Source organism: Sciurus vulgaris, assembly GCF_902686455.1.
Source record: "Sciurus vulgaris genome assembly, chromosome: 14".
NCBI lineage: Eukaryota > Metazoa > Chordata > Mammalia > Rodentia > Sciuridae > Sciurus > Sciurus vulgaris.
Window position 1 is genome coordinate 77,918,935 of NC_136475.1, and position 110,391 is coordinate 78,029,325.

The 110,391-nt window shown below is 44.5% G+C and overlaps 1 protein-coding gene across 1 annotated transcript; it reads right to left on the reverse strand.

Annotated features, from left to right (window-relative positions):
* Positions 1-23,623: 23,623 nt before the first annotated feature.
* On the reverse strand, positions 23,624-110,036 carry DPYSL5 (dihydropyrimidinase like 5). The gene is made up of 13 exons (XM_079111236.1): positions 109,904-110,036; positions 71,699-71,963; positions 46,463-46,621; positions 44,094-44,273; positions 43,204-43,272; positions 41,430-41,474; positions 39,411-39,486; positions 38,115-38,271; positions 34,278-34,419; positions 32,549-32,691; positions 31,919-32,126; positions 28,398-28,566; positions 23,624-26,624 (listed from the first exon to the last, which is right to left on the reverse strand). Exons 2-13 carry the CDS (start codon positions 71,957-71,959, stop codon positions 26,539-26,541), a joined length of 1,695 nt encoding a protein of 564 aa, XP_078967362.1. The 5' UTR covers positions 71,960-71,963; positions 109,904-110,036; the 3' UTR covers positions 23,624-26,538.
* Between the last annotated feature and the right edge of the window lie 355 nt (positions 110,037-110,391).

A 110,391-nucleotide genomic window follows, 5' to 3' on the forward strand; every position in this document is an offset into this window, starting at 1 on the left:
CCTTAGCAACAGGGTAACAATTCCTCCACCCTGTCCAGTCGCAGAAGGAACAAGCGTTTTCACCTGATTCGTAGCCATCGGCTGACGGGTTCTTTTCTCCTATGGCTTCTGCAAAGGCGGAGAGACTATTTGCTCTCTTTCGGGGACGTGGAGGAACGGAGGCCGCGTTCGGTCGCCTTTCTTGATTTGTGGCTTCCAATCACAGCTTGCTACTCTAATCCCCAAATTAAGTTTTCTGCATTTTCCTACTAGAAAGTCTGTGCCTTTATCCTTAAATCGAGCTAACACAATCGTCCCTACACATAGCACACGACTTTTTACCAACAGGATTGTCCTCCCAATGAATTTGTAAACGACTTGTTTCTTCCTCTGGCCCACTCTCTGGTGTGGATTCGACTTCCTCACAACTAGCTCCTTTGATCTGCCAGTTCCGATTTCCCTATTCCAAGTCTGCTTTTATCCTCTCCATCCCTCCTCTTCCTTCTCCTCCTCCCCACTGCTCTTCCCGGGGGTTCCAGATGCCCACCCCCACACTGAGTTCATTTTCTTGATTCTCATGGTACAGATGGATCCTGGCTCTGAGACCTCAGCCCTGATTCCCACGGATATCTGGAGGTCACCTCTATACCCACTTCTACATACTTCTTTTATTACACACATCTTACAGTATTATCCTTTGTTTACACGTCTGTCTCCCCAGTTAGACTGTCCCTGGTGGGCAGGAATTCTGTCTTACTCACTCAGCCCCCTTAGCATCTAGCACAGAATGTGACACATAGTACAGTTCCAAAAAAATGTTTATGTAATTGAATCAAGTGAAGACAAAGATTTTCATTCTTTCTCACTCTTTCTGGCCTCAGACTCTTTAGTCAACATTTTCCTTATTATTGATAGATATATTTTGTCTTTAAGTATGACTGCTATTATAACTCTTCTGACCCCTTTGCTCTCAATCTTAATGCCAAGATCCTAGTCCTCTATTAATCAAGACTGGCATTCTCAATTTCATGAATCCTCCCATCTACACTATCCCAAATGTTTCCACTAAGGTAGATTTCCTCACTGGGTTTAGTGACCTCCTGTGACTCTCTCTAATCAAATGTAAGCTCTTCTTCACACCTTACCTTTCTATCATTCCCTAACCCAGCCCTCATCAAACCCTCTTGATGAACATCACTGGATTTGGCTGGGCTTGTTGACATGCCAGAGATGCTACATTCTCTTCAAGTGATGACTCAGAAGTATAAACTAGCAGCCTAGCATTCTAATCTGAGTCTCCCTGTCTAGCTCCCACAAATTCCACCTTAGGACTATTGATGTCAAATCACCCCCCAAAGAGTCCATTTTCTCCAGGGTAAAGGAGGAGACAGATTGGTGAGTAAGAAAACAGGGACACAACGGATGCTGAATCTATGCCCTCTCCTCCCATCTAATGCAATTCTGAGAAAGGGTTCTAGTGGACAGTAAGTCCCAAGACATGGTTAAGAGAGTAGAAACCCAAGCTACACTTGTTCCTAGGCACAGAGTTGAAAAACTGAAACTGTTTCTAACTGTACCTATAAGGTATCTTGGGAGCTATAAAGAAAGACAAGGGAGAAGATTCAGGCTCAGATTATTTTTACTTCCTTCTCCTTTCTGAAGTTCCAGCTCAGCTCCATGTTTACAGATGTAGAGTTGAGTGGTATAGATTTCCCCGAGTAACTCTGAGAAGAGACAAAGATCCTTTTCTCCCCACCCCTTCATCACACATGGAGTGGAGGACCATTCTACACAGAATCCCTGTGTACCAGTATCTAGATGCTCCACATGTTCACATTTTAAGGTGTGCTAATCATCTATTTCTACAAAATGAATCACTCAAACTCGTTGGTGTAAGACAACAACCATTTCATTATCTCTATTTCTGTGGAATGGGAGTTCAGGAAGAGCACAGTTGGGTGGTTCTGGTTCAGGATGTAATTGTAATGGTGGCTGGAAATTAAGCACCAGGAGTGACTGGACAACCCTCTCTCATCTTGCTGTCTTAGAGCTAGTTTGGAATTTCTCACTACATGGTGGCCTCAGTACTCACTTACATGGTAGTTGAAGATTTCAAGTTGAGTATTTCAGTGAACATTAGAGAAGTTGCATTCCTTTTTATAACCTAGCCTCTGAATCACACACTTCATTGAAAAAAATCACAGTGGCCTACCCAATGACAAGAGGAGGGAATATAGATCCCATCTCTCAATGGAATACAAGTCACATAAGGATATAGTAAGTCTCAAAGTCACACAATAAGTTGTGAATGGGAAATATTGTCAAGCTGTTATTTTGAAAAATATAATTTGCCACACCCTGCCCTCTGATCACAATTCATATCCCACTCAATGCAAAATACACTCGTCTCTTCTTCGATCTTCAAATCTCATTCCATGACAGCACCAACTCAAAGACAGGATCTTGTCATCTGAATCAGATTCCAGTGTGAATATGGCTCCTCAGGTCAGAGACCTTGGGTACAATACCCGAGTACCAGTACCATTCCTTTGATCTGAAGACCTGTAAGATCAGGAGACACATCATCTGCCTCTTATATATACAACATACAATAGTGGCCCAGGTGTAGGATAATTGTTATGGACATTCTCAACTCAAAAAAGAGGAAAACAAAAGGTACACACAGCAGTTCTTAGTTCATTGTGACTCTGAAATCTGCCAGGTTCAGCTCTATACCCATTTATATCAATGAGGATATGGATTTCTTTCCCAATGGGTTGCAATTCATTTCTAGGATTATTTGTTTTGATGTTCAATGTATCAAAGATTTGGCCAGTGAAAGAAACTTCAAGCAGTCCCTCGTCCTTTGGACTTGTCCCCGTTATTCTTTGGGCACTTCCTTGCTTCTGGCACAGGATATTCTAGGCTCATCCTGCACCTCCCTTGCCCCAGTCCTGGAGTCAGCTGCTTCTCCAAGAAGCCATAGATTCTCCTGACCTTATTTTTTCCCAAATGTTTCATTGTGGTAAAATATACTTAAAATATACCATCTTGGTCTGGGATTGTAGCTCAGTGGTAGAGTACTTACCTAGCACATGTGAGGCATTGGGATCAATCCTCAGCACTACATAAAAATAAATAAATAAAGGTATTGTGTCCATCTACAACTAAGAAACTTAAAAATATACATATATATGCATATATATAGATATATATACACCATCTTAACCATTTTAAAACATATAATTCAATGGTATAAAATACATTCATAATGTTGTTTATCCATCACCACTGTTACTGTCATCTTTCTGTCATTGTGACAAAATACCTCTGCAAAACACAATTTACAGCCAGGCTTGGTGGCGCATGCCTGTAATCCCAATGACTTGGGAGGCTGAGGCAGGAGGATTGCAAGTTCAAAGCCAGCCTCAGCAAAAGTGAGGTGCTAAGCAACTCAATGAGGCCCTGTCCCTAAAGAAAATACAAAAATAGGACTGGGGATGTGGCTCAGTGGTTGAGTGCCCCTGAGTTCAATTCCTAGTATCAACCGCCCCCCCCCCCGCCCCCCGCAAAAACAAACAAACAAAAAACCCCACAATTTACAAGAGGAAAAATTTACTTGGGCTGGTGGTTTCAGAGGTTTCAGTCCATGGTCACCTGGCTCTGTTGCTTCTGGGTCCATTGTGAGGCAGAATGTCATGGTGAGGAATGAGTGGTGGAGCAAAACTACTTACCTCATGGCGGTGGCCCGGAAGAAGAGAGAAAAAGGGAAGGAGGAAGGGGGGCCAGGGATAAGATACACCCTTTCTGGGCATGTCCCCAGTGACTTACTTCTTCCAACTAGGTCCCACCTCCTAGTTTCTACCCGCTACCAATTATCCCTTCAATATAAGTCCATCTGTGGATTAATCCCTCATGATCCAAGCATTTCCCAAAGCCCCGCCCCTGAACATTGCTACATTGAGGACCAAGACTTCAACACATGAGCCTTTGGGGAACATTCCACAGCCAAACCATAACAACCACCATCCATTTCCAGAACTCTTTTCATCTTGTAAATGAAACTCTGTCCCCATTAAACAGTAACTCCTCATTCCTTTCTCCCTCCAGCCCTGGCAACCACCATTCTCTTGTCTGTCTCTATGATTTTGACTAAGTATCTCATTTATATTTTTGTGACTGGCTTATTTCACTTAACATAGTGTCCTCAAGGTTCATGTAGCATATATATCAGAGTTTGATGTAGCATATATAAGAATTTCCTTCCTTTTTAAGACTGAATAACAGAGTTCATTATATGTTTGTAATATAGTTTGCTTACTCATTCATCCATCAATGAATATTCTGGTTGCTTCTACCTTTTAGTTGTGCTACATGCTGCTATGAACATGAGTGTACGGACATCTTTTTCAGACCTTGTTTTAAATTTCTGATGGATAATACAGTAAATCTATGCTTAATTTTTTGAGGAACTGCTGTACTGTTTTCATAGCACCTGAACCATTTTACATTCCCACTAACAGTGTGAAAGCATTCCATTTTCTCCAAATCCACACCAACATTTGTTATTTTCTGTTTTTTGATGGTAGCCATCATAATGGCCATGTGCTGGTATTTCATTATAGTTTTGATTTACATTTCCCTAGTGATTATGATATTGAGCATCTTTTCATGTGCTATTTGGCCATTTGTGTATCTTCTTTGGAGAAACCTTTATTCAAGTCCCTTCTTCCATTTTTTAATGGGTTTTTTTTTTTTTTGGTTGTTGTTGAATTTTAGGGTTTCTCTATATATTCTGGATATTAATCTCTTATCAGAGCTATGACTTGCAAATATTTTCTCCCATTCTGTGGATTGCTTTTTTACTGTTGGTAGTCTTTAGGTGTACCAAATTTAAAAATTTTCATGAAGTCTAGTTTATCCATTATTTTCTTTTGTCACCTTTGCTGTCATGCTCCTGACCTTTTGACATTCCTTTTTCCATTGTTCCCTAAATCTGCCCTTATACACTGATGATTCCCAGGGTTCCCATCTCACTTTCCTCTCTCTATCCATGTTCTTTGAGTAACCTCACCTGTTCAATGACTTCTGATTCTGTATCTGCATCCTAAATAATCCTCCCAACTCTCAGACCTGTCTGTGCCATTGCCCTGTAAACAACTGTAACCCCCTGTTCCATAGTCACCCCAAACTCAGTGTGCTTAAATTCTTTGTCCTTCCCTTCCAAACCCACCCTTCCTATATTCCCTGTTGTTGTTAATGGCATCACTCTCTAGAACACAGTGGGGGAGTAGTCCTAACCCACTTCTCTCCTTAACTCCCAGGACCGTTTTCTGTGATTATCAAATCTACTTCTTAAATGTCTCTCAAATATGTTCCCTTCTTTATCTCCCTCACCTTGACCATCTCTGGCCTGGCTATTATTGCAGAGTCTCCAACCTACTCTGTCTTGAGTTTCTCTACCTTTGATCCAGCCTCAACGCTTGTGCCAGAAGACTTTCTAGAAGATAAAGCTTTCCACATAACTCCCTGCTTAAATCCTATGACTCTCTCTCTTAAACTGGATTAGGAAACTTTTGGTGGGATGGGAGAGTCATGGAAGTACATAGGATAAAAAAGCTTTAGAATAGGTAAAAATTTAAATTTTATTGAGAGTTTCAGGAAAACAATCCTTTTATATTAAAATGATAGACATATGTAGTAGAAAGCAAAAATTACTTGATTTCAAAGTTAAGACTTTTAAAGGGAGATGGGCTTGTTATAGTTTGGATTTGGAATATTCCACAAAGCCTCATGTGTTGAAGTCTTGGTCCCCAGTGCAGCATTCATCAGAGATGGGACTTTGGGGATGTGATTGAATCATGAAGTCTCTGACTTCATCAATGGATTAACCCATTGATGGACTCAAAATTGAATGGACTATTGTGGGTGGTGGTAGAAACTGTGAGAGGTAAGGTCCAGTTGGAGGAAGTAGGTCACAGTGGCATACCCTGGAAGGGTGTTTTTTATCCCAGGACTTCTCCCCCTCTCTGCTTTCTGGCCACCATGAGGTAAATAGTTTAGTTTCACTACTTGTTCCTTCTTGATGTTCTGCCACACCACAAGCCCACAGAGATGAGCCAAGTGACCAGGGACTGAAACCTCTGGAACCATGAGCCAAAATAAATCTTTCCTTCTTTTAAATTGTTTTTCTCGAGTATTTTGACACAGGGCTCAAAACTGGATGCTGTCCATCCCCACACCTGTACTGTCCATTGTCTTTGGGTTTCTTCAGTGGAAAAGTTTAAGAAATATTGACTTAAAAGTTCAGACACCTTCATGTGGTGGACAGATTCTTACAATCTGGCCCCTAACAACAATGTCCACTTTACCTCCACTCCTTTCATGCCCTACCCCAGCTCACATTTCTCGCCATGTATGTCAGCCATGAAAACAACCACTCGCAATTGCCCAAACAAACAGTTCTGCATTGTGGCTGAACCTCCTTCTTTTTCTTCACCAGGCAACTTCTACCTATTCTCCAAGACCAGCTCTAGTATCAACTCCTTTGTGACTCTGTCATGAACTCCCCCAGTCCCACCCTGACCCTGAAGTGGCACATTCTTTCTCTTTGACACCAAGCACATTCTTTGTTAAGTCCCTCTTTGTGTTACTATGATCATTTGTATCCTCCTCAGAGGAGACCCTCACACCCAACTCCATGACTTTATTTACCTTCGTATCCTTAGCATCTTGCACAGGACTGGAGATAGCCACATGAGTTAAAAACAATCTGGCCTTTCTGTGCTTTTCCCCGGAAGACTGGGGAAGCCAAGAGAATGGCAGGAGTCTAAGGGAAGAGGTTAGCTCTGCTGATTGGGAGGCTAAAGTTCAGAATGGAGTTTAGTTTTGGGGTGCCTGGCCTTGCTGTGAAGTGGAGGCAGGGAGGTATTGCAGGACTGGTAACTGTTACCAACCCTGTTCATTATTCATTGGAAACTAGCTAAAAGTGGAACAGGGCACTAAAATAGGACGGATGCTCACAATATAGTAACTCCTTGACACGGTTATGAACTTCTATAGGGGACTCATATAAGCAATATGTAATTTTGCCATGGAATAGATTTTAATTACACACCTCAAAGTAAATGAGCCTTTATTTAGAGTGTGCATGGGACCCTACTGGAGTCCCATGAACACCAGGCCCAATACTTGCCGGGTATGTGACTTTGGCCTTGGTTTTCTTTACCTGTGGCTATGATGATGGTTAATGAGATAATATATGAAGACTGCCTAGCAGTGTCTGATATACTATAAATACAAAATGCTGGGGATATAGCTCAGTTGGTAGAGTGTTTGCCTCGCTGCATGTGCAAGGCCCTGAATTCAATCCCTAGCACCACACACACACACACACACCCAACACACACACACACACACACATATATATACATATATATATACATAAAAATGCATGGTAGCTATCACTAATATTCAAAACTGCATTAGAGTCAAGAAGTCCCTTTTCACCCCTCTGGCCCAGTTATGCTTTATTATATTGTATGGGAGCAAATATGCAAACTGAAAATTTGTGAAGGTCTTAAGACAAATCTGCTGTGAACATTAACAGCTTAGTGCACTCCAAATAAAAAGCAACTCTAGTCCAGTGGCTTAGATTGCACGATGGTAACCTGCTTTCTGCAGAAAGCTCTGCCCATGAGAAGCAGATGGGTGATAAAACTTGGAAGAACCTGGAGGATTTTGAGGCAGTCAGGACCTCAGGACTCTTCTTCCACCTTCTCATCTTTTGCATCTACATCAACCATACGTAAATGGTACTTTTCTTCCTAGTGACCATATACTCAAACTTGAAGGGCCAATTTGTGCAAAGGTGGCATAAGGTGGAGGGGAGGAACAGGGGTAGGGAGTTAGAGGGACCTGAGTGGAAATGCTAAATCTTCCACTTACTGGTTGTACAACAAGCTACTGAACTCAGTTTCTCCATGGGTAAGGTGGGGATTGTAATAGTAAATACTGCAAACAGTTAATGTAAGGATAAAATGAGATCGTGCTTATCAGGTGCTTATAAGCACAATGCTTAGCATGCTATGAATATTTGATAAATGATAGCAGCTACTATTTTTATTTAAAAAATAAAGCTTTGCTTCCTTTGTAAAAGATCTTCCAAAAACTGGTAAAGCTGATTGCTACCATGGCACTTTTATATGCCCTCGATTAAATAGCGATTAATCGATTTTGTTTTGTTTTTGGGTACCAGGGATTGAACTCAGGGACACTTGACCACTGAACCACATCCCCAGCCCTATTTTGTATTTTATTTAGAGACAGGGTCTCACTGAGTTGCTTTGTGTCTCGCTTTTGCTGAGGCTGGCTTTGAACTCATGATTCTCCTGCCTCAACCTCCTGAGCCTTTGGGATTACAGGCATGTACCACAGCTCCCGGCTAGCATTTCTTACGTATAAAAGGGACACTAGAGGTTGGAGATACAACTCAGCAGTAGTGTGCTTGCCTAGCATGGGCAAGACCCTGGGTTTGATCCCCAGCACCACACAAGGAGGGGTGGACTAGCATTTATTTAGCTCCTACTACAGCCAGGCATGAGATACACATCATTTTTTTATAACCTCCTTGGTCTTATCAGGGTAATATTATTCTCATTTTCACAACAGAGGCCCAGAGGTTCATAACTTGACTAAGACACACCATTAGTGAACATCATAAGTGGACTTTGAATTTAAATCCAACATGAAAATTCAATTTTATTCCACTGTTCTTTGCTTCCTATACTTTCTATACTGTAACTGTTTGTCAACATGTCAACTCACCTTTAAATGCAGGAGCTGCTTTGATTCATTTTTGTGGGATGTAACACAAGCCTGGTAGACATTCCATTAACACATTATAAACAGAAGGTGGGAAACACAAGTGTAAACCCAAACTAGAATTGCCAGATAAATGTAAGCCACTTTAGAGAAATCTAGGGGGATCTTATGAAAATTGAAGGGAGATCAGTAGAGTAGAGGAAAGGAACTAAGGGGAGAGAGGGGGAGAGGGAAGGGGAAATTCTGGGAAATGATATTAACTAAATTATGTTGTTACATTGTGTGCACATATGAATATGTAACAATGAATCCCACTATTATGTACAACTATAATGCACCAATAAAAATTATGGAAAAAATGTGAGACAAATTAGTTAAATTTGTTTTTTTAAATATTTTAAATTTAGATATAGATGGGTCTTTATTTTATTCACTTATTTATATGCGATGCTGAGAATAAAACCCAGAGCCTCACACATGCTAGGCAAGCGCTCTACCACTGAGCCACAACTCCAGCCCCAAATTGGGATTTTAGATAAGCACTTTTTTTTCCCAAGTATTTGTATGTCACAAACACTATTTGGGACATATTTATCTTTAAAAAGTATTTATATGAAATTCAAATTTAAGTGGGTGTCCTGTATTTTGCTAAATCTGGCAATCTTATCCATATTTGGAAATAGGGTAGGAAAGGGACAACTTCCCCAGAGGAGATCCAGGTGTGAGAAAGGCTGCTGCTGTCCTGATCCTGAGCTGCTCTGGGGGCTGGGACTGAGGATGGTACCCTGGCCAGATACACCTCTCACTGAGCCTTACCTGTGTTTACCTAGGTTAATGTTGGCATCCTTAAATGGAACAAGCAGCCTTAGATGAGCTTAAAGCACCCTCTGGAGGTCTTTCTGGGTAGTGCATGGGAGCAGAGAAAAGCCAAACAAGGCAGACAAGGTTGAAGAGAAAGCCAGCCAGGAAGAAAATCCTTCTTCGTATTTTCAGTTTGCTGCTGCTGCTGCTGCTGCTCTGGCCACCTGGGAACCCAGGCATTCACCAGAGAGGTTACTACCAGGAATTTCCCTTTCCCAGAATCCTCTGTTTCTCTAGAGGTTCCCTGCTTTTCCCCAGGCTGGAAATCATTGCCTTAGGAGAGAGTACTATGTCTCATGCTTTTTATTAATTTTCTTTTTGCCCTTCTGGGGATGAAACTTAGCCTCAGAATGCTAGGCAAGTCTTCTACTTCCCTAGCCCATGGCTCAAGCTTAAGTTTGGTTTTATAAAAAATGTCACTTCTTTTCTTAGAGGCTTGTCAGACATCATTATCTTCCAGGGAAAAACAAAATCTTCGAGGCAAACAATAAAGGGGATTTTTGCCTATCTTCAACCTGACATTAAGAACCCATAAAGTCTATAGCAAAGTACTTGACACATAGTAAGATCTTAATACAGTGTCGCTTCCCTTTTCCCTCTGGATGGGGAGGGTGGTTGCTAGTGGGAATGCCTCTCTTTGTCTCCTTGTCTTTCCAGGCTACCCTCAGAAGTTCCTTCTTCCTCAGTGTGTGTATGTGGGGACTTCCTGGTGCACAGACGGCAGCTCTCATGCCTGCCTCTGTCCGTCGAATCCTCCCAGAGAAGTGGAAAAACAGCTTCTCATCGTCTCTGGCAGCTCAGGGTTCAGATTTTAGGTCTGGTCTTAGAGAGATTAATAAAAAAAACTGTGGCAAATAATCCAGAAAAGCAAAATCATGGAAGAAATTTAAGGGAAGCATAGGTAAGTGAAGAAAGGAGTCAAAAAGATTGAGAGGCTGGGAAGGAGACATCTTGGAGGAAGACATGTCCAAGACAGTTCATTCCTAAAGATGTCCACCTCAAGTGTCTCCCTCGGGGTGGAAGAAGCAGTCTCAGAGCCAGGGCAGTTCATAGTCCTTTGGAAAACCTCAGTAAGAACCCTGAACAGGCTGTCTGGAACTCTTAAATGCCTGGAGATGGCTGCTCTGGGGGAGTTCCCAGGCGACAACTATATACCAGCTGAATTTATCACTGCTCAGCTGTTAAGGGTTGGGGGGCTTTGTCTTTGCTCCTGCAAAGCACCGTCAGTCCTTTTGTCTACACTGGTGGACACTCTCTCCCTGGGCACCTTTGGTCAAAGAACTTTGTTCTGGTGCCCCACATTACAGTGCTGGGAATCAAACTCAAGGCCCCCAGCAAGCTGGGCAAGTACTCTACCACTGAGCTCCATCCCTTTTTTTTTTTTAATTTATTTTTATTGTAAACAAATGGGATATATGTTGCTTCTGTTTGTACATGGAGTAACAGCATACCATTTGCATATTCATACATTTACATAGAGTAATGATGTTTGATTCATTCCGTTATTTTTTTCCTTCCCCCCCACCCCTCCCACCTCTCTTTTCCCTCTATACAGTCCCTCCTTCCTCCATTCTTGTCCCCCCTCCCACCCCCCATTAAGTGTCATCATCTGCTTATCAGTGAGATCATTTCTCTTTTGGATTTTTGAGATTGGCTTATCTCACTTAACATGATATTGTCCAATTCATCCATTTGCCTGCAAATGCCATAATTTTATTATTCTTTATAGCTGAGTAATATTCCATTGTATATATATACCACAGTTTCTTTATCCATTCATCAATTGAAGGGCATCTAGGTTGGTTCCATAGTCTGCCTATTGTGAATTGAGCTGCTATGAACATTGATGTGGCTGTATCTCTGTAGTATGCTGATTTTAAGTCCTTTGGGTATAGGCCGAGGAGTGGGATAGCTGGGTCAAATGGTAGGTCCATTCCAAGTTTTCTAAGGAATCTTCACACTGCTTTCCAGAGTGGCTGCACTAATTTGCAGTCCCACCAGCAATGTATGAGTATACCTTTTTCCCCACCTATTGTTGCTTGTATTCTTGATAATCGCCATTCTAATTGGGGTGAGATGGAATCTTAGTGTAGTTTTGATTTGCATTTCTCTTATTACTAAAGATGTCGAACATTTTTTTCATAAATCTGTTGATTGCTTGTACATCTTCTTCTGTGAAGTGTCTGTTCATTTCCTTAGCCCATTTGTTGATTGGGTTATTTGTATTCTTGGTGTAGAGTTTTTTGAGTTCTTTATATATTCTGGAAATTAGTGCTCTATCTGAAGTATGAGTGGCAAAGATATTCTCCACTCTGTAGGCTCTCTCTTCGCATTGCTGATAGTTTCCTTTGCTGAGAGAAAGCTATTTAGTTTGAATCTATCCCAGTTATTGATTCTTGCTTTTATTTCTTGTGCTATGGGAGTCCTGTTAAGGAAGTCTGATCCTAAGCCAACAAGGTGAAGATTTGGACCTACTTTTTCTTCTATAAGATGCGGGGTCTCTGGTCTGATTTCAAGGTCCTTGATCCATTGTGAGTTGATTTTTGTGCAGGGTGAGAGGGGTTTAGTTTCATTCTGTTGCATATGGATTTCCAGTTTTCCCAGCACCATTTGTTGAAGAGGCTATCTTTTCTCCATTGCATATTTTTTGGCACCTTTGTCTAGTATTAGAAAATTGTATTTATTTGGGTTTGTGTCCTTGTCCTCTATTCTGTACCATTGATCTACCTGTCTATTTTGGTGCCAATACCATGCTGTTTTTGTTACTATTGCTTTGTAGTATAGTTGAAGTTCTGGTATTGCGATACCCCCTGTTTCATTCTTCCTGCTAAGGATTGCTTTAGCTATTCTGGGTTTCTTATTCTTCCAGATGAATTTCATGATTGCTTGCTCTATTTCTGTGAGGTACGTCATTAGGATTTTAATTGGAATTGCATTTAATTTGTATAGCACTTTTGGTAGTATGGCCATTTTGACAATATTAATTCTGCCTATCCAAGAACATGGGAGATCTTTCCATCTTCTAAGGTCTTCCTTAATTTCTTTCTTCAGTGTTTTGTAGTTTTCATTGTATAGATCTTTTACATCTTTGGTTAGATTGATTCCCAAGTATTTTATTTTTTTTGAGGCTAGCTCCATCCCTTTTGATGAGGATGAGGGGTGTGAGAACAGGGCTGTGGAGGAACGGGAGTTGTTTCCTTAGAGCAGTGGTTCTCAAAGCTTGGTTTTTCAGATACTTGGGAACTTGTAAGAAATGCAAATTCTTTAGCCCCATGACAGAGCCACTGAGTCAGAACCTGGGGGTGGAGCCTAAGAAGCTGTATTTAAGCAAGCTCTCTGGGTGATTCTGATGCTCTCCCAAGAACTACTGGCTTAGAGAAAATAGTATGGTGGGCTGGGATGAAGTCTGCAGCAATCTGCAAATATCGTTGCCTGAATAAGATAGTTTGCGGCTCTGGAGGGAAGGTTAGTACAAATGGGCACAAGTTGCAGAGACAAAATTCTGTTTCAATTTAGGAAGTAATACTGGATAAACAGCTTGAGGGGAGTGGATAGTATGCCTGGTGGAACCACTTCTCTGACACTGATTTAAATGTCCTGTATCCTAGGCTAGATGATCTGTTAGAGATGTGGTAGAAATTTCTACAGAGGATTAATTAAATGTGTATAAGAAACCTAGAAACTCAGAGGGTTCGTGATTCTTGCAAATATGCGTCTTCAGTTCTTTTATCAAGAGCTAGGGTTATACTTACTGGTTGTTCTGTCATTTCTGAAGAAATTTTTCAGTTGGATATTTGTAGCACATTGTTACAAATGAGCAAATACTGAGAGCAGGTGTCTGTCCTAGTCTTCTGGTCAGGATTTTTCTCAGGATTGTCCTCTGGACCAGTTGTTTTCTGTTGTCTTCTAGAGCTTTCCCTCTGCACTACTCTGAGACTGCTTTCTCTCACCTGTCAACTATATGATTTGCAGATGTTCTCCTACATTCTATGGGTTCTTTTCTCTTTCTTGATGGTTTCCTTTGAAGTACAAAAATTTTAATTTTGATGAAGTCTAATTTATCTATTTTGTCTTTTGTTGCTTATGGTTTTGGTATCCTACCTATCAATCTAATGACAAATCAAGCTCATAAAGATTTTTCTCTATGAGTTCTTCTAAGAGTTTTTAAAATTTAGCTATTAAATATTTGATCCATTTTGAGTTATTTTTGCACATGGTATGAGGCGAAGTTACAATTTCATTCTTTCACAAGTGGATATCTAGGTGATCAAGCTTCGTTTCTTGAAAACACTATTTTTTCCCCCATTAAATCATCTTGGTATCTGCTATGATTTGAATTTGGTTTGGATGTCACCCCCAAAGGCTAGCGAGCCGGAAGCTTGGTCCCCAGAATAGCAGTATTGAGGTGGTGGAACTTTTTTTTTTTTTTTTTTTTATTGTAAACAAATGGGATACATGTTGTTTCTCTGTTTGTACATGGCGTAAAGGCATACCATTTGTGTAATTATAAATTTACATAGGGTAATGTTGTTTGATTCATTCTGTTATTTTTTCCCTTCCCCCACCCCTCCCACCCCTCTTTTCCCTCTATACAGTCCTTCCTTCCTCCATTCTTGTGAGGTGGTGGAACTTTTAAGAGGCAGGCCTAGTGGAAGGTAACTGTGTCTTTGGGGGCTCTGCCCTCATGAAAACTTTAATGCTGGTCCCAGAGTGGGTTGGATCTCTAGGAGTGAGTTAGTTCCCACAAAAGTGGATTGTTATAAAAGAGCAAGTCTAGCCTCTTCCAGCTTCTTACTTCCTGTCTTGCTACATGATATCTCAGTCTGGAATATACTCCTGTCATGATACCATCTGCCAAGTGGTATCGACAGAAGGTCCTCACCAAAGCTGAGCAGATGCTGGTGTCATGCTCTTGGGCCTCCAGAACCGTGAGCTAAATAAACCTTTGTTCTTTCTTTAAAAAGCACCCAGCTTCAGATATTTTGGTGTAGCAAAACAAAATGGACTGAGACAGTATCTTGTTCAAAAATCAGTTGATCAGGCTGGGGCTATAGCTCAGTTGGTAGAGTGCTTGCCTCCCATGCACAAATCAGGGTTCAATCCTCAGCACCACCAAAAACAAACAAACAAACAAACAAACAAACAAACAAACAAACAAACAAACATCAGTTGGTTATAGACATTTGTTTTTTTCCCCCTGAACTTTCAATTCTATTCAATTAATCTGTATGTTTCTCCTTATGCCAACAGGACACTGTCTTGATTACTGTTGTTTTGTAGCACCTTCAGAAATCAGGTAAGGTGACCCCTCCAACTTTTTCTTTTTCAATATATATATTTTTTAACCCTTCTGGATCCCTCGTAATTTCAAATGAATTTATAATTAGGGTGTCCATTTTTTTTTTTTTTTTTGGGTGCTGGGGATCGAACCCAGGGCCTTGTGCTTACAAGGCAAGAACTCTACCAACTGAGCTATCTCCCCAGCCCCTAGGGTGTCCATTTTTACAAAAAAGCCAGCTGGGAGTCTAATAGATTATATTGAATCTATAGATCAATTTGGGGAGTACTGCCATCTTAATGATATTAAATCTGATTTGGGAACATGGGATTTTTTTTCATTTATTTATTAGATCTTACAAAAATTTCTTTACTTTTGTAGTTTTCAGAGTACAAGTGTTGCATTTATTTTGTCAAACTTATCACTGAACACTATTTTTTTTTTTGATGCTGTTGTAAACAAAACTGTTTTCTTCACTTTTGAATTGTTCATTGTTAGTGGGTGGAAATAAAATTGAATGTTGTATATCATGTGTCCTGTAACTTTGCTGAACTTTGTTTATTAATTTGAATAATATTTTTGTGGATTCCTTGTGATATTTTCTGTATATAGATCATGCCATCTGCAAATAGTTTTATTTCTTCCTTTTTAATTTGGATGCCTTTATTTCTTTTCTTTCCTAATCATTCTGGCCAAGATCTTTGATATAATGTTGGATAAAACAGCAAGAGTGGACATCTTTTTCTTATTCCTGACCTTGGGGAGTAAGCATGTCTTTCACCATTCAGTATAATGTTAAGTGATTTTTGTTTTCTTTTTGTTTTTTTTTTTTTTTTGTACCAGGGATTGAACTCAGGGGCAGTGGACCACTGAGCCACATCCCCAGTCCTATTTTGTATTTTCTTTAGAGGGAGGGTCTCACTGAGTTGCTTAGTGCCTCGCTTTTGCTTAGGCTGGCTTTGAACTTGCAATTCTCCTGCCTCAGCCTCCCAAGTCGCTGGGATTATAGGTGTTCACCACTGGTGCCTGGCTACCTGTGGGTTTTTAATAAATACCCTTCATTAGGTTGAGGAAGATACCTTCTATTTCTAGTGTGTTTTGTTTTTTTGTTTAATAATGGAAGTTTCCCCTGCATTTATTGAGATGATCCTATGGGTTTTATTTTGTATTCTATTGAGATGGTGTATTATATTAATTGATTTTCAAGTGTTAGACCAATCTCAGATTCCTGCAGTAAGCCCCACTTGGTCAGGATGTAGAATTCTTTTTTATGTTGCTAGTATTTTGATTATAGTATTCCTTTGTAATTCTTTTATTTCTGAGACTTTAGTAGTAATTTATTCTAGTAATTTGAATCTAAATTGACCAAGAAAGATAAATTACTTAATGTTTATGAATGTTGTTGACCTTTTAGGGAGCCAATTTTTGGTTTCATAGATTTTTCTCTTGTTCATTTTCTCATCTTTATTTCATTAATGCTTGCTCTAGTTTTTAAACTTTCCTTCTTTCAACGTGCTTTAGGTTTAATTTGCTCTTCATTTCTTCTAGTGTCTTAAGGTAAAAATTTAGGTTAATGATTTGAAAACTTTTTTGTTTGTTTTCGGGGTACCAGGGATTGAACTCAGGGGCACTCAGCCACATAGCCACATCCCCAGCTCTATTTTTGTATTTTCTTTAGGGACAGGGCCTCATTGAGTTGATTAGTGCCTCACTGTTGCTGAGGCTGGCTTTGAACTCGAAATCCTCCTATCTCAGCCTCAGGAGCAGCTGAGGTTACAGGGGTGCGCCACCGCACCTGGCTTGAAAATGTCTTTTTTAATATAAGCATTTATAACTATAATTTTTTCTCTTAGCATTGCTTAGCTGCATCCCATGTTTCATATATTGTGTCTTAATTTTAATTAATCTTCAAGTGTTTTCTAATTTCCATCTTGATATTTTCTTTGGCCCTTTGGTTGTTTAGAGTATATTGCTTGGTTTCTATGTATTTGTGAATTTCCACATTTTTGGTCTGTTATTGACTTCATATTTCTTCCATTGTGTTTGGAGAATATACTTTGTGTTATAGAAATAATTTAAATTTATTGAGTATATTGTATTGTATTTTCAATCTGTTTATATATTTAAATCTAAAGTCTGTCTCCTGTAGAGCATATCACTGAACCTTTTTTTAAAAGCCAGTCCAACAATCTCTGCCTTTTGATGAGATTGTTTAATCCATTCACATTTATTGTTATTATTGGTTTAGTTGGATTTATATTTGCCATTTTTTGTTTTCAATATGTTTTATGTCTTCTGTTCCTCTATTCTTTATTGCTTTATTTTGCATTAAATGGATATTTTCAGTGTAGTAGTTTTATTTCTTTTAATGATATTTTTCATGATATCTTTTTGAGTTATTTTATCAGTGGTTGCTATCAGATTTATATATGCCTTAACAGAATCAACTTCAGATTTATACTATTTTAGTTCCACTGAGATATAGATATGTTGTTTCTATATAGCTCTTTCTTTTCCTTCCTTTTTTGTGGAGTTACCTGTGTTACATCTATAAATGCAACAAAACTTACATTGTTTTAATTATTGTTTTATATATTTATGTCTTTATAACAAAAAGAAAGGAGAGTAAATGTTTACTTATAGCTTTTATGTTAATTTTATTTATCAGTTCTGGTTCTTTTCACTTGTTCCTGTGCATTCAATAAACTACCTAGAGTAATTTTCTCAGCAGTACAGCTTTGCTTCTATGGATCACCTTTCTGCTGTTATTGGCAAAAGTATTACATTTCTATGTGATAGCCCAACATAAAAACATATATAGTTCTTATGCATCATAATTTAAGTCAGTTAAGAAAGAACAAGAAGTATATAAGCATGCTATAATTAAAAAATTACCTTTGCTGTTCTTTGCTCTTTTGTGTGGATTTATATTTCTGTCTGTGGTCACTTGCTTTCAGCTTGAAGACTTTCTTTAGTATTTCTTTAAGGCAGGTCTGCTAGAAACAATTCTTTTCATTTTTATCTGGGAATGTTTTAATTTTGTCTCTATTTTTGCATTTTCACATCCAAAAATTGGAATCAGTTTGTGAATTTTCACAAAAAATATTGCCAGAATTTTGGTTGAGTTTACATTGAATTTATACATTAAGTTTTGCACTTTTTTTTGTTAGTTGTAGATGAACAACATGCCTTTATTTTATTTATTTTTTTATGTGGTGCTGAGGATTGAACCCTGTACCTTGCACCTGCTAGGCAAGCACTCTGTCACCAAGCTATACCCCCAGCTCGAGTTTTGTACTTTTGTTAAACTTATTTCTATACAATCTCTTTGTCTATTGCATTTAAAGTAAATTCCTTGTTATTATTTTCTAATTCATCAATTCTCTTATTAGACCAATAGAGAATTTATCTCATCTACATTTAAAAACCTAATTTACAGGATTTTAAATTCTTTTTCATATTCATTTGTTCTTTAATATCTATTAGGTTTGAAAAAATGATAACAATTTAAAAACACATTCTTTTATATTTTTTTGAGGATCTTAAACAACTTATTTTAAAAATCTTTTTCTCAATTACTGTTATTTCCTTTCTTCAAGAATGAATTTTCTCATCTATTGAATTTTTTTGTATCCTTCTCAGCATTAGCTTTCTTTATGGCTTTGAGGTTTTACATTGAGTTTATCTTGGGGAGTTTATTTTGTTTTGCTTTTATTCTGTGTTTAGCCCTCCAAATCTTACGGCTGCCTCTTCCAGCTTCTAAAGGACCACAATTCAGATCCAGTTCTTACACTGATGACCCTGGGCTCTTATCCCTCAGCGCGGGCCCATTTCCATTTCCAAGTTGCTTCTGACCACTTTCACTTTTCTAGGTCACTATCAGCCTCAGTCCAGGCAGCAGCCCAATTACCTGTAAGCAGGAGTGAAGGAGCAGTGACTTTGCCACCTTCTTCCTGGCTTGGTTCTGGCTTTGGTCCCCTTCCACACACAAAGTGCTCTTGGTCCCCACTGCCCAAGTGTATGACCATCTTCTCTGAAGCTGCTTTTCATTCAAAGATCAAAAAGCCTGTGGTCCTTGTGGTCTCCACTTTCCCTGGGGCAGTGTGTTTCATTCTGCTTGTAGCACCCAGGGATATTTTCTGTGCATTTCACCTTTTAAACATTTTGCAAGGAGCTGGGGTTGTGACTCAGTGGTAGAGCACTTGCCTAGCATGTGTGAGGCACTGGATTTGATTCTCAGCACTGCATATAAATAAATGAATAAAAATAAGGGTCTATCAACATCTAAAAAATTTAAAAAATATTTTGTAAGTATGCTCTGTTTGCTGTGTTTGTGGAGTTGGGCATAGAGGATTTCCACTTGAACCTACCCTGCCATCTTGCCTGGAAAGCTGCACGAGTCTTGCTCTACACCAGTGGACAGGGCACTTGCACTTGTCCTTCACATGGATACATGCCTTTGCCTTATGCTTGGGTTTATAGACACGTGCACACTGATGACAAAGTGGGCCGCTCCATCCTAACACTGCCACACATAAGTAGAGAATGGTTAGACAAGAAGATGTGTTCTTTAAGTTTTACAAACTTAATGTTGAGAAAAAGCCAGAACAAAGAGTAAATGTTGTATGACTCCACCTATACACAGTTGAAAACCAGGCAGTATTAATATATGGAATTAGAAGTCTGAAGAACAGTTACCCTTGTGGGGATGCTCCTGAGCGGGGGTCACAAAGCAGGCTTCTCAGGTGCTGGTAACATTCTGTCTGGCGTTCACTTCATACACATTTATCTAGTTGGATACTTAGGTCTTGGCACTTTTTTGGATACCCGTTACACTCAAAGTAAAACATCTGACTTGAGAAGAGTGATAACCCCTTACCATTTTACTGAACACTGACTCCTTCCAGATGTATGGTATATCACCTTTTCACACAGGCCTTCTAAATCTTGCTTATAGCCACAATGCCCACCTACCTTGCCCTACACATGCCATGAGATCTTTTTCCTTCTGGAATTTTAGGAAGTGTTCCCTCCTCTCCTGGCTATAGAGCAGTTCCTGGACAGGGTCTTAGTTTAAACCCAAACATAAAAGAAAGTCTGTGCTTTTGATGTTTAAGGATTTCAGATGTGACAGTCTTCAAGCTGCCAGTTGGTGGGTGCTTTGCCTCCCTTCTCTGCAGCAAAGTCTCAATTAGATCCTGCATCTGTGGTCTTCTGCATTCTGCCGCACCATAAGGTGGCAGGATCTGGATAACATGGCCTCAGATCATGGCAGTGGAGGATTGCTGGATAAGGCCCCAGGGAAAACCATGGTGAACCCCTACCATGGAGTCTTACTGTTCAGCATCTTCCTTACCTCCCCTCTGCCCTGGATGCTGTGGTTCGGCTCCATCCTTAGGGTGTTTTAGGCCAAAATGCTGTCACATAAGGTAGTATCACAAGCTGAGCTACCTCTCCTTACCTCTTAAATTTTCCCTGTATGATTTTCTAAAATGATTGAATAGATCTCATTTTACCTGTAAGCTAGACTGGGGTTTCTGGAGCTCAGTGCTATTGACATTTTGGGTTGGATAATTCTTTACTGTGGAGGCTGCCCTGTGTATTGTAGGATGTGTAGCAGCACCTCTGTTAGATCCCAGGAGCCCCAAGTTGTCCCACCTAATTGTAACAACCAAAAATTGGGTTCAAATATTGCCAAATGTCTCCTGGAGGACAAAATTGTCCCTGGTTGAAAATGATGGGTGTTGGACCGACTTATGGGCTACTTCAGCCCAAGGGCTGGAAGGGAGCCCTGTCACTGCTCAGATCACATTATGTCACTATGATTCTCAACATACTGAATTTGTTTAAAGAATGGAACTGGAGAGCAGGATGTCCTAATTACCATTTCATCTCGATTGCTCTCATGACCACAATGCCAGATGAAAAGTGTGGTATCTGTGAAGAAGAATTACACAAGAAAAGCAAAACCCTTTCATTGTTCCCACACTGGGAGAAGGTGTAAAACCACACTACAGACACCAAGTAGGAACTATAAAGTGCTCCTAAAAGCACCAGCTCAAACCGTCAGAACTTAGAAGAGGGAAAGCCACGAGGTCACTCTGGGGACAATTCATCCACGGAAGTCTGGCTGCTGCAACACGGAATGTCCAAATAAAACTCTGTTGTGGGGAGCCCTCCACGTTTAGCAGAATCAGGCTTGGCTGAGCCATGGGGTAGAGGTCTGACTCCCAGGAACTGGCAGTCATGGGAGACTGTTTCAGACAGCCTGGGGTAGGTGACCCCATACAGAGTTGGCTCACAACTCCATCCCATCCTGTTCTCACAGAAGCCCCTCCTGGTCCCCCTTTACCTGCAAGGATAAATAAAAGGAAGGTGGCCTTCTCAGTGTTGTTTTTGTCAGACCTTGGCATGGCCCCATCTGCCACACCCCCTTCCACTTGAAGATTATTGGCTTTCGTATTTATTTAATTAGATAAGTTTCTTAGTGATTAATCAATAGCCGGCACTGTCCTCTGACAACCTTTTTTTCCTCTTCCATGCGGGATGTGCAGGAGAACCCCCACTCTGTGGTTCCCACGTATGGCACCTTGTTCTAAGACACCCTTGGTGGAGCCTCCCGATTTCCTCTCCTGAGGATTCCAGGAATTCTATCAGACAATGGCTGGATAGAAACAGGCCCTAAAGGCACTGCTACCAAGGTCTCCTTTACTCTAAGGCTCAAAATATGCCAAGAAAAAATTGTTTTCCAGGAACTTCTGCACTCTCAGCAGTGAAAGGATCAGATTATCCTGAGAGGTCTCTGTTACTGAAATTGACCTCTTTCATGGCTTGAAACTTGATGTAACTGGGAACTTATTAAAAGGAGTAACTCCCTTTGGGGTTAACTAAATGGCAAAACATCACAGGACAGTGTACAATCAAGAATTTCAGTTGGGTATTGTGGCACATGCCTGTAATCCCAGTGACTCAGGAGGCTGAGGCAAGGAGGATTCCAAGTTCAATGCCAGTTTCAGCAACTTTGCAAGACCCTCAGCAATTTAGCAAGACGGTGTCTCCAAAGAAAAAAAAAAAAAAAAAAAAGAAAAAGAAAAAGAAAAAAAGGATGGGCATGCAGCTCAGTGGTAAAGAACCCCTGGGTTTAACCCCCAGTGCCAAAAATAAATAATAATAAAAAATTTGCATCTTAAGGAAAATATTTCATGCGTCTGTATGATTCTAGTCAGAAAGATGGTACTGGATGAGTATATTTATGTAAAGCTAAAAACTGAAAAAAGATGTTTTTAAAACAAAATTTGAGCACAGACTTGAGTTCAAAAGGAAAATATGTTATCAGCAACACTGTCAAAGAGCTTTTTATTAACAAGGATTATAACATCTTCCCTCATGTATCATCTAACCACATGGTTTCTTCTTCATACCTAGGGTGACACACCTCCTTCCTCCACCACCAAACACAAGGCAATTCTTAGTACCAACTGGACTGCATGTGAAGTCAACCTTGTGATTCTGAGTTAAGAAATCCAGGCTCTTGATCACCTAACTGCTGACTGGCTTGGGTTTCCCCCAGTGCAAATTATCTCAAATAATTGACCTTAAAGTCGGAATCTGTGGTCTTTTCTTTTTCAACCACATACATACTGAAGTATCCACTGTCTTCCTAAGCACCTTCTTTTCTTCTTCTCCACAGATTACCTGATACCATGTACAAGGCTTGTCAGATGTATGGCCATGCTATTTTCCCATCCAAGTGCTGACTATGAATTTTAGGCAGTTAAAGCCTGGTGAACTCCCAAATGAGGTGTGCAGATTTCCCACACACTACCAACAATTCCCTCAAGAGTACTTGAAACAATTATTTCATTTTCTCATGAGTGTGAAAGAGGCGGATTGGATAATCCCTCCCAATTTCAGGCTTGAGATCTAGAGAGAAGATGGGAGGTGGAGCATTCTGGACACAGTGCAAGAAGCTTGAGGGTATAGCAGTATAGCAGGCCAAACCCAAGGAGGGTATTTTTTTTTTTTTTTTTTTTTTTAACCAGGGATTGAACCCAGGGCACTTAACCACTGAGCCACATCCCCAGTCCTTTTGTCCTTTTTCTTTTTCATTTTGAGATAGGGTCTTGCTAAGTTGCTTAGGGTCCTGCCTCAGCCTCCCCGAGCCACTGGGATTACAGGCATGCACCACCATGCCCGGCTCAAAGTGAGGTTTTTGAAAGCCCAGGAGCAGTCAGACGGCCCTTCCATAACAGTCCTTTGCTTGTGATTTTTGTGAGGCCATCAATCAAGGTTCTGATTCGAATGAAGAGATGGCATGGACTTCCAAAATGGTGGCCAAGAGAGCAAGTGACAAAGGGAACGTTGCAGGGAGTCTACTTTTATATCCTCTTGAATCTAATGCTTCCCCCTAATTATTCCTGTTTCAGATAATTGAACAACCTTGTCCTGGTAAATCTGGCATCAAAAACCATGGCTTTATTCCCATAAGAAATTCTGGGATTTGAGAGAGTCTGATCCTCAAACCAATTTATTTTTAATGTCCAGACTCTGATCAAGCCTCCCAGAGAGTTGCCACCCCACAGAAGTGATGGATCAAAGCTGAGTTTTCTTAGCAACTCAGTCTGCCACCAGCCACTGCAGAAGAGGTCCCCTCTTCCTTGAATAAACACAACAGAGACCGAGTGAGAAGTAGCTACAGTTTAATACAAACCTGCACCAGAACACAATGTGTCGGGCTGTTTTGTTTTTGCCTCAAACGGTGGCCAAAGCACAGGACTGTGTGTCATCTTGGGGTTGACACTGTCTTAGCACCATGACATTTACAGAGGAGTGAGGAAGTCACTTGGGTGCTGGAGGCTCCATCCCGACCCCAGGGTGTGCCCACCACCTCGGCAGCTGGAGGGGGTGTGGGTTTCGTGTGGTTCCGTGGTTTCTGGGTCAGTAAGGGAAATGCCCTCATCATGGCATTGGCTTGACAGAGACCTACTGTGCACTCCTAGCACTACACACACGCACACACACACACACACACAGTAGCACAATTTTCTGGTAACTTAACCCCACAAACCTAGAGAGCAGCTAAGGCAAGAACAACAGTATTTATTCAGTAAGTACAAGACCAGTTTGAGAGCTGCAGTCGGTGCAACCAGAAACCCTTTCCATCCCAGCCAGGAGCCGTGGGGGCTGGTGATGGAGTTGGCTGGAGTCTGCACGTGGGCAGGGGGTGGATGGTGGGGGTGACCATTCGTTTGGCTCCTTGAACCTCCTTCTGATTTCCATCTAGAAGCTCCTGGGCAGGGGTTGGGTCTATGTCAGGGTGGGAGTGGATGAAGTGGGAGGCCTACAGCAGGCCCCTCCAAGATGTGGTCTCCCAGCACCCTGGGTCATGCATCTCTTGGGCGGAGGCACTCAGAGAAGGTAAAGCTTTGCTAGCCCAAGCAGGGTGCTCTGCCCAGCTGGCCTCACCACCACTTGGCTCTTTGGCATCTGCCCAAGGCCCATGACCCGGTTAGGGCCGAAAGGGGTAAAGATGGGGTGCATTGTTCCAGGGGTCCATGTCATGGTATCCCTTGTCCATTGTGGCTTTCCCAGGCCTGGGTCCCTACCTGCTGTCCCCATAGCTGCCTCTGTTCCCTGGGTCACCATCTACTCTTTCAGCCCCTAAATGAGAACAAGGGGAGTGAAGGGAGGAAGTAAATGCAGCTCAAATGACATAGGAGGCCCTCAACACCTCGCTAGTCCTGACTCAAACCAAGAATATGCATTAATTTGTTTACAACAAAGATGAGAAAAATCTATTTACTTGTGCAAAACAAAGCAGAATGACTACTGGGGAGTAAGTCTTCTAGTTAGTTCTTGGTGGGATGGACTGCAGACCTCACCTGCACCTCCTCTCCATAGCTAGGCTAGATAGCTATGGTCATAAGGGCAGTCATGGGCACTTCTGGAACCAGACGGTCTAAACTTTTTGGGCCTCAGTTCCTTCATCTGTAAAGTGGGAGGAATAATAGGTGTGCTCTATTGTCATGAGGAGCAAGTGAGAACTTGTACGTGGGAGTGCTTTGATACGCAGAAGCACTCTAGAAATGCGCAGGGTATGACCATTAACCAAGAGTCCAGGGGCCTCCTGAAAGCTTGGGGGGATCAAACCAAAGGTGCGACATGAAATCACTTCCCCGAGGGGGAAACAAGGCTTATCAAGGGCAGGTGGCTGGGCCACTTCCCACATCACTAGGAAGGGATGAATATCGCCTGCCTCCAGGCTCCCCCGGGAACCTCTGTAGGGGCAGGGAGGGCCCAACTGAAGGGAGGAGATGAGGCCACCAGCCAGTTAAGAGGTGGTGCTGACCACGGGATTCCACAGCACCTGTGCAGTGATGTGGGTACATCATTGTCCCTGTGGCTGGAGTTTCCCTCCCTGGCTGCCCTGGGCATTTGGCAGGTCCCTCTCCCACTCCCCCTCTCTCAGCAGGCATGAGGCCTCTTGCCAATCACACAGGAGGAGTGGCAGGCCTCTGTCCAGCAAGAGGAAGTTATAGGGAGCTCTGTGTGTGTGTGTGTGTGTGTGTGTGTGTGTGTGTGTGTGTGTGTGCGTGCGCGCGCATTTAGTGCAGGGAGTGACTGACCAGGGCCAGAGATGGGAGGGGCTGACCTGCTGGCTGAAGGTATCCAGGGCCAGCAGCCAGGTCTCCTCTCAGAATGAAGAAAATCCAGATGAAGGAGGGGAGGGGTCCTGGCCCAGGAAGCCTGGCCCCACCAGCTCTGCCCTGTGCTGTCTGGTTGGTGGCGAGTGCAGCGTCTCCTAAGGACCACATCTATTCCTGTTTCTATGCTATGCTAGTGATACGAAGCACCGTTATTTTCCACAGGATGCACAAACAAGTCAAACCAAACCACTGCGCAAACCAAACGTGCAAAACAAAACCATTTACACGCGCCTGGTACCAGCCTCACACCCGGCCCAGCAATCATTTGGGGCCTGGGACTCATAGAGGGTATGGATGTGGAGCTGAAAGAGGCTGGCAAAGGGCACAGGGTGTCCCAACCACACCCACACCCAGTGTCCTGACTGCACCCACACAGGACCAGAGGTGCGCTAGGAGAGATAAGATGTCCTAGGCATGGCTGGGAAGCTGACACCTGTCTGACTTGGGAAATGTCACCAAGGGGCCTAGGGGGGTGGGAGAGGGAGGCCTTTACTTATAAAACACATTGGCTAAAGTGCTCTGGACACTGGTGGGGTGACCAGGGGCAGGGCACTAAAGTCTGGGCCTTCACAGAGCCAGCAGAGGCGGCAGTGGTGGGAGGAGGGGCTGGGCCAGGGCTATGCATCGCTCCCTCCGTGCATAGTGTGGGCTTCTGGGGCCCAGAGAAGCCCGCTGCCGCAGGAAGGGAGCACAGCAGGAGGAACAGCTCAAAGTGCCTGTTAGGGTGGCTTGCAGCCCAGCGAATCCCGTTCTGCCGTGGGGAGGCTCCCGGCTCTGGGGCCCCCGCAGGTGGTGCTGCCAGCCCAGCCTCTCCCGCCCCCTGCAGCGTGGCCGGACGGCGTGCGGGTGGGTGGCAGTGGTGCTCCTCACTTGGGGGGCTGGTCAGCGCCTTTACCAAATGCCGCTCGACCTGCCTCCAGGGGGTGCGAGGATCCGAGCCGAGGCTCGCTTTGGAACGTGGTCATCAATCTGAGAACCTGCCAGGAAGGAAGCAGAGGGTGAGCCAGGCAGCTTCTGCCTGGGTAACAGGCCACAGCCACCTCCAGGAGACGCGGGGGGCACCAGGCACCTGGCCGAATGAAGCCCTTTGTGGGTATTATGTCATCAACACCATTGCATTTTACAGACAGGAAACAGGCTCAGGGACAGTGAGTAACTTGTCCCTGTTGCACACTGTGTGAGGGGTGGAGCCTGGATTTGAACCCAGGTTCTCCTGACTCAGAGTCTACTTTATCAGCTGCCCCAGTCCCTGCAGGCTAGTCTGCCAGGCCCGCAGACCCCGATCAGCCTCTCAGCCTGCGGACCTCTACACGAGCGTCTCAGTGAGTAGGGGAGAGAGAGAAGGGGAGACACTCCATTGTTTTGGAAAATGAAAGAACCACCCGCCAAAGGTCCACCATCTGAAATCCCAGGACTGGCTTAGAAAGGGGGGGGCTGACCTCAGTGAGACCCTCTCTTAAAATGAAAAACAGGAAACAGGGATAAGGGTGTAGTTCAGTGATAGAGCACCCCTGGGTCCAATCCCTAAGAAGCAAGAAGCCGAGAGGGAGGGCCTGGTGTCCCAGTGAGGTTGTGTTCCCTCTCCTGGGGCTGAAGGCAGGCTGTACCCAGGCCACCCAGGTGATCCACCCCTTCTGGACCAATAAGGCCTGAGCATGCAGGGACAAGTCCTCCAGGCCAGGTGCCTCTGACTTCCAGCATTCCTGTTCCTTCACAGGGGGAAGTGGCAGTGGCCCTCAGCGTGTGTGGGTGCATCCCGTCCCACAGGCCACCACTCCCTCTGATGGGAAGCACATGGCTCTGCTGCAGGCTGCTGTCAGCACAAAGCTCGGCCTGCAAGGAGGTTCCCTCGCCAGCCCTCCGCTCAGCCTCTGCCTTTCCTAGCAGAGTGGACTGCACTCGGCTGGTCCCCCAGTGATGTCTGTGCTCGGGGTGGGATGATGTGGGTCTTACTCCTCTTGCTGTCCCCACCCCAAGCACAGCCCTGGCCAAGTGGATTCTCTCTGGGCTGGTCCTGAAGGCTTTTCGGTTGCGGTTGGGGGGACCCAGGTGCCCTGCCCCTTTCAAGTGGTGGTGACAGTTTCCACCAAAGCTGATGGAAGGACCAAGGCATCTCCTAGCCTCTGCTTGTCCTCCACCAAGGGTTACCACACAGAAGGCAGTGAGCCCACCCAGTACCACACAGTAAAGTCCCCGTGCACAGACAGCATGGCCTAGAGGAGCCCAGGGCTCCGATGCTGTGTTGGTGGGAGATGGTGGCATTAAGAATGGGGACAGGACACAGCCAATGAGCCCGGAGATTCTGCAGACAGATTGGGGCCAGGACATGTCCCAGGGAACACAGAGATCAGAAGAGGAACTGGGGGTCAGAGGTCAGGAGACAGAAATACTTAGAGTAAATGAAGTGTGAGTGCATGTGTGAGAGTGCGTGCGTGTGCGTGTGTGTGTGTGACACAATTACTTAAATGCATATAATAAATTCCTGGTTTTAAAAGAAGAAGGTGGAAACAGGGCAGAAGTGAGGATGGTGTGGGAAGGTCAGAGAGAGAAGAGAAGAACAGGGCGACAGGCCCCAGAGGCTGCCGCCAACCACGGGGCCGGCATCTCTGGGGCCCCCGTGTGGGACCCTCTGGACTTCTCCAGCGAGAAACTCCAGGGTGAGCCCTCGGTGCTCTGGCCGGCTCGTCCCCAGGGAGGAGATGCTGAGCACCAGCAGGCCTTTCTGCCGGCCCACCATGCCCTGCCCTTACCAGAGAGGCTGAAGCTGGATTCGTGAAGGTCCCGCATGCCCCCATGCCGGGTGACTGGCCGCGTGGGCGTGTCGGCCAGTGGTGTGCCCATCTCTTTCTTCCCAGGATGCACGACGACAGCGACGTCCCCCAGGTAGGGAGTGCGGTCCACTCCCCTCACCTTTAAGGTCTGGTGAAGGGAAAGCGCAGCAGCGTCAGAGTCAAGGGAAAGGCGAGGGACCGAGTCAGGAGGCAGTGAGGCTTCCTGGGCCTCGAGCCCAGAGGCTGCCCCCAGCCTCTTCTCTTGCTCCTCCTAAACAGTGTGTGTCTGTGCACGTGCCCAGGGTGTGTGCACAGAGGAGACTGACTCCTGGCTCCCCTCAAAACTGGCGGAATCCTCATGGGATAGTCCAGCAGGTAGGCTTCTGATGCTCATGTGGGGCAATGCTACCCGCTCAGTGCCAGGCTCCCAAGGGGCCATGCCTTTTACTGTGGTCTGATAGGTGTGCGAATAGAGGCTACAGAGCTGACCTGGAGACCCCCAGTTGCACGGCTAGCTAATCCTATACTCCCCAGGCTGCCTGGGTTTCAATGCCAACTCTGCCAGTTGTAAGCTGTGTGACCGTGTGTAAATTACTTAATCTCTGTTTCCTCTTTTTGCAACATGAGGATGGCAACTGTACCTACACCACAAGAGTTGTTATGAGATACCATAAGGTGGTTTTTGGTGAAGTGCTGTTCTGGGGAGGAAGGTGTGTGTGGGAGTGTGTGCACATGGCCTGAAGGAGCAGCAGAGACCTTCTCACCCGGCCACCCCTGACCCGGGGGATGCAGCCTCGACTGAACTGCTGCTCAACACTTATCGACAGTCTTGTTAAGAGAAATAACAGTCCTGGGTGATTTCTCATAGGTCATTTCTTCATGACAACATGCTTTTCTTTTCTAAGTGGGAAAGAGAGCTATCATTCTTATCAAGCACTCAGATGCCACTAAAAGGACTTGACATTTCTTAGCACATTTAATTCTCATATAACTTTATGAGGAAGCCCTATGTTTACCCCATATGGTAAAGTCCAGAAAGGTTAAGCAATTTTCCCAAGGCTACACAGCTGCTCAATAGTGGAGTCAGTCCACAAGGCTAGCTCTGGGGCTTGCTGGCCAACACTGAAATACAGTTCATGATCTCTGGATGCCACACAAGCTGGTGACATTCTACTTATTGATTTTCAGGACTTCACTGCCTTCCCTCAAACCTGTTCTTTTGCTAATAAAAAAAACCCTCTCCGTCTATCTGTAATCCTGTCACTTTGCCCAATTTTCTCCATTGTGTTTTGTAAAAATAAGTTCATCTGCTTCAAAGACTTTATGTCTTGCAGGGCAGCAGGTGACTGTTCTGTCCTCAGTTCTCCACGGGGGAAGAGAGCTCGGTCTCAGCTTCACCACCAGCAGGGTTTTCTGTTCTTGGGTCCATGGTCCAGTTTCCCGAGCAGTGCTCTGGCTGGGTCATCTTGGGCCACGGGCCCCACCTTCCCTGTAGCTGACCAGCTGGACATTAGAGACTACAGCTTCACTGCAGACCCAAGGTCAAGGTTGAGGGAGGAAGTGTTGCTCAAAAGCGGAGATGTGGACTTCCAGGTTGCTGGGCAGGCAAAACAAATTGCAGACACCCCACCTGTGGTGGAAATTCAGGTTCCTTAAACTGAGAGAGTTAAGGACACAGTGGTCTAAGTGGGACTTAGCCACCCAGCACTCTTGGCAGGGCCTGGTCCTCAAGACTGGCTGGGTCTCAGCCAAGGTGCTGCATTCATGAGACTGCAAGAACATCCTCAGGAATGACGGACCTCTGTTTGTAGAATATTTCTGAGAACACGGGGACTCAGGTGCCCTCTGAGCTGCAAACATGGGGTCTAGGCCTGTTCCTCAGCTTACTTGGAATGGTCACTGGCCTTTGGACCACAAGCTTTGGGGAGCCTCTTCCTGAGGCTGGGGGCTGCTCCTGACCCGCTGGCCCACAGGCAGGGGGACTCCTTGTGCCTCTTGAGGCTGGCTCCTAGAAGCTTGAGACACATCCTCTGCTCTTTTCATCCTATTTCCTGATTAATATTTTTTCAGGAATTGCCATGGACACTTGTCAGATAGTCTTTTTTTTTTCTTTCTTCAAATTTAGACATAATCAGAATATCTCACAATTTTAAAGTATAAATCTAGTGGGATTTAGTATTTCATAAGGCTTTGCCACTAATTCCAAAACATTTTCATTACCCCCAAAGAAACCTTATCCCCTTAGAGTCACTTCTCTTTCTCCCCTTCCCCCAGCCCTAAGCAACTACGAATCTACTTTCTGTCTATAGATTTTCTTCTGGACATTTCATATAAATGGAATCATATAATATGTTATCTTTTGTTTTGGGCTTCTTCAACTTAGCACAACAGTTTCAAGATTCATTCATATTGTAATGTACTGTTTATCAGTACTTTATTCCTTTTTATGGCTGGATAGTATTCCACTGAATGGATATACCACAAGTTTATACATCTACTTTTTGACTTTTATCAATAGTGTTATTATGTACAATTGGGTACATGTTTTTGTTTCTCTCAGGTATATACCTGAGAGTAGAACTGCTGGGTCATATGCTAACTATATATTTAAATTTTGGGGAAATGGTAAAACTTTTCCATAGCAGCTGCACCACTGTACATTTCTCCCAACAATGAATGAATGAGGGCTCCAGTTTTTCCCCATTCTTACCCACACTTGTTATCCTTGTGTTTTGATTAGAGCCTCCGTCTGTTAGACAATCTTGAGTGCAGATGCACTGCTCTTCCAGCTCTTTTGGGCACCTGCTCCAGAGGCAGGGCTGAGGCACCCTCCTGCTCACTGTCTAAGTCTGGGGAGCACCTTAAGATGGGACCATTTGCCTGCCTGCCTGAGAGACCCTGAGTTTGTGCTTGGATTCAATGGTATGGTAACTAAAGTCATGCCTGTTTCTGGCAGCCCAAGTTTGCTCCCCCACAGTGATCTTGGCTTTGGGTTTCTATGCTGTCGGCCTCGGTGGCTCAAGGAGCTTGGGCCTTCGTATATGGAGATCCTGCCAGCAGCCTTGGTCTTCAGTTAACAGACCTGCTTCCTCTTATGCTCTGGATGCCTGGCCTTCTGACTACCAGCTCCACCTGCCTTCACTAATAGCAGGCGTGGGAGGAACCCAGCAAAGGCTGTCACTCAAGGGCCAGCCTGGATATCAAGAGGAACTCAGCAGTCACAGACACACGTTTCCCCTGTGTGTCCGGGAACTCAGGACTCCCTGCTTGCCTGCTCTTACAAAAATTCTACCTGGTAATCAAAGACGGGAAACGGAAACCAGAATTTTCCAACTTTAGCATTGTCCTGGTCCTGCCTTCTCAACGCTCCACAGGTGGCAATAGGCCGTGGTGGGAAAACAGACACATGAGATGACTTGAGATTTCACACAGTGACATGAGATGTCCCCCAGTGGAGGCTTTGACCCCTTCCCACCTATTGCCTGCCCTCCCCACCTTACCTTCTCTCTCTGGACCAATTTCTTGTAGACAGTGTCTGGGAAGGACCGCAGGGGACAGAACTTGCCGGTGCCCTCGGCACACATGAAGACGCCGTTCTCGTACACAACACGGCCCCGGCTGATGGTGACCAGCGGCACGCCATGGCAGCGCATGTTCTCATACAGGTTGAAGTCCCCTCCTTGTACCTGGGTGCTGGCGGAGATGGTCCTGGTGGGAGGGAAGGGCAGGAGAAGCTCTGAGAAGAGGTAACTCCATGGAAGGGGACGACACCCCATGGCAGGGATGGCCTGCATTCTGACCCCTCAAAAGTTACATTCTGAAGGCTAAACCCCCCAGACCCCTGGACGTGACCATTTTTGGAGACAGGGCATTTAAAAAGGTAACTAAGGCAAAATGAGGTCACAGGTGGGTCTCAATCCAGTCTGACTGGTGTCCTTACAGAAGAGGAGACAGAGACACCAAACATGAGGGTGCCCAGAGGAAACAGGGAGAAGACGGCCGTCAGTAAGCCAGGGCCACACTTCTCTGGGCCAGAAGTGGCGTGGAGACTGTCTGCTTTGGGAGTTCTCTAATCAGGTTCTTTGAAACCCCAAGTCCCTTTAGCCCTGGAGACCAGCAGTGAATCTTACTTTGTGGCTTCTGGGTCCCACACCACCACGTCAGCATCGGCTCCTGGGATGATGCGGCCCTTGCGGGGATACAGGTTGAGAATCTTCGCCGCGTTGGAACTGGTAACGGCCACAAAACGGTTCTCGTCCATCTTTCCTCCAACCTGGAACATTGTAGAAGAGTCACGTCAACCAGGCTCCAGGTGTGCCCCTCTCACCCTGGTCACCTTTGACCCTGGCCTGTGGCCTTCTAGATCAGGTGTGAGAGTTATGGTCCTGAAGAGTGAGCACTGTCCAAAATCAGCCAACAGCCAGGCTTGGTCCTGTGGGTTCCATGTTCCTTTCTCCTTCGCCCAGCAACTTGGTGAGGAGCTCTTGCAATGCCTACCCAATGCAAATCCACTTTCTGTTTGTAACCAGCTCTATTCCTGCGCTCACTAGGAACAAGTCAGGGCCTCCCTTTATCTGCAAAAGGGTTACGGTAATTCTCCCTTATCTGTGGTGACAATGCTCCAAGATCCCCAGGACAGGCTGGAAACTAGAGTACTAAGCCCTATGGAGCCTGTGCTTTCTCTACACAAAAAGCTGTGGAAAAAATTCAATTTACAAGTTAGGAAAAGTAAGAGATTAATAATAATAACCAATAATAAAACAGTAATTATAATAATATGCTGTAATAAAATTATTTTGAACTTATGAATTGTTTATTTCTGGAACTTTCCATTTTGGACTGAGGTTGATGGAGCATAGCTGAAATGGTGGAAAGTGACACTAGATAAGGGAGTATATAATGAGGTGTATTTCTGTGCTCTGGAGAAGTCTCTTACTACCCCATCTTCCCTCCCTGAGGGCTGCAAGGACTCCCTTCCAGGGGTATTTTCTGAGCCAGCTCATGGACCTTCTCTAAGCTGGTGGCTTAGCCTTAAGGACTTCAAATCTCTTTCAGCTCATATTTTGTATTGAGTCTAATCCGTGATAGATCAAGACCAAAAATAACGTATTCTTTATGGGCAGAACAGGTGGTATTCAAATGAAGTTGGAGTCCCTATCTTTTTTGAAATGCAATTAGATAAAATATACCAAGAACTTTACAAATGTTATATCCCTTGGCTCAGAGAGTCACTTCTAGGAATCTGTCCTAAGGGATCATTAGAAATGCTAACATATACTCATGAACCAAGTGGTTCTCTATAGCATTCTTCTGTTCATTTTTTTAAAAACTTTTTTTTTTTTTTAAGTTACAGATGGACACAATACCTTTATTTTATTTATTTATTTTTATGTGGTGCTGAGGATGGAACCCAGTGCTTCACATGTGCGAGTCAGTAGCTCTACCACTGAGCCACGACCCCAGCCCCTCCAATTCTTAAAATAATGTGTGGTACATGCATTGAACTAGAAGGAAATCCAAAAAATGTTAATAGTTTAATTTCTAGGCATGGAATGACAGGAATTATTTTTCTATACTTTCCTGTGTTTTCCTAATTTTTATAATAGCTCTTATCACTTTCTAATCAGGGGAGAAAAGACCTCTTTTGTGTTGTGGGTTTTCTGTTTTGTTTTGTTTTGGAGCTAGGGGATTGAACCCAGGGCCTTGCACAAGCCAAGCATATGAGTTACACCCTGAGCTTTTTGTTTTCATGTGAAATCAGGAGCTGTGACTGAACCAGCCCTCCTGAGAATGGTCTTTGGCAGGATTCTCGGAGTGGAACCTTGCCCTGGGACGGTGGCCGGGCTCCGAGACACATACCACTCCTCTCTCCCAGATGACACTCATGCGGTCCTGCACACCGCTCACTCCATGAGGGATCTTGGTAAAGTCCTCCTTGCCCATAGCTTTCTGCTTCGTGGTGAATGGACGGTGATCTGATGCCACAATGTTCAGAGTGTCACTGGGGAGAGAGAAGCAAATGATCAGTGAGGGGAGGGGAGGCCAGGGGCCCCAGAGGGAGGGTCAGGTACAGGGGAAAAGCCTGGGCTTGGGAACCAGGCCAAGTTGACTCTGGTCTTAGCTGTGCCACTTAGTAGCTGTGTGACCTCTAATGAGGCCGTTCTCCTAAGTGAGCCCCAGTTTACTTATCTGCAGAGTGGGAATATGTGCAGTATGCGTCATAGGAGACTTTAGTGACAGCTTTTGAGATGGTGATTTTTACGAGACAGGGCAGAGAACAGCCAATTTTGGGTTTAGCTGAAGTGAAATGACGGAGGTGGTTTTCTGTCATGGAATCAAAGTCCAGTTCATCTCATTAGCTCCCCCATCAGCTCCCCTGTGACTCCAGTAGCAAGCAGGTGCCAGTACGGCATTCACAAGTTCAATGTTAAGTTTTGCTGAGTGGCTTGGAGCCACAGCTTTCCTTGGATGCAGAGGCTCTAAATGCCCAAAAGGGAAGTAGGGACAATAGAAGAGAAGCTGACATCATGAGTGGACATCGTCTGGAAGTCGACTGTTTATCACCAGTGCTATCCATGCCCACAGTCCTCAGATGGTTATTAAGGTTGTGGATGGATAACGCACAGCCAGGTCCGCAGTGGTTTGCAGGATGGCTAAGACTCAGGGCAGGACAAGACACACGTGGCCTGTCTTCTGCCACAGGAGGAGGCAGGCAGCTGGCCTCTACTCAAGATCTCTGTGGGCAGAGGGCTCAGAGGCTGTGAGGGGCAGAGAGAGAAAACCCACGTCAACCAGATCAGGGCAACCTGGGGAGGAAATGTCCTGGGAGGGCAGGAGGGGCTTGTGGGGAGCTGGGGACACCTGCTGGGAGCACACGGGGAGGGGGAGGCACAATGGTGAGTGTGCACAGGCCACCTATGATGGCCGCTGTGGAGGGGAGTCCTGGAGCAGAGGGCCTTCCCTGATGTGGTCAGGAGGATGTTTTTGAGGCGCTCAGTTCCCAGCTGAGGCCACACATGGGCTGTCTCCACTGGGACCTGGCAGGTTTGTCAGTTACAGCTCTTGCCAAATGATTAATGTACTTGGTCAAATCCACAGTAAGATGACTTAGCCTTTCCGCGGCAGGGGCTGATATTCCCTGGGCTGCAGAGACGGTGGAAGAGGCTTTTGCACAGAGCAGAGGGTGTGTTCTAAAGCCCTTGGCTCCCCACTTTCTTCACACCTGCAGAACCCACCAGATGTGGGATCTCCAGGGCTTTCGCTGTCTCTTTAGGAGCCTCCAGACACCAGGGTAGGGCTTAGATCAGGAGAGGCCCCGCCACAGGGTCATGGGCTGCAGGTCAGGGACCCTGCAGCCTGGGCTCCACACCTAACTTTCTTAAAAGTCCCCCCCACAAGTAGGAAGGTGTGAATGAATGCATCGCTTTCCAGAAGAGCTTTTGAGCTCTCCAATACTTCCCCAAATCTGGGAGACAAAACACCCATCCAAATTCTTTAACACTTAAAACATGACTGGGTTTGTCAAAGATGTACTTCAATGTTTTACATATTCAAATAAAAAAAAAGTTCTGATCCCCTTAAGACGACTTATTTTTAAATAAAAGACAAATCCTCATATATATAGATTGTGCTCTTATTCTATTTGGCCTACGACATCACATCCTAAAATAGATAATGATGAAACAGCTCTTATTCTCTTTCAGCAATGATAATTGGTATCTGGGTTTTCTATCAAGTATTTTGCATCTTGGAAATTATATTAACAATATATTATAAAGGCAAAATTATGTAACAATAATTTCCCATAAATAATTAAAATGTAAGAATCATGCTCCAAATCCTATAAAATAGTGCACATTTTACAATATGTATATTGATTAAAAAGGGGTTTCAAACTATTCTAACATGTAAAATCACAATTCTTAAAATGAACAGAATTTATTTAAATAAGCTGGGACAAAATAGGCTAGATATAAAAACTGAAGTTATTCAATTAATAATTCTTGATTTGTGTGGGTTTGGGGCACTTACTCTCTTTTGCTTTTGCAGTAAATCTGCTTGTACCAAGTGGAGGCATTTCAAAAGATTCTCTGACCTTGGAACCAAGCCCAAGTTATTACAGTGGGTTGTTGATAACTGTCTTTTTGTGTTGATAACGATGAAAAGGGGGTTGGTTTTTCCCAAGGAAACGCATTTAGGACCGAGTAAAAATACTGCCACGAGGCCGAGATGCACATGGTGCCTCTACCCCAGACTCTGCTGACTTCACTCCCCCCATATGGAAAGCCCCCTCCCCACAGCTGTCTTTAGGGCCTTAACATGATGTCAGGTGCTGAGATTCCAGTTGCTGGCAGCCAGGACTGAAAACCAAGGACGGGGATGAGTAAAGTGCCCCATGATCTAGAGAGAACCACCTTTAGTTGCAGCTGATCACCTCCCCGCCACTTCCTCGCATGGCCCTAGAAGAGGCATCTTTGCCCTGACCCACCCGAGTCTGTAAAAGCCCAAGATAGGGTGGGAGACGGAGTGTCTGCAGGATGCAGGAGCCTGGGGTCTTGCCCTCGCCTCCCATTTCAGATGCAGTACTGCTCCCATACGCTCTCCACCAGTCCACCCCAAAGCCAGGTAGGAGCATTTCAAGAGTGTAGAGGAGCGATGGGTATTTGCTGGGGCAGTGCCTGGCGGCTCTGCTCCTAGCTTGGGTGAGGAGTGCTGGCAGGGGAGGTGGGCCAAGCCCTGAGAGCTTCCAGTCATAAGCTGCCTTGCCGGGGGCTCACTAGTGCTGGAAGCAAGGAAAGATGCAGGCCTGGGTGCGGGGAAGACCTTTCTTTCCCCTTATCCACCTACTCCAACTTGAGTTGAGCTGGGAGAGGGGAGGAAAGGAAACTGACTTTTAAAATGGATGGGACTTTAATGGCCAAAAGTGAAGAGAAAGCAATGGCTCCTCCCCCAAATGTCACTAGAGGAGAGAAAGAAGCAGCAAGCAGTTACTGGGACAAAACACAATCTTTTTTTTCTTTTTCTTTTCTTTTCTTTCCTTTCTTTGTACCAGGGATTGAACCCAGTGGGGCTCAACCACTGAGCCACCTCCCCAACCTTTTTTAAATTTTGAGACAGGGTCTCACTAAGTTGCTGAGACTGGCCTTGAACTTGTGATTCTAAAACCTTTTCATGTTTCTCCCTACTGAATTCAGATTGTTCAGTGGACCATCTTCTTTGGATGAGGATGGAACAGGGAAAGGCAGTGCTAGAGAGTGCTGGAGGAAAGGGATCTGGAGGGACGGTGGGAAGGGAAGGAGGGGGAAGGAAAAAAAGAAGGAGGGGAAGAAGAGAGAAGCGCACAGAAAGAAGAGTGAACGCAAGGGAAAGAAAAAGGACCCTGGTATGGGGTGTTGGGCCACATCCTAGGGTTCCCCACTGGGCTTTGGAGTGGATATCAATGTCCTTCGAAATGCCTACTCGCCACTGCTCTCAGCCCTGCCACGCCCTTCCCTTTTGTGCCCCAGAAGCTCTCTCTCAAGTGGTCAGAGAAGCCAAGTGAGACCCGAGGGGCTCTGTAGCAGGCAATGCAAAAAACTCATCTATGGGCACAACCAAATCAAACCTACGTCAGACCTGTTTCCAGGCCTCTGGGACATCTTCTTAAAGACCTATGAACCCCCTGCATGGCTGCCTGATCCTGCTGGAATGTCTTACTTGGCCAGCAGACTCATGAGGTAGGTGGAGGTGTTGGTGTCCAGTCTCAAAGGAGGCACGGTGACATAGGCGGCTGCGTGGGACCAGTCCTGGTGGTAGTAGTGCAAGCCTGTCAGTGTGGCATGTGCGGTGGTGGTCTCGGCCAGCACCACCTTCCCTGCAAGAAAAAGGGGCAAAATGGTAACTTGGAAGTCACTGAGCCCAAGAGATCACTGGCCTGAGCTCTTTCAGCTGAAGGAGCTAAAGGCAGAGATAGGAAGGGACATTCCCAAGCTTGCTGGGGCATTGAAAGCCTGGCTTGGTCCAAGTCAGGGACTTCTCTACTGCCCTAACTCTGGGCAAAGGAAACAGCAGGACACAGACTCTGAGGCCAGGCAGCACTGAGCTGTGCTTTGAGTAGCCCAGTTTGGCCAGGGAATGGATGTGTGAAGGGAGCAGCAGGGAGCTGAGGCTTGGTGGCGGGTGGCAGGATGCAGGGCACAAATGCTGGGCTAAGGGGCAGTCTGACCTGTCTTCTGAGCTAGCAGGTGCTGTGAGCAGCTTCAAAAGAACTGCTGGGCTGAGATTCATAGTAAGGCCAGAGGGCAGGGAGCTAGGAGGGCGATCTATCTAGCAGGCTGGGGCAAGAGTCCAGATGGGACCCCACCAGGGGCTTCAATTAGCGGAGAGGGAAAGGTTGGGTCTAGAGGGTAAAACTGTGGAAGTCTGGGGTGCTATTGCTTCTGACTGACATCCCTAGGGTAGTGACCATGACTTTGTTTCCCATTACTAGGCCTTTGCTAGCACCCTGTGCCGGACAGACTACACACAGACACAAAGCCAGGTATTGCCAGGGCATCAGGGCTGGGAGCTGCACAAGTGCCCTGCAGGGCTTGCACACAGGGCTCCAGATGGCTGGAAAGGGAAGTTGGGCTCAAACACTGTCTTTCCTCCAGGGCCCTCTCTACGCTCCGGGAAATGCCCGTTGGAATTGGCCCAGGGTTTTATGGTAGTTGTGGAGGCAACCATTAGTCAAATCTGAGACCAAAAAGACACCAATTAATGAGTCAACTTAGATACCCAGAGAGGTGACAGACATTTCTGTAAAGCTGTGCCGCATACAAATGTGTGGAGAAGGCCCACTTCCAGGAATGAACCTCAGCGAGGGCAGGGCACTCTGAGGCCCACAGTAGCAGAGAACAGGGAAGGGCGAGTACACAGCCTGGCCTCAGAAGCCAGGCCCACTGTGCACTGAGCTAGCAGGCCCTGAGGTCTCCAGTCCCACAACACTACGTGCACCCAAGCCTGAGCACTCACCTTGCATCTTAGCAGCCGCAATAACGTCACCAGCAGAGATACTGGACACATTGACCAGGTAGATGGGACAGTGAGTCTGAACACAAGAAATAGTGGAAGTAGGAACATCAACCCCAGAACAGGTAACAAGCACCAAATTAACTTTGGCACAATCAGTCCTGGAATGGGTACCTCCCTCCCTGTCACTCAACCCCACTCTCCAGGTGACAGTCTTATGCTGAGCATGCAGGGCTGGCAGCAAGAAGGCAGCAGGTGGCAAACAGTAGCAGATCCTGCCAGGTAGGCCAACCCACGAGGCAACCTCGAGTCAAGACTGTTGAGTTCGAACCTCCCATTTTCTCCCATCCAACAGCCTGGGCTGTAATTTAAAGGGAGGGACTGTTTTTCCTATTTTACCTTCCTGTTTATAAACATGATGACCTAGAGATAGTTGTGTATTATATCCTTTATCTAAAATTACAATGCCTGCTGTCTACAGGCTGCCTTATCAGGAGAAAGATGAACCCTGGGAAGAACAAAATACAACAGGGTCAGGGTGTAGGACAGACAAGACCCATCTTGTGAACAGACCTGGACTGTCAAATTGATTAGCTTTTCCTCTACTGAGCTGTGTGGCTAGGGTCCATGGCTTAACTTCTCTGGGCATATGTTTGAGCTAGAAACCAAAAAGCTGCCTTTTCATTATTTAGATTTTTCCTTATTTTGGGGTAAATTTCCATCAGGAGGTAATTGCTAAAGTAACTATTGCCACAATAATGAAATAAGGTTCTTGTCTAACTGCCAGACCCATAAAGAGCTAATGGGAAACTGTTTCATCAAATGTTATTCTGATGCTTTCTCTGCTAATCAAATTAGGAGGATATAAGACTTTAGGAACTGGCCTGAGGTTTGATGTGCATGATATAAGTCAACTGACTAATTCTGGGGCTGGTGGGGGTGGGGCAGTACCAGAGATTGAACTCAGGGGCACTCAACCACTGAGTCACATCCCCAGTCCTATTTTGTATTTTATTTAGAAACAAGGTCTCACTGAGTTGCTGAGGCTGGCTTTGAACTTGTGACCCTTCTGTCTCAGACTCCTGAGCCCCTGGGATTACAGGCTTGCCACCAGTGCACCTGGCTGCACCCCATATTCTTAAGACCACACCTCCCTGCTTAATATCCTTTGAGTGACCCAGGTCATTCCAGAGCGGAGGATCCCTATTAGAATTTGGGGGGCTTACTAATACACAAATTGATGGGAATCACCCTCAGTTTCTGATTCAGTGGGAGTTTGTGCTTCTAAGTTCCTAATTCTGCCAAATGAGGCTGATACTGCTGGTCTAGAGACCATGGCTTGACTATGGTCTAGCTGCTGTTCTAGAGGCAGTAGTCAGATTATCTGAAAAAACCAAATGGACTTCTTCAGCGATGGCTTAGGAGCAATGACCTGTATGGGCTCTACTGTCTATAAAGTGCTTCCCCTTCCTGGACTCCTTTGTTCTCACAACCACTCTGTGAAAAGCAAGTGATATCATCATTCCGACTTCATATAATGAGATGGTGGCTCAGAGTGCATGTGGTCAAAAGCTGGGCTAGGTAACGGCTGAGTCTAGAACTTCTGGCATCACCATCCCTTCACCATCCCCTGCAGGTTCCCACCACCCTCCAGCAGGGCCTTCTAACACCGAGGGAGCTTTCCCCTGAACTACTCCAAGGAAAAATGTTTGAAAATGATGACGTAACAGCATAGGTCTAATTATGATTCTCTTTGCTGTAAGTCTACCTATTCCTCCAAAAGAAACAGATTCCAGTTGCAGAGCGTCTGTGGGTCCCCCCACCTTGCCCTGTTTCCCTGGGCCATTTACCCTTGAGCAATGAACTAGGCTTCAGCTAGCTCAAGTTGGTGGAAGAGAGAGCTGGGGGCAAGCAGGATGCATGCCAGAACTCCAAACACTCCACTTGGCAAACAGAGCTGAGTCCTGGGAGCTGGTGCAGAGTGGGGCTACACGGGATCCCTGCAGCGACTGGGCTACTTACCCTGTTTGCAATGGTGATGACCCGGTGAGTTGCTTCGGCTTCCAGCTGTCAGAAACAAAGAAGAGGAAGGAGCCAAGCTTCAGCATCTCGTTGAGCCACACCAGCCTGGAAGCCCTTGCCAGGAGGGGCTGGCTGTTCCCTCAGGGGCTGACAGGGGGCAGAGCCTGGCCAGGGGCACCAGGCTCCCAAATTCTGCTCCCACGGAGAAAGGGTCTTAGGACTTAGAATACCATGCACATCCTTGCTGGATGCGACTCAGGGCTTAGTTAAAAGGCAATGAAATAAAGTCAAACAAACGAAAACCTGGGGTCTCATTTCTCCCTGTCTTCCTGCTTTCTCTCCGTCACCACCTTGGAAATGCAGTAAAGGAGCAACAGGAACTGATGTCAAGCTGGAGATTGCCTAGATGGGGTTCTGCCCTTCTGCCCTACTGGCATTGGTGAGAGGTAATTCCTTGTGTGAGGAGCTGCCTGTGCATTGAAGGATACCTCGCCTCTACCCACTAGATGCCAGTAGCATCCCACTCTCTCCCAGGTGGGACAACTCAAAATATCTCTACACATTTCCAAATGGCTTCTGGGGAGCAACTCTGCCCTGGCACAGACCGAGGACCCTCCCTTTAACCATCAGGTGCTGCCATTGTCACCACCTCAGTGAAAGCCTTGCTCCTTCCTCACGTAACCTGACGTAGCAGGTGCAGGCCTGGGCACACCCCTGCTCACCCCGTTCTCACAGGCACCCTCAGGGGGTTGGCTGTGGATCTGGTGCAGCCTCCTCTACCAATTCTGCGGTGCCCAAACAGGACCTATATTCAGGGCAGTGGGGGACAGACGCAGGGCAGGAGGAAGGTGGGCCACCGTGGCTTCTGGGTGATAGTGGGACCACATATCCTGTCTCCTTGACATCCAACCACCACTCTGCATTTGAGGAAAGGAAAAGCACTTTCTCTCACACACAGCAGAGGATGTCTGAACACTCACAGGGTAAGAAGGCATTGTTTATCTCATATGGTCCCTCCAGAGCAGAATTCTTTAGTAGGGGGACTAGGAGGATTTGTGTTAATACTCTGCAAAACTATACACAAAGATAAAATCAGAGGGCAGAGGAGAACAGAGCTTTTAATTTTTTTTTTAATTTAAAAAATTTGTTCTTTTTAGATATACATGACAGTACAGTGTATTTGACATACTGTAAATATTCATGGAGTATAACTCTCCATTCTTGTGGTTGTACATGATGTGGAGTTACACTTGTGTATTCATATATGAACATGGGAAAGTCATGTCCAATTCACTCTACTGTCCGGGCTTTTAATTTCCATCTCAGTGAGTAAGTAGGAGGGAAGGCATGGGCAGGCAGGTGCCTTCCATTTCTGGTGGGAAGGGTTCCAAGGTACTCCTCAGATGGGATCTCATCCCTCAAATGCCAAGTCCCTGGCTTATGGTTTGACTTCCTTCTAGCATCTAAAAAGTCCCTTTCAGTTTCTTTGTCTCCTGATTCAGTTTTGGGCAAGGCAACTCCTGGAGCTGATGACATCTTCCCCAGAACCAAATGGGGTAGGGTATGTATGATGTCCCACAACTATCTCTTTCAAGGAAGCTCAAGGTCAGGTTGGCCTCAGTATGGAAGAAGTTGATCCCTGGGAAGCTTCTAGAAGGAAATTTCACTCAGGGAGGAAGTGATATGACTTATAATTTTGACATCTCTTCTATCCTACCGGATTCTGTGAGCCTATAGAGAAAAGCTGACAGGGGACACAGGAGCTCTTTCTTACCTCCTCTGGACGGCTGATCTCAATTCCTTCTGGGCCTGTGATACCCAAATCTAGTGCTTCCTTGGCACCCTGCATAATAGCAAAAGAAAACTGAATCATAGAGATACAAGAAAATATCGAATCCAAGGGACAAAAAATATGTTAGACACAGTTACCCCGACAGGGTGGCCATGGGCCTCACTTCTGAAACACTGTCTTCCGAAGAGGAAACCCAACACCCCAGACAGTAAGTGAGGTTCTTCCAGTTCTCACTTCTTAACTGCCAAGCTACACCTCAGTCCTGATTCTTTCTTTTTAATGACAGAACAAATATTTTTCTCTTAAAAATATAGTTCCATAACTAGCCAACAGGACAGGGATGCCAAAGACAAACACTGTTGATTGGTTTGAAAGTCAGAGTTTTCTCACTGGAAATCTAGATAAATCTCTATCTTCGGCAACTCCTAGACCCAACCTTACCTCCAAACCCAGGAGAACCCAGAGGTCTATCCTTCTTGGTACCAGAGAATAGATCTCTATACTATTTCAGTTCCTTCAAAGAGGTATAGGAAGATAGAAAGCTGATTCTTGTTTGTTCTGTATGTATGTCAAATCTCACGAAAACTATTTCTAAGAGGTGTTCCAAATTCTTTTGCTATAATGGACCTTAAACATCTTGCCACTAGGACTTAAAGAGAGAGGTGTTTTCTATATACAGTACATAAGTTTGGATTTTCTACCAACATTTGGCACTGATAGTGTTCACATCTCACACTTTATTTTTTAAAAATTATTTTGCCTGAATCTTGCAGTTATCAGTGACAGGTGGTCAGGACACTCCCCTTCCCCCGCCCCAGCAAATTGTCCCCATTGATACCATCCCCATCTGCCACCTGCTCCTGCAGACTTGCCTCGGCCACAAGCTCCCCGTTTTCAGCGTGGACTCGGGGGATTGCCCCAATATCCTTGCAAGCATGTAACACTTGATATAGCTCATTGTCCCGAAGCATGTACAAGTCCTTGTAGGTCATGAACATCTGGAACGAGTTGACGCCCTTCTCCCTCACCAGGGTTTCCATTTCTGCTTTTACCTGGAAAGTTAAACGGAAGGGCAATGCCAGGTGAGTACTGAGATCCCAGAGACAAAGTGGCAGGCACTGGCCCAGCAAGGACACTGGCCAGCCCCAGTTCAGCAGTCAAATCTCCTTATGACTCCCCTCAACCTGGCAGCCTCTCACTTTCCTCTCACTCCCAGGCTGCTGTGAGGTCAACTGACCAAGAGGATGCCTAAGGCCTTTTAACACTGTCAAGAACAACAAAATGACAGGAGCTGTGCTCTTAGATTATTGGCTGGGCTCTTAGATGATTGGTGTGCTTTTCCTCTCACGTGGACATGTCCTGGGTCTGTCCCTCCAAGCCAGTCAGCCTCCTTGATAAATGTAGGAAAACTAACTTTTATTCCTATGGCCTTTTCTCCAGCCCCCAGAGTGGAAGCAGTGTCATAAAGAAGGCATATTTATGCTAAAAAAACAGAGACTGAGAAAATCAAATTAGGAACAAAATAAAACATGAACAAAGCTATGCAAATAAGGGCATTCATCCCAACATTATTTACGTTAGGGAAAAAAATGGAAGCGACACTGGTCTAACAGTAGGAAACCAACTTGAGGTTCATCTCCTTGCCAGAATGTTAGGTGGTCCTTAACATCAAAGCTCACAAAGCCTGTGCAGCAACACAAGAGTGAACAGAGCTGCTGTGGAAAAGCACATCCAGAGACTGGAAAGAAATAACCCTGAAACAACGAGAGGGATAGATTGCGTGCTTCCTTTTCTTCTTAAAACTTTGTGATTAGGGGCTGGGGTTGTAGCTCAGTGGTAAAGCACTCACCCAGTGCATGTGAGGCACTGGGTTCCATCCTCAGCACCACATAAAAATAAATAAAACAAAATAGAGGTATTATGTCCATCTACAACTAAAAGAAATTTTAAAAAATTTGTGATTATAAAATGATATTTGTTATAAAAAAAAAGACTTCAGAATTCTACATGAGTGAAAGTCTCCACAATCTCTGGGGGCTTTAGGGGTGGTTGATCTGGCCCCAATGCTGCTGGGAATCTGCATGGATCCTCAGTTCCAGGCCAATTCCAGTGGGAGGCAGAGGGTCTCCAGGTGGGGGTGTCCAGAAAGAAGACACCATCTGAGATAAGGAGGCATTTGCCTGGTACCAGCAAAGGGGCCTTCATGTGTGAGGGCTCAGGGCTCCAGTGCTTCCCATAAGTGCCGGGTGAGAAACGATGGGAAAGGCTGGGTGAGCCCCCAACTCAAGGCTAAAACCCAAGGGCAGAAGTAGAACGGGGCTTTTAGTTACCATCTAGAAGGGGGTCGGACCCTTTAGAGTAAGGTCCACAACTGCACATTTTGTGAAACTTATATGTTACTTCTATGGTACTGGGGCATCCAAACTGCTGGCACCTGGGGCTTGATAAATAAAGGAAGAATGAATGCACTGTCTACTTCCCTGGGGAATAAGCAATAAAACCCCAGCAACGAAGCGAAACCTAAATGCCTGTACCCTGTTTTCTGAAAGAGAAAGGAAGTAGGAATCCAGGGAGAGGAGCCTGGGCTCTGGCCCTTGGGCCTGAGAAGGGGGAGGACAAGAAAGTCAGAGGCCAAGGGCACAGATATCACATGGGCTCAGAAGCTGGACAGAAAGGGCTCAGAGGGAACCAGCCTCAGGGCAGACTCAAGTCTTCTCCCAGTAAAAGCTAGAATCCTGTAGGAAAGAAGCATCCCAGGGCCATCTGTCCCAGGCGGTGCTGAGCCAGGACACGAATGACCCTCAGTTTCGAGACTTCAGCTCAATGCTATCAACTCCCAGTGCAAACAGGACACCACTCTCTGTACCTGACTGTCTCAGCCTGTCATTCAGCATGTTCCCCATCAAGGGTCAGTGACACCTCATGTGCACATAACATGCTGAGCGCCTGTGGTCAGAGCAAGGAGCCAGTGTTCTCGAGGCCTGGCCTCTGGAGGGTCTCTAGCCTCGGACTCTTTTGCAGCCTGGGGCTCCCTGTATTCACTGGAGTTATGGGTTAAGAAGGGCAGACCCACCAGCTGTCCTTGTGAGTTTCTTCAGAAAATGGGGGAGTAGGTAGACTCGTGGTAGGAGAGGTGCCCACACAGGCAGGAGAGAACCAGGCCCCAGGTGGCTGAGCCCAAATGGGCCTCTGCCCACAAGACCTCTCAAGCCTTCTTTGAGGACTCTACCAGCAGTGGTACCTTGGGTGCCCACCAGGTGATCCCCACATGGAGGGCATAGTCACAGCAGACCTTGGGGTCAGCCAGACCCCGGCACTTCTCATACGCATCCACGAGGGAGGTCTCCTTGTCAGGCAGGACGTGGCCGATGATCATGGTAGTGCCTCCAACAAGCGCTGCCTGAGGAAGAGAGGAAAAAGCAGTGTCTTGTCACAGTTCTACCGGTACCCAAGTCACTGATGTGGTGAGACATGGTGCTGAGGGACACTCAGGACAACCACAGAGCCCACCTCACAAGAGGCTGTGAGGACCAAAGGCAGCAAGGCTTGGGAAACCGTAAGTGGTTGTACCAAGGACAGAAGCCAGTACGTGACCTCCGTCTCTTCCTTCATCATTACCAGCACACAAGCCTGCTTATTCCTCAGTTGGAAAAACAACTTAGTGTGTCACCACGCCCAAGGCAACCTCTACTTTGCAGGTAGGATCTTCCCCAGGTGACTTTTTGTAGACCCCAATATAAATATGACATGATCAAATGCCATAATCTAATTTAATGTAATGTAAAGCATAATCAAATGTCCATTTATAACATTTGCTAATTTAGTTACACACAAATACCTAAGCCAATCCACAAGTTAATTTGGATCTCTTGTTGTGTTTTCTTCTCTTACATTTCATGAAACAATATTACTCCATCTCTTGTCTTCAGTCTTTCCAAGCACATTATTTTTCTTTAGATAGCACTTTTTAGATGACTTTCATTTATCAGTGAAAAACAATCCAATTCACAGTCTCACAAAATTCTACTTTTCAAAGAAATCTTTAAAAAGCCTCACTTGCAATCATAAAACATACTATCAGCGAAAATACTAAACATATATCAAATTCCTCTCAACTTTATTTTTATTAATTGATTTTTAAAAATTTGTTCTAAATTTGTTGTACATGACAGTAGAATGCATGTATACGTTTTGATAGATCACATATAAATGGAGTATGATCTCTCATTTTTCTGATTATACATATTGCAGGATCACATTGATCATGCAGTCATACATGTACATTGGGTAATAATGTCTGTTTCACTTCACTATCATTCCTTCCCCCATACCCTTTCCCCTCCTTTCACTCCCCTCTACCTAATATAAAGTAACTCTATTCTTTCCTATCCCCCACCCATTGTGAATGAGCATCCGTGTATCAGAGAAAACATTCGGCCTTTGTTTTTTTGGGTTTGGCTTATTTCACTTAGCGTGATATTCTCTAACACCATTAATTTACCAACGAATGCCATAATTTCATTTTTCTTCAAAGCTGAATAATATTCCATCATATGTGTGTGTGTGTGTGTGTATACACATTTTCTTTATCCCCTCATCTGTTGAAGGGCATCTAGGTTGGTTCCATATTTTAGCTATGGTGAATTGAGCTGCTGTAAACATTGATGTGGCTGTGCCACTGTAGTATGTAGATTTTAAATCCTTTGGATATAAACAAGGAGTGGGATAGCTGGGTCAAATGGTGGTTCCATTCTAGTTTTCTGAGGAATCTCCATACTGTTTTCCATAATGGCTGCACCATTTTGCATTCCCACCCGCAACGTATGAGTGTACCTTTCCCCCACATCCTCGCCAACATTTATTGTTGCTTATATTCTTGATAATTGCTATTCTGATTGGAGTAAGATGAAATCTTAGTTTTGATTTGCATTTCTCTAATTGCTAGAGAAGTTGAACTTTTTTTTATATATTTGCTGACTGATTTCATATCTTCCATGAAGTGAAATTTCTTTCAACTTTGAAAAACAAATTTGGCCAGGTGACATCAGAGTTTATGTTTAAGGTAATGTGTTGTTCCCAAACAACACTTTGTTATTAAAATTAAAATAACTCAGAGTGATTTGGAACCGGGACTCCAGGTTGGATTCCTGTTCTGCTACCTCATAGGTGATAACTGCAACCAGGCAACTTCCTGAGATGCAGATTCTTTGTCTACACGCAGCGACAGCTTCCTAGCTGGACAGTTGTAAAAGTCAAGTAGATGGTCACTTATGGAATGGATCTGGTTAAGTGTCCTGATGTGTGTGTTTGATTATTCAGAACGTAGGCGTTCACCTGTTTTCGGTATGAGTAAAAAACATAATGGCGTTGTCTTCATGATTTTATCCTTCTCTATTCAGTTAAATCCTTGACCACAATTCAGAAATACTGCTAGGGAATAAGGCATTGAGAACTAGTTGCATGACCAAAAAATGAAAAAAATCTGGCAACTTTGTCTATGCTGACGTGACTGGGGCAGTGAGGATATTCTCCATGCCTTCTTGGGGGCCCTCAGTGGCCTGACTTCTTGCATGGCTTCAAGCAACCAACAGAGGGTGGTAGTTCTGTGACACATGTAGAGATGGGTGGGAGAGAGAGAAGGGGAAGCACGAGGCAGATTGTAGCTTACTAGCTGGCTTCTATTTCTGATTCTGCTGGATCCTGCCAGGCTGATTCATCTGCATAGCAGGTGGTTGTACTCTATTTTGTCCTGAAATGCATTTCTTGCTTTTGGTGCACATGGGGGTGTTTGATACATTGGGATTTTACACACTAAATTGTTTTATTTTTCTGTGGTTCCAGATTGCTTTCCTTTGCATCCCTATCAGTACATCTGTAGGCTTGCAGAGAAAAAAGGGAACCTGAAAACAATACAGTGCCCTTGATATTTGGGGATCCCAGGGCAAGAAAGGAAAAGAAGGTGCATGTGCCAAATCCATAAATATTCAAGAGGCATAGAGCAAGCTAATGAACTTACACAGAGTATATTCTATCCTTTGACAAATATATCCATATGACGACCAAGAGGGAAAAGCTTGTGTTTAGAATTTTCTGGGTCTTCACTGAACTACACCGAGGGGGAAGCTGGCCTCAGCCTCTGCCCGCCCCACCCAGCCCTCATCGTCCACCTGGATTTACCCTGCAGCCTACAGGTCTAAGCTCAGCAAAATGCACCCCCGGGCTTAGTATGCATGTACTAGTTCACATTTATGGAGGCCTAAAAGGGATCAGGACTTTGTCAGGGAATTGCAGGGACCCAGAATGGTCTAGGAGTGGGTCTGGGCAGACATGGCCCCTGAGCCCCAAGAGGAAGGGGTACAAATTGTCAGAGGGCCCAAGTGGCATCCTTTAGAGTTCAGCACCTGGGCCAGAGTCCCTTTCTTGTCTGGGTCGAAGAATTCTGGAGGCAATGTGGGGCATCCGGCAGGTCTGGCCTCTCCATGTATCATTTGTGATCCAGGAATAGCTGTGTGCCCCCTTTGCACCTCAGCCCCCAGGGTACAGAAAGGGTCAGAGGGCACTGGGTAGGAGAGTATCTGGGAAGGTACCCAGGTATCTGAAATAATTACTCCTGCCTTTACCCCAGGCCTCCAAACAAGAGTTCACAGGGTCAGCACACTCTTCTAGCTGGGGGCTTGGGAGCCCAGCCCACAGCTTGGATGGATGAGCACTTGTCTCCTCTCAGATGTGACACACAGAGCTGGCTTTTAAAATATGTGCAGTTTTGACCCCTGAATGAATGCTGCAGGCTCTGTCTTCACAGCAATGTGACATCACGGATGTGACAGACTGTTGTGGTGTCAGCCCACAGCCAACCTTGGAGAGATCATCCCTGGAGCATGGCCCAGCTCTGTTCCCGAGGCTTTCAAAAGGACTGTTTAAAAATATGCAGCCATGTGTGTGTTGGGGAGTGGGGGCGCGAGGGGATGCGGCTCAGTGGCAGAGGGCATGTTCAGGGGGCACCAGGCCCTGAGCTGGATCCCAGCACACAGAAAAAAATTTAAATGAAATTTAAAAAAGCATCTGAACCCCCACCCTGATGCTTAAAACAAAAAAAAAAGAAATGAAATAATTCTGATGCAACCGAAGCTCTCTATTCCCACCCTGTCTTCTCTGAGGTTGATAGAAATCCCTCCATCTATGTTTTTATGCTTTTACTATGTTTTTTAAAAAAAATGGACACAAAAAGTATCCTACTGCCTATATCCTTTTGCAAGTTGCTTATTTCTTACTCAGTATTTTCTTTAAAATTTATTTCATTCCTTTTAATTCATTCATGATCTGAACATCCTTCACGAATGTATTTGTTTCTGAGTTCATGGGCATTTAACCTGGTGTTTGAACATTCTTGGGCGCCTATGAGCAGAGCCCACACTCAGAATGTGCCCTGCCAGGAGGTGGGGTTGCAGTTTCGTGGTGTGCACACTGCCAACCACCCCAGACTCAACCATGGAAAAGCTGCCTTGCTCGGGCTTCCTGGGCCTGTGGCTGACCAAAACTGCAAGCTCACCAACCCAAACCATGGTTATTATTTTTTAAAATTTAAATTTCTTTCCAGCTAAATCTTCCCCACTATGAATGTGGGCAATTTTTATTCTTATGTAGGACTTCACATCTCTATGAATAGCCAGAATATTTAATCTGGGTACTAGGACTGTTTGTTTAACCAACAGTCATAGCACACCATTATACATATTGGGCAGGGTACAAAATTTAATTTTGCTATTTCCAAGAGTTACCCTTACTTTGTTGTTGACATTTATGACACACTGCTGGGTAAACCTGGATTTATTTGATACTCAGTAATGCTCCATTTGCTCCCTAAAAACACCCATATACTTAATGGTAATCCAAATGACACAATTTCCAGGTACATAGTTAGCAAAGAGCAGGACCTTATACTAGAATTCAGCCTAGACCTTTCCTAAATGCCATCTTTATGGTTCAGAAGTCCATCAGACCATTGTGGGGCAAGCAGGAGTCTCCATCAAGCAGGCCCTGCTCACCAAGTTGGAAAGAAACTTCAGATCTTAAGCTCGGTCAGATGTGATCTACTTGCTGACCTCACAGTCTTAGGTACTTCCTCACTTACCAGGACAGAGATCTTTGATCTTGCCATCTTCCATACTGCCACAGACCCAATCATGTTTTTCTGAGTCTCCTGGAACAATAGTTTCTTCCTCTTTCTGCAACCTCCCCCTCCCTGCCACAATTTGGTTGTCTTATTCCAAGGCCAAGAACCAATGGGTCAAGGTGCAAACAAACTTTGTGCTGTTTTGAGAAGGCAGTTGGGTCAGAGCCACTCTGTGAGATTCTCTTCCACTGGAGGAGGCGAAGGAACTTTCTAAGCATGTTTTCGTACAAGTGCATGATAAAGGGGTGTGTGTTGAGGAGGTGACTGGAATTCAAAAAGCAGGATCTGCTACGATCCAGATGTCTGGATTAAGGGAAACTCAGGGGGATACTACATTGAGAATCAAATGACAAGTATTTGGATTTGTCAGGGTTTGGATATAGTTTAAGTTCAGGTGTTGAAATGTACTCCTCATTGTGAGGTATTAAGATGAAAACTTAATCCTACTATGGTGATCAAAGGTAGAGACTTTGGGAGGTGATTAGGATTACATTAGGTCCTCAGGATGGAACCCCTGATTAAATACTGATGGCTTTCTAAGAAGAGAGAGACCAGAGGATATACAGACACATGCTAATATTCTCTATCTCTTGCCTGTCTCAGAGCTCTGCCAGCAAGGAGGCCATCACCAGATATACTCCCTCAGTCTCACACCTCCAGGAGAGTGAGCCAAAATAATTTTTTTTCTTTATAAAGTATGCAGCCTAAGGTATTTCATTATAGCAATAGGAAGCAGATGAATGCAGATATGCTTCATAAACTAGTCAGTGGAATAAAGACATGTCTGCATCTCTTAATGCAGTTGGGGAAGCCATCATCTGTTCAGATGGATCTGTTCTCTGAGAATTGCTGAACCATTTCTTTTTCTTTTCATATTAAAATTATCTTCCATTTTTTTGCTCACATCATCCTTAAGTACAAGAGGGGGAAAAATGTACCAGCTCAGTAGTTTTTCTTTTGCTTGGGGTAACTTCCTTCACCTTCATCGTCTGTCTTCTGCTTACTGGTCCTCTGGAAGGCCTGGTGTTAGCAGCTTCCATAAAGAGGAATTGAGCATATCACCAAGCAAGATGATGTATATATGGTAGTTAAAACTATGCCTGACAAACACCCTTCCCATCCTGAAACACAAGCCCACCAGCCAGGGTCAGTTTCATGGACCTTCATATACTCTGGAAGGCTCTGAGTTTGGTTTAATGTTCTGTAGTCACTATCTGGAAATCCTTAATAATTTTTTCTTTAAAAAAGGAGCTTCAGTGAGGTATTATGATGCAATCAGGGCAACTCAGGAGTCTGAGGTAAGAGGATTGCAAGTTCAACGCCAGTCTCAGCAACTTAGTGAGGCCCTAAGCAACTTAGTGAGACCCTGTCTCAAAATAAAAAATAAAAAGGGCCAGGGATGTAGCTTATTGGTGCTACATCCCTGGGTTCAATCTCTAGCACAAACAAACAAACAAACACCAAACTAAAAAAGGAGTTCCACGTTTTCCTCTTGCACAAGCCCTGTAAATTATCCATTTCTTCCACCAGCTCACCATCTACACTGGCTGACACAGTGACCAGGACAACACACCAGCTCACACTGGGGCTGTGGACAGTCGATCAGTTTCCCTGACAAGGTTGCTGGGATGCAGATCCCTACTTCATCCTCTTTGGGTCCCCCACCCTCTCTTATCAAAGGTCTTTCTTCTCTGAAGAAAACAGCTTCTTCTAGGACACTCAAGTGCTGCATCGTCATTCCTCGAGGCCATTCTCACTGTCCCCTCTGGCCACATACAACTCTCAAGTCTTATCTTGAGTGATAATTAGCAGCCTATTGCGTTTATCCTGCCGCTGATGGGTTCTCTAACTTGCATGTTGACAAACTGGTTGCACTCCTGAACTTCCTTTTACTCTCCACTCCGACCTTCTGGGGCCACATCTTCTAGGACATGGTCCCACCTCCTGACTTCTCAGTGCTGTCACTCTAAGTGTTACCAGGTCTAAAACTCACACTTAATTCTTTCAACTGTCTTCAGGGGAAACAGGCAGCATTCAATCCACAACATACTTTAGGAAAGTCACACTTTCCATACTAAACTGGCCTGCTATTTAAAGCACATTAATGCTATATTTGGAAGCAAACTAGTATAGTGACATGAGTGAGACTTTAAGGCAGGAAGATCTAGGTTGAAATCCCAGCTCCATCACTTATGAGTTGTAAGACCTTGAGCAAGTCACTTACTCACTTTGAGTTCCATTTTACAAATTGGGATAATATTCCTTATGGGGTTACTATGAGAACTAAATGAGACAATGCATGGAAAGCACCCAGTCTGGTACCTGCACATAGTAGGAGTCCGGTAAACTGTGGTGATTGTTGACAACAGCATAACTTGTAGGCAGCACTAATGCACCCACTGTGCGCCCCTGCACTGAGTACAGGTGCTCTGGAAGAAGTGAGAAGATAGAGTCCAACTCACAAACAGGGCAGGAAAGAAGTTAATTTTTAACAAAAATGACTTCCAAATACTATGAGAGCACAAGATAATATTAGTAATGATGGCGAACATCAAGTTCAAAGAAGGCCAGAGGAAGGAAAGGTCATATTCAGACCAGGAGGCAGTGAGCTGGAAGGTGAGCATGACACCCAGGGTAGGAGGTGGTGTGGCACAGTCAGGGACAAAACCAGAGGACAGAGAATGGGCCTGCTTAGTTTGGGTGGATGCAAATCTGATTAAGAATCAAGTGTGTGGACTTTGATTAACCTGGATTCCATCTAATCCATAAGTTTGTCAACTTCTAAGTATGGACACTTATCAGTATGGTAATGAGGGAGTTCAGGAAGTGTGGGCTGAGGAGTTCATGTGCTGAGAGCACTCTGGCCACTCTCCTTTCCCTGGGATGGCCTTCTCATGGACCTCAGGCTTCCAGGCAGAGGAAGACCACGGAAAGCTGGCTGTGGGTGCAAGCTCAATGGCAGTGTTGGGATGACAGACCTGAATTTGGGGACTGAGATGGAAGGGGCATGTTATGGTTTGGATGCGAGGTGTCCCCCACAATGCAGGAAGGTCCAGAGGAGAAATGATTGGGTTGTAAGAGTCTTAACCCAATCAGTGAATTAATCCCTGGTGGGATTAACTAAAGTGGTAGGGTGTGGCTGGAGGAGACTGGAATTGGGGTGTGGCTCTGGGGTATATATTTTGTATCTGGAGAATGGAGACTCTCTCTCTTTCTCTCTCTCTGCTTCCTGATGATGTGAGCTGCTTTCCTCTGCCACACTCTTCTGCCACGATGTTCAGCCCCAAAGAATGGAGCCAGCCTTCTGTGGACTAAGACCTCTGAAACTGTGAGCTCTCAAATAAACCTTTCTTCCTCTGTAATTGCGTTGGTCAGATCATTTAGTCACAGCAGCGAAAAAGCGGACTAAAAACAGGGCATATTTCCTGGAGGAGGTGGTGAAAATAAATAATGTGGGAGTTTTAAAAGTGTCTGAAAAACAGTCTCAGGGGATAAAATCAAATTTAGGGGCGGGGAGTTTTTAGACATATTGAAGTAAGGGTTCATTAACAGATATTCAGGTAGAGGTGAAAATCACTGATAACTAGGGCCATCACTGAGCACCTGCTCTGTGTGTGTTTAATTTCATAGCTCCTTGTGGAATGGTGCCATTATTCCCCTTGATCAGATGAGGAAAGTGAGAGTTGATACTAGTATGTATTGGGCTGGGAGACTTCTTCCCATCCATTGAGGAGGGGATGTGGATAAAGGGGTAGGTATTCACAAGTCACATGGAGGAGAGCTTCTTAGCAAAAATAGGAAATGAGGCAACTTGAATTTAGAAGGGAGACTGTTAGTGAAGAGGATGGGGATGAGAGGGAGGGGAAGGGAGAGGGGAAGGGCAGGTGATGGGGGGTTGGAAATGATCAAAATGCTATATGCATGCCCCAGAACACCACAACGAAAGCCACTATTCTGTATCATTAATATGCACTAGCAAAAAAAGAATTGAAATAGGAAAGAAGTCAAATTCCTGAAGAGAAGGTTTTGGGAAACCAGGAATATTGGTTTGAGTCAAGATGAGTTTAGGGCAACCATATGGAAAATGCCCTGCATAGTCAACAAGAGAGGAAGTCACAGGGCTTGGCTCAAGCCAAGGTGGTATGCTGTGAGCCAGGAGCTAAGGTAGAACTAGGCTGGGCTAGCTGACAGGGTGGGTTCAGGCAGAAGTCCAGCAGCACGGTTACAAAATGGGGAAGGGTTTCGAGGTGGGGGCTGAAAGTAATATTTGCACTCTTGAGTTTGCTAGAAATGTAATTCAGTTCTGTGATGGTGCATGGGGGCAGGAGGTGATGGTGGAAGAAGCTGGGAAGTTTGGAGGCTGTCTATTAGGGTTTAAATATGAAGGTGTTCCCCCAAAGACATTGTTTGAGGGCTTGGTTCCCAATTCAACAAAGTTCAGAGGTAAGGCTTTTGGGAAGTAAATGAATCATGACCTCATCAGTGGCTTAATCAACTGAAAGACAAACGGACCACTGGGAGGTAGTGGAAACCGTGGGCGGGGGGGGGGGCATGATTGGATGGTGTAGGTCACTCAGGGCATGAAGACTGCATCTTGTTCCTGGCCCCTCCTTCTCTTTCCCTTCCTCTGTTTCCTGGCTGCCTTGAGCTGAGCAGCTTTCCTCCACCACACCCTTCCACCATGATGTTCTGCCTCCCCTCCATCCAAGCAATGGAGTTGGTCAACTATGGACTGAAACCATGAACCAAAAGAAATCTTTCCTTCTCTAAATTGTTTTTCTCAGGTAGTTGTGACAGCCATGAAAAGCTGACTGATACAGACCTGGACTGCAGTCCTGGCGGTTCACTCAGGAATCCTCTGACTCGGGCAAGGAAGCCTGGCTGGAATGAATGTGGGGGCCATGCCCTGAAGGAGGTGCCTTTGGAAGTGGAGCAGGCCAGGATGGAGAGGATCCCAGTGGTAGGTGTGTTCAGTTTGAGGACCTTTTGTGGTGCATAGAGGAGTCTAGGCTGTAGCTATAAATATGGGAGCCGTCAGCAACAGATTCCCTGAGAGCTGGATGAGAAGACCATCTGGTGAGAGTCAAGATAAAGACAAGACCAGGAGGGAGACTGGGAAGGATACTCCCAGAGGAAGCCCAGGCTGGCACAGGGTCATGGAATTAAAGTTGCCTTCCTGACAAGGTACAGACACTGCCTATACTTACTAGCTTCAAGAATAGGAGGGCTGAGGTTAAGATGCAGCTCCTCCCAGAACCCTGAGCCATCACTCCCCACAGGTAAGCAGACCAGGGCCTCTTCTGTGTGTCAAGGACAATGAGCACATGTACTCAGGAAGAACTGATTTCATCCTATCCCAGCTCCTGCTCAACAGGTAGACTCCAGGTGTGTACCACACCACCTGCAACAGCCACTGCTGCCAAGTGAGAGAAAGCTCTGTGATTTGTGTGTGAAATTCTTACCACCTCCTCCCAAGCAGCCTTGCTAATAAGGAGCAGGCTTGCTGGCTACACTGTGGAGCAGCCAGGTCCTACATGGTCAGGAGGAGACTGGCCAAGGACTCCCAGCCCTGTCCCTTCTGCCACAAATTCCTCTACACACAGAGCTGGCTCTCTCCACCGCACAGGCAGCAAGGCTGGCAGCAGAACCACTGACTGGAGCCTGGAGAGGACCCCGCAGGGAAAGAAGGTTCCAAGGCCTGGGATCCTCACCCCTGAGGGCTCCAAGGCAGCAAGTAGATACTCCCCAAATGAAGCTTTTAGATGAATTAGACCCAAAGAGAATCTCTAGGATTTGCAAAAGCAGCTCAAGGCCCTTCTGCCACATGCATGGAGCTCCTCAGGAGTGCATGGTCAGTGCAACAAAGTACTTGCCTCTTTTAACCTCCAGACACCATGAGAGGCAGACACTGCCATCATCTCAGCTTTTCAGTGACTAGCCAACACTGAGAGCCAGGTATTTTTACTCCAAACCCCACACTCTCCTGTGATACTGAGTCTGATCCTGCTGAATCAGTAGCTAAGCACTGAGCTTACCTGCCTGGGGCCATCCAACCCTGCTTCAGAGTCTCCCAAGGGTATACTTAAAATAGTCACAGATGAGGAAGTATATGCGACAGCCCTGACATTTTCCTTTTCATTTTGGAAGTAGGAATGTATGAATATCAATTGCATGTTTTTAATAGTGAGACATAAGGCCCATTTCCATGGTGAAGACATTTCCTTAAACTCTAGAATGAATGAATTTCCAGACTGGCAGGCCAGCAAGTCCCAGGGTACAGAAGCAGCCTGTTAGCACGAAGTGACCTCCCTCACCAAAATCATCAGACCAGGAGCTCCTAGGTCTAACTTCAGGAAAGGAATTAACACTTGCTGATGGCCTATTATGTGCAGGGTTCTTAATATTTATTATTTGATCCTCAAAAAGACTTTGTAGTTAAAAGCAGGGATTCAATCAGATTAAGTGTACATTCATGTGTTTCAGCATTTAAAACAGCAACGCAAGTATCCATCCATGAATAATGGGAAAGCAAAATGTAGTCTATGCACACAATGGAATATTATTCGGCCTTGAGAAGGAAGGAAATTCTGATATGGATGAACCTCGGAGACATTCTGCTAAGTGAAAATAAGACAGTCACAGAAGGACAAACACTGTATGATTCCACATATATGAGGGGCCTAGAGTAGTCAGATTCATAGATTCAGGAAGACGAATGGTGGGTGCCAGAGAGAGGAGGGAGCAGAGTTAGTATCTAATGAGCACAGAGTTCCAGGTGGGAAAGCTGAAACAGCCCCGGAGAGGGACGGTGGTGATGGCTGTACAATAATGTGAATATGCTTAATCCCTAGAATGTATGCTTAGCCATGATTAAAATGGGAAATTTCGTTATGAATATTCGATTGGACATAAAAATTTTAAAACAGGACTTTGATGAGTAGAGATTGCTCTTCTCATCTTACAGATAAGAAAACAGGCACAAAGGAAATCACTCAACCAGACTGAATGAGGGTCCCTCTGACTTCAGCGTTCTAGGTTCCTTTGCATTAGGTCACCCCTTTCTGAGCTTGTGGTAGCCCTGGCCTGACCAATGTGTCCCCAGCTCCAAGATTTCTTGGTCAAAGACTAGAGAAAAGTCCAAGAGAAATGGAACCTAGCTGTAGCTTAGACCCCAGAGGAGCAGGTGTGGCTGGGGCTTGAATTATGGGGCTAAAAAGTGAGAATTGTGCCAACATTTAAAATTATGATATGAGGAGCTCCAGGCTTCCTCTAATCCAGAATGATTATCTTCACTGCCGAGCATCCAATTTAAATTCATTGTGTTTAATACAAAGCCCCAGCACCAGAGCAGACTGTCTCCCGACATGCAGTTGCCATGGAGACTGGAGATGATCCTCAAAGGGAGCTGTGTGGCAGAGGGAACGTGGCTGCCAACGTCTGAGAGGCAAACGGGCCTGTGGAAGCCATTCTAAAATAGGGCTGCACAGAGAGGTCCTTTGTCGCCCAACTCCTCAACAAAGCTCCTTCTAATCCCAAAGTGCGAAAGTTTACAGGCCAGCAGGCCACAGTGATGTTTATTAAGCATCCAGGCTGCCCACAGATGCCACAGAGGAGGGAGGATCAGCAATCTGGAATGAAACATGTGTAACCCCACTTGCTCTGTTCCTCATCTGTTTTGGCATTGTCAAAGCCTTCACTAGTCCCACAGCTAGGTGGTGACAGTGCTGTGAAGCTGCTGAGGCAGGCTGCCAGGCCCCCTCCCTGGAAACTGGTGTCAAGGAATCGGGGCTGCGAGGCCATGGGAGGCTGGCAGCCCTGTCCTGCACGTTTGCCTGGTGGGTTATTTCACCTCCACGACCCAGTTTGCCACCTGTGAAGGAAGGATAACAAGACCTGCCTGAGCAGGGCTTCAAGGACAATGGACACAGAAGCACTCTAACCAGTAGATCTGAGGCACAGGCCCAGTGCTCAGGGGCATCTTCACTACAGGGGGAGCCAGCAGGCGAATGGAAACCAAAGCTTGAGGTCCCATGGAGAGTCACATGCCACCAGATGCCAGCTGGGGTCTGGAAGGCAGGGGCTGAGTGTGCCCCACTCAGGACACTACATTTCCCACAAGGCAGGAAAAATCCACCTTCTGGTGGCCACTGAGTCTAGGACACAGAGATCCTGAACCACAGCACTCTCCTGAATCCGAGTCCTGGCTTGGGCTAAGCCCAGCAAAACAGGAGTCAAGGCAGTAAACCCCAAAAGAGAAGCTACACCCAGGCCTGGTGAGAAGAGCGGTACCAAAAAGAATGGAAACCTGACAGAGGGAAGGGCAGATGGTGGCAATGGCTCTGTGTTCAGAATTTCAGTTCATGGAAAGTTTTTATCCCAGTCTAGTCTGCTTGGGACACTCCAGCTTACCCACTGCTCTTCACTGACCCTAACTGGAAAGCAAAAGGGGCATGGAATCAACTGTCCCCAATGATGTCACCTCGCTTCACTTTAAGATGCAGATTATTCAGGGGGCTGAGGCAGGAAGATCGTGAGTTCAAAGCCAGCCCCAACAAAAGTGAGGTGCAAAGCAACTCAGTGAGACCCTGTCTCTAGATAAAATACAAAACAGGGCTGGGGATGTGGCTCAGTGATTGAGTGCCCCTGAGTACGATCCCTGGTATCAAAAGAAAAAAAAAAAAAGAAAAAAAAAGATGTGGATTATGTGAAGCCCACACATGTATATCAATATCTATAATCATGTTATAGATTTTCTTCCTCCAAGTAACTTGAGAAAATTTTTACTCTTAGCCAACTGGAAGTGACCACGCTAAAGATTGAGTTTATCAAGTGCTTGGTTCATAAGCTCTGTTCACAGTCCTCTAATTTTTCAATTTAGAGCATGCACTAAAAATGATTGCATTCAAGGACAAAGATTAGATAAAACAACTTTGAAAATGAAAAACAAATTTGAAGGACTTACACTACCTGCTTTCAAGACTTACTGTATGGCTACAATAATCAAGAGAGTGAAGTACTGGTGTACAAAGACAGATAAATAGATCAAAAGAACAGAAGAGAGAGTTCAGAAATAGGCCTACATGTATATGGTCAACTGATTTTTGACAAGGGATAATATTTTCAACAAATGGTGTTGGAACAAATGGATAGTCATGTGCAAAAAATTATGAACCTCAATCCTTCCCACATGTCATACATAAATTAACTTAAAATGCATACATAAATAAACTTAAATGCATCGTAGACCTAATTGTAACAGCTAAAATTATAAAATTTCTAGAATAAAACTACTGCGGTGTTCATGTATCCCTCAAAAGTTCAAGTGTTGGAAACTTAATCCCTAACTTCATGTTAATGGTTTTGGAGGTGGGGCCTCTGGGAAGTAATTAGGATTAGATGCAGTCATGAGGGTGCAGCCCCATGATAGCATTACCGGCTTCATAAGAAGAAGAAGGAAGACCAGAGCTAGCACACTTGCTCTGTTTTGCCTGTGTGATGCTCTCTGCTATATCATGATGCAGCAAGAAGGCCCTCACCAGATGCTGGTACATGTTCTTGGACTTGCCAGTCTCTAGAACCATGGGAATAAATTTCTATTCTTCACAAATTATCCAGTTTGTGGTATTTAGTTATAGCAACAGAAAATGGACTAAGACAGAAAATAGTGGAGAAAAATCTTTAGTGACTACAGATTTTGTAAAAAATTCTTGATTATGACACAAAAAGCATGAACTATAAAAGAAAAAAAAATCAAACTACGCTTCAAAATTAAAAACTTTCATACTTCAAAAGATACTGTTAAGAAAATGACAAGGTTAAATAACAGACTGGAAGAAATTATTTGCAAAACGTATAACCAACAAAGGACTTGTAACCAGACTATGTATCTTACAATTCAGATAAAAAAAAGACCAGCAACTCAATTAAAACATGGGCAAAAAGTGTAAACAGACACTTCACCAAAGACACAGAGGTAAACAAGCACATAAAAATATTCAATGTTAGTGATTAGGGAAATGCAAATTAAAAACCCAATGGGATATTAATTCATATCTACTAGAATGGTTAAAATGAAAAAGACTGAGCATAACAAGAGACAGCAGAAATGCAGAGCAACTACTGGCAGGAATATCAACTGTGGCAACTGCTTAGAAACCAGTATGGCGATTTCTTAAGAAGCTGAACATAATCCAGCAACCAAGATGTTCCACTTCTAGATCACTGCCCAAGGGAAATGACAGCTTATTTCCACACACACATGTGTACATGAATGTTACCATAGTAGCTTTATCTGTAATAGCCCCAAACTTACTAATGCTGAGGGAAAGAAACCAGATCAAAAAAGAAATACACACTGTATCACTCCATTTACACAAAAATGCTAGGAAATGCAAACGAATCTATAGTGACAGAAAACAGATTGTGGAAAACAATCTTCAAACAGAATGAAAGTCCAAAGGAAAGAAAGAAAAATAAAAAACAGAACAGGGATACCTGGGACAGAAGCAGGGTTGGAAGGAGAGAAGACTGCAAAGAACATAAAGAAACTGGGGGTGATTAATTATATTAATTGTGTATATTAATTAAGTATATTAAGTAATTAAGTAATAATTAAGTATATTAATTGTGATGACTTCATAGTGTATACATATGTCAGAATGTATTAAACTTTATACTTTAAAATATGCAATAGTACATCAGTGATACGTCAATCAAGTTTTTTCAAGTAGCGTGTACATTAAAAGAAGAGTGGCTTCTCAGGTTATCTATTTATGACCTCTTACTTTCTCTACATATTCTTCCCAAGAACAGAGCTCATCACCATATAGCATGTTTAATTTTATTTTTGAATATTAATTGAGAATACTGTGCAGGTTTTGAATCTAAACAGGAAAGTTTTTCTGGATTAGGAGTTGGGTTAATTCATCTCTAATGGCATAAATGTGTGCATAAATGTGCAAGGGAGAGGGTGCCAGGGTGTGGGATGAGAAGAAAACACTGGTCAGTGAGAAGGTCTCACTATTGCTGAACCATAGTTTTATCTTTATATAGTCATTCATTCAGTATAGATTTTAAGTTTTAATTAATGAGAAATAAAAAAAAAAAAAAAAAAAAAAAGGAGAGAAAAACACAGTTGGGTGCAGTGATAACCCAAGGGAAGGAGGAGGCTGAAACCATCCAGGGAAAAGAGGGAACAGCTACGACAACGTCCACCTGGCATGATCCATTCCAAGACACAACCCCATGTTGAACACAGCAATGTGCCAACTTTGGAGGTGACCTTAGAAAAGTTTGGGAGAAAATATATTTTCAACTGAGATTTTTTAAAGTTTTCCATAAGGTCACATTCACGAAATTTTTTTTTTTTTTGAAATGCTAAAAAGTATGTAGGCATGGGCTGGGATTGTGGCTCAGTGATAGAGCACCTGCCTAGCACGTGTGAGGCACTGGGCACTGGGTTTGATCCTCAGCACCACATAAAAATAAATAAATAAAGGTATTGTGTCCATCTACAACTAAAAAAGACAAGTAGGCATTTGAGAAAAGAAAAAAGAAAAAATGAAGAAAAATACATAATTCATATGCAATATGTATCACTGAAGTGCACATATAGCACATGACATCTTTCTTCTTCCCTTTTTCCTTTTTAAACTCAAAGATGAGAGCAAAATTCAGGGTTTCTTGTACTCGGTATGAATGGTTTCCAAGATGCACACAGGTGTTTTTTTCTATTCTGAACTCAAAGATTTTAAAAGACATCAACCTTTCTGTGTTGATAGGTATTTTGCAAATATTCTTTGTTCTGGGAACTAAAGAGCTGCTTTGTCACCAAAAGAGGCTATTTCCACTATAAATGCAAAAATTGATAAGAGAGCTAGATCTCTCAGGAAGATCAACCTGGCTTACGTTCTGGGCAGCCAATTAATGTCCAGGTAGGATGAGAGTTGCCAGTGAGGTTTTGCTAGCAAGATAAATGGTTTGAGGTAGGACATCTTTAAATACTGGCAGAGTTTGTAACCAGCTCTGTTTGCTTTTATGAGAAAGAGAAAACAGAGAACATTACGTAGAATTTGTCACCATTACTATCAGGTTCTGTTTGAAATCTAAAATGCACAGAGACCCTAACGGCAGAAATGGAATCCCAATTTTCCAGTTCCTATTTGATGTTTAATAGTTTACTATGTATGCTCAGGGGGAAACACCATGAGTGGCTTTTTAAGGGGTCTGTCTTCGATCAATATGATCCATTTATTTATTTATTTATTTATTTATTTATTTATTTATTTAACAAACACTCATTAAATGCTTAGTGAGTACTAAGTACTAGTTTTGAGTTCTTACAAGGAATGCACATAAAGTACCAGTATAGTCTTCATTTTCCAGATAAGGAAATGGAGCTCCAGGAGATATTAACTTGCCCAAATCAGACAACTAGTGACAGTGGAGCTGAATTCCTGTCCAGGATGCTCTTCACAACCTCCAGGCTGAGCCGACAGCTACTGCTTGGATATCTACTGCACACCCAGACTAAGCCATCTGTGAGCCTGTGGGGAATGACAGGTTCAGTACGGACTGTGGTCTCACAAGAGACCAACTCAACATGGGAAACAGTCGGAAGGCCCTAGGACAACGAATGATGTCAAATGGACAGAAGCAGGACCCTGCGGCTGAATTTGCTCGAGAAGAGCCACAGGGTGACTGAGCGTGGAAGGAGGGCTCTGTGGACAGGTGGGGAGTGGCAGCTGGGAGCAGGAACATTCACAGGAGCGAGCTGATGTACTGGGCCCTGCAGGGAGCAGCTGGCTGAGAGGGATGCATGGCGTGGACAAAGTCAGACCAGGAGTCATCCAGGGTGAAGATCCAGAAATTCAATGTTGATGTTTTAGACAACAGAGAGCCATTGCAGGTGCTCTACTGGGGACATGGTACAAGGCAGAGAGCTGTGAGGTGATAGTAGCTAAGGTTATTTTTTATTTAAGAAATGGAAATGTGGAGGGGCTGGGTTGTGGCTCAGTGGTAGAGCGCTCGCCTAGCACGTGTGAGGCCCTGGGTTCGATTCTCAGTACTACATAAAAATAAAATAAAGGTATTAGGTCCACCTATAACTAAAACAAGAATATTAAAAAAAATGGAAATGTGGAATCTTTTCTATCTTTTTTTTTTTTTTTTTTTTTTGGTAATTGTAGATGGACAGAATGCCTTTGTTTATTTTTACATGGTGCTAAGGATTGAACCCAGGGCCTCGCACACACTAGGCAAGCGCTCTGCCACCGAGCTACAGCCCCAGCCCAAAATGTGTACTTAAACAGGTTTAAGTAGTTAAAGCAAAACTGGTGAGCAGAGTCATAGCAGGGTGAAATGTCTATAGGACCACCTGTTAGTACAAGTGGCCCTGGGTGGCAGGAAGACTTCTAAGTTGACTCATGACTGCCACCTCTATGGTCCCTCTTATTGAGTGGGGAAGAGACCCATGAAAAGGTCATGTTCTGTGGCACAATGATTTCAAATAAGGGAGCTGACCCACCATGGGTCTAAACTAATCATGTGAGCTTACTGGAGCTCATCCAGGGAAAGGGCTCTTCTTGCTGAGAGAGATTCCAGCCAGGGGCTTGATATGGGAGAGGGATTAGGGGTGAGAGCATCAGTCGCTGGCTTTATGATGGAGCGGGCTCATGGCAAGGCCTGCTGGCAGCATCAAGGAGCTGAGGACCCTTGGCTGAGGGCCAGCAAGGAAATGGGGACCTCAAGCCCAGAATTGCAAGAAACTGAATTCTGCCACCATCACATGGGGTGGGAGGGAACCCTGAACTCCAGAAGAAAATGCAGCCCAGTGACACCCTGATGGTAGCTTGCAAGTCCATGTGGGGACAGTGGACCTGGTCACATCGTGCCCAGGCTTCAGACTAGAGAACTGTGAGCTAATAAATGGGCATTTTAAATAGCTAAATTTGCAGTAATTAGTTACACAGAAGAAAACTAACACATCCACAGCAAGCAGACTAGACAACACTGGGAAGGGTAGAAGGGATGTCCCCCAGGTGTCTGGGGAGGGGAAGCCAAGTCATGAAGCACTTGTAGTACTCTCTGGTGGGACTGTGGGTGACTCAGAGAAGAAAGTGATCCCAACCAGCATAGTCGGTGGCAGGGGGGTGGGTGTGTGTGTGAAGGTGAGGACTGATGCCCAGAGAAAACCAGCCAGGGTGCCAGAGCAATTTCCCTGTGAAGCCAAAGTAGGCAGATCTTTTCTCAAGGAACTCAAGAGACTGGAAGACAGGCCTGGGATGGAAGTAGGCAGACCCTAACATTTATTTTATGTGTATTCTGCATCAAGCACTATGTGAAATATTTGTCATACACTACCTCATTAACCCTCGCAATCACCATTTATAAATGGTGCAGGCGGTCCCGTTCTGAGGCACCAACAGCAATGCTAGCCCTGCAGGGGGAAATGCTGCTTTGCAGAGCCACCATCTTAGGTGGGCAGGGAGTTTGTCAGCTGCTGCCTAAGAGGTCTCAGTTCCTTGACAACCTCATCTGGCCCAGGCAAGTTTAGAGTCATATAGGGTGAAGGAAAGTATGTGTATACAGCCAACCAACAGGTCACAGGCTGTCTGGAAGGAATGATTGTCCAGTCCGTCTGGGGTTTCAGGAGACCCTGCATAGACTGGTAAAAAAAATTAGTTTTAGACTGAGAAACCTGCATTCTGGTCCATCCATCTTTGGAATTGGGGAATTGGGGGCAACTCATTCATTTTCTCTGTGCCTCCTATTAGTGGGAGAGTGGGCTCATGATGTCTAAGGTCCCTTCCAACATTTCATATTAATGAAGAAATATGTGAACTTGGGAACACCAATTAATAAGCAAGACCACATAAGCCTGGATAGACACAACCAGGAAATATTACAGCAGAGCTTCAAGACTCAAAGATAGTTTGGCCAGAATTAAATAGAAATAGAATACTGGAGTCAAAGAAAAAGAAGAAAGGAAATGAGTGGCATTTAAAGGTTAAATACCAAATTTTAGAGGCAAAAACAATCTGCCCAATGGATAATGGGATCCTAGGAAGGATGCTGGCGGGATGAACACCAAAGGGAGTTCATTTATGTGTTTATATCCATTTATGTGGTATATCTCAGGATCCCACCCCAGGGGATCCTCTGCAGTGGAGACGGGGAGGGAGGGCCAGAACCCTCTGCTGGGGGTGAGACGTGGCAAGTCATTCTAACCTACGACACTAAATGTCCACCAGGCTAATCCCATGCTGGACAAGCACTTTCTTGTTTGGATTTGGCTTCCTCTGTAAGTTAACTGTAAGATCTCCTACTGATGCTTTCTGAGTTCCTGGGAGGCTGTCTCTATGACTGCACCACCCCTGGCACAGACTTGGCCCTCCAGGAAGTGGGCCAACTCCAGCCACTCTTCCACTTGATGACAAATCAACCACTGCCAACTTCTCTCACCATGATGATCCCTGTGGGGTATGGACAGAAGGGCAGAACATCATGCCAGGGATGCTTAGCAAGTATAGGGGATCTAGGTCCTAGGCTGGGATTCGGGAGCCCAACTCTAGGACTTTGGAATGTGAATGGAAAGAGAGAAGCAAATGAGACAGGCAAAGGTCAGGCAAGGCCCACTCTTCCAGAGGAGATTCGGGTGTCAGCCCTGGCATATAAGGTGAGGGTCAGATGGGCATCGTGGTACGGCCAGGTCACTGGGCCACTCCAAACACCAAGAAAGTTTCTGAATAACCTTCCTGCCAGTGATCACAAGCACCAGAGATGCTTTAAAAAAAACACATTTAGGGGAGGAGGCAGGCCTACAGACATGATTTAATTGGTCTGGGCTGGGGCCTGACACTGGCATCTGTTAAAAATTCCCCAAGTGATTCTAATGTAATTTGCTTCCAAGGGTTGAAAACCACTTGCCTAGACTGTGGTTCTTAAAATATTTTTGGAGGAGAGGGAGGCAGGGAAGGTGTGCAGGAATTTTTCAGGTGTTGAGCCTGCTCCTTCTATACCAGCTTAGCGAAGGGGCTAGTGCCTCCAGCTGAAGAGACTGATTTCTGTATTTTCACCTGGCCATGAGAACCACTGGTCAAAAGCCCGTATAAACATTCTTTGTGATGTAATATTAAATATGTACCAAAGAATAAATGTTAACTTCAACTTTATCAACACAGAACTTTATCAACACAGTTGGCTCACTGGATCCCCTCAGTTTCCTCCCCTTGCCTCCCACAGCTGCCTTCTAGAAGAGCCTCAGTATTATCAGCAAGCAGGTGGTCCTGGCACCTCTCTGTAAACACTGCTTTTGGCATTGGAGGATGAGGCCTGCAGGTTAGAGGGGAAGAGGGAGGTGGTGCCTGGGGCAGGGAGGACGATCAAGTGACCAGGCTGTGAGCAGGGGAGCCAGGCAGAGCCTGTCGCAGCCTCTGAAAGAGGCTGAGGCGTGGAAGGCGTTTGCTAAAGTGCTGGAGAGAAATCCCTTCAGGCTGAGTACAATGGAGACCCAGATGCTCATTGCAAAGCCAGGCTCTCAACTGTTTTGTTTTTCCAGCCCTGGCTGCTGCTGCCAAATCCATAAGCACCCAAAAGCTGAGAGGGTGCAGGGTTCAAGACCTGGAGGATCTGTCTGATAAGCACAAAAAGATGCAATGTGATCCTTCCACCTCTCTTGGCTAATGGCTCTGGGAGGTTTTCCTTGGGATTATTATTCTGTTATAATAATATGCTTCAGGTGAGTCAGACTTTCTTGGTGTGAGCTGGACGGGTGGGTGGCAGTCTATCAGGGTGCGTGGCCTTTGCACGAGCGCCAGAGTGGAATGAATAATTAAGCCCACACGTCCCCATCAGTCAGCATTCCAAAAGGAGAGCATGCTCTTCCCAGGAGATTTTCAGGAACAGGAGGAACCGGAGGAAACAGGAAGAGAAATGCTGAGCTGTAGGAGCACCCATATGGGAGTGGAGGGGAGGGGGGTGCAAGGGCAGGAATCCCTCCCTGGGAGGCCTGAGGCAGAACTCTGAGCAGGGTCTACTGAAGGGGTCTAGGAGGCCAGCTCAGGGGCTGGGTAACCTACATAGAGGGCAACAGGAAGGCAGGGACATAAGAACACATGCAATCTTGGGGAGGGGTATGGATGTAACAAAGGGTCTATTTAGGTGACACCACCAATCAGGTGACCTGGAGGGGGTCTATAGTCTAAATTCTGTATAGTTAGTGCCTGAAGGGAAGTGGGGGTGCCTGAGGCAGCTCAAATTGCAGAAACTGGGAGGTCTGGGGCCTTTAATCACACAGGATCCTTCAGATGTTCTCTGGAGGGAGCCGACCTCAGTAGATGAGAGTGTGGAAAAGATCAAGAGTTACCTACCACTTTGCACAAAGATGCGAGTGCAGAGCTCTTCATCAGCTCTGAAGAGCTGAAGGCTCTCAGGGGAAAACCTGTCACTCCTGGCTAATGAGGCTCTGGCAGATGACATTGTGGAAAGTAAGACTGAGAAGGCTAGGCTGACCTCCATGAGGCTGGTAGACAGCATAGTGACAGTGTGGCATCTGGCCCTGAACTATAGGTCTCCCAAAAGCAGGGACACTAACTAATTTGTGGTATGAGGCCTGAGCATACTACCCCAGCATAGACTGGTGTCACTATCAGAGGCATGTCAATGTTAAATATTACAAACTGCTGGGAGCGCACGCTGTCACAGTTTGAAAAGCTGTTTGGCAGTATCCACTACAGCTCAATATTTGTGTGCCATATTATGACCTGACAATTCCACTCCTAGAAATATGCCCAACAAATTGTGCATGTTCATGTTTGCCAGAAGTCGTGTACAAAACTGTTCATAGCACAATGTTTGTTATAACCTCAAACCAGCAAGGACCAAATGCTCACTGACAACAGAATGGGTAAATGCTATGTGGCATGTCACACAGTGGAATACTATAAAGCAACAAGAGTGAAAGAACCACAAACAACACACAACGGCATGGGTGAATTTGAGCAAAAGAAGTCAATGTAAAAGCACATCTGGCTTGATTTTATTTTCACAAAGTAAAGATAGTAAAAACCAATCCTACAATGAATATACTAAAAACCCCTGGTTCCTACAATTTAGATGGGCAAATTGTATGATATGTTAATTATATCTCAAGTTGTTATCTTTAAAAAATCTATAGTATTTAAAAAAATACTCTAGTATTCTGACTATAGTCAGAATAGGAGTTACCCTTGATGGGGACAGTGACTAGAAGGGGCTTCTGGGTGCTGGTAACATTTGGTTAATCAACAGGGAGCTGGTTACAAGGGTGTGTTCAGTTGTGATAATTCTGTATACTTAATATCTGTGCACTTCTCCAGATGCATGCTATATTTCAACAAAAATGACCACAAATAAAACAGTCCTGGACTGGCCTGGCCTGGTGCATGGGATGGCAAGCTGGATAGGCTTACTCACTTTAGAAAGGTCCTAATTACCACCTGGGTACCACTCAAGAGGACCCCAAGTTCATGAGGATGGGGTTCCCCATTTCATTAGCAAGACATCACCTGCAGGGTCCAAGGGAGTTCTTAGAGGAGAGAGTAGGAGGATCTGCCTACCCCCGCTCTTCCCTGGGCTGACTAGAGTTGCCTACTCTAGTCTGGTGTGGCCCCAGAGCCAGAGAATATCCTTACTCCAACTAAGGCTGGGTCTGGGCTACTATGACTCCTCACAGCTCAACCTTCCATGGGTCTGCTCCACAGACCTTGGACTGGGAAGAACGTGTCCTCATCTCAGGGAGATTGTTAGGCCATCTGCCTGGGGCAGGTGGGTCCATAGGGGCCAGCCTCTCCTACCCTTGCAGTCCCTGCCAGACTCCTCAAGGGTGGCCTTGAGGGGCCTCATCAGTTGCTGCCTAGCATCAGTAACACCTGAGTCCCCAATAAATGAATTCCAGGGGGAGATCCCTGAGCACAGGGGAAGAGTTCTTGAGAACCCCAAAGAGAGTTCTAGTGGGTTTTGAGGCTATGGGCCTACAAAGGACATAGGACTGCAGCTTGGGGCCAAGAGCTGGTGAATTTCTTTCCCCAGGGAGCATCATAGGCCAAGCCCACTGTAAACAGTCTGTATAAAGAACTGCTGCCAGGGCTGGGGACTTGTGCCCCCTGAGATTCTGATTCAATTCTGTAGTTTAAAACAATCTCCTAGATGAATCTGATGCCTACTGGATGCAGACACCAGATGGACATAGAGCATGTGCTCATTCATTCAGCACATATTCATGGGTAGCCGCCCTAGCTCCAGGTCAGTGCAGGCTCTGGGAAAGCAGACAGATGCAGAGGCCTTGCCCCACATGTGCCCACTGTCTGATGTCCAGAGAGAGGCTAGAACGCAACAGACCATTACAATGAAGAGCGATGACAGCAATGACAGGTATGGAGCCCAGGAAGAGTTAAGAACCCACTTGTGTGGCTACTGGTTCATATGCTTCACAGACCTGAAATTTTGTACATTCAATCCTGTACATTCAGGAATGTACAGTAGCTCGGGCCCAGCTCAGAAAATGTTAACTATTGCTCCTGATAACTCATACTAAAAAGAGAACAACCAGTATTTTTCAGGTTGTTTATGAAACTAACAAGCTAGGAGAGGAAACAGAAAATAACTATGTCTCTTTGACAATTTCTGCTATCATAAACCAGCTAGAGGTGACTTTATAATCTGTTACATTCTGGGGATTCAATTTAGCTTATCATGCATAAACATGTCCACCAAGCCAACTCATCCCTCCTACACAATAATAAACACCAGATGATTCTCTTCTTCCTCTAGATCTGTGTAACATGACATAAAAGTATAAAAATAGCTGGGTGCAGGGGCGCATGCCTGTAATCCCAGCTATTTGGGAGGCTGAAGCAGGAGGACTGAAAGTTCAAGGCCAGCCTCAAACTTAGTGAGACCCTCTGATGAAATAAAAACTTAAAAGGGCTGGGGGGTTGTAGCTCAGTGCTAGAGCACTTGCCTAGCATACATGAGGCCCTGGGTTCAATTCCCAAGTGTTGCAAAAAAAATTTTTTTTAATATATGAAAACAAAATCAGTTCCTGACCTGGCTACATGGGTACTTAATGCAATCAGCAAAACAGGTTTAATTTCTGTCTTTTAAATTGTCTATGCCATGTAACCAGATCCCTTCTAGATGCCATAAAAGCCCCTGGAGACGCCCTTCTTCTGGTAGCAATACAGTGGGAGCTGTATTCACATGCGTCTCATCTAGAGCAACCCCAGAAGCAAGGAGAAAGCCGCTTTTGGCAAACAGGAGCATTACCTTGGTCCCGTGGTAGAAGTCATCCACGCAGGTGGCATTCATGAAGGTCTGGTGGAAGTGGGTGCTAGTGTCGATGCCTCCAGGGATCACCAGTTTCCCGGTGGCGTCGATCACCTTGGCCCCTCCAGGGATCATGAGCTCTCGGCCCACTTGCTGGATGATGCCATTCTCAATGTAGACATCGGCCTCGTGGGTGCAGTCATCATTCACCACCTTGCCTCCCTTGATGAGAACACGCACGCTGGCTGAATTGGCAAGCATGTTCCTGTGGAAGGTGAGAGGGAGACCCGTCAAGGTCAAAGTTCCTTTCACAGTCACTAAGGCCCAACTGTTCCTATCAGAGCCCAACTCTGGTCAAGGTGAGCAGGGATGAGGAGAAAGAGATCCCTGAGCCTCGGAAAACTGGTCCTACAGCCAGCTGGGGTCACCAGACTCCCACTGACCTCATAATGGGACTTAGTGGGAATCATGACACAGTGACAGTAAAGGGGAAGCTGGGGCCCACGAAAATATCACTTTTAACTTCCTGAAATGCTGTGAGTTCTAAAGCACTTTCATATCTATTATCTCATTTAGTTCCCCAATAACTCTAGGAGTTGCCTTTTACAGGTGAGAAAGCTCCAAGTGCTAAGGAATTTATGTTTACCAAGTAGCCAAGTCAACCAACAGGTCTTACATGACCAATGTCTCTGCTATGCCCCATGGTGTCCTGGAGACATCAGAGGCTCCTGGGGTGAGTCTCAGCCAGATTCTCCAACCCTCACAGCTGCCTAATTCATGGCATTCTTGAGATGGATCCTCTTAGTTCACACTCCAGTGTTGGCCCCCAGAAGGCTACCCTCCCACATGGTGCTCCACAGCTGGCTGCATGGTCAGCTCTTCTGAGAGCTGTTGAAAGCACGTGTGGCCAAGCCCCACCCCCAGAGATTTGTGGGTCAAATGAAGCCCACTTTTTTTTTTTTTTTTTTGGTTTGTTTGTTTGTTTTTTGGTACTGGGGATTGAACCCAGGGGCATTTAACCACTGAACCACATCCCCAGCCCTTTTTAAAATTTTAGTTAGACACAGGGTCTCACCAAGTTGCTTAGGGTCTTGCTAAGTTGCTGAGGCTGACTTTGAACTCACAATCCTCCTGCCTTAGCTCCTGAGCTACTGGGATTAGAGATATGCACCACCATGCCCAGCTGAAGCTCACATTTATACATGGCAAACTTCTTATTCTTTAGGACCCAATTCAACTGTTCTTTCTTCTAACTGTTCTTTCCTTGACTCTGTGTCTTCATAGGACTAAGTGCTTCTACAGCTCTGGATTCAGTCCCCACTGAGTGACTGAGGCCCTCAAGGCCAAATGTTATCAGTGATCTTTGCCTTCACCTCTTCACCCCTAGCCTCCCTCAGAGGGCTCTTGAAACTGGTGAATAAAAAAATGGATAACCTCATCTACTTGTTGCACTTTGACACAACCAAAATGCTAAAGCACCTAGTAGGCCAATTCCATATTGGTTTACTGGGCTATTTCTCAACTCTATGTCCAAGATAATGCTCAGATTTTGAATAAGGCAAATTACTGAGAACAGAGTGAAGGGAGCAACATATTATCTCTCATTCTTGTCATTTCATTTTGTCTTCCACCAGGCAAGGGTCCAGGAATGAAGAGGCCTAAGGACCTGTGGAAGGGACTCCTCTTGAAAGGAGACATATCAGCTCTCTGCTCTCTGTCCTTGGCCTGTGTCCTGGACACAGTTGGCTTAAGCAGTTGGCTTATTCTTTGCCAAGTGGGCCAGGCTGGAGCGCATGGAATCTCAACACCAAGAAAGCTTTCAGGGCCCCCCGAGCCTTGAGCACCAGGTGCTCCTATAGTGGCCGGCCCTTGGGGTGCTGCTCAGGGAAGCAAGACAGGTGGCCAGGAGTGATAGCTGTGCCCTGTGAACAACTGCTGTTTGCAAGGTATCATTCTGATCTCTGGGGAGAAGAGACCTGCTCCCTCGTGTGGAAGGGCAGAGAGGCCATGGGAGGAGTCGAGCTGGGAGAGACTAGGGAGGAAGGGGACAGGCCACAGCCACAACTCTATTTATGGTCTGAAGCTGGGCACATTTCAGAGGATTATTTTGTCTCATGATTTGAAAACCAGAGTTTTAATTTCAGAAGCAATAATTTAGAAATGGGTTGGGTTTTCGGGTGCTGGACAAAGCTACTCTGACCAAATTTCTCTCTCTTTCTCTCTCTCTCTCTGAGTCATTCCAAAGCCAAGCTCAGGTGTGACTATGAAAAAAGAGGTCCAAGTTCTCAGTTTGCACTACAAGAGGGGAGTGATGGTGGTGGCCGGGGTTGCTGAAAGACACACACCTGATCCCTGTGCAAACTCAAATCTTTACATTTCCAGAGCAGTTTCAGGGTAAAAGGAACATAGTTATTAAGTCCTTGTTGGAAATGACAACACTGGTTTGCTTCCATGTTCACAGCACATGCCTGGTGCAGAACCAGGAAGTGTGGTATAGCAATGATTGAGCTTTGCTACTCCAAAGTCAAGAGCATCATCTTCAAGACAAACAAGAGCAATGACTCATAGTTAACTAATACTGCACACCCAGCACTATCTGTGCATTTTAAATACACAGCAACCCTACAAAATGGGAACAAGGGGGGCAAGTGTTCACCCCATTTGAGGAAAAGGAAACAGAAATTTGAAAAGTAACAGGAAACAGGAGCCCACGAAGGGTTACACAACTCCAGGAGGGGGTGTGGGCCTCAGACCAGGTCGAAGGGCTGCAAAAGAAGTAGGCAGAGTGGACTCTGCACAGAAGAGGTGTGGGTGATTCTTAGGGGCTTCATAGGTTCCTGTATTTTCAAAAATTGGTACAATAAATTTGTGTTGCCTTTTATTATCTGAGCATTTATGTTAAAGAGCTTTCTTCTTTCTTTCTTTCTTTTTTTTTTTTTAAGTTAAAAAGAAACCAAAAATCCCAGAATGTTAACCTCACCCAGAAGAGGCCTGGCTATCCTGAAGAATAGGGGGGGAGTTTTGGAATCTCCCTGACCAGGGATCCCATTCTCACAGGCTTGGACTAGTCCTAGAAACTCAGGCTGGACTGCACGCCTGGGACTACTGCAGCGGTAACTCATCTCAAAGCAGAGCGACCCTACAAATACCATTAGCTTACGGTTATTAAGCACCTCCTATACAAGGACATGGAGTTTTCGCTATGCCCATTATATGCACGATCTTATTTAATCCTTACAATGCCCCACAGGCACCAAGACACTCCACCTTTACCAAGAGGATGCTGAGGCTTAGGAAAGTTAAGGAAACTTTCTCAAGAAAAAGTTTGTAAGAGTAGAGATCGAAAGCCAGACAGTTATCTTTGGAGCGGTTATGGGCTGAATGTTTGTGTCTCCTTACCTGCAAATTCATACGCTGAAGCCCTAACCTCCAGTACAGTTGGCAATATTTGGGGATGCAGTCTTTAAGGAATTTAAAGTTAAATGAAGTCATAAGGGTGGGGCCCTGATCCGATGGGATTAGTGTCCTTGGAAGAGAAGACATTAGAGTGCTCTCTTTTTCTCCATGAACACGAACAGAAGAAAGGCCACGTGAGGACACAGCCATCTACCAGCCAGGAGGACAGTCCTCACCAGAAATGGGCCCTTAGACTTCCAGCCTTCAGAACTGTGAGAAAATTTTCCGTTAAGCCACCTAGTCTATGGCATTTTGTCATCGCGGCCCTAGCAGATGAACACAAGGTCTACTCTTAGCCTTGAACCATGCTGCCAGTATGGAAGGGGGGTGGCTCAGTCCCCAGATCTTGAGCTGCTCAGGAGAACTACTTCAGTGTAAATCGTAACCCACCCTCGAGGCCTGATTCAACCTGGCCCCGTGAGCTCCACCCTGGCCCCTGGCCCATGACTAGTTACAGGCAGTGATGTGGGCTACTTCATCAGAACTGCCTGTGGGGCTTCAACCTTTCAGGTTCACACAAGCTTTGGGACCCTCCAGGCCTGAGCTGGCTTATTTGGATTAGATCGTAGCACAATTGCTTAACACATTCCCTACCCACGTGCACTCTGACAGTTCATAACGTCATTCCTTTCCACTGGAGACAACTCCGGCAAAAACACGGGCCTGCTCTCTAGAAACTCAGCCTATTGGGGGAGGGAGGCAACTGCTTCACTAAGGGATTGAAGGGTAAGGAGGACACTTCTGGTCTAAGGACCTACACACTAATTTGACAGGTGTTGGTTTACAATGGGGTCTTTCCCTGTGTACCAGGGGTCAGAGCTGGCAAGGGTGAGGCCAGCAGTCCTGTGGTCATCAATACTCTCCCACACATTTCTACATTTCCAAGTTACATAGGTCACTGAGATGCCCAACCCCTTCCCATTCCCACTGTTGACTGTTGATATCATTCTGCCCCTCACCTCCCCCGGACCCTCATTAGCACCTCATCCCTACAGTTTTTCCTGTTAGTCTTTGCTAAACTAAACAAAGAAAATGCCCCTGGCATTTCTCTCTGCAGCGTATGTGTGGCCTGTGCATGGAGTTTGGGGTGTCTGGGTGGGGTGGATACTCTGCACCTCTCAGGAGAGTCCCCCCAAAGGGAAGGATTTAAGGGCAATCATAATATAGGCTCTGAAACACTGAACACCACTGGCTGGCTGTCTCCCTCTGCTCTGATGGAGGCCCTATATCCAGAGAGCACTCTTGTCACTGGTTGTGGTCAGACGGAAACAGAAGCTCTCCAGAAGGTCAGTATCAGATTTACCAATTTATGATGTTTCAAGTCACCAGGTTTATTCCAAAAGGCAGTAAGTGTGAAGACAGAGCCAGCCATCTGGCCCACTGGGTCACTGCATGCTATGACTGCATGCTTATGCGACCCATCCACCAATCCTAATTCCCAGTGTGATGGTTCTCAGGGGCTGGGCCTTTGGGAGTAATTAGATCATGTGGGTGGAGCCTTATGAATAGGATTAGTGCCCTTATTAGAAGAGACAGAAGAGATCTCTCTCTGCCACAGGAGGAAACAAGAGATCTGTCCCCTAGCCAGGCAAAGAACCCTCACCAGGAGCCAAATGACAGGTACTTTGACCTTGTACCTCTCAGCCTTCAAAACTGTGAGGGAATGAATGTCTAGTCTATGCTATTTTTGTTACAGCAGCCAAACAGACCATGATATTACACTGACAGAAATGAACATTATAATCATATCATCATTAAGGAACAACTGGGCCTTAAAATAAATGTCACTTCTGTTAAAGACGTCTGGCTATATCACACATGCCCATATGTTTAACAAAAATTTTGATCATTCAGCTATTTTGTCTATGCAAACAAAAGAATCCAGAACACATGTCTGTTCTCTCAATCAGAAACGATTAAAAATGCCAAATAGTTGAAGCTACAAGAATAAGTCAGAAGCATGAAATTCTAGAACAGCACAGATTCATCCAGTTTACCATCACTTTCCTTCCAGTCCCCATATTTTATCAAGTGACCTTGAACTGAGGGGCCCTCGTCCAGGACTAGCAGTGTGTTAGTATACTGCAGATACAGGGATCTGAATAATTTTACAATTTATTCAGGGAAGCAATGATGCTTTCCACAGCAAGATGGTGGATATTTTTGCTATGCCAAGATTTATCCAACTGTACACAGCTTGCATCCTCCGATTTCCTGATTCTGTGGCGTAGAGTTATTATGTTCCTGAACCAGTTATGGTTTACGGCTATGGCGATGTTTGATGCTGAAACTGGGATTTCTGGGTGGGGACAATACTTTAACCAGGGAGTGAGGGCTTTAATGAGAGAGCGGCACATGTTTAAAATAGTAACACTTTTCGCTATCCAACAACGACCTTGCTGGATGATAAATCCCTGCTCCCCATCTTTTAAAAACAGCCATTGAGCTGTTCCCAGGCGAACAGCACAGGAAGCATCCTGCTGAGCGGACAGTCAAGCTTGTGCCAGCTACCACATGCCTGTCCATGACATGCGAACACCCTGCACTCCTACAAGGCGTACAGTGTGGTTCTGCCAAGGAAATGCCAACCCCATCGCTGCATTTTGGAATTGTCTGCTTCTGTCATCACCTTCCCTGTTTCCTGTGTCTGTGGGGAAGTGTGAGACAAGGGGAGCCTGAACGGTCTGTCCTGCACAGCTGGCCCTGCCAGCAGCTCAGCTGGAGTCTGCACAGACACGCGGAACCAGAAAGGTGCAAAGGGGACCCTTCTTGCAATAAAGACCTTAAAATAAACTTGATGGGTATTGGTTTAAGACATGGATTTCCTCTAACAGGCACGGTTTGACTCACATTCCCTCTTTGGATTGAATCCAGAGAAAAATGTGTGGTTTATATTAACCTGACACTGTGCTGTCAAAAGAACCTGCAAGAGGAGAGAGCTACCCAACTGACGTGACACGAAGGACTTCTGACAGTGAGGTCAACCCTCATGGCCACCTGGATGGCAACTCAAGGGCAGGTGAAGCCAGCACAGGTGGCAGAGGATGCAGGCTGGCTCCAGGCAGATGACACTTCTAAAGGATCAAAAGGCACCCGGCACACTTGTTTGGGAACCCTGACCCACAGCTATTTTCCTTCTGATCAGTGGCTTTCAGCAGCCTTCTCTCTGTTCTAATTTAGAGCCAGCCCTAAGGGGGTGGGGGATGTTGGCACTTGCAGCACCCTAGGGTCACTCAGGAAAGGGATTCTCTTTGAGTTGAAACATGACAGCAAATCAAAGGTTCGATGGATCCCAAAAGCCAAAGAGGAAGTCTGAGATGAGTGGCACACGTTGAGGGTCTAGATTAATACATCAAATTTAAAAAAAAGAGTAAATTGCTTTCTAAACTTAGAAAGCACTAAATAATATTTAACTAATATCAAAGCACAGTGTAATGTTATAATTCTTTATTTTTTTAAAGCCTTCATTTCAATTATTTGCTTTGATGTGGAGCTGAGGATCAAACCCCAGTGCCTCACACATGCCAGGCAAATGCTCCACCACTGAGTAATTAGATCATGTGGGTGCAGTCCTCTTTATTGTTTTGATCAACTACTGGGTAGATTTTATATTTATGAGGCAGGAGGTGTAATTCAGTGGTGGGGCCTGTGTTCAGCACGTGCAAGCCCCTGGGTTCTAACTCTAGAACCAAACACAATTAAACAGAATAGAATAAAATAGTATTCCTGACATCCAAGTAAGGCATACGGAACAATGACACAAAGACCTGCGGACTTAGCACAGCCGTCATCCAAGTCGCCGCACCTTACTCATCCAACCCCATGTCCTCCTTCTCAATTCCCTAGTGCATTTATATGAACTAATGACTGATAACAATCAGGTGACCAGTAACAAAAAATAGATCACAGCTATTTCTGCCCCTATGACCTCCTCTCCCAACAACCTATCTTAGCTGCTCTGTGAGCGAGTTCTTCACTACCCACCTCTCCTATGCCAAAGCAGGCAGAAATCTGAAAACCTATTGAAGGAGCAGGGGAATTTTAGTATTATCCAAATACTCACTGGACCATTCTTCTAGGATGTTCCACATGCAGCAGGAACTCAGCCTGTTCAAAACTAATCCCACTATCAATAATCATGACCCCCAGAAACCTGGAACACTTTCCAGAGTCAACCCAGGACTAGTGGGGAAACCTGGATACCAGGGACTGGGACAGGATGATACACCAACAGGTGGAAGCATAACACATGGACAGAGGCTACAGAGAGAGGCTGTGGCCAACGTTACATCCACCATGAGACACCCTGGGTCCATAAACGTATTTCAATGCCAATGGCTATTCAGGAGTCCTCTTAATGCCCCACCAGATCGTTCTTCATGAACCAGAGGCTGGGCAAGGTCAGACCTACAAGATGGCGTGTGCCATTCTGGGGAAGGACTGGCCCACAGTGTTTGTAATTAGGGACCATAAAGCTTCTGCAACCAGAACACTACCACCACCTTTGTCACCGCTGCAGGGAAGTTAGGAGAAGAGCAAGTTGGTCAGGGGAGGGCAGGATTACAGTTTGGAGCCAGCCTCTTTCAGGACTGTCAGAGGAGAGGGAAGGTAAACATGATCCCAACCTGATCACCTGATCATTCAACACGTAAATGAGGGCTTGCTCCTGAGACAGTTTACAACACAAGCTCAAGGCTGGGGTTGTAGCTCAGTGGTGGAGCACTTGCCTGGCATGTGTGAGGCACTGGGTTCGATTCTCAGCACCACATAAAAAAAAAAAAAAAAAAGGTCCATTGACAACCAAAAAAAAAAAAAAAAAAAAAAAAAAGAACAAGCTTAAGGATGAAGGACTGCTACAAGCCACGCCTGAGAAATGGTGCCTGGCCAGCCCGGCAAGAGTTGAGTGAAACAGCTTCTGGGAAGGGGAATGTAAATGCAAGGGGTTGAGTCCTTCATAGGCTAAGATTCAGTAAGAGGTTTTAATCCCATGGGTTCATCTGGATTGGCCTGGCTCAGCGCGGCAGGGCGTAAAGCGCAAGCACCATCAGTGCGCACAGGACAAAAGCTAAATTCCCAAGGATTAGCTCTGAGAGGGTGGAAAGAAATGGAGCCATAAAGCACTTGTTCAACAAGATTAGCTCAAAGGCGCAGAAGAAAAACCGGCAGTTGTCCCTGTCAGAAGCCAAAGCTGAGTGAGCATGGGTGTGTGTTGGGACAGGTCAGGCTTAGGCGTGTGTTGGTGCACGTGTACCTAGGTGTGCATCCAAGCCCAGGGGAGTGGAGCACTGACTATGGGCATTTTGGCAGAAGCCTGGCTTCTTGTAGGTGTCACTCACTCATCAACATCAGGAGGTTACACCTGAGGCTCAGGGAGGCTGAATACCGGGAAATATAAGTATGAATAATCCCACTTCCACGGGCCCAGTTCCTGCAGAACCTTGAGAAGGAGAGACACGGGTGTGCGTAGAGGCATGATGAGGACCTCAGGCTTTTGGCTGAAGCTTTAACCAGAGAATACCAGGTGGCCAGTAAAGTCACCACCCCTGACAATCCCCTGGCAGATTCCTCGGCCTTGCTGAGCTTTCCAGACCCTCACCAGCTGTCCCTGAACCCAGAAAGAATTCCATCAACTGCCTTGGAAGAACGGCAGCTGCATCTCCAAGGCCTCCAGTGGCCCAGAGTGGCTGCTTCCCAGAAGGCCAGCCAAAGGGTGGAGGGGCCAGTGCCCCACTGTGGGAAGTGGTGGGGCAGACTCTTCTCAGCTTGAGACTAGGTTCACAGATGGGGTGTGATAACTGCGCATATATCCTCTGCACTTCTCTATAAGTCACAGTAGAAAAAAAACAAACACCTTTTCCTAAGTATAAAGGTACCACAAGTCTAGGCCACTTGACAAATCTGGATTTGGGAAAAAATTGAGCATGAATATAAAACTCCTGTTTTTTCTCTTTTAAACTAAAAATTAGTATCAACTAGCTACAGCTATATGAAATGTCTTGCAAACAATAATTGAGGGAAATAAGCAGATATAAAATAGTAAATACAATTTTGTTCACATAATATTCAAGAGTAAGCAACAAGTGAATTAGAGTTTAGGCATATAATGGTAAAACCAGGTCATGATGATCAGAAAAGTCAGGATAGTGGGGTTCTGTCTGGTGGGGAGGGAGGGCTCTTGGGAGGAGGGACTTCACAAAGGCTGCAAGTGTCAGGTACAAGAGTGACACAGACATCGGCTTCGAGTTAGTCTTTAAACTACATATATATCCTCTGCACTCTTTTGTATGTAATTCATCAAACATTTAAAGATTTAAAAAATCTTATCATAATTGCATGCATATACAAATATATGTCAAGTATTATCAAAATCAAAACTTGCCCACAAAAACAGACCCAATGAGAATAAACACGGGTTTGTGTCGAGGGGTTGGTGATTATTTCCCCCAAGAAAATACTGTTTGCCAGGTGCAGAGGCAAATGCCTGTAATACCAGTGACTCGGAAGGCTGAGGCAGGATGATAGCCAAGTTCAAGGCCAGTCTTGGCAGCTTAGAGACCCTGTTTCAAAAAATAAAAGGGCTGGGAATTTGGTTGGGTGGTAGAGCACCCTTGGGTTGAATCTCCAGTATGGCAAAGAAAAAAACAAAGTAAGCATTGTAATTTTAAGCCATGTCAGACTTTTATCATTTGGAAAAAATTGCAGTAAGGTGGAAATTTCCCCTCCTTCTTTTCAAGAAGTCTTGCCCTCACCATGCCACTTTCTGGAAGATTTCAAGAAAGGGCTGTTTGACACTTGAAATTAAATAGATTTCAGAGGGCACCTGCCATCTCCTGTGAGATGTAGGACTCCTTCAGAGTACCAGGTAATTTCATCTTGTGCTTAAAATGTGTTTCCCCCAATTGAAGCTGCTTTTATCTGCCATTTACTGAGAGCCAAGAATGCTCTGCCCAGGCAGAGATGTCCCTATCCCTGTGCCTGCCTCTGCTAGCTGCCTTCTCAGGGCCTCTGCCACCCTCTTTCCTGAGGTATGCTCACCCCAATCCAGAATTCCTGAGCCTGAGCAGTGAGTCCCATCAGGGCAGGTGGAAACACACAACCAACAAAACTTAACTCTGATGGGATGGACTGTCATGAGCTGGGTCACGTGCGTGGACACACAGGCTCATACGGGGAGCACCAGGCCCACCAAAAGCAAAAGGTCAAGAGAGCACTCAGGACACTTTAAATGTCCAACTTTCCCTAGACTGGGGCCGTGATGCTTCTAGCATTTGGGGCCCTGTCTTAGAACAAGTGGGGAAGAAAAGGATACGGAAGGAGTGCGAAGAGGAACTGGAAAGGAAGATGGAGTGGGGTGGAGACAGGAGCACCAAACTTGGCCCTGTTTGCCCTCTGGCCACATGACTGTGGCTGTCGGTGGCATCCACACTATCAGCACACCATCATCACTTTGAGCTCTTACATGTTGGGCCCACGCATAATTTCATATAAATCCTCCAACAGCCCTCTGAGGTCATCAAACATCCCCTGTGGCCGAGGAAACTCGGGGTGGGATTCCTGGCCATTACTCTGGAGCTCCTCGAGAGCAGAGCCTGGCCTCACCTCACCCTTCTCAGGGCCTGGCCCCTGGAGGGGTCTCACTAAATGTGTGTCGAAGGCAGACGTGCTCCGGGGCCACTGGAGGAAGTGAACTGGTGTGCAAGTGCTCTGTGTGTGCCAAGGTGTGGCTGCAGGAATGCCTAACAGGGAGGGGCAGGCAGGACTCTGCCCCTCCAAGAGCGCTTCGTGCAGGTCCTGGGTGTTTGCTCAAGGACTGGGCCAGAAGACCACAGCAGCTCTCTCTTACTCCTCTTGCAGAAATCAGCAAGTATGGGTTGGGATGGTGTGCAGGCTTGCTGCCTCAGGGTGACAGGGCCAGGGTTAAGGAAGCCGTTTGGAGAGCCGGGAGATAAAGTTGAGGGGTACAGGACCAGAGGTGGAGGCCCCGAAAGACTCACAGCTCACGTGGTGCCCTGCAGAAGCCAAAGCAGGAGCCTGAGTTTGGGGGCTGGTCTCACACTTCTTTACTGTCCTTCTGTCCTGCAGGCAGAAGGACAATGGCTGTGATAGCCAGGCATGAGGACACAACTGGGCTAACTAGGTGGTGCCTGCAGAATAGAAAAGGAAGAAGCAGAGCTCAGAAAGGACAGAATAATGGATGTCCCTGGAGGAAAAGGAGAATAGCCTCGGGATGACAAAGTGGCAGCAAGGATGAGGAGAGCCATGTGGATAGGTGGGAACCTGCTGGCCAAGCCACATCCATGACTTATGGAAAGCCACTAACAAGAGCGATTTCACCTTCTGTCCTTAGGAATTCTTCAGAGAAGTCAGGTAAGGGGTGGAGGACAGCAGAAAATCCTGAGTGCTATTCTATGTCAGGGACTGGATGACTCTTAAACATGGTGCTTTTCAAGGAAACCACCTCACAGTGGCCTTGGAGGTGGGGACGCTAATGCCATTTGGCGGATGATGACATGGCGGGTTGCTAGATAAGGTCACACAGTTTTGTGGAAGGGAAAAGGAATAGGAATAATTCTAAACACCAAAAAATACAAGAATCAAAGATCTGGACTGTGCTGACAGGCTAACTCACTGATGATCTGTGCTGAACAGTCAGGAAATATCGCAACCCAGCGCTGCACATGTGCTGTTGGTTCTACCTATTCAATCTGTCTCTCACCTGTCCCCTTATCTCCACACCCACAGCCCCAGTCCAGGCCTTTATTGCCTTTCTAGAGACTATGATGGCATCGTTACATGGCTGTTCAAATCCATCTTGAGACCTCCACACTGTTAGCAGATTGAGTTTTGCTAAGAGGCAAGTCAGATCACAGAAGCAGGGTTAACACCTACGACATGCTGTGCATTTGGTGCCAGATATGAGCCAGCTCTCATGGAGCTCAGAAGTTCACAGGGGAAAGAAACACACAGACATTTCAATATGAGGTAAAGAGCTGGAAGGGTTGTGTCAGGACAGGAAAGGTGGGGGAGCATTAGCATGAACTGGGGTAGAGGACTGCTCCTCAGAAGCTCCATGGAGGCGAGGCTTAGGGGTTCAACCAGCATGGTGGGGAAGCCAAGCCAGGCATGCCAGACAGAACTGCATGGTGCCCTCGTGCTCGGTGCATTCAGGAGGACTGGGGGATGTGATGGCTGAGGGTGGGTCTCCAAGGCCTGGAACATGCCATTCAAGATGCTGAGGGTAACGGGAAGGCTTGCTGGGGACTCAGGCAAAAAGTGGCATCATTAGGTTTGCATTTTTACATAAAAATATAACAGCATAAAGTATTAGAAGAAAATACAGAAGGGTAGGTTTATAACTTTGGTTAGGCTATGCTTTTCTTAGCATAATCCATAGCCAGAAACCATAAAAAATAAGACTGATTTAGATGACTACATAATAGTAAAAAACTGTGACAAAGCAAGAGATACTATAAATTACTTTTAATAAAGGCAAATAAAAACTGGTGTATAACATAACCAAGGATTAATATCTGTAGTATATAAGAGCACTTATGAGTCTTAACAGAAAGACAAATGCTTCACTAGAAAAAACTAGGCAAAGGATATGAATAAGCAACCCACTGGCGGAGGGGAGACATATATGGTCATAGGCAAATGAAAGATGCATCACCTTTTTTGTTTATCAAAGAAATGCAAATCAAAACAAGATTACATTTTCACCTATCATAATGGCACCAGTGAAAGAAAACAATGCCCAGAGCAAGTGAGAAAAGCATATGCTCTTTTATATATATATGTTTATTTTTTAGTTGCAAATGGACACAATATCTTTATTTTATTTATTTATTTTTTATGTGGTGCTGAGGATCGAACCCAGTGCCTCACACATGCAAGGCAAGCGCTCTACCACTAAGTCACAACCCCAGCCCAGCATATGCTCTTAATAGGAGTTCAACCTGGAACCACTTTTCCCAAAGGAAATCTAAACATCTACATGAAAACTTAAAATGTACATTTCATGTCTAAGAATCTCTTCTAAGGAACTAATTAAAATGTTGTATAAAGATGTATAGTGAAACTATTGCATTGCACTGTTGTTTATAATGGTGAGTATCTGTACAAAAAGCTTAAGGGCTGGTGATACGCAGACTGTTCAAATAAATTATGATCATTCTACAGCAATATATGCACACCCACTTTTATAGCAGCACAATTCACAAGAGCCAAATGGAACCAGTCTAGGTGTCCATCAACAGATGAATGGGTAATGAAAATGTGGTACACAATGAAGTTTTATTCATCCACCAAGAAGAATAAAATTATGTAATTTACAGGAAAATGGATGGAATTTGAGAACATTATGTTAAGTGAAGTAAGCCAGACTCAGAAAGTCAAGGACTGTATGCTTTCTCTCATATGTGGAAGCTAGAAAGAAAAAAGTAAAAGGAAAGTTGTGGGGAGCGTGACTCATGAAAATCAAAGGGAGATCAGCAGAGTAGAGTAAAGGGATCAGGGGATGGAGTCGGGGAGGGAGGGGAGAAATACTTGGGACTGATATCAGTCAAATTACATTGTTGTGTGCATGTACCAGTGTGTAACGATGAGTCCCACCATTATGTACAACTATAATGCACCAACAAAAAAGTGGAAAAAATAAAAAGTAAATACATTCATGGTACAGTCACACATCCAGAAGGCAACACAGTCATTGGAAAGGACTATGTAGACCCCTAAGTATCAACATGGAAGGTGATCTGTGATACGGAACTAGGTGAAGAAAGCAGGGATTCTGGAACAGAACTCTCACGGTACATGTGTCTTGTATTTATATAAGTGAGACCATACATGTGTGTTATTTCATGCACATGTATATATATGTATATTCATATACATGTACATATGTATATATATGTATATACATATATATATATATATATGAAATCTCACTTACATAAATAAACTTTTTGCATAAAACACTGGGAAGGTTATTCACCAAATCTTAAACCGCTTGTCCAAGAGAAAGGGAACTGCAGTTGAACTGAGTCTCTGCTCTGTTCAAATATCTTTTAAAATAAAGATATGGAATCAGCAGCAGCCCTGGCAAGGGGCAACAGCACTGGAGTACATGCTGAGGAGGTTTGTGCGGGGCAAGCAACACACGAGCAAGCCCACATGGCATACATTTATCCCACAGCCATTCACCTGTACCTCTAACGGTGCGTAGATCTATTTTGATGTCTCACTATCCATATCTAAAACTAAGCTCTCATCAATGGCTTCTGTTCCAGTGTCCCCCATCAGTGAAAGATGCCCCACCTTACCCCACCCTGGTACCAGCGGCAAGGGCATCATATCACCTTTGAAGAGAAGCGCAATGGCAGGGGCAACTCTGAGCAATAGAAAATGCCCCCTTCCTCCATTCGGTTCACTGGGGCCTTGGACATGGCAGCATCTTCTCAAATGGATGTAAACCAGAACACCCTGTGCGACCTGGCCAACCTGGCTGCTACCTTCCTTGAACAAGGGGGAGAAGAGATAAAATAACAGATTGTTTGTGTTCCAACACTTTTCCTAGTGGCTGAGTCCGAAAAAGTGTGAACACCTCCATTTGCTTTAACCAAAAGAGGCTTGGGACCTTCCCTTCCAGACCAGTGCTGTGCTGTTGAGCACCTGCAGAGCACCACCCAACAAGCGGATGCCTGCACTACATCTCAAAAGCAAGCAAATGCAGGACAGAGGTCTCGCTGCCTGCACATCTAATTCATTCATCCTGACTGCATGCACTTCCTCTTCTCTATCTGCTCCTGCAGATGGAACTGATGACAGACACGCAGACTCTTTTTATAAATGCTTTCAATTAATCCCCTTTCCACCTCCCAGAAGAGCTAGTTAGATTTTCCTGGTTTCCAGTCCCTGGCAGCCTCCTTTCCACCTCCAGGCAACCCCTGGTCCAGGCCAAGGACCAGAAGGCACATTTTGAGTCGGATATGCTGAGACTCCAGGTTCAGATACCTGGTGCTGGACAAACCCTCCTTGACTGCTCCAGGGCTGGAGTTGAGTGTTGAAACCCAGACACCACATTATGTACTGATTCCTGTGCTCCAGTCCTGTTGGTAAAGAACCTAGTGTCTCATTCCCAGTAGGTGATGCTCCCTCTTCCATTGTTGCCTATCGCCTTCTCCAGGAAGCTGAGGCCTGCCCATCTGTTTGAGGACTTCCACCTATTGGCACCCACTCCCGATTCCAGCTACATGCCTTCCTCTCCCTGTGCCTGCACTTCTGCCACTGTGCCTTACCCATCTGTTTTCAAGGGTTACCCACCAGCTGTTCCCTGCCATCACAGGTGTCCTGCCCAGTGCAATGCAGCTGCTCCAGTGTCTGTGACCAGTCGTCCCTTCACCCTGCCTCACCCATTTCAGGTCTAGCCCTTCTCAATCTGCCTTATCTGTTACTTGTAATCAGGTGATCATTGCTTTTCTGTGAACTGACAGAATGAGGCAGCTCTCAATATTAAAATATGTTCATCTCATTCAAATAACATCAAAAAACAGGATGAATTTAACGAAATATCTGCGAAATCTGTATAAACTTTAGGATATTGTTAAAAGAAATTTGAGAGCTAAATGAATGAAGACTTTTCATTGGAAGACTCAATATTAAGGTATCAATTCTCCCCAATTCAACTTCTAGATTCAAAGTCTAATAGGCCATTTGTAGATATTGATAAGCTGATTCCAAATTTACATAAAAATGTATAGACCTTGTGACGAGCCGTCCCTATCTAGCAGAATCAGACTTAGTTGAGCCATGAGACACAGAGGCCTGACTCCCAGGAGCTGGCAGCCATGAAAGACTGTTCCAGATAGCCTAAGGAGTAAGTGGGAGTGGCTTACTGTCTGATGATATGCTAGTTCCCTGAGCAAATGGCTTCCCTAGCTCCACCCAATCTTGTTCCTCACAGAAGCCCCTCCTGGTCCAGGACCCTTTACCTGTGTGACTATAAATAAAGGAGAAGTGGGCTACTCCATCTTGTTAGAGGCCAGATCTGGTATGGTCCTATCCATCACGACCCCTCCCATTTGAAAAGAGTATTGGCTCTTGTGTTTATTGACTAGATAAGTTTGTTGGTAATTGATTTATAGCCAGCATTGTCCTCCGGCAGTTAACCCTTCCCTCATCCACACTGGATGTGGCTGAAATCCCTGCAGGACCTGGAATAGGCAAAACTACTTTTGAAAAACAATAAAGTCGGAAGATACACTACTTGCTTCCAAGAATAATGTAAAGCCACAGGATGAGGATGGTGTGCTTCTGGTGTAAGAACAGACAAACGGACAGAATGGGGATGTAGCTTAGTGGTAGAGCACTTGCCTAGCATGCAAGAGGTCCTGGGTTCACCCTCCAGTGCCAATGGATGTGTGTCGGGGAGGGAAGGCAAATATATGAATATTACAGAATTGAGTCCAGATATACCTACACATCTATGATGGATTAATTTTTGACAAAGGTGCCAGTAATTCAATGGAGGAAAGAGTAGTCTTTTCAACAAATGATGCTAGAACAAATGATGTTTATGCAGGGAAAAAAATGGACTCAAAAGGGATCACAGATCTAATCATAGATGTAAAGTATGAACTTCTATGGAAGAAAACATCAGAGAAAGATAAAGTCTTTAGGACCTTGGGTTACAATGACAACAAAAAAAGCATGAACACTAAAAGATAAAAGTGAAAAACAGAATTTTATCAAAACTTAAACTTTTACTCTCCAGTAGATAGTAGTAAGAAAATGAATTTAAAATTTGCTCTTCAATAGACACTGTGAAGAGAATGAAAAGGTAAGTCACAGACCAGGAAAACACATTTGCAAATTGTAAACCTGATAAAGGACTTATAATCAGAATATAAAGAGAACTCTTACAACTCAGTAAGACAAAAAATGCAATATGAAAATGAGTCAAAGATTTAAAGAGACACTTCACTAAGAGGATTCAAATAGCAGTTTAACAACATTGATTATCAGGGAGACACAAATTAAAACCATAATGAAATACCACTATAAGTCCATTAGAATGGTGTGAAGGCTAATTTTGTGTGTCAACTTAAGTGGGTTAAGGGTTGTCTAGAAACTGTCAAGATATTCTTTTCTGGTGTGTTGGTAAGGGTGTTTCTAGAAGAGATTGGCATTTGAATCAGTAGACTTGAGTAACAAAGATTCACCCTCACCAATGTGGGCAAGCATCATCCAATCTGTCTAGGGCCAGAATAGAACATTTGTCAGGACATATTACTCTTCTTTTGATTCTTTTTCAACCATTTAAACATACAAATATCATTTGTAGCTTACAGGCTATAGAAAAGGCATCTAGGCTGGATTTGGTCTGTAGGCCATCATTTATGATGTGGCAGGGCTTCTCAATCTTGGCACTGTTGGATTTTTTTTGTCAGTTAATTCTTTGTTGTGGGGGACTATCCTGCGCATTGTAGGGTGTTTAGCAGCATTCTTGGCCTCTATGCACTATATGTCAACTAGCACCTGCCCTGTTGTGACAACCAAAAATGTGTCCTGTCTTTGTCCAATGTTCCCAGAGGAGCAAAATCATCCCTGGTTGGGAATCAGTGATCTCAGGTTTAGCAGGTCATGGTTGCCTGGCAGGTAGGGATGAAGCGGAAAGGAGGTTGGCTTGGAAGAGGCACAAGGGAATGTTTTGGGGTAAAGGAAATATTCCATATCTTGATTATGGTAGTGATTATATAAGTATATAAATATGTCAAAACATATTTAAAGTAAATATACATTAAAAAGGCTGTGTTTATTGTATGCAATTTACAACTTTAGAAAAGTGGACAGAAGTAGAAAGAAAAAGAGGAGGAGGAAGAAGAGGAGTGGGGGAGGAGGAAAAAATACAACCAAGTAGGAATTACACCTAGCAGTTCCTGGCAGTTCAAACGAAGAAGGAAAGTCTCATTATAGTCCCGTAAAAGGGAGACTTCATTCACCTGCCTGGAATGTCAGGAAGAGGTTTCGGTCAGAATGTTTTAGAGAAGTCGAGTCTGCTCTAGAAGGATTTCACTGGATTTCTCTTCAGGGAAAATATACACAGATGTGACTGCTGTTTTGCAGAAGGTGAAGATATATCTTCCCAATGGCCGTTTTAACTATAGAACAAAGATCAATAAAAGCTGGGGAAACACCATGACATTTTAACTTCGTGCTGACATTTCTATGGTGTGTCAAAGTGATACAGTTCAATTATACATTTACATCTGGGGTTCCAGCCTGTACAACCACGAGAATGTAAATCATGTCTCACACATCTTTAACAGCGGCTGGTCACGGTCATGGTCGTGGTTAAGGTAATGGTAGTGCCTCCTCTAGACAGGCCAACCTCACCTTAGCCATCACCTCAGCCACCTTGTGCTCCCAGCTCTCCCCTTCCCTTAGTCCAGTGTTCCAAAATTGAGAAACACACATGCAGGGTGGCTTCAGGAGGAACACATGCCCAGATTTAATGACACTGAATCATGAGTGAGGAGGAACTCCTTCTCTTTCTATACCTCTGATTACATGAAGGAAAACATCTCAGCTGATAGGTGTGTATCTCCTAATGCCTAGAATTTGCTGAGCTCCCTTCTTTAGCAAAGGGAAAAGCAATCTTTAATTTGCAATTGGAATTTCATAACTGACTGGTTTTCACCGTATTTTCTAGTTATTCACTTACAGCAAATATTTTCATTTATGGTATTGACAAATGTTTCTTTCAAAATTTTAAGTAAACAAGGTAAATCTATTTAAAGGAAAATATCAAGCAAAAGATATACTGTATTGTGAAAAAATAGGAAGGTATATGCAAATGACTCAAGTTGGGAGACAATGTTCTAGACCACTGGTCGCCAAACTTTCCTGCAAAAGATCCAAAGGTAATATTCTAGGGTTTGTTAGCCTGTTTGGGCTCTGAGACATATTCTTTTTAAGTAATCCATTAGAAATATAAAAATCGGGGCTGGGGAGATAGCTCAGTTGGTAGAGTGCTTGCCTTGCAAGCACAAGGCACTGGGTTTGATCCCCAGCACCGAAAAAAAAAAAAAAAAAAAGAAATATAAAAATCATTCTCAGCTCACTAGGCTACACAAGACCTCCACTGACAGTGGTCTGCCACATCAGGCAGCCATAAGCCACACGTGTGGCTGCAAAGCACTTGCAATGTAGCTAAGATGACTGAGGAACTGAGTTTTGAATTTTATTTAATTTTAATTAATTTCAATTCAAACTACAGCATGCGGCTAGGGGTTAAGACACTGCATGGTGCAACTCACCAATCATCAAGGAAATCTATTAACTAGTCCGTCCCAGGTTTAAAAGACAAGCATGAACCAAAAAGTAAGTCCCTCTTAACCTTGCTGCCCAACACTCCTGCCTCGACTACTTATCAACAGTTGTCATTAACTGACATTTTGATGGCAATCTCCTCTCCCATTTCCTAAAGTCATTATAACCCTAATATCAAAGCCTAATAATGAAGTATTGAAATAGTAAGCCCTTCCACACACCTCATGACCACAAATACAATACTAGCAAACAGAATGCAGCAGTGTTTTAAAGGACTTGTCAGGGTTTGTTTATTCCAAGGACAATTCACCACCATGACATCTAGCAACACAATCCTTTACATCAACACAACAGAGAAAAGTCAATCAAAATAAGTTTATGATGAAAATACATGTGATGAAATGCCATTCCTAAGAAAAATTCTAACAATGAAACAGAACAAAACTGCTTAATGTAATAAGGACAGGTTACTAGAAGAAAAAAAAATATCTTGATGGCTAAAACAGTAAAGTCACAGTCATTATAATTAGGAATAAAGCAGAGGTGACTCCCCTGGCCACTATTATTAAACAATGTTTGCAAGTTACTAGAAAATACAGTAAGATAGGAAAACAAAATCCTCAGGATAAACACAGAATGTTTAGCAGCAGAAAACTGAGATAAATTATGTTGATTGTATACTTAGAAAACCTAAGAAAAGTGGTAAGATAACGGTATTATAAATATAATAAAATCTGTATTTTTATACTAACAAATAGCTAGCAAGAAATAGGAAAAACGTATTCGCAATAATGAAAAACACTGTAAAACACTTTACCATAAAGAAGAAAACACTGAGAATGGTCCACAAAAGGCACATCTAGAGAGTATTTTCTCTATTTTGATCTATATGATTAGTGGCTGCCTAGGATTGAGAGTGGGAATGGGAAGTGATGGTAAACAGGCCCAAGGTTTCTTTTGGAAGTGATAAAAATTTCCTAAAATTAGATTGTAAAATGGTAACATAACTGTAAATATCTAATCAGTGCACTATACACTTAAGATAGGTGAACAGTATGGACTTAGTAAATATTAAAATATGCATGACCGATGTGATCCTACAATATGTACAATCAGAAAAATGAGAAATAACACTCCATTTATGTATGAGCTATCAAAATGTATAAATGCATTCTACTGTCATGTACAAGTAATTAGAACAAATTAAAAAATTAATTAAAAAATATGCTATATGAAATCACTGGGTTAAAACTGTATGGTATCAGCATCAGACTAGACAAAGAGACAAGAAGAGCAGAACAAAGCAGATTTCAATTAAATGTAATGAAAGTGAGATTTCGATTCGGTGGGAAAACGATTTACGCAAAAAATGATGTTGGCACAACTGGCTAGTCATCAGGAAGAAAATACAATTGGCTCCTCATTCTTACGGCATGCACCCAAATCTGTAATCTACCTGAAATGTATTTAAATGTAAAACAAACAGCAATAAAAAATACTAGAAGAGGATCCAGGAAACTACCTGTATAACAAAGAAGCAAGGGAGACTTTTAAACTCAGTCTGGAAATCCAGAAGCCATAAAAGAAAAGACACATTTATGATATTATAAAATAATTTTAATTTGGTAAAGTAAAAGATGCCAGAGAAATAAAGTTAATTGATAATAAGTAGCCTGGAGAAACATGTGCAGTGCATTTGACAGCTATGAGCTCTTACACATGGACTGGAAAAACACCAGGAACGAGAGGAAGAGGGGCAGAGCACACGAGCAAATCTAAACGACCGACCCACAGTGTAGGAAAAGATGGTCATCCTCTGACGTAGCCAAGGACATGCAGGTGAGAGTAGCAATGAGGTATCATTTCACATTCCTCAGATGGCAAAAATTCAAGAGGGATTCACAGGGAAGACACGGCCTTCCAGGGCATGCCCACAGTGCCCCACCTCCTCCAGTGTCAGACACTGGCAGGACTCGGGGAGGGTAGGAGTCCGGGTGGTTGTGAGAATGGTCTGACACTGTTGATGGAAACACCAAGTCTTATACCCTTCTGGAAAGATCTGAAAAGACCTCTGTTAAAATGTTAAAAGGACCTTTGACTCTACTGCTAGGACTCTATGCATAAAAATAAAAGCAACAGAACATTAGGAGACAGCTACAGAGATGGACACAGCAGAACTGTTGGTAGGGTAAAACACAAACAACCAGAAATAAACTGAATGTCTCTCAACCGACAATGGTTGAATAGACTGTGGTAGGATCTATGCCTTAGATATTATGCAATTTTAAAAATTTAGATCTCCACCAACTGACAAGGTAGGTTGCAGAGATACATTTAAACCAAATGAAACCCAATATTTACCTGCATATAGGCATGAATAACCAGATTCCATTTTGGTAAAATGAACAAGAACAACACAACAAAAAATCTACCTATGTGCATGTACTTATACTCACTCATTGACTTGTGAGTGGAGCAAAGTATGGGTGAGGACACCCCAGTTGTGTTGATTTCCTCAACATAATATTTAGTTGGTGTCTTAGCTTTGAGTCACTGTGACCAAAATACCCAACAAGAACAACTTAGAGGAGGAAAAGTTTATTTGAGGCTCACAGTTTCATAGGTCTCAGTCCATAGACAGGCGACTCCATTGCTTTTGCATCATGGCCAAAGGGTGGACAGAGGAAGCAAAAAGAGAGGGGCAGGAGGGGCCACAGGGAAGACGCAGCCTTGCAGGGCATGCCCACAGTGCCCCAACTCCTCCAGTCACACCCCACCTTCCTGCAGTTACCACCCAGTCCATTCAAACTAGGATACTCTGATTAGGTTACAGTCCCACAGGAATCACTTCACCTCCCACCATTACTGCATCAACACAGGGGCTTTTGGGGGACGCCTCTTATTCAAACCGTAACAGTTGGAGATAATGAGGGAAAAAAAACTTCATTATTTAAAAAAGAAACAAAAGCTACCAATAATTAAAACAGAGTGGATGTTGCGTATGTATATCTGCATGATGAAATTGCAGGAAAGATGGTCACTAAATTGCTAGGTGGTTATCTTAGGGTTGTGGGATTTGGGGTGCCTTTAATTCTCTTCCTTATATATTTTTTAATATTATGTTTTAATTTTCACAGTGGAAATGTATTGTTAATAAAGTCAGAGGAAAAAAGCAATGAAATCATTTTGCTTAGTTGTCAATAGACCTTTATTTTTATTTATTTTTTAAATAAACTTCTATTTATTTATTTTCATTAACTTTTTGACAGTGACAATTTTTTTTTAATTCTATTCATACACGTATATAGGGTAATAATGTCTGTCTCATAATCTACCATCCTGCCCTTCCCACCGGCCCCACTCCTCCCCTCACTCCCCTCTGTGCAATCCAAAGTTCCTTCATTCTTCCCTACCTACCCCCCACTATGGATCGGATCCCCTTATCAGAGAAAACATTGGGCCTTTGGTTTTTTGGGATTGGCTTATTTCACATAGCATGATACTCTCCAGTTCCATCCATTTACCTGCAAATGACACAATTAATGAAATCATTTTCACTGAGGCAAAAACATCCTTTAAGGCCTGTCAAATTCACTGAGTGTTATTGTGTGCCATGCATAGGACTAGAAGTTTTATATACAGCTGTCCCTCTACATCCACAGGTTGGTTCCAGGATACCTCTCTCTGCAAGATACCAAAATCTGTGGATGAATTTGCATAGAACCTATATGCATCCTCCTTCATACTTTAAATCATCTCTAGATAACTTATAATATCCAATCCAAAGTAAATGCTACATAAATAGTTGTTATACTGTATTCTTTAGGAAATAATGACAAAATATACATATCCATTCCGTAGGCAAAATTTTTTTTCCCAAGTACTCTCCATCCATGGCTGATTGAATCTGAGGATGCGGAATTGGCAGATATGGATAGCCACCATACTTTCTTTCTAATCCTCATGGCGACACTGTAATGAATGAGGCCTATGGTTAGGTGACCTGCCTGTATCTCACAGGTTACTGGTGAGTGTGGCAAGACGAGGTCAAATGCAGATTTAACTCCTAGACAGGCTATTGCACTCTTTTCTCACCTTGGGAGCTGTGCAGTTCACAGGGCGTTTATCCCTCATCTGACCAACCTGTGAGTCTCCTCAATTACCATGCATACAAACCTCCAGCAGGTGCCCCTCACTGTCCTTGATGGTAGCGTTCAAAATGAGTACTATAGGGTCCTGGCCTTCAGGAATCCCAAGACCATTACATTAGTATTTCAGCCTGTGCCTGCTTGCAGGGGGTGAGGTACTATGGATGTCTTGGCACAGGTCTCTGTAAACGTTCGATTCATTGATTACTAACTGAAGAGCGAAAACACAGGAAGAGAAGCCATGAGCTGTTTTTTCCAGGCTCTTGACTCTTCACCCATAATGTCTTTCTCACAGGCCACACCTGCGATGTAACTTTTACATAAGATGTCATATGCTCCAATTACTCCAAGCTCACCCCACACCTAAAAACAAACATAAAACCCTACCTCCACATCATAACTAGGAACAGGATTCTACAGCAAGGAGGAAAGACCACATTTTCTGTACTATTTGTTGGCTATCTAGAGCATGACAGATGTGCACAAAGGTTCCTAAAGGATGGAGAAACAAGAAAGGAGAAAAAAAGCTGCATTTATGCATGTGATTTTCTTCTACACACAGATACTAAACTGTATTTTCCAAGCTTATCGTTAATTTTAATTTGCAAAGAAAAATTTCTGAGGGTGTTCGTGAGGCTCAGGGCAACACGGGTTTGTGTTAATGCAGATAAAGCCAAGGTCTGCTCATTTCCGCCCTCTTGGGCCCCCTCTTGGGGGCCTTGTACTCCCTGTAGCACACAGACCCCAATTAGAAAGGGCCAGGAAGAGATGAAATTGGGGCTTAGAGACATGCTCAGTTGGCCCGACCACCTTGGGTATCTATGCCTCTGTCCCTGCTGCTCCTCCTCCACACACCAGCCAAGCCAACCCCTTCAGGTCCTTGGACCTGCCCTGTAGCTTCACACTGATTCCTCTGTCTGGCATCCTATCCCCTAAATTCTGCCCAAACGCCTGGTCAGTGAAGACCTTGGCTGGATCCCAATGGCTAGGATGGTTCTCTCGCCTGCAGCCCCATGGGCCCTGCCCCACATTAGCTGTACTCTGCCTCTTCACTGTCCACTGCACAGTCTCCACACAGAAGGTGGCTGAGCCTCCTTCACGGTTGGTGCCCCACCCATCTTTTTCTTTCCATGGTACTTTGATGTGCCTGAAATTGGCAGATGCTCAGAGAATGTTAGCCATCTTCCCCATCACCTACTCAAATAATCTACTCTGGAATTTGCACCTGCTATGAACGGAAAGGCACCTAGATGTCATTAGAACTGTCGTTGTCTGCCCCTTTCAGACAGGGGCCAAAAGTGTGGCATGAGTGAGACCTTAGGGCCGAAAGGGCACTTATTCCAAGAGCATGCTGGTGGGGCTAGCCATTTAACTTATGCAATTTCCAAAATTCTTTATATTAAAGCAAAAAAGAGCATATTGTGAACAGACATTACATTATTTTCTTAAAGATTAAAACATGAGGTTTCAACTGTCACAAAAGATCACATACATACATGATTTCATTTACACAGAATACACAGTTCCATTAAAGCAATTTTTAAAATTATATATTCTGACTCCACCCAATCACTAAGTTAGGATACTCTTTTGGAGAAGGGATGTCTTGAGTTCCCATCCTGCTGGAGATGACCATTCAACCACCGACCTGCTTAGTTCCAAAGCCACAGGGCTTTTTAGTGATGAGGCTGGCTGAGCCCGGCTAAGAGAATGGGGTGCGTGCGCATGCGAGCACATTTGCAGACTGAGCCCTCCCCCTCCTCACAGGAGCCTCATACTTAGGACCCCCTTTGGAATTTGCTATCAGACTTGCCTCCTTGGCCACGCAGGCAGGCCACGTCCCACAGCCTTTCTGTAACTTCCTCGGGTCCTGATGCAGGCACCTCCACCCTCCACCCAAAGAGAGCCACGAAGGTAGCAATGGTGGAGTCTTCAAGGAAGACTTGAGTTTCTGCTCAATTCAGGAGATAATTCCCTAAACTGCTTATTTGAAGAGAGAGAAAGAGAGAGAGCAGATGCCTTTTTCTGGAAACCACTATTATTGTGCTTACTGTGTCAGGCAAGGGGAGGGGAAGAGTGGTGAATGAAGATTCATTTTCAACTAATAGAAATTCTAAAATGAATTCATTTTTTTAAAACTAAATCAGGCATATAAAAGCAGGAGATGAGAAACTGCAATGAAAGAGAAAGGGAAGGAAAAATAATCTGATTAAAGACTGATCTGTTGAGAAGAATCGGGGGGAAAGTGACTGCCATCTGCTATATGGCAGTTTTACCTACATGACCTTGGGGAAAAATGGGGGGAAAGAAATATACATAAGAGAGGAGGGATGGGATGAGGAAAGACGGTAGAATGAAGCCAACATAACTTTCCTATGTTCCTATATGAATACATGACCAGTGTAACTCCACATCATGATCAATCACAAGAATGGGATCCTAATTAGAATAAGTTTTATTCTACTTATGTGTAATATATCAAAATACACTCTACTGTCAAGTATATCTAAAAAGAACAAATTAAAAGAAAAAAGGAAAGAAAAAAAGCAAATATAACAAACAAATATACAAAGAAATATATATATAAGACATATATATATGTCTTAACACATATGTGTGTGTGTGTATTCTTAAAAACTTGTTGGCTGGGCACTGTAGCACACACTTATAATCCCAGTGACTTGAGAGGCTGAGGCAGGAAGATTGCAAGTTTCAGGCCAGCCTCAGCAACTTAGAGAGGCCCTGTCTCAAAATAAAAAATAAAAAGGACTGGGGATACAGCTCAGTGGTAAAGTGCCCCTGGGTTCAATCACCAGTACAAACAAACAAACAAACATGTTATTGGACCTGACATGGTGGTGCATCCCAAATCCCAGCTGCTGGAGGGATAGAGGCAGGAAGATCGCAAGTTTAAGGCCAGTCTGGGCAATTTAGAGAGACACTGTCTCAAACAACAACAACAACAAAAAATATTATCAGCTGGGTAGTAAAATCATGTCTGTGATAGTCGCGAGAAATGAACAAGGATTTTCACTGTTGTTCTTTCTAAATTAATAAAAAATCAGACATAACTTAAATGTTCATCAATAAGTAAATGATTAAATAGAATATAGTATATTTCAATGGCAGGGTAGGCAGTCATTTAAAGGCTTACATTTGTAAATCAGGTAGAGATGCGCAAAAAGATTTTCTAATGTCAGATTTATGAAAGAAGAGAATATGAAACACAATCAAGTTGTGGTTACAATTCTGTAAGAATCAGGTAAGCATTTGGACAATGGTTTGAATAAGCAAAAATTACATTGGCTCAGTTGGGAAATGGTTAATTGATTAAAGATATTGGGATATTAGATTTATACATTTTATTGTACAAAATTAAATCCTACGCATAAATGATATGAAATGTCTATGTGCTTAAGGGACTCAGAGTTTAATCATTAAATCTAGGCTTTAGAGCAATAACTGATCTCATGTATTTGCTGTAGGAGGACCAACAACAAACAGGGCACATGCTAAAAAAAAAAATATATATATATATATATATATATATATCTTTCTCAGGAACAACTTGGGATGTGAATAGGTCTTATAAGAAAAAAACAGCCAAGTTTCAAATTCATGCCTGCCGGTCAGACTCCTTTGGTACACGTTTCATTACTGTCATCCTGTAGTTACTCTTAAATCACTCTCCTTGATCTACACCAGCCATTGTTAACACTGCCATGCTTCCTGGGCCACACAATGCAGATCAGCCATGGAGATGAGCTGGCTTTGCCTTATCCACAATCTAAAGGATACTGCTCATGTGCTTGGGCCTCATCTTCATAGATTTTCATTAGTTGTAGAAGTTTTATTATAATCCAACTGGAAAAATCACGTCTGTTTTAAGTCTTTTCAGAAACACGTTAAAAAATGAGATATATTCTTTTCTTTTTCTCTCTGTTTCCTGGATATCACAAGCTGAACAATCTTCCTCCATTGCTACCCTTCCGCCATGATGTTCTGCCTCACCTGGGGCCCAGAGCAATAGTCAGTGGACCATAAACTGAGACCTCTGAAACCAGTGCACTCCTTTTGAAAGAGTTATACAATGAAAACTATAAAACACTGATGAAAGAAACGAAAGCACAGCCTTCCTGTTCATAGATTGGAAGAATTGCAATGGTTAAAATGTCTATACTGCCAAAAGTGATCTAAAGACTCAATGGAATCCTGATCAAAATCTCAATGAAATTTTTACAGAAATAAAAAGAAAAAATCCAAAATTCCTGTGAAACCTGAAAAAATCTGGAAGAGACAAAGCAATCTGAAACAAGAACAAAAGAGCAGGAAGACTCAACATTTCCCAATTTCAAAATGTATTACAAAGTTCAAAACAATGTGATACTAGCAAAAACCCCCAGACCTATAGATCAATGGAACTGAACAGAGCCCAGAAATAAACCAACACATACACTGTAAACTGATCTTTGGCAAGGGTATCAAGAACACACAGTGGGGAAATGATAGTTTCTTCAATAAATTGTGAAAAAGCATGAAATCAGGCCCTTGTCTTATAGCATATCTAAAAATCAACTTGAAATTATATCAAACTAAAAAACTCCTACAAAGGAAATAATCAAATGAAAAAACAACCTACGAAATCGGAGAAAATATATGCAAATCATATATCCAATAAAGAGTTAGTTATCAACATACATAAGCAACACATCAATGTATAGCAAAAATAAGCATTGACTGAAAATGGACAAAAGACTTGAATAGACATTTCTTCAAAGAGTGGCCAAAAGATATAGAAGAGGCTCTCAACCTCACTAATTGGTGAAGCGCAAATCAAAACCACAAAGAGAGCTCACCTCATTCATGTTAGGATGGCTATCCTCAGAGAGGAGAGGTAACAAGTATTGGTGAGGATGTGGAGAAAAGGGAACCCGTGTACACTATTGGTGAGAATGAAGCGACTATGGAAACTGGTATAGAACTTCCTATGAACATCAAAACTACCAGGATCCAGCAACCCACATCTGAGTACACATCCAAAGGAATTATAATGAGGATCTTGAAGAGGTACTTCTATGTTCATTGTACGTTATTCTTAACAGCCAGGACATGGAAGCAAACTAAGTGTCTATGAGTGGATGGATGGATAAAGAAAATGAGGCAGACACATGCAAGAGAATATTATTCAGTCTCTAAAAAGGGAGAAAATCCTGTCATTTGCACAACATGGATGAACCTGGAGAACATTACACTAAGTGAAAAACATCAGTCACAGGACAACAGATACTGCCTGCTGCCAATCACATGAGGAAAACGAAATAGTCAAACTCATAGTAAAGAATAGGAGGTTGCTGGAGGCTGAGTGGGGAGATATGGGGAGGTATTAATCAAAGGGTACAAAGTTTTAGTTACACAAGGTAAATAAAATCTAGGTTGTACAGCATAGTGCTGACAGTTAACAATTCAACACTATATACTAATACTCTATTGTACACTTAACATTTTCCTAAGAGGGAAGATCTTATGTTGTGTCCTTCTCAAGACTAATAATAATAACAACAATAGTAAATGAAGTGTGGAAGGGAATTTTTGGAGGCAATGGACATGTTTATGGTATATTGTGGTGATGGTTTCATGGTTATGTGCTTATCTCCAAACTCATCAAGTTGTATACATTAATACACAGTTTTTTCTAAATGCCAATCATACTTCAATAAAGTAGATTTCAACAAACAAAAAACAAAAGGGATATATGTTATAATTCCATAGCCAAATAAGAAATGTGAATTCTGTGATTCCAAGCTTATATTTTAGGGGAGATTTTTTTTAAGACACAGAAATCGTTTAATTAAAAACTGCTATTTGAAGCTAGGCTATGAAACCAACCGAGGTACCCTACAACAGATGAATAGATAAAGAAAATGTGGTACATATACACAATGGAATATTACTCAGCCATAAAGAATGAAATTATGGCATTTGCCCGTAAATGGGTGGAATCAGAGCTTATCACGTTAAGTGAAATAAGCCAACCCCCAAAATACTAAATGTTCTCTCTGATATGCAGATGCTACCTCACAGTAAGCGGGGGCAGCACAGAAGAAGAGAAGTTCACTGGGTTAGACAAAGGGGAACAAAGGGAAGGGAGGTTGGGTATAGCAAAGATAGTAGAATGAATTGGACATAACTTTCCTATGTTCTTATATAAATACACAACCAGTGTAACTCCACCTCACATACAACCACAAAAACAGGACGTTATACTCTATTTCACATAGAACTAAAAAGAACAAGCAAAAAAAATTTTTTTAAATTGCTATTTGACCTAATTCAGGAAACATAAAATAGTTAACAAAAAAGCCTTAATCTTACTCAAGGCTGTCAGGATATCTCTGGAATCATCTTTGGAGCAGTGTTGCAATTCTAATTTGATTCTTATCTTTTCATTATGGAAAATGCTGTGGCAAGACAGGCCGACGCACACCATGAGTTTGCAGTGTTCATTTCAATCACCCAATCAGTTGTCTATGGACGCTAATCTAAGATTTTTTCGTGTGTGTTTAACTGATAGGCTTCTGTGGAGTTGGAGACACAGGTTAAAGCACTGCCTTTTGGTGAAGAATAACAGTTTGAAGCAACCTCTAATCAAGAAATAGTAGCATGCCAATCTTCACAATTTCCCCAAATAATTTAACCACAGCACTGTATGCATTAAAGTGCTTCTTCTTTTTAAAAATTTCACCATTTACTTTACCTTTGAGCACAATCTATTAAAACCGAACATGAGTACTTTGACCCAGCAATTCCACTCCTGAGTATAAAACCAGAAGGAAAACACATATATTCACCAAAAACACGGAGTAGATTGTTCATAACAGCAGTGTTCTTAATAGCCCCCAAACTGGAAGCCTACCCAAACACCTGTTGACAACATGATAGATAAAAACTGTGGGATGTTTACAAAATGCAAGGCTTTATATCAATGAAAATATGCAAATTAAATTAACAATAAAAGGAATTTCACAAACATAACCGCGAAAGAAGTCACTCAGGAAGAGTGCCTATGATTCCCTTTGTAAAAAGTTGGTAAAAAGGTAAAGTTGACCGACTCTGTAAGAAGTCAGGACAGTGGTTAGCTACCTTGAAGGAAACGCTAGTCACTGGGAGATGACACACAGGCTTTGGGTCCTGATCATCTTCTGTTTCTTGATTTGAGGCTGATTACATGGGTATATTTAATTTGCAAAAATTCATCAAGGTATGCATTTTATGATTTGTATACTTTTCTATGTATCTGTTATACTTTACTAAAAAGTTTAAAAACATATTTGGGGGGTTGGGGGTATAACTCAGTGGTTAAATGCTCACCCAGCATATGCAAGACCCTGGGTTCCATCCCAGCACCAAATACACATATTTTTAAAATTTAAACTAATTAATGTATTTATAGTTTATTGTAGCAGGGCTCAGTGGCACGTGCCTGTATTTCCAGCGACTCAGGAGGCTGAGGCAAGAGAACTGCAAGTTCGAGGCCAGGCTTAGCAACCTAGTAAAGTCCTAAGCAGCTTAGCATGTCCCTGTATCAAAAAATTGGGCAGCGGGGGGTAGGGGAGGAGCTGGGGATGTAACTCAGTGGTAAAGTACCCCTGGGTTCAATCCCCACTATAAATAAATAATTAGATAGATAGACAGATAGATAGATAGGGCTGGGGTTGTGGCTCAGTGGTAGAGTGCCTCTGGGTTCAATCCCCAGTACTGAAAAAAAAATGTATATATTGGGGCTGGGGATATAGCTCAGTTGGTAGAGTGTTTGCCTTGCACGCACAAGGCCATGGGTTCAATCCCCAGCACCACACAAAAAAGTATATATAGATTTATATGTATAAATATATACATGTATGTGTTTATTTACATTAAGTACATACACATAATTTTTAATATACCCTCAGCCACTCTATCTACCCTAAAGTCTGCATTTTATGTATGTGTATTGCTACTTGGCAATATGGCTCCAAGTAACTTCACTAAGGTTAAAAGGATTCCACAGATGTTTGAAACAAGACCAAAATGATCTAAAATTTTAAAATCAGGGTGGTGTTTTGGTTTTATAACAGAATGAGTCAATCCACAAGGATGGAAATCCGAAATAGTAAAAATGAGAAAGGAGGGCGGCTTTTGCATCAATAGCAGATCTTGCTCCGTAGGAGGACAAAGGGAAGGACAGGACCAGACAAAAGAAGCGAGAATAAAGACCCAGGCCTGAGAAATTAGAGTGAGCCCATGGCAAATTTGAAAGCAACAAAGGGGCAGACTGGAATGGACACTGGAGTGACACAAAGATAGTGTGACTGAGTGTGTGGGAGACACACATTCACACGCAGTCCAGGCAGGGAGAGACCCAAAACACTCTGCTAAGCCAATGAAAATGGACAGATGTCAGGGGGCGGGGAGTGACAAGGCTCAATTCAGAATGCAGAAATGCTTCTTTTTTCAAGAGAATCTAGTCATTCATAAAACCTCAACTTCACATGGGCCAAATGATTTTAAATTTAAATGGGAACCCAGAGGTTTCAATGGCTGGAGAAATCCCACAAAATAAAACCTAAATCATTCAGTCATCTTCTCAATATTATGTAGTGGACGCTTACTCTGAGCAATATTTTGTGTTAGAAGCTACATGGGTAAGAAAAGAGGTACAAATTCTATTTTCAACATGATGAACTGCAATTTGATAACCTACTGCTAAATTCTTTAGTTTACTGAAACCCTAATACCCAACTAGTAAAGTTCTCAGGTTGGGGTAGGGTTTAAAAGCATGGAACCTGAGATGGTTATTTTTTTGTGTCGACTTGGTTAGCCTGTAGTACCCAGTTATAAAGACTCATCTAAGTGTTGCCCAGGAGATATTTTATAGATGTGGTTAACACCTGACTCAATTAACATAAAGGAAATTTTCCTCAATAATATGAGTGCGTCTCATACAACCAGTTGAAGAAGTGAGAAACTGAGATGTCCCTGAGAAAGAAGAAATTCTAGCTTAAGACGGCAACATCAGCTCCAAATATCAGCCATGCCAGTCTTCTCCATCACACAAACCAATTCTATGGGTTCTGCTTTTCTGGGGAACATAGACTGACACAGACCCTAAGCAGGCTCTAGGGTTAGAGCTCTGGCTCTACCATTTCCTTCCCTGGCTGACCTTTGTACCTCTGTTACCTCATCTGTAAAATGGGAATAATAACAGCATCTAACTCACAGGAATTAGAACCACCCAGAACAGAGAAGGTGTTCTGAAAGTGTTTGTGAAAGACATAGCATCTCTATTTCTTAGCTGGGAAACCTGAGACGTTATATCCCCAACAATCTCATCAACCAGTCATTCTTTTCCCCTCCAAGAACAGAACAGCCTTGCCACCATGCCCCTCGCCAGTCACAGGTGGCAGGGTGAGACAACAGACTAACCCCACACATAGGGACGATTCGGCAAAGCTGGGGTCAGAGCACTTCTGGAACATTCCTAACTCTCCAAGTTCTCAGCTGCTCAAAGCAGCTGCATGTAAAGAGGTTACCAGGAACAGACCCAGCACAGAACTATTCCTACTATTTGCAAGGGTGGAGTTTTCAGAAAGGGGTCCTCGTCATTCTTTCTGTTCTCACTGTTGATATTCTTTCACAGCAACCTGCTCTGACCCTGGGGGATGAAAGATTCAATGGGGATTCACAATATTGTTTTTGTGGGCACATGTTTTGGGGGAGAGGAGGAGGAGGATGGTGGTGATAATGATGATAGCTGACATTTACTGATCACTCATTAGGTGCTAGACACTGGGCTATATGTATATTAACTCAGAATCCTCCAGGTAGATGCTCTACCAGCTAACCATGCTCATTATGCAAAGGAAGAAATTGATTCCCTCAGAGACAAACAACTCACCTAAGGACAGACAGCAAGTGAAAGAGGTGGATGTGAGCCCAGGCTTTTAGGCTCAGGGTCTAGTTTCCCCTTCTGTGCACACTGAGCCTGGATTGTGAGGAGGGGTCCACAGGCAGGAGGCAAGGGAGCAAGGGCAAAACTGGGCTTTGATTGACGGCAGCCTCTGACATGCTCAGGGAATGCTATGGTTAAGTCAACCTATTTTAAGTGAAACAAGTCTCAAGACTGAAATAGAAGAAAGCATAAACAAGGTTCCTTTATGAATTTTTGTTGAAGTATATAATTCATGCTCACTTTTATACATAAATATCAAAGTTCATAAAAAATTCATGCTATCCTATTTGAGTCTTTCGTCTTCATATAAAAAACATAAGGCAAGGACATTTTGAAATTATTTCTCATTTATTCACTGGAAGTGCAATAACATCAAACGTCTGCTTTCCTGAAAAGTAATAAAACACATTTATTCTAATTTGCTTTCCTATTACACCAATTTCTTCCTACAGGATTTCACATTGACAGAGATGTTCTGTATTATTGTTGTCCTATAGGATCCTGTGAACTGCTTTCCAAATTATTTTCTTATAGCTCAGAAAACAAAGAAAGATATGCACGATTAAATTCTATCAGAAATTGATAAATTTTTACACCAGAAAGACAGAGAGTCTCAGATACTCTTGTCTAATAATACTAACTTGATTGGCTCTCAACATTTTTCTAAGCCCTATATAAAAGAAAATGATCTGCAAAGTTTTCTTTTTGTCCCAGAGATTTGCCCACAATCACAACATCCTTTGGTCTACAGTTCTGACGCGTTGACTCAGGAGTGAGCTAAATCCTGCATCAGAGGAGATATTAAGGAGGGAATACTCTCAGATACCCACATCAGGAGGGGGAATGGATACTGGTGGAGGTACTACAAATGAAGGCTACTCCAAGTTCCCAACCCTAATTTCAGTTAACTGTGTAAATGTGCCTTGCTGTGCAACTGCTTCCAGAGATAGAAGCATGTGGCAACACTGAGAATCGTGGAACTGCCCTGGCTCCTCTCTGCATCTTGGAGAGACTCTGCTGAAAACTGATTGGGCTTCAAGGTCCATGAACATCCTTGTGTATACTTAGCTGAGATCCCCAAAGGCAGGGAGACAAGAAATCAGAATTACCAGAATCCTCGGGGCATAAAGTCCTTCTCTGAGACCACCTACCTTTCCTTCTTAGGTTCTGTATCCCAAAAGTTTTCATGGGAGCAGCCTCAACAGAAGAGATGGGGACAATGCTGTTTCCTCTCCCTCTTCTCTGTAAAAATGAGTCAGGCATACTGGCCTTCCTCATCCTTGGACTCTCCTCCATGAGGAAGGACTTATACTGGATTTTCAGAGTGCTTTCATAGAATTAAATCCTCTTGAAAAATCTATTAAGTTATTACAAAAGGAATAAACCAATATAGCCCTTGAAACTTTCCCCTTTAGATAATGACATGAAAACATTTCTTTCGCAAGAATACAAGGAAAAATTGCACATTTTTAGATTTCTGACTTTCTACATGTTGGGATTCCTAATTTTTACACACATAGGATGCAAGTTTACAAATATACATGAGTGTATACATGAATACACATGTATGTGTATTCATTTCTATTTCAATTTCAATTAATATACAGCTAAAAACATTCAAAGAACAATGTTCCAGTTAATCCTTCAAGATCAGTTTTGTAAATTCTGGGAGGCACCTCCTCAAAGCACCATCTTTTAAAATCAGCAAGACCTACCTACTGCTGATTTCTTGTGGCTAGTCGGGATCCCAGACAAGAGGCTTTCATGTGGTAAGGACCCTCTGTATTGGGCAAGAGTCAAGAGTCATATCACAGTCCCTTACTTTACTAACAAGGTTACTAAAGAAATTCTTGAGGTTTCAAGGCTATGATAAGACAGCCATAAGGTTCATCCATTAACTTCATGGCAAACATAAGTAACATCGATCCGTTCAATGATGTTTTGTTATTTAGTCAAGTTTCCCCCACTCTGGAAACAATAATGCATCTACTTTGCTTTTTCTTTTTTAAACGATTGACAATTTAACTTTATTCTAAAGATTCACCTTTAACTTATCAGTTAAACAATTATCACAGAAAACTTACATAACAGAATCCATTTCACATGTCAAGGCTCTGCAGCTCTGACATGCAAGGTGCTTAGATAGCTGGCAATACTAGGTGCACCTAAAGCTCAGCTGAATCCCTGTTCTGTTTCCACTCTGTTCATCTGCTTTCCCATGGGCAAGCAGCCACCACCTATCGAAGAGCCATCTCAATCTTAGGTCAGCAGACAATACAGGCGAAATCTGCAAAGAACGCCCTGGCTTGGGTGTGGTCACTGGCAAATGAAAGCACTGATCCCCCAGCTGTAGGCTCTAAAACCAGGAGCCGCACCCTTGGCGGGTAACCCCCAAGACTGTTTCTCCCCAATTTTAACACCAGCCTGATGACTCCCCCTAGGAAGCACAGCAGTCTCTAGACCCGGGCAGTCTGGTCAGACAAAGCCAGCTACTTTTGAGAGCCCAGCCGACTCTACACCCAGGAGACCTCTGGCCTCTGGGACTTGCTTGCATCGCAACCCGTCCGCTCCGCGCCGCTAAGCACAGCACGTCTGGGCTGCTGGTCAACAGCTTGGGGAAGACGGCGGCGCCTCAGCATGAAGGCACCCGAAGCGGGGGAGGCGACTGTGCCCCAGCCCCACAGTTTGGCAAAACGCGCTACTCCCAAGCGGAATTCTCAGCGGGGCCGGGTGCCCCAACGCAAACCCCAACGAGACAGCACGTGCCTTGAGGTTTCTCCGCGAGCATTTTCCGCACCAGAACATGCACACTTGAATTCTGGGGGGCCCTGTTTCGACGCCGAGCGAATACCAGTGCCGGCTATTGTTCTCCGGGTCTCGGGGGCGGGAGACGCCCCCCACGCCGCCTCCCCCGCAGCATTTGCCTCCGGGCAAAGCCCTTCAGCTCGGCGACAACAGGGCGTGCCGGGGGCGCTGCAGATTATCACAAAATCCTAAAAGAGTCCCCGCGGGCTCGTTCCGAGCTGGGAAACAAAGCTCCTCACGGGGACAGCCTTACACCCGTCCGGGAGTCGCCATCCCCGGTCCCTAGCCGGGTCCAAGGACCACGCCCAGCCGGCCACTGGGGCCGCCGCGCCCCTTGCTCAGCACTGAGGGGCTTTAGGCCCGAGACCCGCCTCTCAGCGGCCTGCCCCTCCCCCCGGAAGAAGCCCCTTCCGAAGGCAGACCCCTCCCCCGCAGCGCTCCAGACTCCAACCCCCGCCGGTCTTCCCTCCTCAACCCAGGCGGTCTCCACCCTCCCGCATCTCGGCTCCACTCCTCATTCTTCATCCGACCAGCCTCGCCCCGCGCCACCTGCACCCAGTTCCTTCCCTCCTGCGAACCTCCCTCCCCGCCTCCCCGCGTCCCCCTCCCGGTTCCCTCTCATTCCTTCTCAAACCCTGCTCCCCGCAGCCTTGGTCATCTGTCCCCACCCAGCTCCCCAGCTTTGCTCAAACCGAGGCCTTTGACTCTGTCTCGTCCCTTCCCGGCTCCTCTCCAGCTCAGACTCCAGCCCCCTCCCCTAGCCCAGGGCGTCGAGGTCCTTCGCCCGCCAAGATCGATACTGCGGGCTGGGCTCCGGCTCAAAGCTCAAGGAAGGGACGCAGCTACGCGCCAGGAAGGGGCCGGGTAGCAGCATTAGGCCTTTGTGGGTCCGGCAGGTGCCTCGAAGGAGGCGGCGGGAGTCTTCTGCAGGCGTCCACTCGCTAACCGGGCGGATGGAGCGGACCGCGGGGTCTGGTCCAGGCTGGACATACCCTAACCTGGAAGCGGGATAGACCGAGGGTGTGTATCTGGATGGTGGGTGGGGACCGGGGACAGCGCCGATCCAGGGACGCGGCAGGACTGGCTGGCGATCAGAGAAGCCACCCTCGCCCCTTGCCTTCCAGTCAGTCGCTGCACGTCGACCAACGAGGGTAGGGCACCTACTGTGTGGTGAGCGTGAATCCCTTCAACCAGCGTCCTCCTCACCCCAATTATTTGCAAATCCCACGAACACATATTAAAAGCCAAGGCACTGCACGACATCCTGTTTGCGTACAAAGAGGGCCTGACGAACACCCCAGTTCAGCCGCGGGTTGCTCCCAATACCAAACCTCCCGCCGCGTCCCCGGCAGCCGGGCCCCTCGACGCACCCCATCCCTTCCCTTTTGTGCGCTTCAGGGAAAAACAGGGAGGGAGCGAGATGGAGGTCCCAGCCTGGGGAGAATAAGCCCACCTCTACCCTGTGCCCACCGCCCTCACCCACTCCTCCGTGTTGCTGCTGAGATGGTCGCTCGATCGCTCTGTCTCACGGTCTCGCCGCGGCGCGGGAGCTGCGGGTGCTCGGGGCGCCGGCGGCTGCAAGCGCGCTCGCTCGGTGGCCGCCTTAGCGCGCCTGGCGCTGGAGTCCGAAGTGGCGAGCGGGGGAGGGGACGCGCGTGGGGGCTGGGAAAGGCCTGGGCCAATCACTGATCGGAAGGCTCCTCCCCAGCGCTCCCCACCTCTCGCTAGCAGGTTAGGGGGAGACTGGGACCCGCGGCGTCCCGCACCCTCCGCGCGGCGCGCGGCGGCTGCCGCCTTGGACTACAACTCCCGACAGACCCTGCTGCAGAGCCGGGGTCCGAGTGGGGACAGAGGGCGCGGCCCGAGAACCGGGCTGACCACCCCCAGGGCGCCCTTCTCTGCGTTCCTTTGGGTTTCCATGGTGACTTGCAACATTTCACAAAGCCCGGGCGCTGGAACGCGCTGAT

What these genes read in the sequence shown, in the direction of transcription:
- DPYSL5 (XM_079111236.1), bottom strand. Translation starts at nt 71,959, where the DNA reads ATGCTTGCCAATTCAGCCAGCGTGCGTGTTCTCATCAAGGGAGGCAAG. An exon ending in AGATCAGCCGTCCAGAGGAG is followed by an intron (nt 41,475 to 43,203) that starts GTAAGAAAGAGC and finishes TGTTTCTGACAG; the next exon opens with CTGGAAGCCGAAGCAACTCA. An exon ending in TCATCTGGGAGAGAGGAGTG is followed by an intron (nt 32,692 to 34,277) that starts GTATGTGTCTCG and finishes ACAATGTTCCAG; the next exon opens with GTTGGAGGAAAGATGGACGA.